The sequence below is a fragment of the Hoplias malabaricus genome, chromosome 8 (assembly GCF_029633855.1).
Source record: "Hoplias malabaricus isolate fHopMal1 chromosome 8, fHopMal1.hap1, whole genome shotgun sequence".
Taxonomy (NCBI): domain Eukaryota; kingdom Metazoa; phylum Chordata; class Actinopteri; order Characiformes; family Erythrinidae; genus Hoplias; species Hoplias malabaricus.
The window spans coordinates 9,901,571-10,005,738 of record NC_089807.1 but is presented as its reverse complement, the minus strand read 5'-3'; the positions used below and the strand labels follow the sequence as shown (position 1 = coordinate 10,005,738).

At 38.8% G+C, this 104,168-nt stretch overlaps 9 protein-coding genes and 1 long non-coding RNA gene across 14 annotated transcripts in view; 6 read left to right on the top strand and 4 right to left on the bottom strand.

The window, feature by feature from the left end:
* Window positions 1-1,228: 1,228 nt before the first annotated feature.
* On the top strand, window positions 1,229-16,204 carry slc1a4 (solute carrier family 1 member 4). The gene is made up of 8 exons (XM_066678552.1): window positions 1,229-1,876; window positions 6,209-6,251; window positions 8,706-8,771; window positions 11,077-11,243; window positions 12,064-12,297; window positions 12,880-13,074; window positions 13,989-14,123; window positions 14,591-16,204. Exons 1-8 carry the CDS (start codon window positions 1,371-1,373, stop codon window positions 14,856-14,858), a joined length of 1,614 nt encoding a protein of 537 aa, XP_066534649.1. The 5' UTR covers window positions 1,229-1,370; the 3' UTR covers window positions 14,859-16,204.
* Window positions 16,205-20,461: 4,257 nt separating this feature from the next.
* On the top strand, window positions 20,462-30,214 carry cep68 (centrosomal protein 68). 3 transcript variants are annotated; one of them, XM_066678413.1, is made up of 8 exons: window positions 20,484-20,601; window positions 21,038-21,204; window positions 23,041-23,434; window positions 23,713-25,119; window positions 25,658-25,780; window positions 26,184-26,280; window positions 27,521-27,649; window positions 28,822-30,214. In XM_066678413.1, the coding sequence occupies exons 3-8, from the start codon at window positions 23,093-23,095 to the stop codon at window positions 28,836-28,838; spliced, it is 2,115 nt and encodes a 704-aa protein (XP_066534510.1). In that variant the 5' UTR covers window positions 20,484-20,601; window positions 21,038-21,204; window positions 23,041-23,092; the 3' UTR covers window positions 28,839-30,214. The 3 variants fall into 3 exon arrangements, with proteins under 3 accessions (XP_066534509.1, XP_066534510.1, XP_066534511.1); XM_066678412.1 differs by lacking the exon at window positions 21,038-21,204 and having other exon boundaries at window positions 20,462-20,601; XM_066678414.1 differs by lacking the exons at window positions 20,484-20,601; window positions 21,038-21,204 and adding an exon at window positions 20,612-20,703.
* Window positions 30,215-30,236: 22 nt separating this feature from the next.
* Window positions 30,237-37,971, bottom strand: rab1ab (RAB1A, member RAS oncogene family b). Its single transcript, XM_066678415.1, has 6 exons — window positions 37,731-37,971; window positions 33,237-33,309; window positions 32,856-32,951; window positions 31,949-32,044; window positions 31,702-31,833; window positions 30,237-31,544 (listed from the first exon to the last, which is right to left on the bottom strand). Exons 1-6 carry the CDS (start codon window positions 37,742-37,744, stop codon window positions 31,347-31,349), a joined length of 609 nt encoding a protein of 202 aa, XP_066534512.1. The 5' UTR covers window positions 37,745-37,971; the 3' UTR covers window positions 30,237-31,346.
* Window positions 37,972-39,052: 1,081 nt separating this feature from the next.
* Window positions 39,053-43,623, bottom strand: zgc:153169 (uncharacterized protein LOC767799 homolog). Its single transcript, XM_066679940.1, has 10 exons — window positions 43,412-43,623; window positions 42,418-42,556; window positions 42,022-42,178; window positions 41,835-41,880; window positions 41,215-41,253; window positions 40,618-40,706; window positions 40,442-40,457; window positions 40,212-40,279; window positions 39,773-39,877; window positions 39,053-39,244 (listed from the first exon to the last, which is right to left on the bottom strand). Exons 1-10 carry the CDS (start codon window positions 43,518-43,520, stop codon window positions 39,152-39,154), a joined length of 861 nt encoding a protein of 286 aa, XP_066536037.1. The 5' UTR covers window positions 43,521-43,623; the 3' UTR covers window positions 39,053-39,151.
* A 214-nt stretch (window positions 43,624-43,837) lies between these two features.
* tbp (TATA box binding protein) lies at window positions 43,838-50,064 on the top strand. Of its 2 annotated transcripts, none has more exons than XM_066679599.1 (8): window positions 43,838-43,946; window positions 45,733-45,887; window positions 46,540-46,874; window positions 47,020-47,107; window positions 47,356-47,447; window positions 47,573-47,740; window positions 48,934-49,028; window positions 49,121-50,064. In XM_066679599.1, exons 2-8 carry the CDS (start codon window positions 45,834-45,836, stop codon window positions 49,198-49,200), a joined length of 912 nt encoding a protein of 303 aa, XP_066535696.1. In that variant the 5' UTR covers window positions 43,838-43,946; window positions 45,733-45,833; the 3' UTR covers window positions 49,201-50,064. The 2 variants fall into 2 exon arrangements, with proteins under 2 accessions (XP_066535696.1, XP_066535697.1); XM_066679600.1 differs by having other exon boundaries at window positions 43,842-43,884.
* Window positions 50,065-50,162: 98 nt separating this feature from the next.
* Window positions 50,163-53,106, bottom strand: pdcd2 (programmed cell death 2). The gene is made up of 6 exons (XM_066679598.1): window positions 52,668-53,106; window positions 51,355-51,594; window positions 51,004-51,141; window positions 50,825-50,925; window positions 50,620-50,733; window positions 50,163-50,537 (listed from the first exon to the last, which is right to left on the bottom strand). The coding sequence occupies exons 1-6, from the start codon at window positions 52,978-52,980 to the stop codon at window positions 50,373-50,375; spliced, it is 1,071 nt and encodes a 356-aa protein (XP_066535695.1). The 5' UTR covers window positions 52,981-53,106; the 3' UTR covers window positions 50,163-50,372.
* A 583-nt stretch (window positions 53,107-53,689) lies between these two features.
* Window positions 53,690-61,449, top strand: rhoua (ras homolog family member Ua). The gene is made up of 3 exons (XM_066679601.1): window positions 53,690-54,252; window positions 55,185-55,243; window positions 58,138-61,449. Exons 1-3 carry the CDS (start codon window positions 54,012-54,014, stop codon window positions 58,588-58,590), a joined length of 753 nt encoding a protein of 250 aa, XP_066535698.1. The 5' UTR covers window positions 53,690-54,011; the 3' UTR covers window positions 58,591-61,449.
* Window positions 61,450-87,004: 25,555 nt separating this feature from the next.
* Window positions 87,005-97,666, top strand: rab4a (RAB4a, member RAS oncogene family). The gene is made up of 8 exons (XM_066678846.1): window positions 87,005-87,192; window positions 88,198-88,278; window positions 88,381-88,495; window positions 90,877-90,939; window positions 91,016-91,170; window positions 91,702-91,797; window positions 91,884-92,028; window positions 96,125-97,666. Exons 1-7 carry the CDS (start codon window positions 87,177-87,179, stop codon window positions 91,997-91,999), a joined length of 642 nt encoding a protein of 213 aa, XP_066534943.1. The 5' UTR covers window positions 87,005-87,176; the 3' UTR covers window positions 92,000-92,028; window positions 96,125-97,666.
* Window positions 97,667-98,205: 539 nt separating this feature from the next.
* ccsapb (centriole, cilia and spindle-associated protein b) lies at window positions 98,206-103,032 on the bottom strand. Of its 2 annotated transcripts, none has more exons than XR_010804023.1 (4): window positions 101,694-102,143; window positions 101,227-101,537; window positions 100,170-100,505; window positions 98,206-99,902 (listed from the first exon to the last, which is right to left on the bottom strand). XR_010804023.1 is itself a non-coding variant. In XM_066678463.1 (4 exons), the coding sequence occupies exons 2-4, from the start codon at window positions 102,013-102,015 to the stop codon at window positions 100,326-100,328; spliced, it is 813 nt and encodes a 270-aa protein (XP_066534560.1). In that variant the 5' UTR covers window positions 102,016-102,034; window positions 102,918-103,032; the 3' UTR covers window positions 98,206-100,325. The 2 variants fall into 2 exon arrangements, 1 of the variants encoding a protein (XP_066534560.1); XM_066678463.1 differs by adding an exon at window positions 102,918-103,032 and having other exon boundaries at window positions 98,206-100,505; window positions 101,694-102,034.
* LOC136705171 (uncharacterized) overlaps window positions 102,459-104,168 on the top strand; it is a 3,616-nt gene continuing 1,906 nt past the window's right edge. Inside the window, exon 1 of the long non-coding RNA XR_010804024.1 lies at window positions 102,459-102,537. This is a non-coding gene — a long non-coding RNA (uncharacterized lncRNA). The remainder of the gene's footprint in view (window positions 102,538-104,168) is intronic.

Genomic DNA, 104,168 nt, shown 5'->3' with positions numbered 1-104,168 from the left:
TACAAAGTCCGTTACATTTGTGAGTACTGTTTTACAAACTCAAAATCTTTTTGACCCTATTTTGTCATAATTGCCATGGAAGCTCCAAAACAAAAAGTAACCGTTCAAAAATGTAGTCGCATTTGAAGAGAGTTTTTTCTTGTTTGCTGTTTTGTTTTTGATCTGTAAAAATAGCATTTCAGTGCAGACCCAGACCAGAGCTCTTAGATTGAGCAGCACTGGTCTAGGGCATGTGATCCTTTTTCCTATTCTTTCTGCTAAAAACTGAATCCATGAAAAGGAACTTAGCAGGTCCACCCTAAGATGCAGTGTTTTGCCTAAAATAAACTCATACCCACTGTAAAGCACTATTAATAAAAGCTTTTGAAATGCATAAAGATATTTTTAAAATAATCTAAGATTTGTAGTGTTTTTTTGTGTTTGTTTGTGTTTTTATTTTATTATTTATTTATTTTGCTGCTCCAGTTTTCCCACAATTGTACACCTCTGAATAAATAAAATATTAGTATTATCGAATAAGTCTGGCTCTGGTTTCCTCCCACGGTGGGTTGGCAAATCAAAAGAGTCTGAGTTGAGGGTGTGTTCCCACTTTGTGCCCAGTGATTCTGGGTAGGCTCTGGACCCACCGCGACTCTGAATTGGATAAGCGGTTACAGACAATGGATGAATGAATGAATGAATGAATTAGTCTGTGTTACATGGATTGGGCCATTTATGAAATAAATAAATGTGTTAGACCCTGAATCTGTGTTTGCTTTAATCCATTTACATACATCTGAATATCAACACACTCAGGTGGGGCTCAACTGGGAAGCCCAGCTATAGGTACCAAGTTTTATCAATGGGTTAAACGTTGGCCCCACGTATGCAGACACTGAACATATACAATCTTTCTAAATGAAGTTGGCCTAATTTGGGCCCATAATTAGACAGCTGTTCAACCCATGTGGTCCAAGATGTGTTGGCTGGGACTGATGCAATGGAAGCCAGGTATTGCCTGCAGTGTCTATGTGAAAATGAGAAATTTGCATGTGGACCTATTCTTACAGCGTCTGTTGAGCATCTCGTCTCTTTGCACTTTCTGGCATCAGCAACAGTCCGGCTTGTTGCATCATTCCGTCTCGGTCTTTGCGAGTGAACACGCGTGCGCATGCGCGACCAGCCTCCCTTTTCATTGGCTCTGGGCGCGCGCTGCCACCGGCGCTAATAACGGACTCACGAGCGCACAGAGAACCGCGTCGCGTGAGGTTTACGGGGAGGAATAGAGAAGGAAAAAGAGACGGAGAAGTGGATAGTTGAACGCATACGTTACATTAGATTTAGTTTTATTTATTTATCTGTATTTAATTATTGAACTGTGAAGAGGAACGATGGAGGAGAAGAAGAGCGAACTGAACGGCCACGCGGTGTCCGTGTCCCCGGCGCCGGTACAGAAGCAGCAGCACAGCCGTACAGATAAGCTGCTTCTGTTTCTGCGCCGGAACCTGATGGTGATCCTCACGGTGTCCGGCGTGCTCGTGGGTGTCGGGCTCGGGCTGCTTGTGCGGCGCGCGGAGCTGACGCGCGCGCAGATGAGCTACTTCGCCTTCCCGGGAGAGCTGCTGCTGCGGATGCTGAAGATGGTGATCGTGCCGCTCGTGGTGTGCAGCCTCGTGTCCGGTGCCGCGAGCCTGGACACGCGCGCGCTCGGTAAACTGGGCGGCGTCGCGGTCGCGTACTTTCTGATCACCACGCTCATCGCCTCCGCCATCGGCGTCGCGCTCGCCTTCATCATCAAACCGGGAGAAGGCGCGGGAGCGCTCAACACCCAGAACCTCGCGCTGGAGAGCGTCAGTACCAACAAAGAGACCGCCGACTCCTTTCTGGACCTGGCCAGGTACCTCGAGACAGAGCCTCAGAGATAGTGTGAATCACCTATACACAGATATCAGGCTGCTGTATATACACCCTTTATAATAATATTAATAATAATAATAATAATAACACATTTTTATATACTTTATTTTATTTATTTATCTATTAAATTTAAAATATACTCAAGGACACTTTACAGTACCAGGCACACAAGACAAATCATAAAAATAATAAAATAGAACTAAACAGTGTGAACGGGAAGAGTTTTAAAAACTGAAACTGTGGAGAATGGACTTCAACTCCCAGAATTCACAGCAGAACACAATAACAAATATAAAACAGTTTTACTGTGAACTCTGTGAATTCTCAGCAAGCTTCTGCAAGAAGTAGATTAATTCCTGGTAATCTCTATATTAGTTAAAAGAACAAAATCAAACGTCCCAGATTTATAACAGAGCACATATGTTATTTCTTGATTTCTTGATCCACTACACCACATTCCAGTGTAGAGGCCTTCGCAGTGCAGGACCCCCCCAGGCTCTGCAAAACTGTGGTGTTACTATTTTACCTTTACTCACATGACTCGAGTCATGTATTCTAAGGTCTTTCGTGCAAGAAAACATCCGGATATCTGCAGAGTCTGCAAATAAAAGTGACCTGAAACTCAGTGAACTCATGAGCTGAGCCGGGGGGTGGGGATGAGGGGAGGTGGGGGCGGGGGAGGTAAATGCACAGAGCATGGATCCCCCAAAACTGGGAGCCACAAAATCACACACTCAGAAAATGCAGTATGTTCTTTGTGAGGTGGAGTGGTTTTTATGGTCTAAAAATATCATCCAACGTCATTATTTGATTTTGTAAATGGTCAATTAAATCCTGACAGAAATGTATCCACATCTAGTACAAAGCCTTTCCAGAATTATTAATGCGGCAACGTGGGACCAAGCTCCTACATTTTTTATTTGATTTTTGAATCTTTGATTTGCGAAGAAACAAGCGCTGGAGTCTATAAACCTTTGACCATACCGTGTACTGTTGAGAGTGAATTTACACAGTATATTTCTTGAGGGACTGAATTTTACCTAAACAGACCTTGGAGTCATGTATCTCCAGTGTGGACTGAATGGATGCACTTCTATTTTAAACTAACGGAACTCAAATTACCTATTGGTTAGATATTTTTAGGTTAATGTTCATGACACTGACCCCTTTTTTTCTCGTAGTTTTTATGTAAATCCGTATAATTTCTTTCAGAAAAAAGAGGGAGACAGCAGTGTATGCCTTTCCGCACTGTTAGCCGTATATAGGTTACACGCATGAGTGAACCAGCCACTGTGCTCACACAGATAAGTGGATCTTGAATCTCCATTTTTTCAAAATGTTTTCACATTATTTTTAAGTTGTAGGCCACAGTGTATGGACACTGGCTTAGTTTTCTAAAGTTCTGAGAACCAAAAAACAGAATCCATAACCAATGAATTATTTTTTGTAATTGAGAAAACTCTCATTAATATTGAAAGATATAAAAAACAGGGTTGTAACAAGAATATCTCCGTATATAATCTTTAATTTGAGATTAATATTCTTGAAGAATCCGTTTTCGCTTCCCTTCCACCTTTTCTCAGTTGCGCTTCTCTGTCTCGCTTTCGCCTCCAGAAGTTTCTCGCTTTTGAATTTTGATGGTGTCAGGATCTAGACAGTCTTGGCTGCTGACGTTAAGCCCCGCCCACCTAGCCCATTCTGCACACCCTAACCCTGATTGCAAAATGTCTCTAAGCTTCTTTGACGAACTGTGCGTTACTAAAACACATAATCGTTAAAACAGTTGGCTTAGTTGCGTTTGCTAATCGGCCATTTTCCAATCAGGGTAAGATTGTCGCGCTCTCGCTGACGTAGCGGGGTGTGTAGAATCGGCTTGGTGGGCGGGGCTTAACTTCAGCACCCAATAACTGTCTAGATCCCGCCCCCTCGTCAAAATTCAAAAGCGAGAAACTTCTAGAAGCAAAGTGAGACAGAGAAGCACAAATGAGATTCTTCAAGGATATTACACTCAAAACAGTCTATTATATACAGAAATCCTCTGTTTACCAACCTGTTTTTATAACTCTCAATATTAATGACAGTTTTCTCAATAATAAAATGACAGTTATTAGTTATGGATTCTGTATTTTTGGTTCTCAGAGCTTTATAAGCTATTGATGCCATAGACCACAGCCTTCTGAGAACAGGATTAGTAAAGGGATGTGTGGAGTTTAGAATTCAATTCTAATGTTAATGTGATCCCACAGTTCACTGTGGAGTTTATCTCTCTCCATGACTTTGGGAGCACACAATCTTTGCGCAATGCTTGTGTGGGATTGAGAGAAAGTAAACACCTGGCTAAACAAACCTGTGGCTTGCTGAGCTCCAACAGAAAGTTGAGTCAGCTGTGTCATTTACACAGACGTGCAAGAATGAAATGTGGCTTATGGATACCTGAGCTACCTGACTGGATATAATTCTCAGATCAGCTGAGCTCTGTCTCTAAATTCTGCCTATATAGGAACAATCCTGCTTGTGCCATTATGTAATTTAAACCTTAAGAATGACCACCCAATTATGGGCTTAATACAGAAAGCCATTTCGTCTGGCTTCGCTTTGTGGGTTAATCTTCTTCTTAAACCACATCATATGATGATGGGAACAGTCGCTGAGCTGAGGCAAGACGGTAGAAAGGTTTCAAAGATTGGAGACTACACTGTAATTGCTTTTAGTTTTGTTTTTGTTTAGTTTTTCTCTCTTTTTTTTTGTGGTTTGCTCATGTAACAAGAAAGAATATGTCTTATAAGAATATCTTATCTCCAGGACCACTGACTGATGGAAATGAATCCATTTGTATCCAAGCTGTTAAGCACATTCATATACATTCTACTAGAAGTAGGCATTGATAAGCACGCTACTGTTCCTCTATCGTATAGTCATGTAAACCTGTAAGATATTAAAGGAACAACAAGTATTTTGTAGCCTAGAAGAAGCTTACTGACTGACTCCTAATGTTGAAACGCGCAAGTAGATCAATATTTCACAGAGAGAACTTAAGGTGGCGCTACTACACCATTTGTTGTTAATTCAGCCATATTTCTCGTTCTCGTTCGTGAACTAAACTTGGAACCATTCTGCGGTGACCAAACGTCCCCTTTTCCCTGGACAAGTCCTCTTTTTTGGGACCTAAAAAATGTGTCAAACATTTTGCTGTCTGCAGGCTTTCCTCTGTCCCATTTCTAACCCTAACCCTAGCCCTAAATACTTAATTGAAGTGTTCGCTTTGATGACGTTGTTGAAAGGTGAGCATAGGTAGGCTTGCTTAGTCTTTCTTGGCTCTTTTTTACCCTTAAAAAACAGATTAATATTTTGATGCTTTACTGACAGGTAATGGTGAGAACAGGGCCTCTGCCATTGCTAATCTGCACTCAGCACTGCACTATGTAACTCTTAGGCCACTTTCACACATGCATGGCAATGCAGTAATGTTCCAGTGTTTACCCAGAGGAGCTATATGTGTGAACACGACCACCTGCATTATTTGTCCCAGATCTTTCCGGACATTGTCCTCTTCGAGCCCTAGTAAATGTTCCAGGTAAAGTCCAAGTCAGCGCATGTGAGAACTGGGCAGGAAATGTTCCAGAGATTTTCTTGCACGCACTGTGCCCCACACCTAAAGCACGTGTTTCATCTCCCGCTGTGAGAGAAAATTTCCCGTTGTGAGCTCCAAGTGTGAACAACCATTCCAGGAGATCTCCAGACCCGATACTCCATAGTTTCTCTAGAAATTCTCCGGAGTTCATATGTGAAAGGGGCATTAGAGGAGGGTACGAAACCACCCTCCATTTACCTCCCCCTTGGTTTTGGGACATTGCTGTAAAAATGCAATTCCACCTTGAAACTGGAGTCCAGGAGCAAAAATACTAACTGTTACATAGTGTTCCTTCATTTATGCTTTCTCTAATGAAACGTGTTGTAGGAGTTCTTTATGTCCTGAAGATTTCCACCAACACACACTGAAATATGACAGTCTAATGTAACTTATGACCATTATCATTAATATGATTAGACTTTGCTGTCTTTAGAATTAAGGGAATATTGGTATGCATTTGTTAGTAGTCAGCTGATTACAGTGTGAGCTTTTTCCACTGAGCATTCAAAATCCTGAATCCTGTAACTGTTCTTCAGACTTGTTTTTGAACAGAAGTATTGTGTAAAAATGGTTTTAAAAACCATTACACCTTTGGTGCTGAACAAGGGGTGCAGTTCCAAAAGTTCTGATGCTTGCAATAACCCCCCTGATCTATTTTACACCTCTTGTTTTTCTTCACAGAAACTTGTTCCCAGCTAACTTGGTAGCAGCTGCCTTCCGCTCGGTAAGTACTTCTTCCTCTCCTGGTCTTTTATGTGTTTACTCTAAAACTCTTAAAAACAAACTACTACAAATATCCACACACCAGCAGCACCAGCTCAGCCTCAGTATTTATGGCCGCTTTTAAAACCCTATGCTTCCATGTTAACGGTTCCAAAACGTCTAATGAAGAGAGACTCAAACTGAGACTCTCTGGCCCCAGCAAATACTTCTTCTGCTCCCTCACTATTAAAAGCTGGCCAAATGGTTACCATAGTGGCCTTATTCCATTCCCCGATGCCTGGCAACCCGCCCCTCTCTCCTGGCTGCTGCACACGGACGAGTGCTCAGCCTTGTGCAGAGCCAGGGAAAGCAGAGAAAGGGTCAGGGGGTTGTGTTAGGGGTGGGAGATAACGTCAGTGGGCAAAGCCCAGAGTGTGTGCAGCTAGGCCAATCAATAATCAAGTTATAAATGCTGGTTTTAGAGCTGCCCAAACTGGAAGATGACATCAGGGTCACGGGCATGTAGAGAGACGTTTATTGTCTAACAGAGAGTTGGAATTACTTAGAAAGAAAATCATTTAGGGATAATTTATATAAAGGTTAAAAAACTTTTTTTTTGCGTTATAAAAAAGTTTTTGGAGATTTTCTCTGGATCTAATACTCTGTCAAACCTTTTATACTTTTTATCTGCTTAATGGTTTAATGAATTTAGATTTAAATGTTGTAGATTAAATTTTATTGAACTCCATTGCCATTGTTCAGAGTGCAGGTATAAAGTCAGTGAAACATAGTTAGATTTTATTATATACATTTGTTAAAAGGAGAAATTAAATATTCAAATCTCAAATTGACACGTAAGTTTGTATGTAAAATATGGACAGCATATTGTTGCAATGTTAATTTCTAAATGTATTAATTTTAAGTTTACAACATCATTTGAACACAGCAGATCTCCATCACATTTTCTAAAAAATGCTCCAAAACTATTTGGAATAAAATATTTTTACACTGAAGATTAAGTAGATTTTTTTCCTTCTCCTTTAAAGTTACTGATACAACATGTTTTCTTGGGACAACTGCAATATGTAAACTGTAACTTGTGTACTGTGGTGGTTTGTACAGAGACAAGCTGTGCAAAATACAACTAGGGCAAGTCACATGGTCATTAAAAAAACAAACCTGTGTTGTGGGGTTATGTAAGGTAGAAGGGTTCTTTTAAGGTAAGCGGAAAAAAACATTTGGTTGGTTAAACACAGCCTATAATATATTCATATACTGCACTGCCCTGTCTTGAAAAGAACTCGACACAAGTTATTTTCTACTTGTGATTAATGTTATGATAAAACAGGGTTTACATTCTTCTTTCTTTTTATGCATTTGATTCAAATTGCAACACTCCATTCCAGAGTGAAGCTGAACACGGTGCAGACATTGGTTCAAAACTTCTACCATCTCAGGTTCAGAGTTGAGGGACTTTGGTTGATTATTATCTACACAGAAAAGGCACTGAAAGAGTAAAGACTATTGCTTTTGTAGGTGTCTGCAAAGTTTATAACACATAGGATATTAAGAGCTGGATCTAAGCTGGAGGCTATAGCTCATATAGTTAAAGTTGCTGAAGGAGAGGGGCCCTCTGAATAGCGTGGTCATAGAGGGGGTCTCTCTCATTGTATGTGTGAGCCAGTTGCCAGGTTCTCTTTTGCTTTGGTTTAAATGCTGCTTTTGTAGACTTCCAGAAAGACACTCTCAATTCAGAGGAATGTCTAAACTTGTCAGAAGGACTGCACGTTATGGAGAAAATATGTGTGATAACCTACAGGGTTTACACTCTGTCTCTCTCTGAGATTGAGAAAGACAGATCCTGAAAATGATAAAACAAATGTCCTCACTCCTCTGAAAATATATCATAAAATGATCATTATTAAAATTTGATTTACATCATGTTCCAGAAGGTTTGTTTAAACTTATAAATCACTTGTTACTTCCAACATGCAAACTTTAATTAGCAATTGCAGGATTAAGCTATATCCAAGTTTCACCTACTGTGTGATGTCTAAGCAGTGGGAAATCACTAGGGCAATCCTCAGTAGCTCAGATATTTTAAATCAGGAGTCCAACACAGGGCACACATATGTCAGGGTGGATACCAAGTTGTAGCACTATTTAAGATGGAATGGTATATGAGTAAGGAATTTTAGTGTACTGATTTATTTGGGCGAGTTTAAAGGAGTACAAGATACTATAAAACTAAGGTTATTTGTTCACTTTTTTCACTTTTCTGCTTCAAAGTTTGGTTCATGCCGTTTTCTGTGGCCCATCTCTGAATAGGACAGCCAACTTTTATTTTTGACAGAGTGCAAGTCAGTGTGGGCATCTTTAACTGGTGTCGCAGATCTGGACATAATCAGTGCAGCAAAAATTAAGAGCATGGATGTGTGTCTTTTTGTTAATATCTAAGTATTCTTTTGTATTGCAGTATGCCACTGATTACAAGATGATTGCAGTGGGAAACATCACAAATGGAACTCTCAGCTACCAAAAGGTAGGTAAATTAAGTGGTAGATGTCACCCATGGCATACTTCATAGGGGTCTAAAGGTATTTTTGTGATAAACTTTGTGTATAAACCAGGTTTTCAGTGTAGGAATTAAAGAGTTATTTAATATAAGACTCCGTTCTGAGCAGCCAAGTATATATTAATTCACTGGCTGTCTGTAACCGCTTATCTAGTACCAATCCTACCCACACACCCTGGAAGGGGTGCTAGTCCTTTGTAGGGTGACACACACATACACATTCACTCTCGCTCACTCTCTCTCTCTCACACACACACACACACAAACACACCTATGAACACATCTTAGTAGCCAATCGACTTACTAACGTGTGATTTTGGACTGTGGGAGGAAATCAGAGCACCCGGAGAAAACACACAAGTACACAGGGAGAACAACTCCTCGCAACTGTACCCATAACCCCATGGTCCTGGAGTTGTGTGACAGTGATGCTACCTGTTGGGCCACCCCCAAGTAAATGTATTTCAGATTATTTTCCAGGGCTGTGCCTGAAATTGAATGGCTATATTCTTGACTTTAAACAAGAAATCCGGTAAGCCAATGACCATAGGCCATACAATATACGTCTCTACAAAATCAAAGATGGAATTGCCTGATCATATACAGCTGTAAATTACTTACTGATTATCTTGCTGAATAAGCTGCCAAGTAGACCGAATTTCTAAAAGGATTTATATTTGCATCTTCCTGTCTCCATCAGAGCTGGAGAATGGAACATTTTAAGCCTTGAAATAATGAGCGCCCATTCTGACCAGGATAGGGTTGTCTCAGGCTCTGTTTTGCTGGTGTTTGGCAGCTCTGAAAGCACATGCTGTTTGTTTGCAAGGAGCAGTTGACCCAGACAAATACAGCTACTGAGCACTCGAGCAGCTGGAGATGGCAAGTCCTTCCCAGAGTGCTTTAGTGTTCCTGTTCTTTCAAACTAAATCCCAGCATTCACACTCTCTCAGAACATTGCGATCTTTCTAGAGAATAATAATGTGTCTGGTTTTACTTGGAATTTCCTTTGTTTGTCCTTCATTTTAAGATGTGATTTAGGATCTTGACAGATTAAATTAGATAGGTGTCTCTAGTCTGTCGCAACACTGCCCATGGGCCATGAAGCGGGTTCTTCATTTGCACTTGTACATACACTCCTTCACAAAACTTGATAAGTATTCTTTTTTAAAAGCTGTTATGGTATAACAATAAAGACCAAACCTAAAGTATTCTTATTGTTTAAACTGCTCCACACTTAAATATTCTCATCACTTTCTTCTTCTGTACTTTATGCTGGTGGAAAACAAAGATTTTGTTTTTGAATGCTACCAAATTAAATTGTTTCTACTAAATTTAACATTAAAGTTATGCTTTATTATATGCTTTATATGCATTCTTTTGCATAATGTGTCATTTTAAACATTAATTTCACTCAGATTTGGTGATGTTTAATTATTTGAAATCTTTCTACAAACATAAAAAGTATGAAATTTTTCCATTTGTAATATTTGTGAAATCTTTTGTGAATAATATTACCCTTGAGGTTAGAGGTGCAAGCTTGAGGTCAGATGGTCGCTGGTTCAATTCCCAGGAAAGGCAAGGAAAAATTCCCCTGATCTGGTTGTGTGTGTTCACTGCCCCTAGTGTTTGTGAAGAATTGCTCACTAGTGTGTGTTTGTGTGTTCACTACCACAGATAGGTTAAATGCAGAGAAGCAATTCCCTAAGGGGAACAATAAATGTGTTTCTTATTATTATTATTATTTAAAATTTTCCTTAAGTTAAAAAATGTTTAAGTTTGTATTTACACTCTACTACAAATACAGAGGGGAGGGGGGAGGGTTGCTGGCGTGAACTTCAACTTTGTCCCTTCCAATCCCCATCACCCTCCTGACCCCTCTGCCCCAACGGCTGTGAGAGAGCCTCATCCGTTGTGGTCTATTGGAGGCTACTTGTCCATACACAATCCAGTGAGAGTCGCTGGCTCTCCACCAGTGAATCTTGTGAAAGGAATATGATGTTGAACGGAAATACTGTTTGAGCCCTTAGCTATTCAAGCTAAACCCTTGCTTTCAGAGCTTGCTTGCTAATTTGCTTATTTAATTATTAAGCTCTTTCAACTCTTTGTTGAGAAAAGGTCACTAGGTTTAGCAGAAAAGATTTATTAGAATAAATCTAAGAATGTTTTCAGAAATAAGCTGGTAAGTGGGTGAATTGAACATGAGGACTTACTTTAAAGGCAGCTAGCTCCTGGTACTAAGCTCATGTCTATCTGTATACTTGGCTGTTTGCAGGTGCCCGTGGGTACAGAGACAGATGGGATGAACATTCTTGGCCTGGTTATGTTTGCCATGGTGTTTGGGGTGGCCTTGAGAAAGCTGGGAGCTGAAGGAGAGGAGCTAATTCGTTTCTTCAATGCCTTCAATGACGCTACCATGGTGCTGGTGTCCTGGATCATGTGGTGAGTAAAACAAACACAGTACATTCCTGTGTGATAACAGGGAATAAAAAAATTCAGAAAATGACAGTGGATCTTTTCATTGTTTATAAGTGACACACTTGTGTTTATTTCATGAAGCTCAACTAATTTTGATGGATTTATTATAGATTACAGTTATCACAGGCCATGGCCCGTTATTATATCTGTGAGAATCAAACATATCCTATGTTTAATCCCAGGAGATAGTATAGAATAGTTTATTTTCTTATATCCTAGATATAAGAGCCTTTATTTCATTTTACAGTGGCCAAACAGGGGGTGGTCAGGCTACTGTATGTCATTAAATGGCATAAGTTAAATGTACTTGTATAAGCAATTTACAACATATTTAAATTGGGGGAATATGTCTTATAACAATGTGCACATGCAACACTTCTGTCCTCTTGTGCCTTATTCATTGTTGCTGCAGTTTAGCAAAGGTCAGGGAAGTTTACTGTTTGAGGTTCACCTTGAAGAGCATTGCTCAAATATCTGTGGTGAAGTACATACTCTGAGTGGTCATTGCTCATCAATGTGTCTCTGAAAAACAGGTCCATCTGACCTCAACCGCTCAATAGAAAGAGCAGTTTTTCTTTTTTCGTGTTTTGAAATTATATGTTTAGTAGGTTTTTGTGTGCATCTAAAGATTCAGTTTCAAAACAATTTTAACAACAAAGCATTGTGTCAATAATGATTCTGAAATATCACATTTTGAACACTGTCTTGACCAGTGTCAGTATACAATGTAATCATCATGCTGTATATTTAGATATTGCAACCAGTGCCTTTATTTATTCCTCAGGTATGTACCTATTGGCATCATGTTCCTGGTGGGCAGTAAGATTGTGGAGATGGAGGATGTTGTCCTGCTGGTCACCAGTTTAGGAAAATACATCTTTGCTTCTATCCTGGGTCACATCATCCATGGTGGCATCGTCTTGCCTCTTATTTACTTTGGGTTCACCCGCAAAAACCCCTTCAGTTTCCTGTCTGGCCTCATCACACCCTTCACCACAGCATTTGCAACCTGTTCCAGGTAACTCATACTGTACCACCACCATGCTGACAGACCATACATAGATTTGACATACATTCTGACTTGTTTATTTACCTCTTTACGTGGTTTGCAGTTGAGTGAACACACCAGGGCTCCTCTGACTTTGACTTTAACGTTCTTTGAAATGGAAACATTGTTAAACCTTTTTACTGTTGTACTTCCATTTCTAAAACCTTGATCTTTTGGCAGAGGAGGTTGATCTCCTTATAAACCCTCCTAAAATTCCTAATGGGTTTTTCTCCTTATGCACAGCAAATTCACCAGTGTTAAATCAACACTATTAGAGTTAAATTAACACTGTTAGTGTAATAATGTAACACTATCAGTGTTAAGTTAACAGTAATAGTGTTGATTTAACACTGGTGAATTTACTGTGTGGGTGCCTTCAAGTGTGAAGTCCTCACCCAAGTTTATGTAGCTAATGCCTCTGTAATTAGAAGGTATGCCTGACTGCATGTGTGAGAACATGTCCTATATTAAATGTTGGCACCATCACAACACACACGCTCTCGGTCCCTTTATACCTCTTTACATCTTGACATGTGTTTCCTGTGTTCTCAGCTCAGCGACACTGCCCTCAATGATGAAATGTGTGGAAGAGAACAACGGAGTGGACAAGAGGATCAGTCGTTTCATCCTGCCCATCGGAGCTACTGTCAACATGGACGGAGCCGCCATCTTCCAGTGCATTGCCGCCGTGTTCATTGCTCAACTCAACAACTTCGAGCTTAACGCAGGCCAGATCTTCACCATATTGTAAGAGTCTTACCTTATGGAGCCTTATTCACAAAATGTAGAGAAACCATTCGACATTTGTTTTTTTTACTTTACACATTTCACCATATCTTTCTTTGACATAAGCTTTTGTTTAGGTGAACATTTCATAAAATAAAGCTCTGAAATTGGGGTGCTGCCTAAACTCGATCAGTTCCACGTACTGAAGACACTGTCTGTCAACTTCTATTATAAGTATGATTTGAGTCATCTCTAACTACAGAAAATGTTCATATAATCAAGTCTGTCTACTGAATGTCCATTTTGGCAATGTCTCCCAGCAGTTATTTCAAGAACAGGCTCCTATTTCTTTGAATGGAGAAAACTATATACTCAAACCTAGTTACTGAAATATTGTTTCAAATATATATTTAAAATTACAGATAAAAAGGAATATTATGAATGGCTCATTTAATTTGTCATGTTGTTACAGGAAAGACACGTGGGCATTTTACCAGTAAGCTTGTTGAGTGTTTATGATGAGGGCGAGATTTCTTGTGAGAGAGCTGCCATGTTGAACATGACCAGATTTCCTGTTCATTTTTAGCCTTTTATTATAACTGTTGTTTGTGGAAACTGACTACAAAATACAAAGAGGGCAGACAGAGTTGATGCTTTAAAACATTGGAGAATTGCTTTAACAGACACTGAGAGATCTGATTATAGACAACATTCTTGTTTGTGGAGTTTAAGTGGCCCATTTAGGACACTGTGCCAAAACAAAGCTGAGGTATTAAGTGTCAAGCACAGGCAGCTCTCTCACGTCTGTCATTCCTGACTATTAACGGCACAAAGAGAGAGAGAGAGAGAGAGAGAGAGAGAGAGAGAGAGAGTGTAAGTTATATGTCTGCTCTGAGGGAATGGAAGAAAACAAAGTGTTTCTATGTTTCATGCAGGGTGACGGCCACAGCATCCAGCGTCGGAGCAGCGGGCATTCCAGCTGGAGGAATCATCACCATCGCCATCATTCTAGAAGCCATTGGCCTACCCACCAATGATCTGTCACTAATGCTCGCTGTGGACTGGATTGTGTAAGGCACCTTGTCTATCCACTTGATGATGCAGTCTTCACAGTTATTTCCATTCCCAGGGCAGTTATTTCCACTAATAACAGGCTATTATCTCATTGAGAGATGATCTTTGGGCCAGACATGAGCGCCACATTAATGTTTCAAAATAGTAGTTGTAGTCACTGGTATAATTATCAAAATCACATAAATAATTACTCATTGAGTAAATGTTTATTGAAGGGTGAGTCTTTCTTCTTAAAACGGATGGCATGTTGAGCATTAAAATATTCCCAGTTTACTTTTAAACAGTGAATTGTTTCCTCCTCCTTTATGAAGTCTCTATATATACATTTCTATTTTTGTATGACATCTCACTCTCTTAAACATCACACGTGCAGTGTGTATGATCTGTCTCAGACATGTGACCTTGAAGTTAGCAGTGAGCTATACATATCTGTGTGACGTCTGTGTGTTTGTGTGTGTTTTAGGGACCGTACTACCACTGTGGTAAACGTGGAGGGCGATGCTCTGGGTGCAGGTATTTTGCACCATATAAATGAGAAGGAGTTGAAGAAGCAGAGGCACCTGGAAGGCCTGCAGGAGGAGCAGGAGCTAGCGGAGGTCAGGGTGGAAGTTGTGGCGAACATTCGGGCTGAGGAAGAAACCTCTCCTCTTGTCACACACCAAAAACAGGGAGATGACTCCTCCTCACGTGACACAATTGGTGAAAAAGATGGCATGGAATCTGTGCTGTGAAGTTCCTCGCTGATGCTTATGTTCTTTAATTTCTTTCTTTCTTTGTTCCTTCTATCTTGCTTTATTGTTTCTTTAAACAGCTAAAGGCACTATATCAGCTTTGAGCATTTAAGCTCTGTGCTGAATGTTTACTCAAATCAGAAACCTGGGAATAAGTGCCATATTTCCTGTGAGTTGTGAAGTCGATGGTATGTTTCTTGTGTTGTTTTAGCACAATGATTTGGAAAGGACCAGTTTGGTTTACATTGCCATTGTCATTTATTGTGCTAAAAGATTTGTTTATTTTTATTCATCTTTGTGTTGGGAAAAATGTCCTGATTCTTATGTTAGGTCTAAAAGGGAATATTCCCATTTTTAAGTAGTTGATTAATATATTGAGGAGAAAAATTGACTGACCCACTGCTCAGTTTATATGCTGTGTTTTAACTTCCCATGTGAAACATTAACTTTTTCAAAGATGGGCAAGAAAATATTTGCGCCCTAATGGCATGTCTTGTCACAGGCTGGTCTAGTTCCTGTCTAGTGACACAGAGATTTAATGGGGGTTGCATTACAAAATGACTGAACATTTTGTCTGGTGCATGATTTCCATTGTGTATGACACCCTGGGATTTGGGGGCTCAGTATAATCTACACCTGGTTAGAAATTCAAACAAAGTTTGAATACTTGAAAAATGTGTATACTTGATACGCAATATGTGTTCATGCATAACCAACACTGACTGCAACATATGTAAGAAAAGGCTGGCTGTAGAGGCTCCAGCTGAATTTCAGGACCTCGTATGCACAAATATGGGCAGTCACAGGAGCACCAGTGTAGGACATACTCTAGTGACACCGAGTGGTCTAACTGTGATAGTACTGGTCTTTATTTAGTGCCACTGTATGCTTAGATTGGATGCATTATTGTTAGGAGACCACTGTTAAATAAAGATATGTCATGGGTGAATGACAATTTTAATTTGCAGTATAAACTTGTATCTGGTTTTGCTATTGAATACAAAACACCACTATCTACCATTAACTACATATATTTGAATGTATGGAGAATAATAACTGCTAGCTGAACTATAAATGACTTTATATAATTTATTTTAATTTTGTAACTTTTTGTATCAAATTTGTTAAACATTTTTATCTTAATCTAGCTGCCAAACGCTTCATCTGTCCGATCAGTAGAGACTGTTGGCTGTTGTAACATACTAATACCATTATGTTTGTTATTAACATGTATTTTGAGATGTTTTTGATTCCAGTGCAAACACTGTCTTCTTAAAATTGTGTTGTTTTTTTAACTACTGCCTATCCTTCTCAGATGTTGTGTCATTAAATCAAGAGCAAATGTACTGTTGTCTTTGTTTACTGATGTCTCTGCCACTCTTCCTTTGCTGCTGAATTCGGATTTGATCACTGAGGTACAATTTTGAGTTATACTTTACAATAGAAGTCCTTCACTCATGGCTGTGGTTGTGTAGCTTAGTGGGTAACACCATTGTCTACTAAATTATTGACTGGGGTTTGATTCCCTGCTTGGGCAGGAGTGCAACGCAAGTCGGTTAATGCTGCATTTTAACCGTCGTTATAATAGCAGAATAAAACATGCATTGTAAAGGAGCATCTTGTTTTTTAAGTGTATTTCTAACACTGGATTACTCCCAGAGGCTTCCATGTTGATGAGAGCACTATTTTTAGACACGGTAGGATTTGCGGTTTCTAACGATATGCGGAGCACACAGGTGTCTTGAGGCATTCAAGAGTTATAAAGTTGAGCTTTTCCACTGCATGGCTCCTGCTCTAATCGAAATGGACCAGATGACGTTGCAAAACTCCGTCTCTAACAAGAATAGATGGCTTTTTAAAAAACAACAACGGCAGTGGAAAGGTTCAGTGCTGTTTACTCATCATGTATTTGTGTGTTGTTTTTTTTTGGACTGAACTCGGCGCTGCACGGCAGTTCTCACAGATCACTTTTACTTGTTGCACATTCGGCTTCGACTGGAAAATTGCGTCGACCACCGACCCAAGGAGCATATAAACCTCTTCAAAACACCCCAAGGTAAAGTTATGAGCTGCCGTTGTGAGTCCGATAAAAATAAATGTGAAAGCTGCTGTAATTTCAGAGATTTTACAAGCAGCGTGTTTGTGCTGGATTTGAATAAGCTCTGCATTTCGTGATGATTGACATGGCTCTGGCCAATCAGCGCTCTGTACGGTTTACACATCACCATTTAGTACCTACTCAGCATGGTTGGAACCCAGAGTGAGCCGGGACTGAAAATCTACCCAGTTCCAAGGACCAGGTGCCAGATTTGGCCAGGGGAAAAAAAGAGCCTCATCGAGTCTAGTAGAGTCATGTAGGTTCTATGCAGTGGAAAAGCGTCATATAAGTTGTGGTTTTGTTCCCGCGAACTGTGGGATTCAGCTCCTAAGGGTTAAAGCTCTTAAGCCAATATACTTCAGTAATGGCTGAGTGATGCACCAAAAATATACATATATACATCTTTAATGATATTTTGACAATATGCCAGATGCATTGTTGTCATGTTTAAAAGCTGCTATCAGTATCACTTATTTACATTCAATACTTTACATATGGATAAGTGGTTACAGACAATGAACAAATGCATAAATAGTTTACATACTGCACTGCACTAAAACAAAATATACTTATGCGTTTTGTACTGAAAAAATGCAGTCTGTGAAAAAGTGGCAAAATTCATAGTAAGTTCTAAACTTATGGACGTTGTTAGACCTGTTTTAGAGGGGCTGCAGCCCCGCCCCCCTAAGTGTTATTTAGCCCCTCCAAAGTCTTTAATTTTTTAGCAATAGTTCTGTCTCCATATTAACAATGTAATGAACCCTGGGTACACTAGGACCTGGGGGAGTTACTGCTGTTTGACATTGTTGGCTATCAGTCTGTATTGCTTTCTTGACAGAATACGCACACTTAGTGTTGCCAACTGTCCCGTAAAATACGGAATTTTCCATATTTGGACACTGGATTGTGTTCCGTTTGGAACTGATACAGGTCGCATTATCTTCTGTATTATTGAGGCCATTGTTATCCAGTAGCTCTCTTAGTTGTAGCGAGGGGACAATTCTCCACAGTTCCTAAACAAATCGTGCTTTTCATTGGTCGTCAGCTTTATTTAGCCAATCAGCAGCTAGAGTGATCTGTCCATCATTCAGTGCTGCAGCCAATGGAGTCACAGTCCCTCCTTCAGGGGGTTTGTTTTGCGGCAGCACTGAGAGCAGCAGGTCAGTGCTGAAACACTGGAAACTATAGCTCTGATTTTAGATTGAACTAATGTTAGTACTGAACTCAAAAGTGTCCGTAGGTGTGAGTGTGTGAGTGAATGTGTGTGTGTCTGTGTTGCCCTGTGAAGGACTGGCGCCCCCTCCAGGGTGTATTCCCGCCTTGCGCCCAATGATTCCAGGAAGGCTCACCCAGGAAGGCTGGACCCACCGCGACCCTGAACTGGATAAGCGCTTACAGATAATGAATGAATGAATAATTTTGGCAATGTGTCCTGGAGAAACAACATTTCATTTTCTCTCAATATATCACAGATGAACTACACAAAAATTACATTAGATAATTAAATTTCATATATATTAACAATAGGGCGGCACAGGGGCTCAGCAAATCTCTATAAAATCTCTATATTTTACAGATACCTTTATATAATGAGTTAATAGTTGTTCATATGTCAGTTTTTGTTTTTCTACCTAAAGATGTGTATTATTTTTTATTTCTTATTTTGTAAATACAGCAGCTCTTTGCCTTGTTTATTTTATACCTCATCAAATAAATTTGCTGCTATGTGGCAATTACCCCAAACCCCCCTGGTTAAAGCTTAGCCCCTCTAATCATTAATCTCTAGAGAAGGCCCTGTCTGAACTGAGTGATTCCACAAAATTCGATAAGAACACAATTGTAAATACACATTTTTACTGTTACATTTCAAACAAGTTTTATATTAATTTAAATATTCAGAATTAATTTCCAACATAAATGTCCCTTTATGCCTTAAATGTGGCTTTGACTTCATGAGGTATTGGTGAGGATTGGTCAGTTAGGTTTAGGACGTCAGGAACCTTAGCAGTCTAAATTCATCAATTTGAGACATACTTTGAAAAATTGCAGTTTCAAAGTGAAAATGCTTAGCTACAACAATGACTTATTATATCATTCCTGAAACGAATCGTAGCGGGGAAAAAAACACTCTGCAATGGCGTAGATTTGCTGTTGACATTGGTGGGGACCCCATGAATCTACCACTCAGTTCGGGCTGAGGCCACTTCGTCTGATGTCTATTTTTCTAAGGAAGTTTGAGCTGAGGGCTTTTGGTTTGAAGCATTTTGTTCCGAGGGAGTTTGAGCTGAGAGCGTTTGCTCTGAAGCCCGATGTTTAAATACACTAGTTCTGAGACATGACGATGGTTTTCCTGAGGCTTGAAGTCGTTTCGTATGATGCCGTTGTGTTCAATGCCTGAGTACTGACGCTGAGGACTGAGGATGTCCAAAATGTACACCGTACTGCTGTTATTATGATGGACTCTAGGGTGACCAGATCTAAGCTGATAAAAAAGAGGACACGTCTCGATAACTTACATTTACGTTTCGGCATAGCTGCTCGAGATGAGGGTGGGTACATGAACTTTGCCTGACGTAAACAAGGACTACTGACGTGCAATCTGACCAATTAAATGTTTACAGAGAAGGTTATCGACCAATAACAGTAGCTCTACAGTCAGACCGTCCAATACGAAGATTTTAGGCTAGTTTCCCACGCCCCCTTCTCACTCAAACGAACCAATCGGAGTAGGGGAGGGCGGGACTAGTTTGTGAACGAAACGCTCTAGAAAAACACGCCCGGACAAGTCTAAAAAAGAGGACATGTCCGGGTAAAAGAGGACGTCTGGTCACACTAATCGACTCACTTCATTAGCGAACTTGACTTTAAGTGACTTACACGTTTCTTTGAAAAAATGCTCCTTATGTCCACCTTCTTCTTTTATGCTGATATCCCCACTATATGTCACCCACGATGCACCTGAGTCTTGCACAGTGGTACTCGCTTATGACAGGAAAGGTTTCCTTTCAGTTTTGGCGCTGATAACAACCAAACTATAGAGACTCATGTGACAGCAGGAAAAAGCACAGCCAATCACTGGCCATATGTGTTACGGGAAGATAAGACCTGAGTAGAGAACATGATTTAATCCTTTCTGCATCTCTAGGTAATGAGACTTTTTTTTGAGGGGGACCAAATTATCGGTGGGGACAATTCAATAATCGCTGGATATTGGTACAACTACAAAACAAATACACGTCAACTTCGTCCATGGTAATTCTATGCCCTTGCCATTCTGACATTTTAACAATTTACAAAAATATCTGTTGTGTTTTCCACCTGTTTTCCAACAACCATTTAGTTGATCGAATTACTGTTGGCTACGCAAACAGACACCCAAAATCTGTCCAATGAGAGCGCGAACTGTCAGCCAATCGCAGAACACGAGGGCGGGGCTTGTCGGAAAGCGGGTGGGAAAAATACCTCCTCGTATTGGCCCTGTGTCTCAGCCTTTTCCGTTGTTCCCGCCTGTGTCTTTCTTCGCGGACCGTTTCGTTGGGCTGGGTGCTGCTGAGATAGATTTTCATTAACAGCGAAAACCTGTCAATTTCTTGTAAACGGCGCTGGTGTGTCCTCCTTTCCCTTCAGCGGTACAGCTGGAGATAGGTACGTGTCGCCCACTGACATATTAGACTGTAATGGCTGACTAACATCGCCTTAGACGAGCGTCAGGCGCTGAATAAAATCCTGAAGTGAAAGTGAAGTTGGGTGAGAGGCAGTTTTGTTTTCCAAAAATACACCTATAAATATAACAGTTTGTACCAGTTACATGTTTTGTTATACCATTTTTCTTTGTTTAAAAATAGTTTTTGTTTATCTGGGGTTATGGCCTTAGTCCACATATTTCTCATTTTTTAGGGATAACGTTATATGTGGGCGGTATGGCAGAGATACCATAACATATCAGGAAACATTAACATTTTCTGAACACAGCCACGATATTTGGACGTTTTTATGCATTGCAGCTTTAAAGACCTACTATAGAGAATATTAGGAGTTTAACTTTGTTAACGTGTCCTTGTGGTGTTTTTTTATACTCTAGAAGACACAGTGTGAGTCAAATGATAATTTAGTGCCATGGCCGAGCTTTTACCTGACAGTCTAAAACAGACAGTTCAGACAGCCAGGATTTCATACATCATAAACCCAAGAAAGCAGTGCTGTAGACTTGTGGGTCAGGGCTTTCGAGATACAGGAGAGCAGCAGTTGGTGAGTGGAGATTTGAGTTGGGGACTATCTGCATATTTATAGCTCAGCGTGTACATAATGTCAAAGGTGTAGAGTTTAAATGCATCAGGGAATTCTCTTGAATAACATCTAAACGTATGTTTTTAATGAACAGAGGTCAATAGTACATGCTTAATTCAGTGGTTCCTAGAGTAGGGGCCACGACTCCAGGAGGGGAAGCAAAGCAAAGAGACCTCCATATTGTAGACCAGGGTTTGATTGTGAGAGTGTGCTCCAAGATATTAGCATCCTAAGACTGCATTAGTCTATATCTGTAATAGGATTACAACTGTTAATATCTCAGAATCAGATAAAGGTTATAAGAAATTGATACCATGTAAATATTATTCATCTGTTTTATCTGTGTTTTGTTGTACCTGGTAATAACTATAAATTGTTTTGGCCACATGCTCTTATTTACTTAGCATCTAAAATTCAAAACAGTCGTTTTTCAAGGTTTTTGTTACAGGCCTTTAACCAGTGGGATTGTATACAGGGCGTCCTCGATTTACGACGTTGATCCGTTCCTACGTTGCGTCGTAAACCGATTTTCGGTGTAAGTTGGAACATACGTACATACTGTACGTAAATAACATACTTTAAGCACTTGTCCTATCCTAACACATATCCTCCTCGGTCCCGAGCCGCCTAACCGTGTATTTTTCCACCGCACACACCAAACACGAAGTTCGTGTTACGACGTTTACGACGCAAAACCACTTAAGTCGAAACAAGGCTTTATACAGTAAATGGGGGATGTCGTAACCACGAAACATCGTAACTCAGGACTGACGTAACCCGAGGACCTCCTGTAATTCAGGATCTTGCTTGCTGTCCTTGTCATTTGTTTGGTGCCTTCAGACACTGGTTACCTTGGTGGCTGTCCACACAATCATGTGCATCAGTGTGTAGCTTTCTGTGGGTCTGTATACACTACTAAGACCTCTTTAAAGACCAGCTCTGTCCTTTAGTCCTTTTAGTGTTACTGCAACTCGCATGCAGCTGTTTCAGCCACCTGACCCAAAGTTACAGTTTTATTGTAGTTAAACTGCACTTGTTGCTCAAGATATAACATTATCATGTTTTAATTATGTACAGATCAAAACAAATACAAATGCCCTTTGTTGTGTCAGAATCACATCAAGCCATAAATAAAAAGCCATTTTGAGTTGACAGTGTTCATAGACAAACATTACTATTTCCTTTTATTAAGTGATGCCATATCGTTACCCACAGTCGTACAGTTGCATCAGTTCCCCTTTGTCTGTTGACAGGCGTTTGCCATGTTAAATCGCACCAAAGGAAATTTCAGAGCAGAAAGCATTGTCCTTTGTTCTCAGGCTGATACTGACCCTCATCATGTGGCCAGCTCTCTAGATGTCCCATTCTTTCATTTGCCATGGAAACCAGCAGCACTTGAATCCAGCCAATCAAAATGGGAAATGAGCCTCGCCTAGTATTCCAAAATCACCCCTGAATGCAGTTCAGACTGTATGAAATTTGCTTTTTACACTCAGATATGAACCATGTTAGGGCTTGTGAAGGATTGAAGCAATTCACTCACTCTTTTATATTTGATTGCCTTCAGACATGCTAATTCTTCTTTGTTGGGATTTTGTGATGGTAGATAAACAAAGATATTATTCTTCACTTAGACAAGCCTGAACATGTACTCGTAATGGGTTTACTGATCCATTTCATTGCATTTAAGTCAGCTGAGGGCACTCTTTGTTTTGAAAAGTATCAAGTAACTTCCAACCACAAAACAATAATAGGCTGGCATCAGGTTTTGTACAATGATTTTTCTTTTTTTAACAGTTCAACTTTCACTGAGAACAGATGAAGCAGACCAGGATGTTACTTTCTTGTTATGGCTCTGGGAGTTGACAGAGTCTTTTTAAAGACCTCCTCTCAGATGGAGCACAGGAGTAAAGGGAGGTGGAAGAGCAGAATACCAAGCTTCGTTAAGAGTGGCCACATAACACCTCTCACAACGGAGGCTGGTGATGGATCAAGGCCTACACAAGGCCTCTGCCTGGACGCTAAGCACTCCGAGAGAGAGACGAGTGCAAGAAAGAAGACTGTTACCATGGCACCCACTTCTAGGTATATGACAAATAGACGGCTGTATACTGCCAGAAAGCCACTGATCAGCGCAGACCAACAGATTTCAATCTTGAAGAATCCTCTCCCAACGGACGGCTCTGAATCTGTAAGTTACCAATGTCTGAAGGGTTAATTTTTACTACTGTACTGTGAAAAATTCATAGACCACCCTTTACCCTGAACAGTGCCGACATATAAATACATGCCAGTACTTGCATATGCCAGTATATATATTCTCTTATTAATACACCAGAAATAATGTATTATAATATTTAAACAAATTGATGATGTTGGACTCATTAGTCATTTATAGATACAGCTGAACTGGATTGAATTCAAACAACTGAATATCTTTAAAACAACCCCATTTTGTTCATGTCACAGGTTCAGAAGAACAGCATGGAAAACTATCAAAAACCCTCAGAAGGACTGATGTCTGAGCAGTCAGAAACATATACCCCAGAAAGCATCAGTGTTTCCCAGGCTTTTGCCTATTCACCCTCAACATCCAGAGAAGAGCTTTATGCTTCTTTGAGTTTATCTGACCTCCGGATGTCTTCTTCACATGTGGAACCTGATTTCAGCTCCTTTCCTTCAGCTAGAAATAATGAAAGACGAAGCCTCTCTAGTCCACCTTTAGATGCTTCTAGCTTTACAGAGCCACTTAGCCCCAAGTTGACTTCAACCCAGCAGACTTTCTCTCATTCCTTCACTTCTCAAACCCGTCCTTCCCGAAAGACAAGCACAAGATTAACTGAGCATGAAAAAGATTACTCATCTAGACTTAAACCTATGTCCAGTTTTCAAGCCAATTACTGGGCCTGTGCCATCCCTAATTCCTTACCACCCTCTCCAGACCGCGGGTCTCCCAGCTGGGATCCTGACCAGGAATATCAGGCACTCCTGGATTACACATACCCTCTCAGACCTAATATGGGCAACACCTGGGGTTCCAGTGAGAGTAGGTCCCTGTTGCAAACTGATCCACTCTGGCAAGACTCTGGCATTGAGCTGGATCGTTTTTGTAGCTCTTCCAGTCTTTCATATTTGGATCAGCCTTTGATTGGAATAAGGAATTACAGAAGTGATCCAACTTCTGGTCAAAAACTGTCTCAACTTCAAAATATTAATCCTAACGAGTTGTCCTATTCCAAGTCTTCGGACGGCAGATTATCAAGTAGTCTGTATTCTTCAATAGACCAGGTGGGTTTATCAGTGGAAAGTCTAGACTTTGAAAGGAGACAGACTTTTCACTACAGAAAATTTGGCATCTTTTCTACGTCAAGGTCTGTTCCAACTTTCATCAGGACGACACGCATCTTACCAAAGCAAGGGTCATTTTGTGAGTTGGATGAGGAGTTCCTACGTTTGCCTGAGCAGCTACAGGAGCTTCAGGATCTATCTCACCAGCTGAGGGACATCACAGCTCAGATAAATCAGCCCATCAACACGTGCTGGGAATCTCTGGACAAAGAGAGTGCCTCTGGCACCTATTCAACAACACCAGTTGAGCAGCAGCCATTGGAAGTCTCTGACATTCAGAAAGAGGAGAATGTGGTGGAGCCCAGCTGTGTTTTGAAATCTCCTCTCGAAAGAGAAAATCTCTCAGAGCAGCTGAAAGGGCTGGGTGCAAAAGTGCAAGTTATCAGCAGCGAGGTGAACAAAGGCAGCCTGAAGGAAGTGGAGGCCATCATAGATCAACTGAGTGGAACATCCCTATCTGAGTTTCAGACTACAGGAACTAAAAAGACTGAGGAAGAAACCAAAGAGTCCCTCTTGCAGCACATAAAAGTGAGTTCATTGAAAGCAGGGCTGCACAGTTTTTCATCTGTTAATATCTTTGAGAATTCAGCAATCAAAGAGATAATATCACAAATGTTCCAAACTGCTGGTAAGCCACTAACCAGGGTCTATATTTTAAATTAGTCATGTGAGCCTTCTAAAAACATATATGGTAGGATAGTTGAATCTAGGTTTTCACATGATTTAAATTAGTGTAGGGCAGTTTCTAATAATACCTGTAGATAATTTAATGTATAAAAGCTGTTTCTCTTGAGCATTTCAAGATTTTAATCACGTTCTCATCCAAAACATGATACTCATTGTATATAAATAGAGCATAAATGAAACTAAAGGGTATGTACATGCAGTTTTAGGTCCGAGCAATGTTTAGGCCTTCAGCATTCCTTACTGTTTTTAAGTACACTATAAACAAAATAATTGACCATACAATAGCAACAAGTTGTGTCCATATTTCACAGCCCAAATTGAATGTAACTGTTCACCTGCCTTTCTGTGCTTGTAACAACATTTGTTTTTTTCCTGTCAGGCCTTCTGCTCAAACCTAGAAGACCTAATTCAGTGGTTGTACACAGTGGTTGGGAAGATGGAAGTTCTTACTCCGCCTTCAGTGGATATAGATAGTGTTAAAGCTTCTCTGGCAGACTATAAGGTCAGTGATGTAACTCTATCATATTTTTTCAGTTTTTCAAAGCATCACCTGATTAATATTGAAAAATATTGTCAGTGGTCAGTACTGTGTGCTCCTGGTTGAGGTGAGAGCACAAAGCTGTGCAGAGCAGCTGACTGCCATTAGCAAGATTGGTTGTTATTTGCTTAACAGGCAAGGATGTCCAATATGTCACAAGATATACCATGCCCCCTAGTGAAGTACGGAGTTCATACATATCTCTTAAAATACCTTTTGTTTTAGCTCAGTCATGACGGATGCTAAACGATTTCAGAACATTTTTGGTTAATCACAGTTTGAATATACATGCCCATCTCTGTTAGATAATTGTATATGTCATTAGATACAACTCACTTATTATTTATTGCATTTGTACATTTTCCAGAAATTTCAGAAGGAACTCCAAGCCCACCAGCCTCTTACTGCATCTGTCCTCCAGACTGGAGAGATGTTATTGGGCTGTATGAACTCTGCCTCTCCCTGTGAGTGTCTTTCTCTGGTAATCACATACATAGATATTTAACTGCCAAACAAATGAGACTTGCATATATTGGGAGCACTTTGACATGTCATTACAGATGTGTTGTGGTGTTTGTGTGTTAATATGTCAAGGTATTTATAACAAATTGATCTTTTTGTTAATGTGGTAATTAGGTATTTATGCACAGCAGAATATTCTGTGCTGTATCAGCCCCATCAATATTACAGGTTTAGAGATTACACCTGCCTCACAGCATCTGTCTTCAGAGTTTTATTTGTCTGTTCACCTTGGAGGCAATCTTAAACTTTCCCCTCCTGTATCTGGGTGTCAGTAGTAAATTACAGGAATGTAAGAAATATGAGGCATAACACGTAAAGCAGCTTTTACTAAGGGAATGTAGAAATGTGGTTACACACAACGTTGACCTTAAACCTTTGACAGGAAGGACATAAACACATATAGGCCGTACATTAGAAACATGCACATTGTTAAAGATACTTGAACATGACATTGTTTGATGTTTTTAGCAGCTATTGAAGCTTAATTATAATCATATTTTTTCTCAGGAACACTGGAATGGCCTGTTTACTCTAGCATACAGATATAGCACCCGTTTCAAACATGCAGTTCAGTGTAACCCAACACTCACAGTGCAGCCTTACAGAAACAGGAAACGCGCTGTCCTGAGAATAAGGCCGTGCATGCATGAATTAGAGGGCAGTGTTATTTTTTTATTCCTGGATATTTTATATCACGAGCTCTCTCACAGTCTTACACTAAACATAAATATAGCAGTGGAGGGATGACACATTTAGGGTTGGTATGATTCTATTTCATTTTCATTCATTCATTTTTTGTAACAGCTTCTTTTATGTTTAAAAGTCTATCTTTAATTTAATGTTATTCATGAAATTACAATATTCCATTTTTCCAAGCAGATGAATATTATAATTAGATTTAATTTATTTAAAAAATGGAGAATAAGCATACAGATGCCTAGTTACAATTATGGTTTCTACAAACGATACTGTTGAGATTTATCAAAATATTTTTACGTTTCAAACTGTCATTTTTCAGATGTTTCAGTTAAGCATTGAAGTAATAATTCACTTTATTTTTCAAAACTCTTCGTCTTGTCATCAGCATTCCACATGTTGTTCTTAACTTGTGTATATAACTTTTTATTAATTAACATTTGAACAATGTTCCTTAACTTAAACTGTGGCACGTTCTGAATGCAGTTCTGAAGGAGACATTGATGTTGATTGAGAGGCAGTCGCGAGTGTTGGAGACTCATTCCGAGCACCTTTTCTCCTCTATCCTCTCAGCCATGGATTGTCTTACTGAACCAAGCAGCCAGGAGCACACAGGTAAACACTACATACCAACCTTTCAGAATATACATAAATATACACCACATACACACTTTGGCTAAAGGCTGAAGGTATGGAATCAGCTGTATCTATGACTATATTTTTCCCCCAAAGTCTCACAGTGATAAGGTTATTCATACAGAAAATAGTGTTATTCTGTTGATAAATGTCTGCAGCGGTGCTCTTTTTGGTGCTAAACCTGATTATATTTTAGGTTTTCTTTTCTTGTAGTTACTAAGACCTAATTTAACACAGCTGATTCAGTATACCAGTGGTTCCCAAAGTGGGGGGCATGGAGCTATTGCAGGGGGGCGCAGCAAGGCAAATGAGCTGAGCAGGTCTGAGCACTGCTAGCAAAACATGGACAAGTTTGTGAGAGCTAAATATGCAGCAGATGATACATTTTCTAGCGGCCATAACTTCCAGAGGTAACACAAAAAAATATGATGAGGCATATCTCAAAGAGAGCTCATACCAATCACTGCAGAGATGAGGGGACTAAATGTGTTATTTTTGCAGAGCAAAATAAAAGGAAGCTTTTTAATCATTTATTTCTTGTGCAAATATGTTTAACAATGACTGTTATTTATTTTTGTTTTTTCTATAAGTAATTGCAGTTTTGTATGTGGATTTACAGTTGTTGATGGTTAAGTGTAAGGCAGGACTGTTAAACTAGCTTGAAGGGGGGTGGGTCTGGGACGAACTATGCTGCTGAGCCTCCTGGAGGTGTCATGGGCTTAATTCAGTGATACACTGACGAGGGGAGGTACCTACCTGATGTTCCCTGTGAAGAGCTAGTGATGCAGTGGGTGGTTTGGGTACGCATGTGATGGGCTCAATGAGTAACCATAGATAGTTAAGGGTAGCTGGTTGCTGATCGGATTATAAATGGCCACAGCAATCTTAGGGTGTAGCTGTAGGGTTGGATGGAACAATAGAAATTATGTGGCTGCAAGTAGGAAGAGAGTGGGATGGGCTTTAATGTGAAGCTCTAATGGATTGGCATAGGATAATTTACATCTTATCTTGCGTTTGATTACAATTATAACCAGTGTTCACAAAAGCTAAGTAAAATAAATTTTGCATCATCCTGTTCTATAGGAAATGACAGTATTCTTTGAGGTGGATGTGGTATACATTAGTCTGTCATTCTTTCTCTTTCCCAACAGAAAGGACACCCTCCTGAACGTCTGGACTCAAGGTGTTAGAATCAGTAAAAAAAAAAAACATTGTCGAGGCCTCTTTGAGACATCCCTAAGTACCATTGTCTGCACATAATACAGCATTGTAATTAGGTGCCACCGGTCTATTCCAGAAGGCTTCGTATCTCCAAATCAGTATCTTTCTAGTTTTAAATGTAAGATATTGTAACAAGATTGTATATTATTGTTATTTATATATGTCTAAGGTGGCACAGTGTCACAGCAAATGGTGCTGCTGCCATATAGCTTCAGGATCCTGTTGTTGTGGGTTCAAACCCCACTTTGGGTCATTGCCTGTGAGGAATATGCTGTGTTCTCCCTGTGTCTGTATGGGCTTCCTCCCACAGTCCAAAAGCACATGCTGGTAAGTGAATTGGATGTATAAAGTTGGCACTGGTGTGTTTCTGTCTTGTACCCAGTAATTCTGGGTAGGTTCAGGACCCACTGCAACCCTGAACAGGATTATAATGGATTAATGAAAAAATGAATAAATTAATGAATATTGGTCCATTTTTCATAACAATGAAAAGGGCAGCTGGTGTTTTCACACTTAAATTTCATAAGTTTATAACTTTAAGTTTTCAAAAATAAATTCTAAAAACAAAAATGGTGCTAGAACATTTGATAGGACAAATATTTCCAAATGAAGAGGCATTAGGCATGATTGTTATTTTGTTACAAAAATTATATTTCCTATCAATTTTTAATCAGTGCTGTAATACAGATCACAGTAAGGGAAACGTTACCACCATTATGTATCATATAATTTATGGTGTGTTTGTGTTTTACGGTTTTACACATTTACAATAACTACTGCATTCTAAGTTGTGTGTTGGCTTTGCTGCACTAGTGTAATCACCATAGATGCACTTTTAACTTTTTAACAACCCAGATCTACATAAGTATTTGTTTGTCATACTTAAAAGAAATAAAAGTGTTTTGTACTGAAATGTTTTTCCGTCTTGTTCAGTTCATGATCTCAAGTCTATTACTTCATTAAGTTTTAATAGTAAACAGCACACTAGCGCTTCATTAGCATTCTTGCAGGTTTAGTTTCTACCGGAGTACAAAAGGCCTGGATAAGCACACTGCATATCTCTTCTAGTCGCCATTATATTGCTCTAAATATCGTAATGTATGGTTTTATGCCGAATAGATTCAACATGCAAATAAGCCAATATTTGTAACTCTTGCTTAAAAAGATTTTTAATAACATTGACAGAATAAAATTTAACAGTCTGTGCTCTGTTCCACTGCCCCAAGTTACTCTCTATTCTTACCTTTTAATTAGGTGTTTTTATACAAAGTGCTTTAGATATTGTACTGTAATGTGATAGAATTACATTTACTTTCAGCTCAATATCTGCTGAGGCAAGACATCGTCCTTAATCCTTATAAATATGTGTTCATAAGCACATCTAGTTATGCAAGACGTCCTGTATGGTGAGACTCTACTGAAATGAAAAACTATACTAAGCCTAAGGCTACACGATAATCTAAATACGATACCATTAACAAGTGCATTCAAAGCGGAATTCAGTTGCCTTTATTATGAAAAAAGAGAACATAGTGTTTTATATGTAGTTGTGCCACTTGCGAGATATTCCACAGGTAATGGCTATTTGAAATTGATTTTAGATTACCAGAACAATATTTTGTCCATATGAGTGTTAAATAAATAATCAAAACACATACATGGTCTCTACAAGTTCTACCAAGAATTGCAGACATATTTGATATTGTACAGTCTGGTGGTACAATATTTATTTTTACTTCTTTGTTAAATGTTACATGTAGCGCAACAAAATTACAATAGTCTGCAGCCACAAATTAAATGCAAAAGATTCAAAAGTAAAAGTACTTAATGTATTCAATTCTACAGAACTGGCGATTCAGATCTTACATATATATACATAATGTATATGTACATATATTTCACTAGACTTTTTGACATTGGACAGCCACTGTTGTGCAGTTGGTTGAAACGCAGATTGGCAAAACACCTGTAAAGGGGACAAAAACTTACACATGCCAATATAAACAGTAAAATAATCACAGAAAAAGTAAATAAAAAGGACAGAAAAAAGAAAAGTCGTTGAATCTTGACCACAGTAGACCTGCAGTAGGAATGCAGTGAGATAAATACACATATATTTCTTAGAAACCTGCACATAGACACACAGTTGTGTGAAAATGAAATCTCTCGTTTTGGGGGTTGGGAGGGGGGTGATTCACAGCAGCCCCAGACCATTACCAAAAACCTGACCTTATTTTTAACTTGTGAAAGGGGGAAGGGCCAGGATGGTGGCAGATTCTTCTATGGTTTTTGGTAGTGCGGCTACATACAGTACAATTTAGGCAACTTAAATCGGTTCCTGTCTCAGTCTCACCCTTGTCTCTGTAAGTGGTCTACCTGTCTTTCTCTGGTATTATTGGGGCTTGTTCCATGTGATTCTGGGGGCCAGGGCTTTGAAAAGAAGCAAGAGGTGGTCTCAGCAGCAGCCCCCAGAAGCAGGCTTCACAGGAGTGCTCTGGATCTTCACGTTGGACTTTTCAGTGCCTCCAGTTGTTGCTCCAGGACCCATTCTCTTCTTGATCTCTGCAGCCATAGTCATGAAGGCCTGTTCCACATTAGTTGCATTCTTAGCACTAGTTTCCAAGAAAGGGATGCCAAGGGAGTCAGCAAATTCCTAAGAAAAGACAGCACTTCCTTTAGTTCTTTCATAGTTGCCATGCAGTGCAGAAGGTCTGTCAAACATGCTCAATCCAAATTCAGACATACATTCCTATTACAAGCAACTGTTATTAGAAATGTAAGTGGATGACATTATACAAAAGCAATGTTACCTTTGCCGTTGTGTAGTCCACCACTTTTTTCGTTGTTAAGTCACACTTGTTTCCCACCAATAACTTGTTAACATTTTCACTGGCATAACGGTCAATCTCCTGTAGCCACTGTTTAACATTATTGAAGGACTCCTACAAAAAATTAAACCAATATTTTTGAAAAACAGCATAAGCCAAATAACACCTGGTATCAACAACTCTTCTCTGAAACATGGAGAAGCTTTTAGAAAAAAAATGGCAGCTTCACCTGGTCTGTAACATCGTAGACTACGATAATGCCATGTGCTCCTCTGTAGTAGCTTGACGTGATTGTGCGAAACCTTTCCTGCCCTGCCGTGTCCCACTGTAAAGATGAAACAAAAGCAAACTCACTGCTAAGGGCTGCTTTATTCAATACCTTTAAAAGACTACCGATTTCATAGTCACTTAAAGTTCTATTCTGAGCTTCACAAAGCAGACACCTTAATTAGACCTATAAGGATGCCACTTGCAAAAATACAGACGCATGTAGCACTAGAGCACAAAATCTGGAGCTTAAAACCGATACATACTAAAGCACAGAGGTTAATTGCAGTGAGAAGGAGTGAAAGTACCCATTTTATAAGGGACCTTTTTCAGTAATATGCAAGTTGCTATCTCAATATTTAGAGAAAGCATCTCGTTATTTTTAGATATTAATAGTTTAAGATAAGTCAAAATACAGAGATGTCTATTTTGAGACAGCATCACGTTTTGAAATACTAAGTCAATATACTGAGATACTATCAAAGAGACTTATCAAAATAATGAGATATTATCTCAGTATATTGTCTTATCTCTAAATAATGAGATAGCATCTTGCAGATTTATATATAGATGATAAATAAAACTGTATTGATTTAGCTATACTGTTATTATATTGTCAAATTTGCCTCAAGGTTATATCACCATTTCGGGTGCTAAACAGCAGTGCAAGTCATTGTACAATCATCAACAACCCTAGTTTTAAAGCTTCCTAGCAAATCAATCTCTGAAGCTTCACATGATTTTCATATAGCTATATCTGTCTACAGATGGATTTTATATTAAAAATACTGACATTCTAAACTTTTGAAAACATATTCCCCAATTTAAAAAGAGAACTTTATCATACAGTAAAACAGAAGGCCACTTACGATTTGAAGTTTGATGGTTTTTCCATCTAACTCTATAGTTCTTATTTTGAAGTCCACACCAATAGTGCTAATGTAGCTTTCTGTGTATGTGTCATCCTGGGAAAAACAATTAAATGAAAAAACACAGAAATAAGACAAAGAAATTTCAAATGTCTCACTGATCTTGCGACTGCAATAACCAACAATTACGTTCCAAAGAAAGTACAAATTGTAACCACTCTTACAAGTTAACCAAAACGGCAGAGATTAGAGGAAGTCATTTTTATATTGTACAGTTTCTGTTTAAGAGGGGTCACATGAAACTCTCATACAAAGGTTTAAATGTAGATGCCTGTTTTATACTAAACACTGGTTACTTCTGAAGATAAATGAAACACTTACTGCAAATCGGAGGAGAAGGCAAGATTTCCCAACACCAGAGTCACCAATCAAGAGCAGCTTGAATAAATAGTCACTAAAGAAAAACACAACAAAAGTAAATAAGACAATGAAAGAGACTGCTAAACAAATTATGTTCCAAAATGCCTCTAGTACTCCATAATTTGTTCTTAATTAAAATGTGATAAAATGAGTTATTCAAGTCTTGTCTACACTAAAGCACAATATACCACACTATTACAAGTCGTGTAGGAGTAGGGCCTACAATCAGTCAAGTGGGAGGCTGCGAAGTTAGTTTTCTAATTTAACCAATCGTGTGTGAGGGTCAACAGCTCAGAACCCAATGCAGGAGAAGGTCGTAATGGCCATTTCTTTCACAGTGAGAGGGATCTGACAGCAAATACAAATATGGCTGCAGTGACAATCTTAATTGCCTATGGTGGGAAATACTTAATTCAAAATATAAAAGTCTTTGAAAATTCACAAAGACTTTCACAAAAAAAAATACAATGCCTTTAGTTATACTCCCATGAACATTTTTCCTGATCCATCTCAGGAAGTTCCTAAATTGTCTGATGAACTGGATTTCACAGAAATGTGAAAGTAAATACCTGCAATTCGGAAACCATTAGCCAGGAGTTTATTAAAAATATAATGTTCTATTTAACTGCCCACTGTTGTTTGACCAAAAAACATGGGCAGAAATGAGGGCACTAGTTTTCCTACATGTGAAGTAGGTCAAATTTCAGAAGAGTGCAATGGGACCACTGTCTGACATTACTTAATTGTGGATAAGGTAAGCACTGGTTCACTATACACACAGAAAACGACAATGACAGTTTATTAAACAGAGTGTATATGCTCTGTGCTTGAGGAACTTGAGGTTAGAGAAATTTGACTAAGCAGATTAAGCATTCCTCTGAGGGAAAATGTTAGCCTGATGTGCTCAAGCCTCTAAACCCTCCTTGATAGTGTAGCCATTTCGGGTTTACAAAATTTTCATGTGCGATTTAAAAGGCCAAGACATCGGTGGAAATTAGAGTTTGAATGAGATGTTTCTCTTGGTCATGGTAAAATTCAGTGGCATTGACTGCTTGGTCTGTTTTTATAAAACCACACAAATATACCAATTTGCGTATACTTCTGTTTCTTGGAAAGCAGAAGTAGTCTTCTGTATCGGAATACAATCATAAGACATCAAATAAATTGCTGTGTGTAAAACAGACAAAGGAAATTCCTGACAAATACCTGATTTTTACTCCTGACAGCCTTTCCCAGATATGGTTTCCTTTAATTTAACTGCTACATTTGAAGATCACTCAAACGATGTGTTTCTTTTTTGTTTTCTTTCCAGCAGCCGCAGCACATTATAACAAATACCCCAGTAAACAGAGGTCCTGGTGTGATTTTGTATATTATTAGCATTATGCAGGTATTTTGGTTTGATATAGGAAGCTCAAATTTGCTGGCATATTAGGACTGCTCCACTGATAGCCACCACTGTGCACATATATTATAAAAATGCAGAATGAATATCAATTGTCATAAACAATGTAACAAATATGTTTATGTAAAAACAACATCTAAGAAACTAGGAAAATATGTCAATGTATTAGCCTTTAAAACACCTTTCTTATTATTTTTTAGCTTACTGTCACTATTGACATCTGACAACCTCATTTAATAATTAACAGTTATCAGTGTAAGACTCTGAAATTTTAAACAGACTTATATCGATTAACTAAGTCACATGATACAAGTCATTATTTTTGGTTACGAAATTTGAATATGGGTCAGACTCATACAGACCCATTGGGTGTGGGGCATTTAGGCACCAAGGTGAGTCACAGCTTTGCAGGGACTAGTTTTCTCCTCATACTTTGCTGATGTGTTGATTCAAGTGTGGCTCTAAAGATTTGTGACTTGATTAATTTACTGCATAGCAACCTGCAGAAAACTATATAATAAAAAATTAAAAATGGAGAGCTTGTCTCTACTAATCCACTTGGCTATTGGTTCTCCTGAATAGCTCTGGGCTTGCTTACCCCCTTTTGCAGCTCTTTGTTTAAGTCACACTCTCCTTGTTAGACCAGTGACAATAACTGCTGCTGTGTAGAGAGGTTCTAGTTAAATAAGTAAGCTACGCTTTCCAGAATGCTTCGTCTAAAATCTTTCTTTAAATAACACTAAACCTCATTTAGTGTTCATCTATGACACATTTATTTAAGAATATTACCTACTAAACAAGCCCATTTTGGTCAAAAGTAGAAAAAAAGACGTTTGCACATCTTTCAAGCATAAATGGTGTAGAAAATTAAAAACTACAGCAGTTAGCATCATCAGCAGATGGTAATACAGGTATCAGGTTCAAGCCTGATGGGTCATCTCAGTGCATTTGGATCTTTCAATGTGTAATTGTCTAATTTATATTATCAAAAACTGTATCTTAAAATGGGGATTTTTTTTTTACTTATAATACATAAGTTGGACCATTCAGAGACAACAAAACGGTGATTTGTGAATGAAACCACAACAATATTTGAATGAGTTTTTCCTGACAGTGAGAGTGCCGACCTGTCACTGTGGTGGTACCCTCAAAGAAACATATCCAGTACCTTTAATTAGGGAACATAACTACCTTACTCTATTACAAGTGTGGAATTGTAAGCCCCATTTCATCCCCAGGACCTATATTATTTTATTTTGCACAAATCTATAATGAAAAATGACAGATATCCCCCACTCCTCCTGGAGAAGAGAATGTAATGTACATTTAGGGAAAACAACTGGACTTTAGCACCTTTGCTGCACCTTTAAAGTTACATTTATACTGTCTGTACCTTTAGTGACAATAATGTACTTCCACCATATCTTTTTTCTGAGGGCAGATGGTTCAAAATTAAAGACAAATGTTGGTTACATCTGTGACATGCACCTTAATATATAGGATATAATTAATGCAACATTAACATGTAATATTAGTTATAAAAATCACAAACAGATATTTTCCCTAAATACCACACTTAAATTTGCTCAGACACAGTTATTATATTAAAATGTAATTAATTTCATTAAAAATACAGACATTTAACAAAATTGAAGCGTTTGTATCAGTAGTTTTTGTGCTTCACATAAAAAATGAACGTAAAGCAGCAAGTGGTAATTAGAGTTTTAAAAGGAAAATTAGGCAAATTAAGTTGTTAAGTTGAATGTCCTCATCACTGAAAACGTTTACTCAACACTTACAACTAAAGCAACCCATGCTGAAGGCAACGGTCTTTCCAGTTGCTCAGCAGTTAGTGGCTGTTGTAAGAGCCATGTCATATGACATGTGACCTACACATGACTATCGTACAGCTGAGGAAGGAAGGGTGGTTTCCATTCCTAAACATGCACTTGTCATTTGTTAACTCCGAATGCCCACGTTTGGAGACCAGTCGAATAAAGACAAACTGTAATGAAGACAATAGGGAGAATAAGGGAATAGAAGAGAATGCAAGGAGCAGCACACTTTGAGATTTGCTCTATGTGGCTAATAATGAGTAACGCCCCAGAACTGCAGCTCGTTTCATTGAGAAAATAAGTGAAACACTGAGTTATTGCAGAAACTCTTCAATACTGAAATATAACACTAATAACACTTGGTGAGACCAAAAGAATATAAAATAACTTTCAGCTCTGATAAGGTAAAATTATGCATTAGTACCAGATACAAAACTTGGGGCCTTTAATAATTGTGTCTTAGTAAATGTCTAATAAGCTGAACAATGCAACTTATCTTACTTTAATTTGGAAATAAATTAAAACTCAACATTTTAGTTCAGTGTCGCACATTTTTTAGCATGTTTAATTCACATTTGCTCGACTCTATCTTATCTACCAAAAATGATAAGAAACGTAGCTTAAAAGTTGTTCAACAAACGAAGGCGAAACAGTTGGTAGTTACTGTTTGGCTAAGTCAAGTCACTCATAACTCGGGATTATTTAAACACCTGTGGAAGTGGAAGGTAGTTCTGGAACAAGAGTAATATCTTGAACAGGCTAACTTCATGAACAAAGCTCGGTTTAATTGAACAGCTAGTTCAACAACTGTAGCTACCTATAACCGTTTTATTTGCCTCCGGGTGATGTTACACGCTCTTTTCCGATGTAAACTTCCAGAATACGAGAGTAAATCAACAGTTAGTTAACGTTAATATGGACGTTGTCGACGTCCGGCAGCTGGTCAAAGCACAAATACTGAACAAAGATGCTGGTAGACCGCAATTTGGGGAGAAAGAGCGGACAGTGAGGTGTGAATGGCTCTGAAAACCGTACAACCATAAACCCGCGGCTGGCCAAGTCTGCTCTCTGGCTACAGCAGGCTGTTAGGACGCGGTTTCGCTGTCGGTCCCTGTCGGCTTTTAGTTGAGGATGGTTTTAACGCTGGCTGTCAAAACTGACCCTGTGGCTCTAAGCTAACGGCTAACAGCCTTCTGTACTCTGTACTCCACTTACTATTCAGGATTCATCGTGGATTTGACACCGCGAACGTAATTCTCCTTCTTAAAAATCACTTCGGTCTGCGTGGATTGAAGCAGAAACGATACCCTCTCTCCTCCGATGATAAATCCCACTGTAAGTAGCCGCTAAAGCCGCACAGACCCGAGGCTACTCGTTTAAACTCAAAATGGCTGAATGTTCATCCAGGAAACAGCAGCTCCTCCGTGGCTCTGCGTTCACCCTCAGAGCTCTGTAGTCCAAGAGCGCCGCGAACACCGTGTCTCTCCACACAGGCATACAGCACTAAAGACTACAATTCCCGGCAGCCCCCGCGGCGGTTGTTGAGGTCACTGCAGTTCACAGCGCCGCTCTCTCCGCCGCCGCGATCCTGCCCTCTGCCAGAACGGGGGTGACGTCATCAGTGAAACGTGGCAGTGGCACAGCCGCGCGGCGTGAATATGAATCACGGATCAATACCGCGCACGGTGTGTGTTTAAGGCTGATAAATCCGTCTCAGTTACTCAGTTCCCTTTCGTCTGACAGCCTCACAGTAACCACAGCCCGCTGACAGAACAGTTGGAGGGTAGTATGAAGCAGGTAGAAGATAGGAACTGAAAATAGTGTCGTGCTCCAAATGATCAAAATGTAACTCGTAGTATGGTCTTAAAGGAAAACTGAAATAGTACTTAGGCCTACACAAAATCATTCTAACTGGTTTCATGTGAAATGCTCTGTTCCAGAAATGTACCGAGTTTAGGGTTGATAGAATCCAGATGCTTATAAGCCCAAAATATTTTTCCCATGTTAGAGATATTGTTTCATAAATGAAAAACTAAACTAGTTTTGTCATTAATTCCTGACAATTCCTAGGGTGTTGTAAGAGCATGAAATAATATATTAAACCAATGTTTACTTTTCAATTTTTTTCAATTTCAGTGTTTACTTTTCATTTTCAAAGATAAACAGTAAAGCTACATATGTATTCAATACCAAGTTCACAGAGTCGACTTCTATAGAAGCACATTCTCGAAAAGTAACCTTGCAAGAGTGTGATGCTGCAATGAATGTCATCCTCATTAGCACGTCATGAACAAAAGCATCCTTTTGTTCCCTTTGGGTGGATTGAAAACACCATTGTACTTTTAACTGTTCTTGGCATTTGTGTTCTTGAGTACAAGAATGCAATTTTGGCAGTGGAAGATGACATCAAGCAAGAACATAAGAACACATCGAGAAACAGCCATTAAGAGCTTCAGAGTGTGTTTCTGTACAATAAAAAACTTCACACTAAAACAATTTAAAATGCTTTATTTTACATCACATATATTGTATCAAGATATTAAGACTTGGGTAAAGTTTCCCTCAGCCTGACTTCAGAAAGTGCTTACTTAAACGTTTATTATACAGAGAGGCAGTCTTGTAGTAGTCAGTGAAAATTATTTAAGAATTACATGTTTCTCTACTGAATCCATTCCTTTTTCCCAACAGGTATATGGAAATTCCACTGAGGATGCTGCACCCATCTCTCCCTAAAAAAAAAAAAACAGGAAGAATTAATAAAGACAATAAAAGGTTTATAGTTTTTTCAACATTTCTGCTATAGGGTATGTTTTAAACATTGTATCTGTTCTATGAATGCTGTAGACATGACTGAAGTGAAAATGTAATTAATTTCTGGAATAAGAGAATGCACTCTGACATTTTTGAGTCACCAATCCACCTGTCAACGTGTGTTTTTGGACCGCGGGGGGGAAACCGGAGCACCCGGAGGAAACCCACACAGACTTAGGGAGAACACACCACACTCCTCACAGACAGTCACCCGGAGGAAACCCACACAGACACAGGGAGAACACACCACACTCCTCACAGACAGTCACCCGGAGGAAACCCACACAGACACAGGGAGAACACACCAAACTCCTCACAGAAAGTCACCCAGAGGAAACCCACACAGACACAGGGAGAACACACCAACTTCTTACAGACAGTCACTCGGAGTGGGACTTGAACCCACAACCTCCAGAACTAGAGTGATACATATAAAATTGTTTTACCTTCATGTTCAAGGCGATAAGACCGATCTCAAAGCATTCATCTTTTCCTATTTTCTTTTGTATATCTGTGAGGACACAACAACAGGCATCTTTCGGAGATGAACCCTAGTAGACAAGACAAAAATACAAACTTTAGGATAAGACTGTGTTTGCATTCCACTTTCTTTATGTAAATTTTAAAATACAACCATACAAACACAAATGAAATGTAATCCATTCGCACTTTATTATGGAGTCATTAGGTTCTGCTAAGATCTAAGATTTATTTCTTTTTTGTCAACTACAAATAATACAAATAATAAAAATTATTGAGCATGATGAAACAGACCATTTCTTAGGATGAATTTAAACTTGAAATGGACAGAAAATAGCAGACAATAAATCAGAAAACTAAACAGTTCTAATATTAATGTTAAAACCAAAGGTAAGTTAAACAGACCTGTTTCATCAGCTGTACAATGTGAAAGCTAGGACAGTAGCACATGATTTTGTCTCCATCACCTGTGGCTAGGTGAAACAATACACATAAAATTGCATCAGTACATGGTCTGTACATATTCCTTTTCTCAGGTTAGTACAGTACAATTCAACCAAAGGGTTTATGCCAACATTTATGTACCCTACCTTAAGAGAAAATGCATTTGTGTAGAAGTATTAGAAAATACCAACCTGCTGCAGCACCAACCTACAACACAGAAAGAAGAATTAAAGCCATGCTAAGCCAAGCCTGAGATACCGCTGATATAATATATGTATTATTTTAAACAGGTATAGGCCACTGGACTTGAATATGGATCAATGCAACTGGAAATAAGATACGAAAATATAATAAAACTAGAGCTTACAGTGTGGTCAGCATACAGGCCACAGCCAGGAAGAGGAGAGTCTCCCACACGCCCGGGAGCCTTGAAGGGTGCTCCTGATGTGGAAACTCCTGTATGTTTATAGAGTAATTCAACAAGAATTATTTCACAAACACTAACACACCATCACCATGTCATCGTCACTTAAGCACATAGAATGGCCCTATGTCTGTCCTGTGGAGATAAAAGTTATGCAGAGAAACAGATGTACTACAATGCTCATGTATGATCAGTGTAACGGATCAAAAGGACTTGGAGTGTAGACACAAGGTAGGTGTTCCCAATTCAGTGATCATTCAATGTATAATGATATAAAAATAATAATGATTTGAGTGTTGAGTGGTTGCCCAATGTTAAGGGGCCTTTCAAGAGGCCTTGATTAAACTCAGAATATACAGGGAAGATCCTTCTGCTGTTGTGCATATTTGAAGATTACTCAACTTTAGATTACATGAACGTTAGTCATTTCTTGCAACCCTAGCACTTTTACAAGTGAAGCAAATTTTGGAGAAAATACGTATGCAACAACATTTTGCTTGAAACAGCAATATCGTAAAGTTGAAAGAAAACTGCCCTCACCAACAGTGATATTTCCTGTAAGGTCCAGAGCAATGAGGCCTGAGATGAAAGAAAGCATTGTAGTTACAAACACCTGCATTCACTTTTTATATTTGACACCGTTATTGAATAATTTGACTTTTCATCATAATTTAAAGCATTCTCAAATTTTGTTCACAAGATTGCTTGCCCTGGTATTGTATTCAGTCATCATTGAATATGTTTAATCTGAATTGCTTCTCAAAATAAGCATTGTAAGCATTAATAAAAATACTACAAAGCATAACTTAGTTTAAAATATTTTATAATATTTAATACTTTATATAAATACTTTTATAAAGTGACTCTATTAAACTGACAATGGAAACAAAAATGTTATGCCCAATTCAGACATTTTGTATTTTTGTTACATATAAATATTTTATATGTTTCTATAAACTTAAAGTAGTTACATTTGCTGTGCCATATCTGTGAACTGTGGTGTATTTGCCTCCATTAATGTTATTATGTTTATGTATATCTGAATCCATCCATCTTGTGAATCAATAGTGTGAATAATGAGAGTGCTCAGTCTGTGCAGTTTGTGTATTTTTGATAGTCAAACACAGGAAGTAAACCAGATAGCCCAGAGTGATGCTTACCTATTGTATCATGGCCGCTGGCATATTTCCCCTTGTCAAGAAACTCCTACAAGTGTGCATTAAAAATGTGATACTGTGTAAGTTTGACTTCAGTGACAGTAGTAAATAAATTAAATGTCACATGAATACTATTAAGTAAACATACAGTAAATCCACATCTAAAGTAACTGATAGTGGATGTAAGTACCTGATATGCATTGAGAGTATGCTTTGAGAGCATCTTGTCATTCTGTTCAATGGTAAAGCCCTGATCCCGTGCAAAGGCTTCAGCTCCTTCACCAACTAGCAAACTGTGAGGACTTCTGTCCATCACTCTGCGTGCTACACAACATGGCTGCCCTACCCTGACCACAAAAACACAAAACTGACGTGCCGTTCTGTGAAAAGATATACTATGACAAAGCACATCATTTGTTGCAATCAAAACATAAATGTATTTTTATTAGCAATAAAAGTGAATTTGAATAGGCTGCCAAATAGAATTGGTAAAGATTCAAAAATAGAATCACACAAGAATAAGCCTTTCAGTTGCATTTAATTAATTAAAGTATTTTCTATTGAAGATAACATGATTAACCTTTACCCTCGCAATGCAGCTACTGCCCCAAATCTCCCAGGCACACCTTCCATTATTGCTGCATCACACTCCACTATCCCCCTGCTGTTGGGAAAGCCTCCTCTTCCAACTATATAACGACCTGTCTCTGCATCATCCTCAATATCTGCAAAAAAAATATTGTTACAGTTCCAAGAAATACCTTCACATTTAAAGCACTTGGCAGGCACTATTATTTAGGGCGTCTGGCAATTTTAATGCTATTTTAAAAACATTAGCTAATGTGGAGTTAGAATACTTGCCATATAACACTTTTTGGTATACTGTAATCTATATTTTATCTAGAAATTGAGACATAGTCTTTTATATGGAGAGCAGTGTTATTCATTTAGCCACTCAGACCAAATTCTGAAAATTTAGTTTTAAACTATGTTTTCTGGTGAAACAAAACAAAAGATTTAATACAATTAAAAAGATAATAAGATAATTTAATATTTAAAATTATTTATTTTATATCTGTAAATATGCGTCTTGTAAAATAAGATTGCTTTATTGTCATTACACATACATAACAAAATTGAGCAGTGATCCAACAGGGTTTTACAAACATACATAAGTAATAAAAAACTAATAAACAAAAGACTATAAAGTGCAGAATTTAAAATAATAATACATGTACATATACATAAACAAACGAGGCAGCTTGTTTATGTATATGTACATTTTTTTTAATTTCAAGTATATCTTAAATTAATCCAACATTTAAGACATTTTTTTAAAGTCTAAAAAAGAGGACATGTCCGGGTAAAAGAGGACGTCTGGTCACCCTAGATCTGCCATAGTGGACTACACAGGGCGTAGAGAAGCGAGTCATTTGAAATTAAATATGTGGCCCAAACTACTAAACAAATAAAACACCACACACTGATCCCTGAAACGCTGTGTGAACTCATTTAGGACAGGCGGTTAACTGTCCATTCTTCTGGCACCACACTTTTATCAAGTCACCTTATATATTTACCTGTGATTGCCTTCTCTACACAATCAGTTGCACTTTGTCCAGAGAGGATCATTCTCCTCATGTTCTCCACAGCGCTCTGAGAGAAAGACCAGGTCCCTATTGCTGCCATCTTTCAGGTTCTCCAGCTTTTCTCGGCACCCCCCGGGCACAGGAGCAGGAACGAAACTATTTGAACATGAACATCTTGTTGATGTTCTTGTGGCTGTTACACCTTGTCCAGTGAGGATTTCAAAATAAAACAACGGAGGTCTTGTTAAATGTGTGATTACCTACAATTTATGTTTTTAATTTAAATAGATTATATGTTTTGTACATTAATCAAAATGCCAATTTACTTTTCAGTATTTCGTGTTTTATAATGTGTGTAATTAATTTGCTTTATTTTATTTTAAGGCTCTTATTGTATAAAGCATAGGAAGAGGCAGAGGCTCTTGTTGCAAAGGCTCATGTTTAGCGCGCTGCCGGAGACAGAGGTAAAACATTCACACTTCGTGATTACCGTTACACAGGAGCTAGCGAACAAACACAGCTCCAGGTTTGTCTAGCTTTAACTGGGCTCCTTTATTGTGCTTACAATTCTCTCTGTTAATGTAGTCTTCACGGCGAAGTTTGATCGAGTGTTGTTATCGAGGCTAGATTAGCGTTAGCATGGTTGGGTAAGAACAGTCTGATATTTCTGCGCTGTTATGTTTAATTTACTCTTACTGTTTCTCTAACACTGGCTTATTACGCGTCGAGTCATGTATTTGTCATATACTAAATGCTATTTGTAATATTCATTTGCAGGTCGTTGGTATTTCCTTTGTAAATGGGGGATTGTCAGTAGCTACGTGGCTAATGTCAGTTTAAATCTGTAAACCCCAAGACAGTCCCCTCATTCATTCACTGTGGCCTGGTTTGCTGTAGGTCACACCGCGTTGAACGAACACAGCCGAAGTTGGCTTTTATTTGGGTTTTTCACCTTAAATCGTGCAGTCGACACATTAGGCGCCATTTAAGGTGGAATGGACCACCGGCTCACTCAGTATCTGTGTATGGGTTTGTCCTGGGTGCTGAGAACTACACTGCCTTGTTTTAAAGCGTGCATGTTTATGAATTTGTACACATTCCGTTAAGAGAAACAAACTAATGCTGGGTACGAAGGCCTGGCTGTCAGTCTGCAGACTGTGTACAGGCCACTGGAGTTCTTGCACACCAAATTGGACTTCATGGAATTCATTTTGTGTACGGGGCACGGCCATGCTGAAACGGAAGAGGGTTTTCCACCCCCAAAGCATTAAAATAACTTAAAAAAAAAAAAAAAGTAATTCTCTAATAATGCATTGTGTGCTGTAGATATCCTACTCAGGAAGTAAACAGCCATTATCCCCATTATATTTAGAGTTGGCACTATGCATTCCAGTAGGCAGCAAGTAGAGTAGAAATGTAATACAGTGACAAAGGTGGTGTTATATGACAGTTTAGCATCTAAATTCATTGATCTCTTCAATTTGACCGTGTCTACAGCCAGTGCTGAAAAAAGGGGTATGCTACAGGGCAGTCACTCAAAACATTTTTTTTATTTATAACATGCATCAGGTTTAAAAAAAATCCCATTTCTAATTAAATGGTGATATAATTCATCATGACGATATGTGATATTTTTATTACCCAAAACCACATCTAACTATCATTAGCTCAGGAAAAAAAACTGTAAAATGTTAGTGTTTAATCTTGAGAGTAATAAGGCGATAGCCTTTTTTTAAATAGATTGTCATTTTAAAACAATTTTATGTCACTGAAAGTAATTTTGCAATAGCATAGTAATGCAATTACATCACTTTTTAAAGAACAATGCTTTAATCAAAAAACTAGTTAAGATCATTAAAACACTGACATGTACTAAAAATGTTTAAATGTCCTAAATAAATAAAATGTAAATAAATTAAATTATTTGTTTTCAAACAATTCAAGATAACGTTCCCAGAATATGGAGACCAGAACTAAGCAAGTGGTTAAAATATTGGTGACATTTTATTCTTATGAAAACAAACTCACCAATAAACACAATGAGCCATATTGAGGTCAGCAATAATGATTGAGGGAATATCCATATACTGTACGATAAGTTGTTATTGTAATTATTGTAACAGGACTAAATATTTTGTAAACCATATTGTGTAACAGTAAAATATAAGCTGCAGTTATTCATTAATATGAAAGATATCTATAGCTCTGTTGCCTGTAAAGTAGTAGGTTACTTTTAGTAGGTATTTAAGCTGTGAATTTTTGGAATAATGCTCGACTTATTGCATGTCTTCTGATTGCTGTTTCTGTTGAAGGTATTTATAACTAAATACTGTTGGGAATCTGAACCCTGTTTCTGAACACACCTGTGCTGCCATCATACATATATCTGCTGCTGGCTTCATAAGTGGACAGCATGGAGCAGAACAACAGCTTGCCCCCATTTCCACAAGGCATAGCTTCTCCTCAGGTGAATGATGTACCAAACCAGTTACTTAAATGTGCCTGTAATCTTCTTAAATCTTAATGAATTAATTTTCACTCTTGTTGAGTGTAAGGCAGCTTGCTACAGGTAGGAGGAATATCACACATCTACAGAGACAGTTATGTAACAGAATAGGAAATGACTGAGACTGTGTGCTTGGTCAGTTTCTCACACACATGTATTTTGTACCATTTTATTCTTTTGATATAAGACCCAGGAGAACTCTTTATATATATATATATATATATATATATATATATATATATATATATATATATATATATATATATATATATATATATATAAACCAGACTAAAACATTTTCATGCCATTTAAATGACTTTTTTCTGAAATCTACATCCAGCATATGTTAATGATTTAGTTCCTCTTTTGAAATCTCTGTACTCTTTCATGTGAAGTAGTAATTACGGTTGGCATAACTTCTCCTTAAACTCACTTCACTTTCACCTGACATGGCTTTTGTTTTAAACTGAAATTATGTAAATAAGTGAATATCTTGTACTGGCACATTTTTAAAAACTTTTGTTTTATTTTGTTAGGCACGGAGGCTTAATGACTCCCATTGTTTTCAAATTAAACTGATTCCAATCTAACATATTTACTTATTATCCATAAGGGGGCTATGACGCCTGTACTCCCCATCTTTAGCCCCATGATGCCATATGGTACGGGGCTTACACCACAACCAGTGCAGAGCACAAACAGTCTATCAATTCTAGAGGAGCAGCAAAGGCAACAACAGCAGCAGCAGCAGCAGCAAGCCTCCCAACAGCAGGGTGGGATGGTTGGAGCATCCGGCCAGACACCCCAGCTCTACCACTCACAAGCGGTTTCTACCACTACAGCACTGCCAGGCAACACCCCACTCTACACCACACCTCTGACCCCTATGACTCCCATCACACCTGCTACACCTGCCTCAGAGAGTTCTGGGATTGTCCCCCAGCTTCAGTAAGTTCTGTCTCTTTCCAGTGTTGTTTGCTTTGTTTACATTCGATGATAATATCGAACAGTTATAAACAACTTGCTTTTGTATATTTTTCTTAAAATAAGAAGCCCAATAACTAATTATCCACATGTCTTGTGTACACTATAGAAATATTGTATCAACTGTGAACTTGGGCTGTAAACTTGACCTGAAGACAATAGCACTCAGAGCCAGAAATGCTGAATATAATCCAAAGGTAATGTCTATCTCACTTGTCTGCTTTTTACTTTGTACCCAGAAATTAGTTGTCTGTCTGATTATCTAGCTTTCAGTCTATGTAAGGGTGCTTACCACATCCTTGATCATGGATCAGGGCATATATATTACAGCTAAATCATGTGAACTGCAATTATTTTGGAAGTATGTCTGCATTCATTAATCCTTTCACTTTGAGCAGTTTGAATTAACTGATAGATTTACAAATATATACTTATTCCTTTTCAGCGTTTTGCTGCTGTCATCATGAGAATACGAGAACCTAGAACGACTGCTCTGATTTTCAGTTCGGGAAAGATGGTGTGCACAGGTGCTAAAAGGTATTAACTATGAAGGTTAAAATTATCAACCAATATCCTGCCTGCTGCAACTGAACATGGCTGTTCATTTCTTTATTGCGGTTTTACTTGGTCAATTTTACATGCACTTGTTTTCATCTCAACAGTGAGGAACAGTCTCGATTGGCAGCCAGGAAATATGCACGAGTAGTACAGAAACTGGGATTCCCAGCAAAATTTTTGGATTTTAAGATTCAAAATATGGTTGGGAGCTGTGACGTTAAATTTCCCATTCGTCTGGAGGGTTTGGTTCTCACCCACCAACAGTTCAGCAGGTTTGTTGTCCATCCTCAAATGTTTTTTTTTTTTTTATATACAGCTGATCTGCATAATTATAGTAATGTGTCTAAATTATTAAGTATAGTGATACAGTGGAACCTCTACTAACGAACACCTATACTAACGAACTTTCCAAGATGCGAACCGGCATTTGAATATTTTTTGCCTCCACCAACAAACCATGACTCTAGAAACGAACCCGAGCCTCCGCTGAGCTGGAGGCTGGAAATGACCACTGATCTCATGCGGCGAGCCTCCCAGCGCGCCCAGACTTGAGTGATCGTTTAAGATTAGCAAATTGTAGCTTTAGCAATTTAGCATTAGTGTAAATATCAGACATCGAAATTCGTGCTAAGTTAAGCCGTACCTACGCTTCGTCTCCCCACATTCACCCGCCTACTCTCCGTTATTCCACCCACCTCTCGTCATACAGCCAGTGCCTGTGTTACTCCTCCAGTCAGTCGTCACGTCTTCAAGGTAGCGATATGTAACCACTTAAAACTTTATTTCTTTTTTATTACTGTTACCACTGTATTTCTTTTTTTATTTGTAGTAATGCTACATGTATTTTTTTTTACTAATTTGAGAGTTTTGTAAACTTATATCAGTGCAAAACGGGTGAGTTTCGGGGGGGGGGGCTGGAACACATTAATTGCTTTTCCATTATTTTAAATGGGGAAACTTGACTCGAGAAACGAACTTTTCCACTTACGAACCGGGTCACGGAACGGATCAAGTTCATAAGTAGAGGTTCCACTGTATATGAATTGTGTATTTTTTTTTTTTTTTTTTTTTTTTTTTTTTATTGGTGCATGTTTTCCTTACATTGTCTCTCTAAAGAGATACAGTGGTGCTTGAATGTCTGTGAACCCTTTAGAGATTTCTGTAAATCATATATTTTTCACACAAGTCCTAAAAGTAAATAAAAAGTACCAAGTCGATCAAATGAGACAAAAATATTAGACCTATTGAGAAAAACGTTCCAGTATTGCATTTATAGTCATTGCATGAATGAGTTATCCTAATGGTTCACATACTTTTGCCACTCAGATATGACCAAGTTATATAATTATATTCTCAATATAATTCCTCATTTGCCACCAAAGGTTTAATGTAATCTTTTGCTGTGAAAAGCTTGAGTTTGAAGATTGATTGTGGCTGACAACTCAAAGCAATTCTTCTTTTTCAGTTATGAACCTGAATTATTTCCTGGATTAATCTACAGAATGATCAAACCCAGAATTGTCCTTTTAATATTTGTTTCAGGAAAAGTTGTCCTAACAGGTGAGTCCATATTTCACACATGTAGTTTGTTACAGATATTACAGCATCCACAGTAGCTTATGTCCTGTTTTTGTCTACCAATTTTTCTTCAGGTGCAAAAGTCAGAGGTGAAATCTATGAAGCGTTTGAAAACATTTACCCTATCCTAAAAGGATTCAGGAAGACAACATAGTTGTATTTGGATGTAGCTTCCCTGTTGTCCTTGTTTTGGCAGAACCGAGTCTATTGAGACATCTGTTCTTCTAGTTTCATTTTAATTATATGTAAATAAGAACTGGTCCATTTCATTTATAGTGAATGGAAATAACTTTTATTACCTTTTTAATTTTTTATTCATTGATTTTATTTTTATTTTTTTGTGGCTGTCAAGTCCACTTTCTTATACAAATCCTTTATTGGTTTTAATGTTTCTGCCATTTGTTTGTACAGTATACCACACATTCCTTTAATAAGCAGGCAGTTTACTTCTCAATGTCTGAGAGGTGATAAATTGTCAAGTTACAAGAAGAGTGCTGAAAGTCATCATTGTCTGTCAGTTTCATAGTTGAGAGTCCTTAATAACCTGTAATAATCAAGCTGTTAACGACAAGAAAGGGCTGAATGGTTGTTTTGACCCGATTTTAAGGCAGACATTTTGCGTTGGGTCTGAACACAAGTTCTTTCTTGTCATTTCAATGTGGTTCACTGAAATACTAAGTCTTCCACCCAGTTCTAACCCAGATAATGAATTAATTCAGCAGAACACTTGTATATAGGCTCTTCAAATTAATTTGTATTTGTAACTGGGGGCTTTAGTATTAACTGTATTGGCCTTTAAAAAATGATTTTATTGAATCATTTTATTGACTTTTTTTTGTATTTCTCACACTGCACATTGAAGGTCCTTGCCCCTGTAGACATTTTACTGTATATTCATGAAGGTTTTGAGATGAGAGCCAGTAATTTGTGGTGCAGCTGAATGCATATTCGTTATATGGGTTATCCAGCCCCTTGTAAAGCACTGCTAATGTTACTTTCTGCCTCAACTATTGATTTGCTTTGAAACATAGGCAAATAAATATTTCTCATGCATTTTCAATGCTTGTTGTATATTATTGCTGCTTCATACAGATTTACACCCTGCCTTACAAAGACTATGACGTCTAAAGCCTATTTCAAAATACTTCGCAAATACAGCGCCCGTAACTCACACAGTCAATCACTTTTAAGAACATTTTTCTCAAGGGGCACATTTCAGTGCTGTGCCTCAATGACAGGGTGTTCTTGCTTATTAATATTTTTAATAATGTCACACCATTTTATTGGAAAAAACATTTATTAGCTGACACTGCTGTAAACACAATGTCAGTGTGTCTTATCCTCTGAAACGTCTTGTTTCCAGATGAACTCAGGGGAGTAGTTGCTGCCTTGGTCACAGCTGTCAGCACATGTATAAATGGCCAGTGTTCCCCAGTCTATGCTCTCCTCAAGACTGTCCACTTTCAAGTGATTTAGCAACTGAGGCATGATCTGAAAACAGATTTCCAGTGTACATTACACACACAAAGTGATATAGTGATTTATACAAACAGTACAAAAACTTACTGATTACCTGAAATTCAAAGTTTCTGTTGGCACCACATGGGCATTTTGGTATGTCTGCTTTACCAGGCACATGTTCAGAGGACACCCAAAGTGGAGATCCTTCTCTGCAATACCGCAAGACCTACAAATGAGATGTGGCACATCTATTTAGTTTATTTGGATTCTATAAACAGTAACATAGAGGAAGCTCTATGGTAAACCACATCACCAACCTGCTCTGGTTCTGAAGAGATGCACTTTTTAAATTTCTGAAACACTCTACTGTCCTGTGTTTCATGGAGGGCCATGGTTTCCAGCTCTGTCTCCTCCAGTGCTATGACAAAATCACCATTGTAACCAAATACCCTCTTTGGCGACCTTTTAAGTATCATTAATTAATCAACAAATTTACCTGAAGAAGCACAGTCCACTTGTTCGAAAGTGTTTGAATTATGTGACTCTTCATCCTTCTCTAGGAGTTTCTCAGGCTCTGTAACTAGCTCCCATTCAGGAAAGAGAAATGCATTCAATTCGTCTGAATTAGAGGCAGCTGTTGGTGAAAAGAGTTGGGAGTTAAATTAGCTAGTCTTGTTGCTACATTATAAAAACTGCATTTATTCTAGGCTTAATCTCTGCCTGGGAAACTGGCCCTCTGCCCAGTACCAGTCCAGTTGCTCCAGTTAAGTAACTTGGACGACGGATAACTTTGTAATCACTGATATACAACAGCAAACAAAGTTGATGAAACTTGTTTATCACTCACCCTTGTTGGAGCACTCCTTCTTGTGGCGTTGTTTCCAGTCTATGGTCTGGTGCTCTTTGCTGCAGTAGGTGACTGAGTGACAGCGGGAACAAGCTTTCTGTCCCTGACAGCCACAAAGCCAGCACAGTTTCACTCCTGAGCTCAACACATGATGGTCATCCCCACTATCAGCCGGCTCCTCCTCCGGTGGTGGGTCATAGAGGTAGAAGTCATTTTTCCTTGGTAACTGACTTCGATACACTGTGTAGCAAAATGGCCTTCATAAATGTGTGTATATAGCTTTATAATAAAACCAACAAAGAAAAGTTACATGACACAAACTGTCAATATAACTCATTTATAATTTTAGTTCTGGGTTGGTGCGGGTTTTTTTTTGTTAGAGTACTTTCAGGAGACAGACACTAAAATCCCTATTCAATATTCACTGTCAGTGATGTACCCAGTAGCCCGAGGTTAACTTACAGCTTTGCAATTTACAGTATATCTACCATCAGTCTAGGTTTTAGAACACATTTACTGGCTGTCAGGTTCTGATGATGTTTTTAATGGCACAAATACAGTAACTTAATGCAGACGTAGCCAATGAACAAAACTAATTTGTGAGTTCTTTAAAACTGACACGGCTGACGAGAACTGCACTGTAGACAGAATACTGCACAACATAAAATACAAGGTGTCCCCTGGTGAAATTGTATGGCTACCTGATGGTGACATCTCTTTAAAATGGAGGCATGGTAACGACTGAATGGTGTATGCGAAAGATTTAAGGCATAGAAGTGAGATATTTATTGTGTAGAAAAGACTTGATAAATTGTTATTAAGTTGTTCCCACGCAATGAATCATTCCCAAGCTTCAACTTATTTTAAAAGAATGCCACCAACAGAAGTCACCATACCTAAATATGGCGTGGGAACAAGGTAATCAAACTGTGGCCACAAGTTACAAAGGGTTGGAAATATATAATTGGTAGGCACTTAAGCCTAAGTTGTTATTATGTTGTTCCCAAAATGTATTGATCCGGTTCCATATATATTTAATGTAATCCACGCATCTACGTTTATTTTAAATGGATGCCACCAGCAGGGCTATCATTAACAAGTCATGGTATTTTATTAAATTGTGACCACAAGTTAGAAAGTGGTGGGAAATAGATGTAGGTCTCATGCCCAACTAAGGCATGGCCATGACTTAGCATAACCAATCTGTCCAAAAGCTTGCTTACTGTTGACCATACTTATAGATCTCGTTCCCACGCATTAGTTATAGCTGAGATATATCACGATCGCGGCTTTGCAGCTGAAGTGACCCCCACCTTTAAAGCAGCGCTGGTCGTTTAAAGAGTAGCAGCCTGGGCTTCTGCAGCAGAAAACGAAAAGTGTACGGTGAAAACTTCGCTCAAAATCAGAAATGGGGGCGTAGACCTGCAGCAGAAAACCGAGAGGGAGCCCGCATTTCTCACACTCCATCTCGGAGCCCCCCGGCAGACCCAGCTGACTGAGCCAGGCCGGCTTCCCCCCGACTTTACTGGGGAACTGTGCGCTGAGGAGCCGCCAGGGCTCGGCCTCCTCCAGAAACCCCAACACAACCCCGGTGTCTCTCTCAGAGTCAGAAACGCTTACTGCCATCTTCAAGAACACACTCTACACCCTCGTTCCAGCGTGTTTGGCTTGGTTCGTCAGTAATGCAGCTCGGGTAAAACAGGAGAGGAGAGGAAGTGTCCGCCTCACCGAACTTACAGCAGGACTCAAGAGTGTGAGGTTAACGGCTCCGTGCTCCCTGCAGTAAAATAGTGTACATTCACAGTAACTTCCTATACCTTGTTAAATAAAATAATATCTCTACATGTATATAGAACCACACTGCGACGATAAATGATGGCTTTATTCAGTTCTTCTTCTCCGCTATGTTCCATTTCTCTCCACTGGGTGGCCTGCTTGAGCTAAACAACCAGTCTACTCTTACACTACAGTCAATAATAAAGACTTTCTGCAGCGGTCTCCTTCATTTAGTCATTTAACCCATTAAAGCCTGTTTTTTTTCTTGTATTCGAAATAACATACTTTAATTTTTGTTTCTTGGAAATTCTATAAATATACTTTTAAGGAATCTAGTTTTTTAGGGGTTTAATCAAATAAATATTTTAAGATAAACAAATACATGTATATTTCTGAATGGTCCATTATATGAAAACAAACAAAAAAGGTTGTGTAAGTCGTATTGTTATTGAGCCAGTATAATGTAGCATGAATGGGTTCACTGAAGTTCTACAGGTCTGATGAGTTTATTGGTAGCAAAGTCTCTCTCTCTCTCTCTCTCTCTCTCTCTCTCTCTCTCTCTCTCTCTCTGGATGACGTCATGCTGCTGGAGTAAAGCTGTGCTGAGGGTCTGATCAGATGAGTGAACTGAGGAGGAGGAGGAGGAGGAATAGTAGTGGAGCTGTGTCCTCTCTCTAACACGCCCAGTACTCCGTCTGTTTTTGTTCCACAGAGACTCGTCTCCTCTCCCGGCTCAAGCTCGTTTTCAGCTCGCTGATGTTTGCGAGGCTCTTCAGTCCGCAGCGGAGAGCCCGGACCCGTTCAGTCAGCGCTCCCGGGCTCAGAGAAATGAGGATGCCGAAGGACTGGCGAGGTTAGACTCAGCGTGAGGGACTTTAGCGATGCCGCCGCAGGGGGTGGGATACAAACCGGTCCCCGCAGACGCAGCAGTTCCGCCTGTTCCCCCCAGGCTCCGCAGTAAAGACTCGTCCCGGAAAACTCGCCGCGGCTCGGCCACAGAGCGCAGGGTGAAGTGTGTTCTGGTGGGTGACGGAGCTGTCGGGAAAACCAGTCTCATAGTGAGTTACACCACCAATGGATACCCCACTGAGTACGTCCCGACGGCTTTTGATAACTTCTCAGGTAATCCTGGATCACGTGATCCATCTGTTTACAATATATTTTACTTTTCTCACTCACGCAGTGTTAGGGTCGATCCTTTAACACACGTGCCCCAAATTATAACGGTGTTTCTATAGTGCTGTGAAACCTTTCACCTAAACGTATTGTAGTCACCTTTAATACACTGTGATACTTGAGATAAAATGCAGGTCTGTGATAAGCTACAGCTGTAGGAACTGAGAAAAAGGTTTATGTAATTGTGTCTGTAATTGGGTCGACACACACACACACACTGCTCTATTCCTATATATGAAAAATATACACAACTCTTTTAACACCTTTTGAGACAGTTATATATGTGTCAAGTAAGTTCAGGCATGTTAGGAGAGTGGGTTTCTATAAGATAGGTCACAGGGGACATAGGCTCTGAATGGTGAACCTGATGTTTTTTCCTGCTCTTTGGTTTATTTTTCTTATTTGGAATTGGCTAAAATGTGAGTAGTGATAATAATACACTCTGTAAACCTCATTATCACATCTACTGTCATTGCAAAAGTTTGCCAGTTGACAGGTGTCTTACAAAACTGAATAAAAAATGTGGTTTGAAAAGTACAGTAACCACGACCCTGAAATGGACAAGTGGAAAGGATGATGATGATGATGATGACAAAAAGTACAGTATATATCTTGGTGGGACAAGGTGATATCCCTATACATTAGTGAAACAAAAGTAAAAAGTACCAGTGTGACAGTGTAAGAGATCGTATGTCTTAACGGTAAGTTGCTGTACATTAATGCTGCCATTATATAAATCCAAAAGGCTTTTGCATCTGTTCGCCATGTCTTACTGCAGGACCTATTTGTAAACAGTTCATGCTCCAAACTAAGTGAACTGGTAGGAGGGGGTCTTAGTGAAATGGGCTCTCAAATTTGGATGTGTTTTTCCCCTGCAGCGGTGGTAGCTGTGGACGGAAAGCCTGTGAAGCTCCAGCTGTGTGACACTGCAGGCCAGGTCAGTACTGCACTAACACACACAAATTTTTACACACAGGCCGCTCCTATCAGTGTGTGGCCTGGGCCTCCATCAAAGAGTAAACACATGACACAAAGTGTTTACGTGAACGTGCTTACTTCAGCTCTGATTCGCTTTCTGTAAACTCCTCAACCAGTTGTTTATTCTCTGAAGATGTGTCGGAAGAGAAAAAAAACCTGACAGACCATGAATCATGGTGTAATTAGTCATGACTGACCCTGAGTGGTGGGCGAGTAAGGAGGGTGGTTGATTCAGGTTTGTTTTGCTGACTCACGATAAGGAAAAGTATTGGGGAAAGTTCAGTGAAGGTTTCCTGGACAGATCAGGTTTTCCAACTTCGTCCTGGGGGAGTGAGAGAAATGAGGTTAACCAGTCAGATACGTCAGCTGTCTCTGCCTGTGTGGGAGGGAGGAGGGAGCTCTGGGGGAACTGCAAATGGGAAGCTCTCTAATTGTGATGAATTGGTCATGATCTGGGGGAAAATTCAGACCTAGATTCAGTTGAGGTACAGCTGGGACTAGTCAGTGGAAACGTGAGACCCACACTGTTTTCAGGGAGTGGAGAGAGAGTCAGGGAGGAAGCTGGCCAAGAGAGATGTGGAGGATCATTTCTGTCTAGACCAGCAGAGAGAGTTTGCTCTTTTTTGTATTTGTATCTGAGCTCAAAATGAACAGAAACGTTGGTTCGGATTAAACGACTAAAGATACTGTGCAATGCAAAATAAAAGCTGCAGTTTTAAAGCAAATGGAAAGGTAAATATTGCACTGAATATGCTTTAAGTGTGTACTTCATTACTACTTGAATAAACTTAAATCCAAATGTATTTTCATGTCCCTAACTAATGTGGAAATGAAGTGCAGTGCATCACTTTTTCAATGTAATCATTTAAATAAGTTCATTATTATTATTATTTGATGAACTTCAGCCTTTATTTAAATGCCTTCACAAACAGTGAGTGTGAAACCACTTTATATACCACACTCTCACAGTATATACTTTAGTCAGCCAAGAAATGTCCATCTTAATTATCTCATATAATATGCATATAGGGTATTTGTCACTGAAACCACTCTAATTAACTTTCTGACTGAAAGAAATGCTTTACTGTTATGAACCATGCATATTGTTTTTTTCTCTTGTGGTGGGAAGCGCCGGTTAACTGATCTGAGAGGAAATGAGTTCTGGTATATGAGCTAGTTCCAGTCTGGAAGAGTGAAAGCAATAGAAAGCTGTGTTAATAAACAACAGCGGCTCACTTTGGCGTGCTAGACTTTATCTCGCTCGCGGCTGGCTGGCTTTGAGTCCGGATAAAGTTGAGATATGGGATCAGTTTGCCACTTGTGTTTTGAAATGTGCCACTTGAGAGGATTAAAGATACATTATTGTAGATAAGGCTGATGACTGAAGCAGGAGGTCTATCTGTGTTAAAGTGTATCACCATTACCAAGCTTTATTTACTGTTGGCTTTTCCCTGCAGGGTTACTCCATGCTAGAATTCTCGTAGAATTACTTCATGTTGAAAATTCCACACAAGAGGTAGCAGTTCCAACAGTCAGACCATGTGTCTGTGTAGACATATAGGCCATTTACTACACTGCTATGAAGTAATGGAAATGGCATTTAATAAAGAGATCTAGTTAAGGTCAAAATATATATCATTCATTCATTGTCTGTAATCACTTATCCAGTTCAGGGTCGGGGTGCTTCCAGAGCCTACCCAGAGTCACTGGGCGCAAGGCAGGAACACACCCTGGAGGGGGCGCCAGTTCTTCACAGGGTGACACATATTCACACATTCACTCACACATTCACACCTACGGACACTTTTGAGTCACCAAAAGTGTGTTTTTGGACCGTGGGAGGATACCACAGGCACCCGGAGGAAACCCATGCAAGTTCTATGTTGGTATCTAGGTTCCAGTACTGAGAAACATTCTTCATAAAAGTGTTATAAACCCATTAAACACAAATGCCAGGCAGTTTAGCTTAGGCCCTAGTAGCAATACAGTGTCATTCACATATGTTGTAATTGTGCATATATTGACATATGCTGTTTAAATACACTGATCAACCCATAAAATTAAGGCCATCTCCTTGTTTCTACACTCACTGTGTATTCTCTGAGTTCTACTGACCATAGAGGAGCACTTTGTAGTTCTACAATTACAGACTATAATCCATTTGATGTTCTGTATTATTTTATTTTCCCTATTTCACCCTGATCTACCACCACAGAGCAGGTATGATTTGGGTGGTGGATCATTCCCAGTGCTGTAGTGATTCTGATGTGGTGGTGATGTGTGTTGTTCTGATACAAGTGGATCAGACACAGCAGAGTTTTTAAACACTGTATTCACCCACTGTCCACTCGGCTAGACACTCCTGCCTTGATAGCCCACCTTGTAGAGACAGTAGCTCATCTGCTGCTGCACAGTTTGTGTTGATCCTCCTCTAGTCCTTCATCAGTGAACACAGGACACTGTTGGCTGGAAATTTTTGGTTGGACTATTCTCAGCCCTGAGGTGACACTGGAGGGATTTAAAACTTGAGCAGGTTATCACAAACTGTAGATCTGACTTTGTGGTATCTGATCTGAAACCCCCATGTTAAAAGCAGATGGAAATTCGAAGTGGTTGATGTGTTGTAGTGGACAAGACCCCTGCCCTTAACACAGCAAAATCTAGTTCAGTTCCTATCTCAGCCAGGATCACCATGTTCTACCAATAACCTTGGACCTTGGAAAACATGTAATCTGTAATATGATTTATATCTTAAGTGGTTCTGGATCAATGCCTTTGCCAAATACCATTACTATAAATGCAAGTCGGCTTTTCTATTTATCTCTAAATATGTTTTCTGCATTTCTTGCCCAGGATGAGTTCGATAAGCTCCGTCCCCTGTGCTACACCAACGCGGACGTGTTTCTTCTGTGCTTCAGCGTTGTCACTCCCTCCTCCTTCCAGAATGTACGAGAGAAGTGGATCCCTGAGATCCGCCGCCACTGTCCTCGAGCCCCAGTGTTGCTGGTGGGCACTCAGGCTGACCTCCGGCAGGACGTTAAAGTGCTCATCCAGCTGGCCAAGTACAAGGAGCGTCCGGTGGAGCCGCAGGAGGCCCATTTGTGTGCTGAGGAGGTGAGGGCCGTGTCCTATATGGAGTGCTCGGCGCTGACCCAGAAGAACCTGAAGGAGGTGTTTGATACAGCCATATTGGCCAGCATCCAGCACATGGACAGCCAGCAGCAGCAGAGACTGACCAAACGTACACCCGATAAGATGAGGAAACTCTCAAAGTCTTGGTGGAGGAAATACTGCTGTCTGACATAAAGGAACTTCTGCTTTGGGTGTATTCAGACTCCGACAGCCTTTTGCTTTGGCAAGGAGAATGTGATAGCATCTGCAGACTGAATCTGAGATTACAGTTTAAAAGTGGATGGGACAAACTACAGAAGAACGTGAAACAGAAAGATTCACTGTAAATTAACTTCACTGATCCATTCATTACAATGGAAAATGGAAAAGCAGTGGATCCTTTGCTTGTGTATATTTTAACCCTTCCTCAGACAAGCCAGCCGAAAATCCATCAGTTCTTTCTGCATTCTCTTTCAATACAAAAAGCTGCAGAGGGCAGAGACATGAAATAAAGCATTTTATTATTTTCTCAGTGTTAAATTAACCCTAGTTTTACACAGCAAGGGCTAATTTAGCACCAGGCTTTCCATTACACAGCGGGCTTACTCTAATGCTTACACTAATGCAGTAAGACGTCCATGAAGTTTCCTCTTCCGTCCAGACTACCCAGTCCACACTGTGAAATTGTGAAAACCTCTTGGGCGGTCCCAGCTAGAGCGTATTAGTTTGCTATTGTATATTTAGGCTTTTTCCGTCACCGTAAATGCATTGCTAAATCCTAATTAAATGAATTGGATGACTGGTCTTCCTAAGGCTATCTCGGTTTCCTGTTGGCAAGTGTCCAAGGCCTGTTCCAGACAAGAGTTACTGAAGTGTTAAATCCTTATCTACCAAAAAAAACCAGTCTGTGTTTTGGAGTACAAGCAGATATTCGGAGACACTATCAGTCGTTAGACATCCCTGTTTATTTTCATTGATCTGTGTAGTGAATGGACAGCTCATTTCAAGAACAGCCCAACAACAGCATCCCTGCGGTTTGGCCTCTCTTGTTTAGTTTTTGAGTTAATCCTGGGCTTCCAGTCAAAAAAACAAAAAACAAAACGATGAGCTCATGGCCACTTTGGGTAAGACTGGCTGAAAGGAGCCTGACCAACTGAGGGGTCATTAACAAACGTCACCACACCAGCTGTTAAGAGGACTGCTTGCTTGATCTTCAGTCCGAAATAGGGTGTTCGGTTTGTATCTGGCTGGTTGATAAGGCCTGGAATGCAGGTCAGAATTGTTTAAAGACTGTACTGTGAAATCAAAGTTTTTTCTGAGTTTTCTGATGGTCCAGAAAGCCTTAATAATGCTGTAACATGATTGATGTAAGACTCATGTATCAGTATAGAATTGTGCAGAGTGCTTTATTTACAATCAGTGCACTTTTCTAATTAAATGTAAATTGACTAATGTCACCTTAATGAAATTCTGTATGTCAATATACATTTATTAGAAAAGAACACTGGGTATTAAACTGGATTAATGATAGTAAGATAACGCAATGATGTCTAATGTGGTTCAAAGGCAGTTATAAAACACAATCACTTTAGGACAAAATATTACAAAGAAATTCTCCTGTTACTATGCCTATCATTACTACTACTACTATTAATAATGATTTTTATGCAATACGACTGACAAATTTACAGTATGATGCTGTTGTGTTTAAATTTCACATGTCTGCAACTGTCAATCAAAAGATATAAATATGTCTGTGAAATCAAAATGTTACATTTGTGAAGTACTAGCTTTATTTATGGATCAGCACCATAAATCATGTAAACTGTAAACACTACGTTCCTCCGGGGGTTAAATAATTGATCAGGTCGCGCAATCAGATGAACTGGAAAATTCGCCTCCTGATATAGGACACGTAAGCAAGTGAAAAAAGGAGAGAGGCTGAAGAGAAAGATTAATGTTTCACCAGATAAGCAGTGCTAGACACTGGAGTATCAGTAAGGCCTTCATTGTCAGACATGCAGCACAGAACTGAAATGAAACTGAGGTTTGTGCTGAAGCTCATGAATCTCCTGCTGCCTACCACTCATTAGTATCGAAGCCTGTTTCTGCCACGCAAATAGCCTTTAAATAAAGGCACAATAATTTTGTTTTAGATTGTTTTTATATAACTTTTCAATCTACACTGAATAGCTTTTATAAATATGAAACAAATTCTAAAATTTCTGAACGAGTCCTGACTTTAGAAGTTATTCAGAGTTCTGAACAGTATCTTACAGTAATGAGAACGTGCTTCATAATACTTTATTTCTTACTGTTTTGTGTTATGATGTCCTATGCTTTTTCATTATTATGAGTGAATAAGTCATTAACACTAGGGAGCAAGTCATAATTCTGGGGTAATAGGTCATTTCTATGACGTTTTATGTTGTAGAGTTATGAGAACATTCTCATTATTTTGAGAAATTAAATGGCTTAAATTTTTCCCAGTGGCAGAAACAGGCTTTGATTTGTGAGATTGTACCTGAAGATGAGAGGTGTTATTAAGAGACTGAGATTAATAATGAAGTGATTGGCTTTCTGGAAGTGCGTACTGTAAACTGTAAGTGCAGACCAAAGGCTATAAGTGTGGTTTCAAACCCAAAAGAAAAGTGTTATTGAAGGACTCTGAATAGATCTCTGAACTTTACACATGGTACCTTGCTCTTAAAGCATTAACATGAACTGATGAGTTACTGTATGAAGGTTTTCAATGAGGACATTAAGTGAGAAATAGGTGTGCCAAAAAGTGTTCTATGGAGTGATGCCTGAGGAGCCTGTCAGTTGAGCGGTTTTAGCAGTAATCTGTAATATCTTTGAACGGAAACTGATTGGGCTGAAATTATGACCTGTTTAAAGTGAATGTTTGATTGCTTCAGTGCTGATTATTGTTGACAATTCTCTTTTATGTAAACACAAAGCTGTTTCTCTGTTTTAAAGATGTATTGTACAGAGCCGTTCAGCGATGCTGTGACACTACAATTTTCAATAAACAAAGATATTCAGAAGGACTGACGTGAGATGAGAGAAAAATATGTGTAAATTCTGTTCTTTTGGAGTTAAAATGAATGTTTGAATTCATGCTCCGGTTTCCTCCCACAGTCCAAAACAAAAAAACGTTGGTAGGTTGATTGGCGACTCAAAAGTGATGGTGTGTGTGTTGCCCTGTGAAGGACTGGCGCCCCCTCCAGGGTGTATTCCCGCCTTGCGCCCAATGATTCCAGGTAGGCTCTGGACCCACCGTGACCCTGAATTGGTTAAGCACTTACAGATGATGGATGGATGTTGGAATTCATGTTTGCATTCTCAGTGCAAGGAGTGTAAATCCTGAAGTAATCGACTTTATATACACAGGTAAGACTTGATATTAAAGGCTATGTTACAAATATATAACTTTGCATCTACAAGGCCAGTTAGTGCAACACATATTAATGGCGCTATTCCACTTCATGGAACCTGCACAACTCTACGCTACTCGGCGTGGCTCTTTTGCTTTTCCACTGGCCAAATCTGGCACCTGGTCCCTGGAACTGGGTAGATTTTCAGTTCGCGGTTCCAACCGTGCAGAGTAGGTACTAAATGGTGATGTGTAAACTGTACAGAGCACTGATTGGCCAGAGCCATGTCAATCACAACAAAATGCAGAGCTTATTCAAATCCAGCACAAACTGCTGCTTGGAAAAGCTCTTAAGTTACCACAACTTTTACATTTAATTTTATCTGACACAACGGCAGCTCGTAACTTTACCTCAAGGTGTTTTGAAGAGGTTTATATTGGGTTGGTGGCTGACAAAAATTTAAAGTGAAAGCCGAACAAGCAGCAAGTAAAACTGATCTGTGAGAACTGGGGGGCAGAGCCGGTTTTTTGGCGTTTTCAGTCCAAAAAACTAAAACAACACACAAACACATGATGGGTAAACAGCGCCTAACTTTACCACCATCATTGTTGTGGTTTTCAAAGTTATTCCTGTTAGAGACTGGGTTTTTCAATGTCACCGGCTCCATTTCACGGGAGAGCCCTGCTAGTGGAAAAGCGACAAGCTTTAAGCGTGCCGAGCCGTGTAGAGCTGGACCCATGCAGTGGAAAAGCACCAATAACACACACCCAGTGAAGATATTGATCCACCATCCAAATGGTACCTGCCTTTTATATATAAACAAATGTTATGTGAGGTCATGGCAGAATTTCCCTTACTGTATAGAAATAAAAGTACTTTTAATGCTATTAACACAGATAAACAATGTGAACACCCTGTTCGATCTGTAGTAGTTACAGTCCATAAATGGACACTAAGCTGCATAAACAGAACATTTTACATTTTCTGGTTTTATGTCATACTTTGTTTTCATCAGCTTTGTAGTCTTATACACTGATACAACATATATAATGTATGTAGAATTTGTTTGCTAAAGAGACCAACAGTGTTGTTTATTACTCAGGCCAATAAACTGCATTTAAAATGTTGTATGTAAAATTACATTTACAGTACATTCCTAGGGGCTCCATGAAGAGAAACATATGTATTACGTATCCATCCATCCATTATCTGTAACCGCTTATCCAATTTAGGGTTGCGGGGGGTCCAGAGCCTACCTGGAATTATCGGGCGCAAGGCGGGAATACACCCTGGAGGGGACGCCAGTCCTTCACAGGGCAACACAGACACACACACATTCACTCACACACTCACACCTACGGACACTTTCGAGTCGCCAATCCACCTGCAACGTGTGTTTTTGGACTGTAGGAGGAAACCGGAGCACCCGGAGGAAACCCGAGCACCCGGAGGAAACCCACGCGGACACGGGGAGAACACTGTATTACGTATGTATTATGTTATTATATTACAGGTCAAATCTTCCTAAAATGTGGGGAAAGACTATTTCTTAGATTGATTTCACTGTGATGATTCTTTGGTGTTCTTCTATAAGATCAGTTAGAGTGAGATTTTGAGTGGATTTTGCTTGGCTCTTTAATCTTATAGGTCCTTTTTGGTTTAGTTAGTTTAATTTTTACACATTTCTCTGTAACTAAAACAGAATTAAAAACATCCCCTAATCCGACAGACACAATGAGGTGGTCCTGAAGTGATTGCTCATTGTCTTTTATTATAAGTGTTTCTTAGGCAGTGGCATGTGTCACAGTAAAACGCAGCACTGAAGTAATCTGTGAAGGCATTCGTGCTGGGACCTGATTGGCAGTTAGGACTAAGGGGAGATCATTTTCAAAGGTGACCCTTAGTCACATTCCTGCTTCCAATCAGAGCAGTTCGACAGGCGTCTGGAGTCATTAAAGCACAGCTGGACTCATCTGCTTACTTTCACCATTAAAACAGACGCTCTGCACTGTGCACTGGATGTCTAGAAACTATGACGCATTCAGGCCACTTTCTTTTAACCTCATTGTCATCTGACAGCATTTCCTCTTTGTGTGTGTGTGTGTGTGTGTGTATCTGTGTGTTAGATGAGCAGTGGGAGAGTTTAGGCCTCAGGCTCAGCCACCAAGAGATCTCATACTCCAGCTCTGATTACAGAGAGCAGAGGAAATCAGAGAGACATCAGGCCAGTATGGATAAATCTGAGTGAGTCTGAGCCTGTAGACAGTCTGTCACTTCATCTGTACATCCACAGGATGGGCTTCAGTCATTCTACTGTGCACAGAGAGGGTCTGACCGATTATCCACTGCATTAAAAACCCAGAGCAATTTCCCCTTTGAAGTGACATGACATTAATTCATGTTTAGTTTAAACAAATGATCGCAGACACTTCTGTAAAAATGCCTATACAATCTTTCCAGTTAACTATGAGAAAATGGGTTGAATAATCTTAATAGAGAGGAATATACCAAGATGAGAGGGATTATGTACACGTTGGGACAAGCACATTTTAATTTATTTATTGAATGGTGTGCATTTTATTATTAATTGATTTATTAAGTTATGTTTAGTTATTTAGTCGTGTCATTTACTAGATTGTTGTGTTATGGTTTTGGGTTGATTTATTTCAATAAATGTCATTCATTTTTTGTAAAGACATTTATTCAAATAAATGTTTTTCTTTATTTTCCTCATTTTCTGTGTTGTAATTTATTCTCTATGCAGCCAGTGGTGATGCTCTTCCAGGTGTTGTGGCCATAGACCATCAATGTTTGTGACTTTGGTGAGAAGAGACTTTTATTTTTATGGAGCCACTCATAACAGAGCCGGAGCGGAACTTGGATCCAGAAGTTGGAGTAACAGGCCTTGACTGTGGTAACGGCCAAAGAACGAGTTGTACGAGGAGACCCGTGCAGGGCGAGTTGATGTAACGGGGCTGTCCATGCTAAAACAAAAATGTGACGCGGAGGAGGACTTGAGCGGTTTGACCATGTGAGGCGTGGTGCTGCAGGCTCCGGAGGCTGGTCAAGACCGGCCCCAGAACGATGTGAGACTCAGATCATTCATGTTGCTTTGTTTGTGAGTTGCCTACTTTAGAGCCAATAGTAGCGTTATTCAGCAGTATCTCTGCCGTTACTGATCATTTAAAGACCTTGCTACTGAAAACTTTCTGGAAACTGTTTGATTTTTTGAGTCATGGAGACTGCTGGTTATGTTCCTGTGTGTTCTACTTTGAGGTGGACTTTGAGGAGGCCAGTGTCCACCTGGTGTGGTGTGTGGCATGTGGAGCAAAGAGGACAGGATTGTGACTGACACTTTGCACATTCTATGGCATTTATAACGATTTAGTTGAAGTTATTTTAACTGTGAGCTGAATTTATCTGACCTGAATAAAAGGACAATACATCCAATGAATTACAATGACTATCACAGGACATTCCATCCCTTCTATTTACACAGCTGTTTTTATTTGTTATCTTTCCCAGAAGACAAATGTATATGAACATTGTAAAATTACATATTTTTTCCATTTAATTTGTTATCTTTTTTATTCCTGTTTAATCTCATGTGAAAAAGACTAAATGACATTCCTCAGTGACCTCCTCAGTGTCCCTCTGTTTTCCCAATAAGAGTTTCACAGTCAGCAATTGTAATGAATTAACATTAGCCTACATTGTGTAGGAACTGCTAACAGAGCAGGTGAGGGTTAATGCTCTTGCTCATGAGCCAGTGTCCATTCCTGCTGACCATACCTCTCAGCTCACTGCTTTGTGCGACTGAGGGCCAGTCCGTGACAGAGCAGCGTTCCAATGTCACAGCTCCCACAATGGCCCAGAGAACAGTGAATGCAGGCCGTCTGACAGCACTGACACACAGGAATTCCAGAGGAGCCCTGGAAAGCCACTGTCTGCTTCCAGTGCAGAGAACTCCAGCTCGGTTCCTTTAGTGAAAGAAACAAGCTATATTTTAGCACTGGCTAAACTAGTTTCTGATGTGGTACAGTGTGTTTCTAATAAGCCCGATTGGCAACTTTCTTTCCATATATCTTTATCAGAATAAAAACATTATATTTATGGCATTTAGTAGAAGGTTTGGAATTTAAACTGTAACTACAAACACGAGCTAATGCAGTGTCAGGAGTGTGAACCTTAATCTGTTGCGAAGAGGACTGTGGTATTATATTCTATGTTTGTTATTCAATCCGCTGACAATAAATATAAATTATGATCACAGAAAGAGACACTGACATAGCAGGTAGGGTTGCTCTCACACAGCTCCAGGGTCCTGTGTTTCATGCTTGTTTCAATTTGCTCTCTGTCGGAGGTGTAATCTCCCTGTCTCTGCGTGGGTTACCTCTGGGTTCCTCCACAGTCCAAAGATGGTGGTAGCTCCACTGGCTGTGCAACATTGTCCTCAGGTGTGAGTGTGATTTACTGGTGCCTTGTCCAATGTATGCTCAAAAACCACTTGAACACTGATCAGGATGAAGCCAATACAGATGAGTAAAGGAACACATTGACTCTTGCTTACATTCATTCAGTTCTTTCAGACTTGTGATTTCAGTCAAGAGGCAAAACATGTTTTTACTATTTGCTACGCTGCCTTCCAGCTCTAACGGCCCACCCTTTATGAACCCCTTTTTAAAAATAAAATCTAATTTTCTGGCTTACACTGGTTCTCCAGTTGGTGAATTAAGCTCTTAAATGTTGCAGATGGAATAAAACCATGCTGGGTCTCCAAAACAACATGGCTAATGGTGCACTGAACCCCATCTGCTTTATTACATTGCATAACTGTGTAAAAAATATAGGACAATTGCTGGGAAAAAGGGAGAGAGTGAGTGAGAGAGAGTGAGTGAGAGAGAGAGAGAGAGAGAGAAGAGTGAGAGAGAGAGAGTGCCCCATTGATCTGTTTCATGAGAACATGTGGTAATAGAATAAGTTCATTTGTTACAGGGGAGAGAATACCCCATTCTCTGTGTAAAGGACAGCTGCAGTGCTGTTATGTCAGTGTGAAGAAGTGTTCACTGATGTCTTATGTAAGAGCGTCCCTCCGTCCTGTCAAGATTTTTAAACAGCAGCACACTGTCACCATTCTTTTTGCTCTTTGACACCGATGCAAAATTCTTTCTTTCAATTTCCTCACAAAAATTACATAAGAGGTATTGTTGTACTATAAATGTCTGACCCTAATTTTTTAAACCCTGGGTTTTTGTCCAGAAAATACTATGACAGGTTCTGTAAATGCATTATGGGATAGGTGCCTAAAAATAAAATATAAGGGGTTAATTCTACTATATTTTAAGAGCGCATACGTTTATATCAAAATTGTCATGAGTGTCTCATTAGGCTGAGAGCTACTAGCTCCATTTTGTACTGCTCATTTTGTGTGTGTGTGAGCTACCACACACTGTAAAATGTTACATAACCAATTACTCCAATGTTTACAGCACATGGAAATCAGCTCACAGAGTGATAATAATTGTATTAAGTTAATTCCTTCCAGACACACGCACACAGGGCCTGACCATGCAAGATTCAGCCTGCAGTAATACAAAAATACAAAGACAAATTTTCTTTCTGTGGAGTTTGTTTAATGTTTTAGTAGCGATTATTTAGGAAAACGGCACGTGAACCTGGCACAGTTGCCCTCGCGGAAACTGCTTCATATTGTCTTCACATTAGACGTCAGGTAAAGTGAACAACAGTATGCCCTTTGCTTTCATGGATTCAAGCAGATACTATTCCAAAGAATTAAAAGGCCTAGACCCAGCTATGTTAGATGTGGTTGAAGGAGATGACACCATGCCAAGGACATTACAAATAATTTTGTTGCCAGTCCCGTCCCAAACACCTCCTGATACACACATAAATACATACATACATACATAAAAATTCAAGACAACCACATACAGTGTACAGCAAAACTGAGGACTAAATTGTGAAATAATTAAAACATATTACTGTGTTTATTCATTCAGTACAGGGTCGCGTTGAATCTGGAGCCTACATGCAATCACTGGGCACAAGGTGGGAACACATCCTGGAGGGGGCGCCAGTCCTTGACAGGGCGACACACACACACACACACATTCACACCTATGGACACTTTGTTGCCAATTCACCTACCAACGTGTGTTTTTGGACCGTGGGAGGAAACCCACGAGTACACCGGGAGAACACATCAAACTCCTCACAGACAGTCACCCGGAGCGGGACTCGAACCCACAACCCCCAGGTCCCTGAAGCTCTGTGACACTACTTGCTGCGCCCCTATATATATATATATATATATACATATATATATATATATATATATATATATATATATATATATATATATATATATATATATATATCACCACAGAGAACTAACAACTTGGAAACATAAGGAGAGGGCAAGACCATAAAGGGCACCTGTGGGAACACTAATGACAAGGCTGAGACATGGGAGGAGACAAGAACAAAAGCAAAACAGAGGCATGTGCTAAGGAGCACAGGTCAACTAGAAAACACAAAAACACACAATAAACATATCTAATTTAAAGCCTGGAGATCAGGCAGTGTGTATAGAGTCAATGCAGCTTCAGAAGTAGCAAGTGCAATGGAATATGGTACAAATATATTCCCTAATTAAAGGTACTGAAGATGTTTATGATGCAGGGCCAAAAGATTTTTTAAATTTATAACCTCAGATAAGGTATTAAGTCTTGGGTGAGGTTGACATCAAATAATGTGTTTTTCTTTGTTCATCTAAAATGTGCTGAAAATTATTAAGGAGCAGGGCTTGTTATTATATGATTCTCAGTGTAAAGCTCCCAGTGTCCAGTGTGTGTGTGTGTGTGTGTGTGTGTGTGTGTGTGAATTTAAGCTCAGACTGCCAAGTAGGCTGAATTTGTCTTATAAAACAGAGAATAAAATAAAAAAAAACTTTTGACTCTAAAGCCACAGCTGTTTGCAAATCTACCTCTAGTTTGTTGTATTGAATGATGGAAGCCTTTTGTTGAGTGTGTTGATCTCTGCTGACCTCTGCCTCTCTCTCTCGGTGTGTGTGTGTGTGTGTGTGTGTGTGTGTGTGTGTGTGTGTGTGTGTGTGTGTGTGTGTGTGTGTGTTGGTATCATTGTTCAACTAAGGACAACAGCTACTGGTTCAGGGAATGATCCCCCTGTCACTTTCACTAGTGCTGAACTACACAGTGGGTTTGAGCAAATTTCTGTATCTGAGTTTGTAGTGTGGTGTGCTTACCTAGCTAAGGAACTGAACCCTGGTCTGCAGTGTAAAAGTCAGTGGTGTTACATTGACCCAGATGTTTAACATGAAATTAATATTTTATCATTAAAACATAAACGTAAAACTTCACTTATGATCATTTTAGCACCAAAACTGTGTAACTGAATGTTTAACAACTAAAGCCCCTGGAGACTACGAGACAGATTATATCATATGTAAACCTGTCTCCTGTAGGATTTGATGTGCTATATTTTCCTCTACTTTGCTTTGTTTTGCTGTGTGAGTGAAGCCTATTTTCTCCCTCTGCTCACACTTGGCCAGTGTCCAGCAGTTTCTGGCTCCACTCCACACACTCTGTCTTGTTTTCAGCCTCTCTCTGCTGACACAATGTGAATACAGAGAGTGTTTTTCTGGGAATGGTGATTCACTTTCCTCCACATCAGGCCTGACACACAGCTTGGTGGGGCTCTCTTGACACTCTCCGTGACCTATTAATATGTTTAGTATAGTTCAGATATAAATTAGTACTGTTTTCCCTGCTGAGTTGACGTCTATTGAAGAACGCTGAGCTGTTTAATTAAACAAATGTTTTCCCTCAGTCCACAGAATCGCTACCTGAGTTGTGCAGAATAGTTCTACCCCTGAAATATATTGCTACTATAATATAATAATGACTCAGATTCAGTAGATTTACTTTTCAAAACAAAAACAAAGTACCAAAGGAGTAAAGTACTACAGCTAACCCTCCTTCAGTGGTGAATAACACATAGAACAGCAGTGGAAATGTCATCCATCAGCATAGGAGCTGAAAATGTGTCAGGCCCTTTCTTGCTGATTTATAAAAGCTATTTCAAATCACCGTGGAGTGACCAGTCACAGCACAGGTACATAATAAAACAGAATAAAGTGTATTTGACTAACATTAAAATACGTAGCTTTTAAATAAACCTTAAACTAATGCTCAGGACTTCAAATGTGTTCCATTTTCTTTTCATTATTTTCTTTGTAGATAACAAAAGAAATGTGTTTGTGCAACTGAACATCTGTGTCTGTGCACTTTAAAATAGTTGAAACCATTCATTATAAGGGTTGTCTACAAACCTTTGAACATACATGGTATATAGGGGTCCTTAGGGCTTAAGGAGTTAAAAAATAATAATTCTGTCCTGCTCAGCGATGAATCATTGTTATTGGTTTTGACTCCTCAGCAGGGAGCTATGAGTGGTCAGATGTCTGTTGATGTTACGAATGGTCAGTTCCAATGTAATTTTATGTAGAGCAGATTTCTTTAACTCTCAGGCAGTTTCGAAGTTTGGCCTCTTTAGACTTTAGACGTACTGTTGTAGCTTCTAAACTTTACAAAAGTCTTTAGCTTTTTAACCCATAGCGTCTTCCGTTGTTCAGACGACAATCTAAAATACTCTGCTATGCCTTCACATGCACGCTCAGAGTTAATGAAAGAAATGGACAAATTCCCAACAATCCTTTCTTATGAAAATAGAACAACAATTAGTGACTGCATTATTTCATACAGTTAAAAGTAAATGAAAATCAAGAAACACCTCATTCTTCTTCTATCTCTCTCTGCCTCTCTCCTGTGGGGTGTGTGATGTCATGATGATGAAACCCAGGCTTGGGTCAGTGTTAGGCCAAAACTCCCACTCAACATGCTGGAATTCTGCAGCTTCTGCTGATACACTGTTTGTTTGGCTTTTGGGCGTGGGGTCTCGCTTTATCACACAGAGATCAACACAGATGAAGGGTTTGATCAGTAAAGTTGTTGCACTGAGATGACTTCCAATTATTGCCAAAACTACTTTTAGAACACAATATTAAATCACTCTATTGTTAAACATAACATGCCAAATAATATACTGTAATAAGAGTAGCATTAAATGCATAATATGTTGCTAAATCCAGACATCTGCAGGTTTTGGCATAATTACGGAACAGATTAGGGTTGGTGAATGCAGTGTTTGGAGTCTTGCCAAAGGACTCTCACTGGTGTAACATAGTGTGCTTATCAGGAAGCAAAATATTATCTTCTTGTTTAAAATGTTATTTGCTGTGGAGTTATGTGCTACACTACACCAACTACTGGCATCACACAGACAACATACAAGTTTGGTTTTGAATTTACTCTTAGTAATTTTACATCTTCCATTTTTAAAACTCATAATCCAGTGAGCTAATGTTGTATTAGTTTTTTTTTCCTAGTTATCACAGCTGTTGTGTGCAATAGAATTAAATCCACCAGCTTTTTCCATGTCCTCTTCTGTTATCCTATTTGTCACATGTTCCTTACAATTTTGTTCCGTTAGTGTGACCATGCCCAGATCCGGTATTTATACAGCATATTTTTGCAAGGGAAAGATAGAAGCAGCTATTATCTGCTCTGATAATAGAGCTGTGACATAAGCACAGCAGCCAGCATGGGGCCAAACCAATGTGTTGTGGAACGGAGTGCAGGCAGAGAAAATCAAAACTGGCGAGTGTTCAGGAGACTTGCACTCACTGCATCACACAACATGGCTCGGATGAAGTGTTATTCTATGCCAAATTGTTCATGACTTATTTAAAACTGTAAAAGCCAGCTGCCATTTTAATTGTCTGAAGTTTTGTTAATCAATAGACCAATATAAATCATCCAAAATATATTGAGGTGGAACAAATATTCATTACATTAACTTAAGATTAAGTAACTTTATGGCAGGTGGTGGTACTACACAATACTACACAAGGATACATAACACCTACAGCAGCCTTTTTTTATCACACACACAGACACACACACATTCCCCACAGCTCCAGACAGAAAAATTAGATTCAACTGCATAGACAAAACAATCCACTTTTACACTTGGCTAAGGCTAGAGATAAAACGTTCAAAACACTTTCATTCCTTTAACTTCAAAGTCCAGCACATCCTTACTGATGCCTGGATGGCTGGGTTATTTAAGCTCTGCTGACGTATATTCATTCAAACTTGAGTCAAAACTGGTACTGAGGTAAGAAAAAAACATCCATCTGCTGCTGCAGTACTGAGAAACCTGTTATGCAATCTTCTGGTTCATAGCCAAGTAGAATATGTCAGCATATGGAAATCTCAGCTAAAAGTCATGCAGGGCCAGTGCATTCTACCTCCACAAATCAATCTGACAGGCTGATTGCATCCAGTGTTTGGTCCCTTGCCATTATTAGATAAATGTGACATTTATTTGACATGATTTAAATTACCTTGCAGTGTACGTATTCAGTAAATGATCAATACTGTTGTTTTCAGATTGTGGGTGCATCAGCCCCCCCCCCCCCCCCCCCACATTAATCGTACTGTCGTTCTCTAGTTTAACAGGTGTGTATTAAAACAGGGCTTCACTGAACAACACTGAAAATCGTTAAAGAAATGTTTTACACAAAATTACCACTTACCCTTTACAGTCAACTAGCTTTCTGTTTGTTACATGGCTACATGTACAGTTACAGACCTGTACAGACTTACCTTGCCTGGCAAAACTGAAAAAAAAAATGCTGTGGGTATTCTCCACACTTAAATATAATGCAAATAACATGAGAGGTAAGGCAAGCACATGCTTTCTCCATGACATACCAAGCCAGTTACCGCTACTTTCTGAACTACTGCTAATGCAGTGTCACCTGACAGGTAACATTGGTTTGGTTGCAAACACAGTCTAGATCTTTATGCCACATAACAGATGTCCATGCAGGATAACATTGAACATGCAATGAGTGTATGGCCACATCCTTATCATCCTGAAACCAAGGTCAGCTGTAGTGCTTTTGACACCCAGCCTCGGATGGCTGAGGCTAATTGCATCAAACCAGTGACTTCCCGATAAAGGCAACATTTAGAATACTGTGCCACTTGAGAGCAGAAGATGTATTTATGGAAAGTGACTACTGAAAAATGTTTGGTTTATAAGCTTTTTAGCACTATCGCTAAACTAAAGAAGCAAAATTAGGACACTAAAAATGGTTTATTTTGCGGTTTTCATTAAATCATTTTCAAAACTTAAGATTTAAATTAAAGAATAGTAGTGTGGTAAAAGATTTGGGGAATAAGGACCCCATTTTATTAATTAAATTTACATAAATGTAAAATCTACATATTGTAACATGTTTGGTTCTGTGCTGTGTTCTGTTCTGTTGCTTCCTGGTTGTTTCCTTGTCATGTGATTTTCCTGCCCTCATGTTTCCTCTAGTCATGTGATTACTCTTCCCTCATGTTTTGAGAGTCTAAACACTAAACACAGAGTCTAAACAAGGGCACAAGTGAATAAACAGAACAAATACAGAAACCTTGTGACAGAACCATGAAACATGGACAGAAAACTGACAGAAGACAATGACCCACAACACAGACACAGGGTGTAAAAAGACACATACAATAAACACCTGGGAACTAATCAAGACACGTGACACTAGAAACATGAGGGAAGAGTAATCACATAACTAGAGGAAACATGAGGGCAGGAAAATCAAACGACAAGGAACCAACCAGGAACCAACAGTAGAGAACACAGCACAGAAAAATGTTACACATATTTATAAAAAATGGGAAAAGTTAAAATGACACATACAACGTGTCGCATTTGTGCATGTTTCTCTCTCCTAGTCTTCCTGTGAACACACAAGACTGAAGATCTGCCCCTGGGAGCAGGACAGTGGAGCCAAGCACGTCCTCTGTGAGATAAGGCGTGTGTTTTAGTTTCCATTCGCCTTATCTGCAAGATCCTTTCCTCCCTTCTGCTGTTTCGTCCCATCACAGAGTCAATTTTTTTCTGCTCAGATACTGTGATCACAGTTCTGCTGAATGACGAAAGTACATCTCCTGTTTTCTTTTGAACATCAGATCCCTCACAAACTTCACACTGTTTGGATAATCAGCACAGGCTGGAACACTCTGATTTTTGCAGTCCTCTGCCATAACGTGTAGTCACACTATATAATCACTACTGGTGCACACAGTGAGATGAGACATGGTTTACAATTTCCATTACTGAAACAGACTGAATGGGAAGCAGATTCATATTGGCTGAGAGAGTAAGCATTTGACCCGCCACCTGTTTTATTTTTTATGTGTAATTTTTTAATTATGTAGTGATCAGAACCACATTGACACATCTGAGCAACTTTAGCATGTAAGCTAAAAAGGGTTTTTGGCATTTACAGTTTAGTGTCTATTGATGTCTAGCTACATAAACTAAATGTAAAAAATTTAACTGTAAGTGGAAAAGATTTTTTAACTAAACCTTTTTAAAAAAGCCTGCATATTTAATAGGTATATACACACGACTTGCTGCAGTGTAATGTGGCAGTGAAAGATACAGAGACACACTTGGAATGTAGCTTAGTCTCACAGAATCAAGCAAGTTAAGTCAAACTTGAGGACAGAGAGCAGCCAAAATGAAGGTGGAGTTGGTGAATATTTAATGGACAGCAGTGTGGGCAGTAATTTAAAGTGTAAAATCTCTGTTGTCTCAGAGACAGTGTTTCCATACACATGCTCTGCTGGGTGCTTGCCACAGTATTTTTTAATTATAACTGGCCATGTTAATTTACTGCAGCAGTGCTGAGGGATTTGTAGTTGATTGAAATGAATTCATTTGGCATTCTCTACAGGGCCACATTGTCAAACACTGTGTTCTGCGATTTGACAGTTGTTGTTTTGGTTCACTATAGTGCAGACACTTTTAATCACAAAGTAATTGTGTATTTGTATCATATTTGGAAAGTGTGGTTTTCTGGTGACAGCAAGCAGGTTACAGCTAGGTTCACTGGTCCAATTTAAACCACTTGTTGTGAAAGCTAAAGTTACAGTTTCTGGTTCATCAAAAAAATAAACTTTCTTTGTTGAAAGACCCGGAGGATTTGTATCATTTTGGAGGTACACATTTACCAGGGTTTTATGTTAAAAGACTGAAGAATAATGAAAACGTAGCAACAATATGCCAGTATAGTAATATGGCAGCAATAGTACAGACCTTCCTGGCTGAATTAATTCTCTCTCTTAAAGTGACAGGGCAAAATTCAAAACCCACATAAAGTGTCACTGCAAAATTTCAGTAGTATAGAATATGTTATGTGTTGGTGTGGCTTAGAGGGTAACATTACATACCTCCAGATCTCAGACAGGAAGCTGTCTTCATCAGTAACACAATTAAAAATAAGAGCATTTGCAGAGTACTGTAAATGTTAATAGTTTTTATGTGGTAAATGGGGCAATGTAAATATAGCCATATATGAATATAGCAGGGCAGCACGGTGGCGCAGGCAGGTAGTGTCGCAATCACACAGCTCCAGGGACCTGGAGGTTGTGGGTTCGATTCCCGGGTGACTGTCTGTGAGGAGTTGGTGTGTTCTCCCTGTGTCCGCGTGGGTTTCCTCCGGGTGCTCCGGTTTCCTCCCACAGTCCAAAAAACACACGTTGGTAGGTGGATTGGTGACTCAAAAGTGTCTGTAGATGGGTGTGTGAGTGTGTGTGTTGCCCTGTGAAGGACTGGCGCCCCCTCCAGGGTGTATTCCTGCATTGCGCCCAGTGATTCCAGGTAGGCGCTGGACCCACTGCATAAGGCATTTTCTGCAGCACCAAGTTGTTTGAACCCAAAACAACAGATGTTCAAATCCTCTTCTTTTAAACACAGTAATGACATTAACTATACATTAGATATAAATATGACTAGCATTGATTTCATGTGAATGATGTCATATTATTAGTACTCACCTTTGTATATTTCATAATTATTCAATTAATACCACCGCTGTTCACACCAGGGACCTAAATCACTATGCAAATACATTTTAAATGTCCTTACATTAACATATTTAGAGAATTCCACCACATATTATGCTTTCAACCTGAAGTTCAGTATCCAGTTCAAACCTTATCTCATTAAGTTTTTGCCAGTCATTAGAAGGCATTTGGGCGTGCTCAGGAAGGCTGTTGATCATCTCTATATTTATGTTTTAATATATTAAAACAGCCTTAACATCTACATCAGTTACTTAAGTACTAGCCACGAGGATTAATTTTCTGAGGGAGATGATAAAATGGCACACAGTGTCTTTAAAGACCAGAAACACAAAGAGCAGACGTCAGAATAAGGTCGTAGTGGAGGCGCAATGGGGTCATCGCTGACACAATTGACTTGTGGATCTCCCTCTGACAGCTGCACTCACCTCATTAGCATTCAGTCCACAGCCACTTGAATGCTGCCATTTTTCCAGAGGGATGTGTATTCAGCTTGTGCATATTGTCACATGCCTGGTCCATTTATCATGGTGTCTATGGTTCTGAACAAGACCAGCCAGCAGCCCCCAAGATTAAATGCATGGCCCTGTATGAGTGAAAATGTTAAGGAATGAGGGGCTTGGGGCCGAGGGCACAGGCCTTGGCTAAAACAGATGTGACCAAGCTGATGGGGCTAATCCACAAAGCAGAATTTCTCAGCAAACATAGGTTGACATAGGCCAAAGGTGAGGGTGGTCCAACAGGACTTGTGCCAGAGGAATTATCCAATGTGAAATACCCCTTTATGACTTTATGCCGTGTTGTTTTTGTCATTAAATATGGCAGCTCTGTTGCATGTAGCTGTTTTGGACGTCCAGGCTAGGTTTTAAACTCAGCGTTCTGCAACAACGTTTGGAAATGTCAATCTACATTATCTGCATCAGTCAGTCAATCTCCTTACGAACTGTACTACAGAAGCACTAGAAAAACTAATCCAACTCTAATCAAGCAGTGTCAGTAAAGGTTATTGTTATACTGACTATCGGCACGGGTGTGATTTGTTTGTAGGCACACAGGTTTCCACAGGTCAAGTGCTGAAGATAATCACATCCATGCTGATATTTATTTTAAAAGCATGACTTCAAGTGTTATTTCCTTTTATACAACAGCTCTTAATACATAGTATAGGTCTTCAATACTGTAGGCCAGCTGCTTTGTATCATGTATCACTCCCTCTCATGTGGTAGTGCTTCATTAATGGTTAATAGAACACAGCTGTAAGGCAGAGTGATAGATGTAAGAGTTGAAATCAAATGACTTGGTTGGAACTAACTGAGGCATAATAGCCCTTCTACAAGTCTGATTCAAGTGAAGGTGTGAAAGATTAAAGCACAATTCGCCTGACAGAATTTTAGGCAGAAATGAATGAATGAATTTAACAGGTCGACCTAATAAGTGACTGATGTCTTTTCAAAGTCTCTGCAAGTCACCGTTGCCTTCAGATCCAGAGTTGAGTGTTTGAGGCCCGGCGGAGTTGGGGTTCCCATAGGGTCTGTGAATGTTCGCAGTGACCCACAACAGACACGCAGAGAGATCGCGCCTCGCCTTTTGTGTCTGTTTAGTGAACGCTGGAGTGATCAAAAAAGAGCCAAGTTCCTCCCCCTCTGTTCTTCTCTCTTCAAACCCTCCCTCTTTCTCTCTCCCTCACTGCTGTTGCTCTGCCGGCTGCCTCCCAGGCTGTCTGTCTCCAATAGTGATGGGCTGGGAACAATGCTGAACTCTGTGTACCATGAAGTGCTGTGGAGACCATGCTCCCTGAAAGAAAGCTTTCAGCTTGGGCTTTATACACACACACGCTGAGAGTTTCTCCCTAGAGGAATAGAAATTCTGATGCCATGTACTAATCGGCATTACGTGTAACGAACATGACCCCATTTTGAAGAGATTTACATATACTATGCAAGCCATACGTTTTTGACTTTTGAAATTCTAGAAACATGTCCTACACTTTGAATGCTCTTAAATGTAGTAACATGAGAAATAAACTGAATGACTTCCAAACATTTTTAAATGAGTTCTGACTGGAAAAGTTACATGTAACAGACACAATTTCAAAAGCCAGCCTGCAGAGGCAATCAGAGCAAGTTAATATATTACAAGTCTTGCCAGCCACCCAAGCTGCGTATGATCAGAGTTTAATTGAAGCCAAATGTCAGAACTGTCAGTGAAAGTTTACAATTTACACTGAGCTGAAATACTGGAAATACAGGGAGTGTATTCCTAGACAGAGGAAATAACACATGATATATTGATGCTGTCTAGCCTTTTTATGCTGTCCACCCACTGGTGGTGTAGGTGCACTTTTTGTCTTTAAAGTAAAAGACCTGCTCATATTATACAATACATCAGTGGAAAAGGATCGCTTTAAGACTATATAGATATATAGTAATGGTGATGGCATTTATTCAAAGTAATGTCACTGCTGGGCTGAGAGCTCTCCACAGACCAACAATATCCAAGAGCAGTCTTATGGCCAGAAACTGATAAATGGACAGAGAATGACAACATCTGGAAACTCAAACTATATGTGTAGAAAAATAAGCTACAGTCTTTACTGTAAAAATACCTGGTGGGATAAAGGTAGGTAAAAATTATAATGTGAGCTGTATGTGTTTGCAATATTTAACACCCAAGCACAACATAAACACACACACACACACACACCATGTCACTACAAATCTTAGCCCTATATAACAAGTCGCACACATTGAGTGTAAATATTTAATCTGGTGTTTCCTTCCATTTTATGTACTGCAATAACACTGTGTACAGTATTGCATAGAAGTGATTAATATACTTCCTCTTTCCTCTTGACCGTGGACTTAAATGCAGCTTTTCATATTCCAGTCAACTATACATTGTATTTTGCCTACGTACATGGGTAAAGGGCTGAACAAATGCATGCAGTATGATGTAACTTAAGGGTCTAACAAATTACCATGTAAAGCTGCTCAAACTTTCACAATAATGTAAAGCTCTACCTGTTACTACCTCAGTATTAGACTGAATCAAGTATGAGATTTTAAAGAATTAAGTCTAAAACACCTGAATTATTGAGTACATCAGAGGAGTGCTGAATACAGGTCATATTAAATTTACATGATATTTTGGGTAGTGGACCACAGTAAAACTGTTCAATAGAACAGAATGAAATCAAACACGAGAAGAAAATTTACAATTCAATATGAACCATAGTTCAGTGGAACACATTGAATTGTAAATGTATTATTAGGTATTTAAATCTGTAGACAAGTAATACGCCACTTAATGCATCCCATTCAGACTGAGGCAACAGGCACTGGCAAGACATCTGACCTTGTTTATAATACACAGTTAAAATCCCAGGCTTACCACAAACTAATATATGTAACTGAGGCCGTTTTAGTGTTGATAATGCAGCAGGATTGAAGCAGAGGTAAAGAAAATGCTCTTATTATTGAACATAAACAAAAATAACCCTCCCCTTTGGCTGAACTACCCCAAACTGGCAAGAAACCCAAACTGTTCTCTTTTAAACAGGAGTCCTCTCCCACCCAACAGATTATTAAAGATGCAGGCATCTAAAACGGCCTTATTGCATGCCACTATAGTGGACACTACTTTGTTTAATAACAAGAAAAAAGAAAACTAGGCAAGTCTCATTTTGCAGGACCGCCATTAGTCATATAGCCATTGTCACAGAGCTTTTTCTGCAATATCAGAAATAACAGGAAAGCCCAGAATACATACCCTTGTCATTGGAAGATCTGGAGAAGCTTTGGCACTTCATATCAATGTCTTTGTTTACATGTGGTTTATATTATGTGATTGTGTTGTGCAGAAAATATGGAGGGCAGGACTAATAAATGCAGAAGTGAAAAAAGGAGCACAAAGTTGTGTTCCTAATATATAAAACCAGCATCAGAGTTTTTTGTGTTCATTTTATTTAAAGACCAAGAACATTTTGTTGTTTTTAAGAATTACAGTAACTTATTTATTCAGGTTTAAAGCATGTGAAGTTTAATGTGGCTGTGTGCAGCTATATGAAGCTTTTTAAACACACTAACCCCACAAAATGTCTCCCCACCACTTCCCTTTACAATATTTCACACACACTCACATGAAATAAGTGAAATGAAGCAGTCCTCCTCTTTCTGTGGGATATACTGTGTGTGTAAATGTTGCTGAGTTCTGGGTCGTCCTGCTGAGTTGTGAAAAGTGGAGAAACGTAACTAACGCAGAGCCTTACACAGAAACATACACAAACGGAGGGTGTTCCTGTTTTATTTGCTATTATTTATTTATATGAAATGTTCTAAATGACCCCGTCCAGCTCCACTGGGTGATAATGCTGTATTTGAGGCTCTGAGCTCTTTCTTGAGTTACTGAACGCCCACGGACGAAGCCACGGTTCGCGCTGAAAAACCTACTCTTTTTGGTTCCAGCTGGGAACATATTTTTCTGGTTTCGCGAACCAGTTTGTCAGTGGAAATGCACTAAACAGCTCCAAATTTCGTTCACAAACTGGAATCATACCAGTTCCTCGTTAGTGGTAAAGCACTATGTGAAATATGGCATGATCTAATAACAGAAGGTGAAATAACGTTCCTACTCACGCATGCGCATTTCAGCATTAGGAGTCAGTCAGTCAATCAGTACGAGAAAACGCCTCTTCTAGGCCAGCCCAGTAGGCAGTCCGGCAACAACATGGACTACAGTGCACCAGCTGAAGTAGGCTTTAGATTACAGAAGTGTTATTAAGGTTTGAACCCACAAAAAGGTTTAGATCATTTCAGGGATTTAAAATAAATGCTTGTGTGTATCTCTCATCCAACTGGAGACCCGTCTCTGACTTGATCAATTATTAAAAACCCTGCTGAAATATTCCAGATTATAACTCCTGTGATCAACCTGTTTGCTCCTGAATTCTGACAGAGCAGGATAAACTGTGTGCATATTGTTTGTTTATTAATTTTAAAAGTTGTTTACACAGGGTATTCTTTCACCTCCCTCTCTGGACTATCTCTCAACTCTCAGCCCAGGCCTTTCCTGGCCTCAGAACAAGGACAGCATTCAGGGTGTTTGCTGTAGATGTTTGTCAATAGGCCTGTGAGCTGGGCTTCTACTTGGTCTGAGCCAGCAAAGAGGAAACAGGCTATAGGATAAATAAGCCTAAAGATGCCTGCTGTGTATAGAAAGTAAGAAACACTTTGGCACTGATCCTGACTGTAACTGGCCAGGCCAGTCAAAGCCAGCACTGTTAATGTACAGTCTCTCAAGGCACCCTCACTCTTTAAACTAACAAACCAAATATCCTACAGCTTTTCAGAGAAGTGGAAATGCTGGGTGTTATGCTCCTGCTGATGCCATTGCTTGCATAAGCAGTGATTTTATGACTCTAGTTACATCTCAGATTCAACAAACCTGCCAAAATGAATCATTAAAAAGAGGCTGTTCACTTAAATGGCTACTGCTGGGAAAAGAGCACCATCAAAATTACTACATCCAAATGAGCAGTTTAAAAAGTTTTGGCAAAAACACCTAAAGTTGGTAAAAGAATCTATTTCATTCCTGCACACATTCCTATATGAGGCATGCTTCAAATATCAGTATGTCAGTGTAGTGACATATCACTAGAAATAGGAAGCATATTTTGGGCAATAGTTTATCTTCCTCTGACATGACAGCATTTGACAGTTTTCTGTCCTGTTACGTGCCCCGTAATCTTATCACGGCACTGATGTAAGCTCTCCTACTCGCTGGTCTCAACTTAATAATAAAAAAAGGCCCTCCCAACTTTTAGAATAACATCCTGACTCAGACAGTGTGATGACATTTTTAGATTCCAAGGACAGTTAACTTCCCCTCTTCCTGGTTACCATTGTGCTCCAGCAATAGCGATTCTCTCAAGTGAAGGCAGAAGCCACACACAGTTCATATAACAAGATCACAGTGACAGAGAGAGTGGTGCTTTTACTGCATACATGCAAGAATACCTATGGGTTGAAGTGAAATTACATCAATCAAGCGTTCTGGTTATAAGTAACTGGATAAAAATCTGATGAGGTTAGTTTTTGTGACATTCTTGTTTGCTCTTTAACTGCAGTTGGATTTGACTGTGAACTATAGCAAATGAAAACTGTAGCCTCTACTGGAACTGTACAAACAACAGTGTTTTTTTTTCCTCAAACACATGGTTCCACCTTAAAAGATGTGGTGCTTCTGAACATAAACAAATCAGAGAGAACTGCACTTCCCCGCTTTCTCTTCTGTTCTCTTTGAAGAGCACCATTTTGAAATGTGTGAGAGAGGAAGATGAGTCTTTCGTGCACTTTGTGCAAGCAAGTAAAAATATGTAATCCCTTACACTACTTTAATAAGTGGGTGTCTTCAAGGCTAAGCAAACCTTGAACAAAACAACACAGAAATAAAGCTCACTCCCTGTTTTTTTTGCATGTATTTAAAGTGTAAGAACAGGGGAAGATTGTTACACTACATAATCCAGCTCGATCCCTGTTGTTTATGTGTATTTACATAGACAAGGCCCTGGCCTTGAGGTTAGAGAAGCGAGTGAGGCACCTAACCCCCAAACTGCTCCCCGGGCGTCAATGTGGTTGGCAGCCCCTTGCTCGGGTTGTGTTTGTATTTACTGCCCCTAGTGTTTGCGAAGAATAGCTCACTAGTGTGTGTTCACTGCCACAGGTGGTGTTCCTTCTTCTTCCCTGCATGGTACCATTCCTCATGGAGTTATTTTTTCCTGGAGACCTCCATATATTTAATTTGTTCAATGTTTTTTATTCATTCCTTAAGCCCTTTAAATGTTCCTCATTTTCCTTGTTTTCTTTTGCTGTACATTTAAATCACAGTAGGAACAGATACATTTTTTATATGTACTAATTAATAAGGGGAAGTACTCCATAAATTATGGGATAATGCACTAAGTACACTTTAAAATGCAGTGTCATGCTGCGGTGCAAGGAACAAAGTGGTGGTAACTGCAGAGAAGCGTCCTTCATTAAAACAAGTACCAAAAAAGTAAATAAATTAATCAACCAAACAAAGAGAAGAGTGTGTATATATATATATATATATATAATAAAATGAGAGCCACAGGTACTAAACTTAAGAGTAAAGACGATTGAGAAGCAAAACCAAAATCAAGACCAAATATACCAATTAAATATCTACATTAAACAAATATATAAACCAACACTAGACAAAGAACTAAATTAACCAGGGCATAGAAAACCAAAGAAAACTATGAGAAACAATATACATATATACCTACATTAGACAGAGACAGAACTAAACTAACCAAGGCATAATAATCTAGACACTAAAAACAGAACAGAGCACATACACAATTACAAAACAAGACCTAACAGAAATAAACCAAGAATTAAGCTCTAAAATACAAACACAGACAAAAAGGCAAGAAGAAGCTAGTAGAACGTGTCAGGAACACAGATTCAGTAAACAACCACACAGAGAAAGCAAGGAATATAACTATACGTGAAACAAAGGACCAAGGTAGAGCAAACTAGGAACAAAAGAGACATAAGAGAAAACCAGAAACAAGCAAACACAAGAGACCAAAGACCTCAAATAGAAGAAAGACAAGGAACTAACACTATAACCCCTGTGGAAACACAAAACACCTGTGAAAGTCACATGACCCACTAGGAAGGGGGCGTGGCTACATGAACACAAGGACAAAATAATCACAGGACACTAGTGGGGCAAGCACTTATGAACATGTAAACAAAACCAGAAATCACAGAAAACCCAAGACAGAACCAAAAACAAAAAGAAGAAGGGGTGGAAACCTCTCACCCAGGAAACTACACTTTAAAATGTGGGCTGTATTATGAAGCGTTACCAAAACAATCAATTAGACATCTCTTTGTGAAGAATGTAAATCTTACATTTTAGATTAAATGTATGGTGTTCTTTGAGTTCAGAGCTCAGAGTATCATCAGTAGACATGTTGAGCACACATCCAGTCAGGAAGGATCTAAGCCAAACAGGAAAAGTCAGCAGAAATGACAGTGATTTCTATACATCCTTTGCAACTATATATATATATATATATATATATATATATATATATATATATATATATATATATATATATATATATATATATATATACAAGCATTAGCTAAAAAAAAATCACATCTGCAAAGCCATGTGGTGACTCATGCTATCAAAAGGTTCTCTTGGGTTTGTGTTGACATCATTTGAGGGATTCTACAATAAGTTCAAATGCTTCTTGAACTTGTGGCGTTTGACTCTGGGATTGTCTTTTAAGTACTAAATCACTATCCACACTCCATCACCAGTGGTAAGTGGGGGCATAGAAAGATTATGCAATGCACATATAGGACTTGTTAGTGGTTCACTAGGGCTTTGTTTCATATGGTCTGCATTACATTTTAATTAATGACATCCAAAAGTCTCTCATGGATGTGACATTGCCTAAAATTTATAGCAGGCAATTTACATCTGCAATCAATCACTCGCTTTTGGTGTTGTTTAAACATCTACAGCAAAGCTTTTAAGAAGAAGAATCTTGATTTTATGAAGTTATTTCAGCATCTTTTATTTTACTCAATAGTTCTGAGTTATACCAGTAAGAAGTGCATACATTCGGAGGGAAGGGTTAAATATACAGTATGTTTAATAAAACCATCTAAGAGGAATATAATAATCCTCATATTTCCTTTCTTTACTGTATTAACTCCCTTACGTGATGTGCATTGGGATATACAGAGAGGGCAAATTAAAGGAAACACATAAGGAAAATTATGTTAAAAAAAAAGATTCAATAGTACAGTATGGATAGCAGACAATAGAAAACATGCTTGAAACTGTAGATAAAGAGCTCAAAATCCATTTCCAAAAGGTTAGGACACTGATAAATGTTAGTTTGTGAATAAAACAATGTAATAATGTGCAACTCATTTAAACCCTTCATTAAATGGAAATACGTAAGAAAACATGAAACTGAGAAATGTTGTTATTTGAAATGGATAGCAGCAACGCATTCAAAATAATTTGGGACAGAAAAAGTGTAATGCTACAAAAAAATGTATTTTAACAGGTTACAGATCAGTGACATGAATGGGTTTTAAAAGAACGTTTCAGAGAGGCTGAGTCTTTCAGATGTAAAAATAGGGAGGGGTTCACCACTGTGAAAGATTGTGCAAGAAAATATTGAAACAATTAAAGAATCAAGATTTTCAGCTTAAAATGTCAAACAGGGTATTTCTTCATCTACTACATAATTTTGCTGAAAGATTTAGACAATACAGATACATTTCTATCCAAGGGAGGAACGCCAAAATAAGTGTTGAGCAGCTGAAATCCTATATGGGAAAATATTCCACTTTCAACAGAAATGGGTCTACTCAATTCCCAAATGTTAACAGGTTTGTTCCCAGTAAACAAGGAACATCCCTGGACGTTCAAAATAGGTCTAAAAGTAGTCTGTCCATTAAGGACATATTTTAAACGTCAATGGATGTCCAAATTCCATCATAATAAGTTAGTTAAGTGGTGACCAATCGATAACATCAGTGGACGTCCAAAATGCGTTTTATACAAGTAATTTATTTCGGGACCAATTAATAACGTCAATGGACGTCCAAAATACGTCTAATAGTCGTCTTTTCAATGTCTGTGTTTGGACGTCTTTTCAACTTTCATTTTCAACCTTAAGAGAACGTTGATTAGACGGCTGTCATTACGTTATTCCAACGTTGAATCAACGGCTAAATGTTTACTGTTTTTTTATGTACATAGAGTTAAGCACTGTATATAAAAAATGGGAAAGTATTTTTCAAGAAACAACTATATTTCCCAGTTTCAAATTTGGCAATGTTGTCTGTTGCTTGTGGAAATTGGATTTGTTCATTCAGTAACTGGGGTTCTTGTGCATGGATGTAAAAGCAAAAGCAGAAAACATCTGTTTTTCACATCATCAGTGTCATCAGGAAAAGTCCATCCACAGCTACATAGAGAGGGATATTATTATCCTTACAGTGAGGGGGCAGTGGCTTTGTTGTGTGATGGTGGCCATTTTCATTTTTGGGGGTCCAAGGTTGACTACAAATCAATAGAGATTTGCTCTGGCTGATCACATTCATCCTGTGATGAAATATCTTTATCTCAATACAGGGGTCTTCTCCAAAATGATAGCAAACCCCATCTAAATGAACAGGGCCAAAAAGTTCAGTAAAACACTCAATATTGATTTAATATTGTCAGCTAACTGTATAATCCTGCTTGAAGCTGTGAGTGTGAATAATTTGTTGAGTGTATGATGAACTATCACCACCATGTGGTCACAAACGTTTACTGTACACCAGCACTTCCAGAAATGTGGATGAGAAGAGAACTAGAAAAAAAAGCAAACCAACAAATAAAACAAACAGAAAAACAGAAAGAAATATTTCCCACATTGGTTAAATTATCCTGGCGCATGCGTCAATTGAAGTGTGTAACACTGATAATGGTAAAAACAGTGGCAAATTAAGTAAAAAATAAATAAATAAATGCATATTTAAGCTCAATTACTGCTTGGTTTAAAAAGAAAAATTCTATAATTCAGTAATTTATTTCAGAATAAATTTAAATATAATATTTAATACCCCAGGTAAACCTTAAAGCTCCATCCAGTGAAAGTTTTGATCAAGTTATCATGTCTGTGGAGTGTTTTTTTATACATGCCAAAATATAAGTTAATAATCCCCACATTTAATAATATGATATGATAGTCCCAAAGGACGGATATTGATAGCCTGGATTTCTTACATCATCTACCTAAAGAACCAATCCTGTTTGCTTGTGGGTGGAGCTTTTAGATGCAGGCAGCCAGTGGAGCTCTAAGTGGAGATAAATGTGGATATTCATCTGTGCATAATGAATTAAACTTAAGGTGTAGTTAAATGTAAAACTTAATGGCATTAAGGTTTATTTCTTGGAATTAAAAAATGGTACACTAATAACATATGTGAGCCTATATATCACTTTCAAGCTATGAACCTTGTAATATGATAAGGACGGTATACAGAGCTTTTCATACATCTGTGGCATAAATAGTGCAGCCATGGCCACACCTCACATTTCCCCGTGCGGTTATTATTCCTCCATTAATGTTCACCACGTCCTGCGGCTGACCAATGTGTTTAAACCTCTCAGGCTTTTACTCTGAAAACCTCTACAGGAAGTTCAGAGTGTGTGAAGTCTGTCGGGATGCTTGGGTCCCTCTGAGGGATTTTAATATCCTCTCCGATTGAACCCAGACACTGAATAATATCATATCCGCAGTATCACCGCGTCGGACATGTCCGAAACTTACGGTACGGATCTTATTGTGTGTTTTATTTTGTTGTCACAGCCACGTAGCCCGGTTGTGGTATTTTAGCAGGTGTCCAGTTCTTCAGCTGAGGTTTCCTCCTTGTCCGAATTGTCCAGTCCACCTTAAATGGCGGGGCAGTTACATTGAATTTAAGGTCGACCGGAACATTCGGAACCTGGTGAAAAATGAAGCTAGCTTCAGCGTCGTCGTTTCTTATCGATTAATATTGAAAGTGCTTGGAGACTAATGGCTGAATGTTAACATTATCCTCAGGGCCGGGGAGGGTGCAGATGTAAACACGGGCTGTTTACTCGGTGGAGCTGGACACATACCGAGATTAAAGTCTGTCTTCTGTGAAAACCAAATGTTCACCCTAGTTAACATGTCCCCGTAGTCTTTGTTTCTATATCTAGAAGACAATTTATAAAGGAGTTAAGCAGTCAACGTCATGGCTAAGCATGCTTGCCTTTAAACTGTAGTGTTTCAAAGACAGTTGGCTACAAATGGGCAGATTCAGACATTCTGTGTTTCTTACATCACTTATCTAAAGATCCAGTCCTATCAACATGCGTAGTGGTAATTTGAGAGGTATGCGAGTGGTCTTATTGACAAAGATTTGCTTTAAAAAATATGTATATTTTGACAGGTGTTTGATTATGTATTTATTAAGAACTGCAGAACATTGGTGAAGATTTGCAATATGCTTTTATATAATTTTATATTAATGTGCAAATGATAAAAATATCTGCTATCTGCTTCATTCCCATATCTGAACATCAAGTGTAGATTTTGGAGTATCCAGATCTTTAAGGAAATGTTATTGCTCTGTGTAATGTTTTTCATGCTTTGCTGACTTTTTCCAACTCCCAGTAAGTTGAATAATGCCATCATGTCGTTGATTCAGTTGTGTTAAAACATTGATTCAGTTTTCCAGATACAAGTTACTGAACTGGCGAATGTTAGAAATACATTCTGCGAAATGTATAATGGTTGTGTTTTTCTACAGATTTCCTGTTCAAGTTCCTTGTCATTGGGAATGCAGGAACTGGAAAATCATGTCTCCTTCACCAGTTCATAGAGAAGAAATGTATGTCATTCATAAGTAACAGATTATATTTTTAGATATAGATCAAATGAGCACACTTGTTTTTGTCATGTATATTGAACGTATTCGTTCTTGTCTTTACAGTCAAAGATGATTCAAACCACACAATTGGTGTTGAGTTTGGCTCCAAGATCATCAATGTGGTCAACAAATTTGTCAAACTTCAAATTTGGGACACAGCAGGACAGGAGCGTTTCAGGTGTGTTGAGAGCTCATGATATCTTATCAGATCTGTAAAGGCCAAAAGAGGTTTGAGTGGAAGACAAACTGTGCACAACCTTTAGTACACATAGGCACTCAGCACTACACAGTATTACATAAACCTTTTTATTGTACTGTGGAATTTAACCTGGCTGCAAACAGACTAAAAAGGTCACAGTCATTGTTCCTTAATATCAGTTTGAAAAGAGGTTCATTTTATATATATATATATATATATAATATTAGTTTTGGGAGAGGGAAAAATGTGCAAGACGGTATGTCTGGCAAAGTGGCGAGAGGAATTTTATTTTATTATTATTATATCTCAATGTAGTTTAGATAATTTTTAATTAAAACTTAATTTGTTTAGTAAAAGTGTCAGTGAGAGCTTTAAAATCAGACACAATCTTTAAAGGCGACACACAATTTTAATTAAAAAAAATATATATATTCATTTTATAAAACTCAGAGGATGTTTCTTTATCCTTTTGCTGGAAACTGGTCTAATGTGCTTTTAAAGCACCAGTGTCTGTAAATGATCTAATAAAAAATTTTAAATAAAATAAGGAAAATAAAAAGGGTCTCAGTCCAGTATGCTTGGTGCTCTCTATTTCTCTCTCTCTCTCCCTCCCTCCCTCCTCTGTAGGTGGGTTATGTTGACTTATCTTTGCTGTGTCGGATTACTTAAGAAGGAAATATCTCCAAATTCCTGAGACAACTAACTCTGAAAGTAGTTACAAGCAACATATAAATGTAACCAGGAGCTTATATATATATAAGCACTGGGTTAAATCTAAATCTGTTTTATCAAAATCAAGGTTCTTTAAAGAGGTTGGCTGATTTAATTAATCTTGGCTGATATATTAAAAAAAATAAAATATAGTATATAAAACATTTCCACCCCAAGGAAGACAAAGCCAACAACTATTGGTGATTTAGTGTATTTGTATTTGATATGTGTATTATCTAAGTCATAAAGTGTTAATCAATGTTTATCTATTTAGTTTCTAAATAAAATGTAGGCTTGTCTAATTACATTAAAAAAACATCCAATAAACAAAACAAATATCTAAATGTGCAATAATATACACTGAATTCATCAAGAATCATGAATAACAATAATAATGATAACGACAATTAAAAAAAACAATACAACCAAAAAATATATTTTAAAAAATAATAATACTAAAGGAAGTTGATAAATCTCAATCAATTCTCTTTCTGTGAGTGCACTCTTTCCCTACCGCCCCACAACACAAAGTCTCTGTTGCCGATTCCAGAGATGCTGGACACCAGAAAGCCGAAGGCGCGCTGAGCAATGAGCAGACAATTTGAGGATAAAGAGTTGGCTCAGGGAGGATAGTAAAGCAGTCCAGTTCAAGTGCATCTCAAAATCAATTAAAAAAATTAAAACAAGATGTGTCCATGTATATGGAAGTGAACAGTTTCTTTCTATTTATGTTTGTTTAAAACAATCCTCTAAAAGCAGGCATCAAGATAATCTGGAATCTCTGTTTTCTGCACTGCTACTGAGGGAACTACAGTTTGTTAGTGTTTTTAATTTTTTTATTTTTATTACTATTTTTTTTTCTCTCTCTCTCTAAATAATAATAAACACTAACTGACATTTTAAACAACATTCTAATGGCTGTGTTTAAAGGGACAGAACATAATTTTGCTTGTGCACGAGACAACATTCCATTCTCTTTGTTTAAAGAAACCGTACAACATTTTCGGGGTCGCGGTTCCACCATAATACTAAACATATTTAATGTAAATTAAGTCTATATAACTGTTTGTGAGTGAGTGAGTGAGTGAGTGAGTGAGTGAGTGAGTGAGTGAGTGAGTGAGTGAGTGAGTGAGTGAGTGAGTGAGTGAGTGAGTGAGTGAGTGAGTGAGTGAGTGAGTGAGTGAGTGAGTGAGTGAGTGGAGGAAGAATTGAGAATAAGTACGAGTGAGAATTGGGTATGCTATTTAATACATTTCAGCATAAATAAAATGCATTCTACCTTTTAAACACAACAATATGGATACTGTGTTTTCTTAGCGAAAAAAAACAGCTAACACATCACTAGGCTGTGTAAAGGTGGGTGATCAACAGAGTATGTGTGTGTAATACAGTGGACATGGTATTAAAACTTCCAGAAGCAGTGCTGTGTCTGATCCACACATACTACCACAAGTAACAAATCATCAACACGCCAATGTCACTGCAGCACTGAGAATAATTCACCACTCAGATAAAATCAGCTATGTGGACTACAGTCTGCAACGTAAGAACTACACTGTGTGTGTGTGTGTGTGTGTGTGTGTGTGTGTGTGTGTGTGTGTGAGTGAGTGAGTGATTGTATATCCTGTTTAATTATTTTCTCTTCTCAGGTCTGTAACAAGAAGCTATTACAGAGGGGCAGCAGGAGCACTCCTTGTGTATGACATCACAAGGTAAGTTGTCAGCATTAATAGATGATACCCTGTGTTTTTTTTTACTGTCCTGCATTAATTTATATGTCTTTATCAGTCGGGAGACGTACAATGCTCTGACCAACTGGCTGACAGATGCTAGGATGCTGGCCAGCCAGAACATTGTCATAATACTCTGTGGCAATAAGAAGGACCTGGACGCTGATAGGGAGGTAACCTTTCTGGAGGCATCCCGTTTTGCTCAAGAAAATGGTGAGTCCTGACTTCTAACACAGAGAGCCTGCTAATTAAATTCATTTGTTGGTTTAAAAGAGAACACTGGCCACTGTTAAATAATAATAATATAAATAAATAAATTACACACACAGACAATATATATATATATATATATATATGTGGGTCTGAGATCCTTTTGAAGAAGTATTCATAATTAAAATCAAATTGCAGTAATTTTTCATTAATATGACGTTGTGTTCCTGTATTTAGTGTTTGCTGTAAAACTCTGCAAAACACGAAAACATAAAAATGTACAGTTAAGGTTTGTGGCCACAAGAGGCCACTGTAGGACTGTAATTACACACAACTGGTAAAAAACTCTACTGGTCCAGATTCAAGTTGAAAATGTCTGGAAAATAATATGAAGAAATATCAATGTACATTATGAATGCAATTTTAATTATTAATTATGTAAATAACCACTAACTGTAAGTGTGTGCTGTTAATGTATGTTTTAGTTAATCAGGCCAATAGGGCTCTAATGATTTGCCTTTTTTTGCATTTCAGAACTCATGTTTCTGGAGACCAGTGCTTTAACAGGGGAAAACGTGGAGGAGGCCTTTGTCCAGTGCGCCCGCAAAATTCTCAACAAAATAGAATCAGGTACAGCTTCCAAGCTCAAGCTCTTACAGTGAGCAGTATATTGTGGTGAGACATGTTCTAAATGTATGTTCTTGTGTGTGCTTAAGGTGAGCTGGATCCAGAGAGGATGGGATCAGGGATTCAGTACGGTGATGCAGCTCTGCGGCAGCTACGCTCCCCAAGACGAGCTCAGGCTGAGAGCGTGCAGGAGTGTGGCTGTTAACACGGGAATTGCTAGAGCTCAACAGCCAGGTGAGAGAATGCCTCAATTCATTACAGATTCTCATGAGCTCCCAAATGGATATTATAGGCGTATGTCTTTGCATACCTTTTTTCATTACTATTATATATACAGGGGTTGGACAATGAAACTGAAACACCTGTCATTTTAGTGTGGGAGGTTTCATGGCTAAATTGGACCAGCCTGGTGGCCAATCTTCATTAATTGCACATTGCACCAGTAAGAGCAGAGTGTGAAGGTTCAATTAGCAGAGGGTAAGAGCACAGTTTTGCTCAAAATATTGCAATGCACACAACATTATGGGTGACATACCAGAGTTCAAAAGAGGACAAATTGTTGGTGCACGTCTTGCTGGCGCATCTGTGACCAAGACAGCAAGTCTTTGTGATGTATCAAGAACCACAGTATCCAGGGTAATGTCAGTATACCACCAAGAAGGACGAAACACTCCCAACAGGATTAACTGTGGACGCAAGAGGAAGCTGTCTGAAAGGGATGTTCGGGTGCTAACCCGGATTGTATCTAAAAACCATAAAACCACGGCTGCCCAAATCATGGCAGAATTAATTGTGCACCTCAGCTCTCCTGTTTCCACCAGAACTGTCCATCGGGAGCTCCACAGGGTCAATATACACGGCCGGGCTGCTATAGCCAAACCTTTGGTCACTCACGCCAATGCCAAACGTCGGTTTCAATGGTGCAAGGAGCGCAAATCTTGGGCTGTGGACAATGTGAAACACGTATTGTTCTCTGATGAGTCCACCTTTACTGTTTTCCCCACGTCCGGGAGAGTTACGGTGTGGAGAAGCCCCAAAGAAGCGTACCACCCAGACTGTTGCAAGCCCAGAGTGAAGCATGGGGGTGGATCAGTGATGGTTTGGGCTGTCATATCATGTCATTCCCTTGGCACAATACTTGTGCTACATGCGAACCGTTCTGGAGGACCATGTGCATCCAATGGTTCAAACATTGTATCCTGAAGGTGGCGCCGTGTATCAGGACGACAATGCACACAGCAAGACTGGTGAAAGATTGGTTTGATGAACATGAAAGTGAAGTTGAACATTTCCCATGGCCTGCACAGTCACCAGATCTAAATATTATTGAGCCACTTTGGGGTGTTTTGGAGGAGCGAGTCAGGAAATGTTTTCCTCCACCAGCATCACGTAGTGATCTGGCCACTATCCTGCAAGAAGAATGGCTTAAAATCCCTCTGACCACTGTGCAGGACTTGTATATGTCATTCCCAAGACGAACTGACGCTGTATTGGCTGCAAAAGGAGGCCCTACACCATACTAATAAATTATTGTGGTCTAAAACCAAGTTTCAGTTTCATTGTCCAACCCCTGTATGTGTGTGTGTGTGTGTGTGTGTGTATGTATGTGTGTGTGTATATATATATATATATATATATATATATATATATATATATATATATATATATATATATATATATATATATATATATATTAGTGCATCATTATATCGCCATTCTATATGTTTTAAACAGTAGTGAATTCGCCCCTTTCAAAGTGTGCTCCCGCCTTTCGGCCAGTGATTCTGGGTAGACTCTGGACCCACCGCGACCCTGAACTGGATAAACGGTTACAGACAGTAAATGAATGAATTGTAAATGTTAGACATTAAAATGAATGCAATTTTTTGTATGTCTCCACAGAAAAATAGGCTGGCTACAAAATAAACATGTTTTATAAAATTCGTATTAATTAATTATTCAGTCATTATAACAGCTCCACCTTCTTTAGGGTCATGGTACATCCGGAGCCTACCTGGAATAACTGGGCGCAAGACAGAAACACACCCCATTGAATATTATATTAAAGTGTAATTACCCTGCTAAATTTGATGCAGTTAACTGACTAATTTAAGTCAAATATTGATAACTAAAAATTTGAGTTAAATTGATTCAGACGGTTGGTGTCTTGCACAATATTCCACAATGTCATTTTCTTTCTAGCTGTTCCATGTTTGCAGAGTGTTAACTGAATAATGTTAAATAAGGAAAACAAATGGCTCTGTAAATATGGGATTTGGAATTCAATCCTTCTCACGTTTTCACTCTGTAATAACAAAAGGCCGAAAGGAGGCACTGTGTCTGCTGTGCACAGCTTTAAAAACATTAAACATTCAAAAATAGCAACAGAGTGGATTTATAGCATACAGAAGTATTCAGATTTAATGAGGAGCATGATATTCACATTACGGGTTACAATTTGTATTTAAGATCTGCAACACTTGTGTTAAGAGAATATTTTTGATGACTGTTTGTTGTGCTGTAATAATAGTGCCAAGATGTTCTGGACTGGTGAATCCAGGATTTAGGACCTGATCTGAGAAAAACTACTACACACAGAGTGCTGGGATTAGATCAATGTCCTTGGCTTTCTAGCTGATTAAGGCTATTATATAGATATTATTTTGTAAAACATTATGCCTCTCAAACACTGGTAATATGCTTAAAAACAAATGGACACTGAGAGTTATTCTGGGTCATCAGGTCAATAATAATCATTATTGACAGTAAAATAAAAGCAGTATAATTGCTCAGTATAACTAACAGTCCTGTGTAATATCCCCTTCTTTTCCCTCTTGTCTGTAAAAGGATGTTGGTAGCAGCTCATTCGCATCTGTACTGTATTTGGCATGCTTTAGGAAGGAGGAGTCCTCTTTGATATCAGGGGACTATTTTGGTCATTAACGTCCCTCAAGCTCTGCTCAAGTTACCTTCTGCATGCCTGAGTGACGATGACACAGCGATGCTGAGCCATGCTAAGCATATCCCCCTCCCCATCTTCCCCAAACATGCACAGATACTCCCACAGGATCACACTCTTTCCCTACTAGAGAAACAGCAACTGCACAAATTTGTTACCACCCTCAGAATTCAGAATCAGTTAGACCACACACACACGCGCACACGCACACAAAACAGGGCAATGTTTATATTTAACTCCAGACACACTGTGTCCTTCCCAGACCCTTAGCAAGGCAGGTTTCTGAGGTTCCTTATTTGGCTTCTCTGGAATGCTCACCAGAAATAGGTAGGAGGTGGGAGGAGAAGACAATTTAACAGGAAACATTTCATAGACAACTTAAACCTCTGTTAAATGTATCTGTTATTAATTGCTATTTCAAATCACTGGATTCCTCTCAAAATGAAACACCAGTTCGTTCTGGCAAGTGTAAACTGCATGACAGAACTGACACTGAATACCGTGCAGTGTTTAATTCTTTTAGTTGCTATTAAATCAATTAACAGTCTTTAAATATTCAGGTGGAAATATTTAAATTTAAATGGTTAAAATGTTTTAGGGTTAAAACTCCAATCACAGAGAGCCCCAGCAGATTTAATCAATGCCTTGATAATTAATTGTAATTAATTGACAATTAATGATAATTAATTGATGTTAATTAGGCCCATGGCTTGCGAGACTGAGATATGACACCCCTGCTGTTAGGGGCCTCTGTGCCATATAGGACCTTTTTATAGAAGTTCTATAACTGTAGGCTGCTTATATGGCCCTATTTTCTCAAATTTCTCAGTACTTCCACAATTCATTTCTATGGGGATCACACAAGTTGTGTGTGCACAAGTGAATGTTTTGACACACTCCTAGTAATGTGTGTCAAGATACTTTTGTTTCTGTAGTGCACATTGTCGCTGTCCAATGACATACATATATCTTCAAAATAGTAATTTTATAGTAAAAGTGGAAAAACCTTAACTTTCAATGGAAGTCAATGTAAAAAAAAAAAAAAAAGATTTTTTTAAAGTAATTTGGAGCATTTCTATTGGTTCATTCATTCATCATGAAATTTTCACAAATGTTAAGGGAGTTAACAAGTTATTGTGTTCAAATGATGTAATAAACTAAAAATAAAATACAGGTTTTTCTTTGGACAGCAAACTATATGCAGCTTATTAAGTCTACAATTGTGTGAATCCATGTGAGCCTTTTTATTTGATTTCAGAAAAGTCTGATTTGAATTTGTTGTGTTTGTACTGTCACAAAACTAGTGCATTTACTTATATATGTCTTTTAAAAAAAAACAAAAAAACAAATGCTCCATCATCTGATCTCCAGGCTGGTTTTGAGAAGATAAGGAGGATATCAGTGGGGAATGGGGTGAAAGGCCCAAGAAAGTGGAGCAGCTCTTCCCTCACCTTCCTTTTACTTCGGTTCAGACATACCAGAGATCCTGGGAAGCCTCTGCGCGCCTGAAAGAGTCTGGAAATGTTAACTGCCCCACTGCACTGAGGCAAAGATACCTGCTGTGTTCCAAACCCTGAGGATGATGAAGCTAGGCCCTTGTTGAAAGTTCTGCACTGAGCTTTACCTTTTACCTTCTATGACCTATTCTTCCCCCTTTAACATATGTATATCTTGTGTAGAGAAAAGCTTACATCATTACTTTGAAGCATGTTTTATGGACTACATTACCAGATCTTTAAAGACTAGGTTTTATCAGCTCGGGAACAAGTCAGTGCTGACTTGAAAGTTTTATCAGTGACATCTGTTATGTACACTGGTTTTACCATGAAATAGTACACTTTTTTTCTCTTTTTATTATTTCTTGCTCTCTTTGCAGATGACAGGTGTTTGGATGTTCTTTCTGATCTAAGAGGACAGTATAAAGAAAAATGTTTTCTGAAAACAAAAAAAGTAATTGCTGTCTTTAGCCAGAATGCACTGTCCTTCTGTTCTGATGTTTCTGTTGTACAGCTTATATCAGAGAGGTTATGTCACTAAAAAACTGGAATGTCAAAATACAGTGTATGAACAACCACCTAACTTGTATACGTCTATAATCACAGTAAATGAAACTTATAAATCATGCACATTGAAAAGTTATTAAGTCAAGAGTATTATCTTGTACAGCACCCTTACATGCTGTTGTCCTGGTTTAAAAAGTTCAATTGGCTTGATTCATGCCAAGTGTTAATAAAATATGTCTCATTTTCAGATATCATAGATCATATATCTGCAGTTGACTTCTATGTTTTTAAATGTATGTTGCGTGCTACACTCTGCTTATTCTTGGACCCTCATTTCAGCCCTATCCAAAGACTTTTAAATGTTATGTCACACCATATATTGATATGATCTTATTATATATTGGTATTTAACATTTTTCAACAAAAGTCTTCATACACTGCCTATCTATAACCTTTGTTTATTAATTAAAACAAATTATCTTAAAAACTTGATCATTCCTGACACACATTTGCAAAATTAACTACTGTGATGGTTACAAAATACATGCTAGTTCATTTTAAACCCAGTCGATACATAATTTGAGATTGGAATTGGTCTCAAAAGGCACAAGTGGCAATTAGCATTTTGGTTCATCTGTGTTTGATTAGTTGGAAGTCACTTGATGGGGAATTTCAGTGAAGTCATTCATATCAAGCCTGCACTGTAGACGCACCAGTGTTCTGCGTTTTTCAGTATCATTGTGATCAAAGGAATCAGGTCAACACAACCATATTATTTACTATCGAAAAAAGACTAATACACATACCCGTGTCTTCCTGCTTGTAAACATTGATGATAGTAAAATAGTGGTAATTACAAAAGGTTTTGATTATTGCATGTATCTCTCCTCTCTGTATAAAATTCATTTTGGGTAAAGCCAAAGTATCAGACAATTTATTTGTAATAATTTTATGTAGTTGTTTTCTGTGCTCATATTTGCATCACCGCTGCTGTGAACAGTTTCTGATTGAGAAAGCTTCTTTAGAATGGTGTATTTTACATTAAATATCTGGGAAAAGAACCTGTTATAAAACTTTAAAGAATAATAACTTTTAGAGCGCCTTTCCCAAGGACGATTTACAATTGAGAATTAAAATGATCAGAAAAGATCTGAGCTGAGATTTAAAGATGGAAAGAGAGAAGGAAAAGTGGATGGAAGAGGGTAAGGAGTTCAAGACCTGAAAGACCTGCCGCCCATAGAGGAAAGCCTATATCTAGGAATGGCCAGAAGACTACAATCAAAACTTTTGCATTCAACACATCAATAAGAACAAAATCTCTGCACAGACATTAGCCACTGGGTTATTATTGAATACCTAGAATTATGAGTTAGAATATAACTGTATATCATGTGCATCATGAATGTAAACACATGTTAAAACTACAAAAATGTTTATTAACACATTCAATGATTTATCAGAGGCAATTAAACCAGAACCCTAGAACCAAATCTATCTTAAGTTGGCCGTGCAAACATAACAGATTAAAGGAACACTAGGTAGTGGTTTTACCTTACATTTACAGCTTCAAAATTATTGTGACGATTCACAGACCTGTAACAGTGAGAACAGAGCCTCTGTCATTGCAGAAACTGCATTATACAAGTTTTGTATAAGTTTATACCAGCCCTGCCGCACTTGACTTCAGGACAGTGCTGTAAAAATACCAAATCTTACCTAGGGTTCCTTTAAATCTTACTTTATATCACAACAGTAAGTTACATCCTTTAACTATCAGTCACCACTTAATAAAGTTAATGTGCCTACATTTTCAGGAATGATTTAGATATTCTCTCTATAAAAAAAATTAGTGCCTATGACTACACACTCCTACTGGTCTGCAGTTGTACAGCAGTATTCCATTAACGCCAGCCTGCTGTTACTGTTACACATTTGTATATACACTAACACATTTTAATACAGTCAAGCGTCCAAACAGTAATAGTCTTTTCTAAACACACTTCAAACCAGCTTCAACTCTGTATACAAACGATGTTTGGCTCAGGAGCAGTATTATGACATTGTTACATTACTATAAATAACCATTGTACAAAAAGATATGTAGCCTTGTGAAAACAGCATTTAATATTCTACAAAGAATCCAATTCAACATGGCAAATGTCAATAAAACTTTTAGAGGGTGGCACTTTTTTTATTGATTTGGTGATCTGTAAATTATTCACATGAGTAAAGCCTGCAAAAAGCACATAGCACAAGCTGAGTTGGATTCTTGACTGCTGTTTCGGGTTTTTCAGATTTTGTAGGTTACAAAGCAGCTCACTAGGCTTTATTCCTCAAATGGCTGAATATCCAGAGAAGCCAAAACAATAAAAATTACAACATACTGAAAAGATGTGCTGTTTGACATGATGCACAGAACAGGAAATTTACAGTCATGGTCATAAAATACTTCAAAACTTATGAGCAGCACATAACTGCAGGACAAAGCTTATAAATAATAAAGAATAAGTAATAAAGGATTCCCTGTGCTGTATTTGCAGTACATTAGGACATAGACCTAGAGTTGTCTTAGGGCATACTGACATACTGCTCCTGAATTGCTTGAGTAGCAGTTGTGTTAAACATGAAATATTAAAATAAAAAGTAATTTTCATTGGAGAAAAAAATAAAGAAATAAATAAATGTAAATAATAATACCATGCAGTACATCTTCACATTAAATATCATGTTTGGCAAAGACAAGAAAAGCACTAAATGAAGTCAGATTAAATATAAGTGTGGATAGCATTTCAAAATTTCAAAAAGAGTGTAAACTTAGGAAATGTGTCAATATATTTTAAGACAAAAAAAGTTGTGTTAATTTAAATAATTAAAACATTAAAGACAAATAATACAAAGCATTTAGTCTAGTATCTCCAATGGTGCCCTTAATACCATATTTTGAGTGATGTATTCCAATCCAATGATGATCCAATGCTCAGTGTGCACCTTGTGAATGATCTGGATGCTCATTTTTAGCACTGTAAATATCATTCATTCATTCATTATCTGTAACCGCTTATCCAGTTCAGGGTCACGGTGGGTCCAGAGCCTACCTGGAATCATTGGGTGCAAGGCAGGAATACACCCTGGAGGGGGCGCCAGTCCTGTAAATATGGCCATACTGTAAATATCAACAACTATAATACATTTACAATAAACTAGAGCTAATCCTGAGGTTTCTGTGGCTGTAAAGCTTGCAGTGTTTAAAAAATATTAATTTACAAAATTCAAAACTTTCCAAAATTTTCTAAAAACACCAATGAACACATGAAAAATGATAAAATCATGAGGAAATGCCTTTGCATTGCACCGTTATTATTTCTGTTATACATAAATAAATCGCATTACTAACACCATGGTTAAATGGTCACCTTGTAATTGCTGATTGCCCCTGACAACAATCCACATGGAAAGATGCACACATCTCCCCACCAGTGACCACATGGAATGTTTTGAGAGCCTGAGAGATTTGTCAAGCCAAATATTTTTAGATAATTTCTGCTTCTCACATTTATGTGTATCTGATTTTATCGTGACCTAGCAGAGAAGCAGCGCATATACTCTGTCATCCAGGGGTTAAAATCCGGGACAGTCTTGCTTTTGTTCATCTTCTCCAGGTCAACAGACTTCACCCTTCGCTTGTCAACACTTTTCATGTGCTTCTCAACTTCTCGCCTGGTCTTGGCTCGTAGTGCTGACTCATGGATCTAGGCAGAGAGGAATGAATAGACATGGATTTTCATACTCACAAAAATAAATCACTTTCTGACTCATTCACTGATATTTAGCCAAGAGAACTGTTCCAGTTACATCACCAAGAGTAAACACTATGGCTCTGTTTTCTATATAAAATGACCAGGATAAATGAGTTTTAACAATATACTCTATCATATTGTGTCACTGTATCATGGCTATGATGTTAGACTGTGGTTGTTGTTTTTTGGCATGGGACTTGGACATTAGCTTTTGGGACTAACATGTTAGATTGTGGCACTTTAATGCATAGCTTTAGCTCTGTGTTCCCATGCTACAAAGAAAGCAGTCTTAGTAGATCAGGTAAAACTCCACTGTGCTCCAAAGCCTCTAGGATTTTATAATGATGAAGTATCTAACAAAATGCAAATGGAGAATCAGCACATGCTAGAATAACACTGCTAGAGTAAGACATACAAGACATTTTGTGACCTATTAAACACCCAATGGGTGGGTGGATGGATGTAAGTATATTTACTACCTAATTATATTTGAGAAGTTTGCTTAATACATATTCCTGATCAACAGAGTATTTTAGCTTTTCTTTGTTTAAAGCTATATTCCTGGGGCTTTCTACACCCAATAACAAAAGATAATCAAATCATATGCTATTGCATTACTCAATTTAATCTAGTTTGTTCACTGACATAAGAACTCCATCTGAAATCAGCTCACCTCCTTGGTTGATGCAGCTGGACCTACATTGTGAGTTTTTTTGAAGGCCATCTCTGTTTGTCTCTCTCCTGAGCCATACATAGCAAAAGGGTGTCTGCTTTCTTTGTCAGTGTCTTTGGATGCTTCCATATCTTTGACTCTCTGAGACTTGCTCTTGGACTTGCTTGGCCTCTGAAAATGGTGGGGTTTGCTCTTTGTTTTGCTGTGTGTGCAAGTGTCTGTTTGTGGTTGGAGCACAGAGGTCACAGGGGAAACGTCTCTGCTTTTCTCCTCCTCCTTTTCCTGAGGTTCCACATCTCCAGGGATTTGTTCTGTGATGGAGAAGACATTGTGCATTGTGGTTACAATCATAGTAAACGTTTTGTTGAGAGCCTTTAAATAAACATATCTATATTATACTTATATAACCATGGTGTAGTCCTGGTAATTCCAACAAATATTAATTTAAAAATATTAGAAATTAATACCTGGAATGGGAGACTGTATGATTTCTCGCTCGGGAACAGGTTCAGGAGCTGTCTCTTGTGTTTCCTTCACAGTTCTTGATGCTGGTGTAGTTTCCGCCTTCAGTTCCAAAGGCTCTACTTTACTCTTGCTGAGAGGTGTAGATTTACCGCTGGACTCTGTGTCACTCCCCCACTCCCCCCAGAACCAGGGGTTATGCGCTTGCTCCAGAAGTCTCCTGGTTAACCTGTACTTTACCAAATCCTCATAACACTTCGCGAAAGTTTCCCATTTGGGATCCTTGAATTTCTTCATATATTCCGAGCGAATGCGCTTTGTCACCATGTTCCTCCACTCTTGAACACTGTAAAGGAAGTCGTTTTAGAATCAGCTAAGGCTAAATTTGCACAGCCTTAAACATTTATTAATAAGGACCTTCTGTAAACTAAGTTGCCCGTGTTCCTCTTTTGGTTCCCAACGCCTCCCGCTCTGGCATTTAAATAAAAACATTTCTGAAAGAAGAGGCTCCGTCTCAAACGGCTACGCACTCCCTACAGAGTGTACGGCTTAAACCAAGAAACTGTTATTTTTACACAGAAATATTACATTTAGGACTCAAGTACGGGCTGTTTGTTTTCCCGCTGGACGATTCGTGTTGTATATGATTGCAAAACTATGTCCTTTTGTGGCAGTGTAGTGCACAACAAAGGGAATAGGGAGCGATGAGAATAGAACGCAGCCATTTTCTGAGAGAAAGCCAATGGCTGAACAGTTGCTTGTATTCCGTCGACACACCTCCATGGACCCGCCTGCTTAAGCGTCATGGCTTCCTCTACTCCTTGAGTCACGTATTTAATCTAGTTGCAGGTAAACAGTATAGCATAGACGTCTCAGTTAATCCTTTCAGCTGTTGTTCATTCAAGATTTACAGCAACAAGTCCAAATTCGACGAACTAACAGAGTTTAAGACACACAATAATGTAATAAAATGTAAATAAAAGGGTCGCAGTTTGGTAGCTCAATATTTACAAGCTTGTTGACAACGCTACGTTGAATTGTGACTCTGAGAAAACCCGAGCTGTTATCAATGGTTTGAAATAAGGTGTCGGTCATGGATTGAAGCAGTTTACCGTAATGTCAACAATCCACATATTCGCGGTGAAACTCACAAACGTCCACCATTTTCAGCGTATTAACTAGTCACTCTAAAGAAGGGTATGCATCGCAAGAAACTGTATTTTACTTACAATCTGTGGTTGTGGGCAAAGGTAACGGGAAGCAGATGGTTCAGGTGGCTGTGTTGTGGTGCTCTGCTTCGGGGACTGCTCGAGTTTGGCTCCGCCAGGTGGCGAAGGGCTGAGGTGAAACAGCAACAGGTCGGTGGGGTGGACTAAGAAATTGGCCTTTCTAAATTACAATTAAGTCAGTTTAATAGTCTACTGAGTCAAGAAACAGCACAATTACAATCTTTAGAAAGTGTTTGTCCAATGTGGGAAATAAATATATGGGTATTTATAATTAAACAGTATCTCACATATAACAAATATGTTATTAGGGACAAATTATATACCTCTGCCAAAGCACAACAATGAAATGTACTGCTATTTTAATAACTTTATATACACTTTACATATATTTGCTTTCATTATGGGACTGTTTGGTTCTCCCTGTTTTGTTTTCCACACTATGAACACTCAAATGTATTCACAACCCAAGCCATATGAGCAGCTTTCACCATTTCTCCTGTCCATTGATTAACTTTTAATTACTGCATAGAGTAAAAAAGCAGGCCATTGCACCCCAAGTGTGGTTTGTCTATAGTTTGTTACAAAAATAATACAAACAATATACGGACTCAAATATACACATGCTCCAAAGCCTTAAACAGACTTCACCACTTCTCATATGTGTATACGAAGTATTAGTGTCAGGTATCAGCTGTGTCTGTCTCCGAGTAGCAAACGAGACACATTCTTCTCAAGTCAATCTGGAAGGACTCAAATTTCAAGGCAGAAGGCCTTTACAGTGAAGTGTGACAAAGATAGAAATGAACTCAGTCACATTTTTGTCAGCCTCATGGCTGGTCTGGGGCACTTGATTGTTGTTGGCGTCATTCTGTTTCATGGCTAGTGGAAGAGAATAGTTGGGAGGAGTGGATTTATAAGGGTCTTATTTGTATTAAGAACAGGCCTGGGACTCTTATGTGTGATAGAAACCTCTGAAATGAGAGAGTAAATGTGTGGTGTAATTTGGACTGGAGCCATGGGTGTGCTTCAGTCTCACAATATGCTGGATTTGGGAAAGTATAAAATATTAATAAACGTTAAATGTCATCAATAAGATATTAATTAATGCACATAGACACGTCTCAAAAAATACCAAATAATGGACTTTAATAAATTAAAATGTATGTACATTTTACATTGTGTTGTTTGGCAGTGCACAATGATCTTCTTTTCTTGCTGTTACCCATTCTGCACTGAAGCATATTCATCGCG

Excerpts from the sequence above, each read along its gene's own strand:
- rab1ab (XM_066678415.1), bottom strand. Across the intron at positions 32,952-33,236 it reads GCCTTCTCCTCCGATTTGCA|GATGACACATACACAGAAAG; the intron begins GTAAGTGTTTCA and ends TGTTTTTCCCAG. Across the intron at positions 31,834-31,948 it reads TCTACGATGTTACAGACCAG|GAGTCCTTCAATAATGTTAA; the intron begins GTGAAGCTGCCA and ends AATTTTTTGTAG.
- rab4a (XM_066678846.1), top strand. Across the intron at positions 88,496-90,876 it reads GCAGGACAGGAGCGTTTCAG|GTCTGTAACAAGAAGCTATT; the intron begins GTGTGTTGAGAG and ends TTCTCTTCTCAG. Across the intron at positions 91,798-91,883 it reads TCTCAACAAAATAGAATCAG|GTGAGCTGGATCCAGAGAGG; the intron begins GTACAGCTTCCA and ends TGTGTGCTTAAG.
- ccsapb (XM_066678463.1), bottom strand. The coding sequence starts at position 102,015 with ATGGTGACAAAGCGCATTCGCTCGGAATATATGAAGAAATTCAAGGAT. Across the intron at positions 101,538-101,693 it reads CATACAGTCTCCCATTCCAG|AACAAATCCCTGGAGATGTG; the intron begins GTATTAATTTCT and ends TCTCCATCACAG. Across the intron at positions 100,506-101,226 it reads CAGCTGCATCAACCAAGGAG|ATCCATGAGTCAGCACTACG; the intron begins GTGAGCTGATTT and ends CTCTCTGCCTAG.
- tbp (XM_066679599.1), top strand. The coding sequence starts at position 45,834 with ATGGAGCAGAACAACAGCTTGCCCCCATTTCCACAAGGCATAGCTTCT. Across the intron at positions 47,741-48,933 it reads ACCCACCAACAGTTCAGCAG|TTATGAACCTGAATTATTTC; the intron begins GTTTGTTGTCCA and ends CTTCTTTTTCAG. Across the intron at positions 49,029-49,120 it reads AGGAAAAGTTGTCCTAACAG|GTGCAAAAGTCAGAGGTGAA; the intron begins GTGAGTCCATAT and ends ATTTTTCTTCAG.
- pdcd2 (XM_066679598.1), bottom strand. The coding sequence starts at position 52,980 with ATGGCAGTAAGCGTTTCTGACTCTGAGAGAGACACCGGGGTTGTGTTG. Across the intron at positions 51,595-52,667 it reads CGACCAGCGCTGCTTTAAAG|TGTATCGAAGTCAGTTACCA; the intron begins GTGGGGGTCACT and ends TTTGCTACACAG. Across the intron at positions 51,142-51,354 it reads GAAGGAGTGCTCCAACAAGG|CTGCCTCTAATTCAGACGAA; the intron begins GTGAGTGATAAA and ends TTTCACCAACAG.
- slc1a4 (XM_066678552.1), top strand. The coding sequence starts at position 1,371 with ATGGAGGAGAAGAAGAGCGAACTGAACGGCCACGCGGTGTCCGTGTCC. Across the intron at positions 8,772-11,076 it reads GAACTCTCAGCTACCAAAAG|GTGCCCGTGGGTACAGAGAC; the intron begins GTAGGTAAATTA and ends GGCTGTTTGCAG. Across the intron at positions 14,124-14,590 it reads CTCGCTGTGGACTGGATTGT|GGACCGTACTACCACTGTGG; the intron begins GTAAGGCACCTT and ends TGTGTGTTTTAG.
- zgc:153169 (XM_066679940.1), bottom strand. The coding sequence starts at position 43,520 with ATGGCAGCAATAGGGACCTGGTCTTTCTCTCAGAGCGCTGTGGAGAAC. Across the intron at positions 42,179-42,417 it reads GCAGTAGCTGCATTGCGAGG|GGTAGGGCAGCCATGTTGTG; the intron begins GTAAAGGTTAAT and ends TTTTGTGGTCAG. Across the intron at positions 39,878-40,211 it reads TTGTACAGCTGATGAAACAG|GGTTCATCTCCGAAAGATGC; the intron begins GTCTGTTTAACT and ends CTTGTCTACTAG.
- cep68 (XM_066678412.1), top strand. The coding sequence starts at position 23,093 with ATGGCTCTGGGAGTTGACAGAGTCTTTTTAAAGACCTCCTCTCAGATG. Across the intron at positions 25,120-25,657 it reads CCCTCTTGCAGCACATAAAA|GCCTTCTGCTCAAACCTAGA; the intron begins GTGAGTTCATTG and ends TTTTCCTGTCAG. Across the intron at positions 25,781-26,183 it reads CTTCTCTGGCAGACTATAAG|AAATTTCAGAAGGAACTCCA; the intron begins GTCAGTGATGTA and ends TACATTTTCCAG.
- rhoua (XM_066679601.1), top strand. The coding sequence starts at position 54,012 with ATGCCGCCGCAGGGGGTGGGATACAAACCGGTCCCCGCAGACGCAGCA. Across the intron at positions 54,253-55,184 it reads GGCTTTTGATAACTTCTCAG|CGGTGGTAGCTGTGGACGGA; the intron begins GTAATCCTGGAT and ends TTTCCCCTGCAG. Across the intron at positions 55,244-58,137 it reads TGTGTGACACTGCAGGCCAG|GATGAGTTCGATAAGCTCCG; the intron begins GTCAGTACTGCA and ends TTTCTTGCCCAG.